Here is a 137,540-nt window from a genome sequence, read left to right as displayed (position 1 = left end):
TTTGTTGGATTTGAATCTGGTCCGTCAAACTAAACAGCTGTGAGAAAAGTCTTTCTCTGTCTGAGCCGGTTGGCTGAAGATGTTTGGAAGTCTGAGAGCCGGATGAAAACTGAAACACTTTCAGAGATCACAAACTAAACTGTCCTGATGAAGTTTTTAAACAAGTGCTGAAGAGATTTGAGCTCATGTTTGATGCTTCTGAACGTTGATGTTCAGAGCAAAGAGTCCAAAACTTGTACAAATTGTTCCTTTTGTTTAAATCTGACTGTTTGTGAAACGATCAGCTGACGAGTTTATAATCAGACTGAAAGATGTCGCACAGCATCACTGAAATGTTTCTCCTCTATAAAGTAGCTCAATATAAGAAATCAAATATTTACAATATTAATGAGGTAATAAGACAATTTTTCCAACAGAACACTGTTTGAAGCCAGAGAGGTGGCAGGGTCCGCCACATATAAACACAGTGAAACAGTATAAAGTTTGTTTTTAGTTTGTTGATCAGCTGATGAAGATCTTTGTCTGCTCGTTGTTGTTTCTTCCTAAACTACAGACTGCTCCTTTAAACTTTCTTTCCTGGCATCAGAAATCGAGTGAAGAACAAAAACTTTGACTTGATTTTAGAAAATATCTGAAACAAGTATTATTCTGTCTGATTGCAGCACAGCGAGCACAACTTAAACTCCTCTTCTTATTTCATTATTCTGACTTGTTTCAGGATAAAACACGTTTTTAAAAACAGATTTTTAATATTCTTAAAGCTTAAACATGTTTTCTTTTAGAGAAGGAACAAATAAATAATAAAACAAAACAGAATGAGTGTAAAAGTTTGCTGAGACATGAATTGATGGTGAAATGAAAGCAGGTGGCAGCACAGAATCAGTGGGACTCAGAGATCTTCTGTCCTGACGACTCTCATCAATCTGTATGTGACTCATTTGTTTAACACTCACATTCAATCATTCATTTTCTCTTCATTTCTTTCGTTAAACGCTTTAAGTTCTCACCAAATCTGTTCAATGCTTCAACATGTGTGTGAATCAATAAGTCATGTAGTGATTATGGGTCGTTCCAACCAGCCAACTCACCCACAATCCAGAACTTTTCCCGCTTCTCCAGAACACTTCATGTAGAAACTTAAATGAACTGAATGTGATCGTGCAGCTGAACTCCAAATACTTTTTAACTTGTGGATTTTTCAACTTTGACTCTCTAAACTCAATTTCAGGATTTTGGTGAATTTGAGACAAAACAACTATTTGGATTTTACAAGTTGTCATGAATTGAACAAAAGTTTCAACACAAATGTCTTTAAAAAGAATGTGTGACATGAGCTGGCAGGTCCTGGGTCAGTCGGTGTGGAGCGACCCGTATCTACAGAACATCTAAATATCTTATTTTACTCTGTCCTTTACTGATGTTCTGAAAATAACACGTGTCATACTTTCCATACGACTTCAGTTTTTATATTTCAACACTTTCACCTGAAAAACATTCAGGACGTAAAATCAAACGTCTCTGAAGCTTTATTTAACAAGATGTGTGTCACTCACATGTTGATGTTTCTGGTTGTTTTATGTGTTTTTATAATGATGAGAAGAAAAAAAACCTGTGATCGTGTTCATAACTCATCTGATGGTTTCCATGGTGACATAATAAACAGATGGATGTAAAAACAGGTTGTTTATCAGGATGTTTTATTACAAAAACTGAATATTAACAGCTGATTAGAATACAAAACAACAACAAGTCTGTATTATTATGTATATATTCATTAAACTGTCTCATTTGCTGATGTGGTTTTTCTACTGTTAACTTCATGTTATTTATTGTTTTAAGTGTTTTTACCGTTCTGACAACAGATGTGACACGTTTAACCAGAGTTTTCACTTTTACTTTGAAAATACTCAGGATGAAGAATGAAAGAGGTGGAAACTTTTAGAAACAGGTGAGCATCATCAAAGAGATCATATGATCTTTGATGATGCTCATGTTACTAAAAGGTTTCCACTTTTCCCAGAGATGATAAAGAGCTCTGTGAGGAGCTGTTGTCTGTAACACCACTGAGACACATCGAGAGGAGAGGACATATATGCAGCAATAAAGGAGATGTTGAGACAGAGAGGTGTCGATCTGAACCAGGTGGTCTCATCACCACAGATGGAGCCCCTGCCATGGTGGGAAGAGAGAAGACGACCCTGATCTCAGAGCTCACCACGTCTCATCCATCACACTGTTCTGTGCGCTGAAGTCATGAACAAGAGCAGCTCAAGAGTCAGACAGCAACACAGATTTCACTGTTTCTGCAAGATGAGCACAACATGGAGACGGTTGCTGTGTCGGCTGACATCACATCACACCTTCATGAGCTCAAGTTAAAGCTGCAGGACCGGAAACATTCAGTGGTTCATTGGATGAAAGCTGTCAGATGTTTCCACAGGAAGCTGCACATTCTCACAGCAGATGTTGAAGGAGAGTGAACACACTTCCCAAAGCTGCAGAACACACTCAGTCTGAGAGAGATGTTCCTCCCTGTGTTGACTTCATACACAAGCTGAGTGGAAACTTCAGTAAAAGCTTTGACAGCTTCAGCCTCGGGCAGCAGCTCCTCCTGCTGACCCACAATCCTCTCCTCATCACAGAACTTTACAAAGGAGGTGACACAGACGTTGAGGTGGGCTCATGTGGGATCTCTGCAGCTGGAGCTCATTGATCTGTGAGGAAGTGATGCATGAAGAGCATTTAGAGGCCACTGACCTGCTGCTTTCTGGCTGCTGCACACTGTTTTCATGGTCTAACCAAAGCAGCACTGCACACCTGGACCACGTTTGGACCCACAGACGGCTGTGAGTCGGCTTTTTCCACCGTCAACAATATGAAGAACGAGTCTGGTTCCAGGCTCACAGGTGAACACCTACAGATCTGCATGAGAACGGCACCGACTCCATTCAGCCAAGATTGAAATCAGTGGCAGGACCATCACATGCCCATTCCTCTCAGGAAGACAAGTCAAAGAAAAGAAGCAGATATTCAAAGAGAAAAGGCTGTTTGCACTTTTTATTGACTGTTTCTGAATATGTTGACGTGTTTTCACTTGAAATGTCTAATTGAAGTGTAAAAAAGGTTATTCTGAGCTCTGTTTGCACTTTTTATTGCTTTTATACTGAGGCTTCTGTTTTCTTTAACTTGAAATAAAGGCCTTAAATTCATTCGCCTGGGACGACTTTATTTCTGGTAAAATATCTGGTTATGACTGTACAAGTGTTGAACACTGAATGTGGGGAAGACTGTAAGACACAAGCTGGACTTTGTGAGGTTCAGACCTTTTACTGGGAGGAAATTTTAGTAACTTTAAAACTTTGATTGATTGATTGAATCAGAATTGAGGTTGGAACTGGATTTGTTCAAAGAGAATCAACTCCCCCACAGAAATGGTACATTCCGGGGCGGGGCCACTGCAGTGCACCTGATCAGCCACCTGTAGCCTATAAAGCTGAGCTGCTGCCACACAGACGGTCTTTTGTTCTTCAGTGTGGCGTGTGTAGTGATGTGTCTTCTGTGTCGAGTAGTCCAGGAAGATATTTGTGAAGCGCGTATCGAGGTTTGTTCGAAGCCTCACGAGCCGGCTACCACGTGACTGATTCAGGAACTGTTTTGTGGTTTTGGCGTTCAATTCTAAATTTAAGGGGCAACAAAATGCAATGGAGGTCCCCCGTTACCTCACATTTGTGTAGTTTATGTTTTTTCTTTGCGATCTATTCGTGTCGGCATTTAACTTTATGATGGAACCTGCAAGAAAGAAAAGATTTTCCCTGTCTGGGAACAATTTGAGCTGATCTCCCATAATAATGTATACACAGTAATGACTAAATGTGGCAACACAGCATATCCCTTGTTCTGATTTCTTTCTTCTCATGTCTGGTATTTTAAAAGGTGAAGTGTCTGTGTTCCAAAGAACTTGGATACAACAACACCTCCTCTATGCTGAGGCATTATGGGGCCTTACATGGGAACAAGGAGACCAACCAAGGTGGACCAAGCTCAGGTAAGCATTTTAGGATGCAATGATAAGACAGCATACAAACATACAACTACAACAATTATATTTTAAATGTGACTAATTGGCAACTGTAATTGAATACTGCATTTTTTGTCATCAGGAGGAAGACTGATGTGGATGAGGCATGGTCACCATGGTTACTGAGGATTCCCAGCCCTTCACTAATGTGGAAGACAAATGGTTTGGAAATCTTTGAACTGCTTGCCTCAGAAACTTGACATTTTTAAGTTTCCATCAGTATGAAAGTAATCTGGTGACAGTAGCGTGTATATCCACAGGCACACTGCAAACAGGAAGTTCTGATAACTAATTCAGCAAAGTTTAATTGAGCTCCTGAGATGTTCTGTGGACTACGACACTTCACCTGACTCTCCATCAGCACAGAGTTGAAAAGACGAGGACTGAATTCCTATTTAGTTGAATTTACCCTTTAATATCTGACAGCAGCTCTGGGTAGATACAGATGAGGATCATTTTAAACTCAGAAAAATAAGAACATGAACAAAAAGGAGAAAAATTAAAGCTTTCAACCCCCCTGATGATAATTCATGGAGCACTTTCCGAATCAAATCACACATAAAAAGAAAATATAAACGAGTAAAGTGACAGAAAACAGTGAAACAGGTCAAAGACATTTATTAAAGTGTGTTTTTGTGGGGGGCGCTAGTGAGCAGCGCATGGAGTAGACGTGCTTTCAGGGGCTCTTCCCTGCCAATATGTAAAATTATTATTCTGACAGTCTCGTACATAATTCTATCAGCCTCGGGAACAACTGTACACAGTAGTGGCCTAACCAGTTAAGTTTATGCAACGACATGCCGAGGAAGTCGTCAAAAAACGTCGAGTGGCCTCCACCATCCTCTGCTTCGTCTAGCGCTAATGCTAACAATGCTAGCGCTAATGCTAACAATGCTAGCGCTAGCCAGCCAGTTCATGACTCCGGCGACAGCCACACGGAGCTGTTGCCGTCAATATGGGAGAAAGTTTCCGACAAGATCCTGGGACACATGAACGGCAGGTTTGATAAACTAGAGCAAACACTTCAAGTAGTGCAGAGCTCTCAAAGGGAACTATTGGAGAAGGTTGAAACAGTGGAAGAACGAGTGCTGGACCATGAGAGCCGCATAACCTGCTTGGAGAAGGCAGTCTCTGGCCTGAAGGATGAAAACAACGCGCTCAGGCTAAAGGTGGAGGACCTCGAAGGCCGGTCGCGTCGCAACAATATCAAGATTATCGGCATTCCTGAACAGGAAGAGGGCGGTAAACCAACCGAATTCATCGAGGCATTAATCCCGAAGCTTTTTGGCAAAGACAGTTTTCAGTCACCGGTGGTTATCGACCGGGCGCACCGGACCCTGCGGCCGCCGCCCACAGCTGGAGCTAAGCCTCGCGCCATCATCGCCAGGGTCCACTTCTATCGGGAGAAGGAGCTCATACTTCGCCTCCGGAGGGAACGACAACTAGAGTACAAAGGCAACAAGGTGCTAATGTTCCCGGATTACACGCCTGAGGTGATGCGGCAGCGGCGTGAGTACACCGAGGCCCAGCGGATGCTACGGGAGCTAAAGGTGGAGCACAGCCTACTTTTCCCAGCGAGGCTCCGGATAAAGCACAAGGAGCGGTTCAAGGTCTTCAGAACACCGAGTGAGGCAATGACTTTTATCAACACTGCCTTAGGCTGCGTTCACACTGCAGTTACAAGTGACCTGAATCCGATTTTTTCGCTCATATGTGACCCATATCTGATTTGCTTTTGACAGTGTGAACAGCACAAGTCACATTGAATCTGATATATTCTAATCAGATTCAGGCCACATTTAAATGTGGTACTGAATCGGATACGTATCGGATTTTTTTGAATGCGACCGCAATCTGAACAGCCAGGTCGCATTTAATGCGACTTTGACGTCATTCTGACCCGCGCTGCACTGTTTTGTAAATGAATGACAAATAAAGTTGATTACTTCCTACATCAGAGACTGCCGTCCGCACACCGGCCGCACTCACACAACTCATTGCTTTTTATTGCTAATAGGCCTATGTCACTATCTTCATTTATTATGAAGTATATTTTCGCTTGCAGCAAACACATTTAATCGTTTGTCTGATCTTTTTACACGCACTATCTGTGGTGCTGGAATCCCCACTTCCAGCCGCACTCTCACAACTCTGAAATAAACTGTGGCCCATGGGTGCGATCTGCCGGGGAATATACCTATGTATTTTTGATTCAATAAACATGAAATTGATTGTGTATCCATCTCTTAAAGCCATAGACGGATGATCATGACCACGGGCCTACACACGCAAACTGTGCGCACGCAAAGGCGCCGAAAGGCAAGGGCGCAAAGGCTGTTACATAATTACATTGAATGTAATAATGTCCGCAAACGTAATAAACCTCAAACACCTAATAATACTGACCGTGCGTGCAAAATCCAACTGCTGACCCTCCGCTCCGCTGTCACACAACGGATCCCCGTCCGCGCTCCCTCTCTCTTGCCCGAAAAATAATTTCCATGAAGAAAACATCGCCTGACATTTAAATTTAAATACCCCTTGACAGTACAAATCTCAAGAAATCTGGATGTTTTGCTCATTTGTAAACACAGCACTTAGAATCTAAAGGTTTATTAATTCAATTCATTTCAAATTCGCTTTATTGGCATGAATGCCACAACAACAATATTGCTCCAAGCACCAAGAACCACGAAAAGTATACCTAGCACAGCAAATAATAATAATAACAATAATATAACAATAACAATAAATAATAATAATATAAAAATAATAATAATAATGGTAACTTTGAACATTATCACAATTAAGTTATCAATCTGCGATATAAACAAAATGCAAACATTACAGACTTCTAACCATTTTTCTAAAAGTGTCTGTTTTTTAATTGAGAATAGTTTTTATATAAATTACACAAAAGGAAAAGAAAATGTGATTTGTTTTACCTATTTCAGCCATAAGCGGTCATATTGACCGCACATAATTTCGCGGGATATCATTCATTGTCTCTCTTGTCTCTAACTTTGTTAGCGGTCTCCAGCTGTGCGACTGTAACACAACTTTATATGAGGAAGGACTAACACTAATACCCTTATTGATTGTTATTTCTTACACTTACAGAACTGTTTACGACTCGAAACAATGTTATTATATATGACGTTTCTGACCAAATTTCGCGGCTTCAAATGCATCAAATTCCCACATCCAGTTACGCAGGCAGCTGTCCAGGGTGCTGAACCAGGTGACAGACAAAGGCTGCACTCTGCATTCTGATGTTTGCTGGGCAGATCTGTCCCCCTTGCTTTCTCATCCACTCTGTTGTGGGAGATCTCCCACAGAGCAAAAGAAATACACATTTTTTCTCTCTCGGCTGAACTCTGGCTTGAGCCCACTTCACCCAGGCGCGAGCCTGCAGCCCCGCTCCTGCTGACAACAGACCGGGGGAGAAAACAGACATTCCTTTGCTCAGAACCCATATCAGGCTGTGTCTGAATATGTCCGAAGATCGGTATAACGCATTGGAGCAATTTTCATACAATTTGGGATATTTAGCATGATAAAGTAATTTCAATTCAACATAGCCATTTGTCCAGCTGAAGCATAATGAGCGTTATGTCATTAATATGAAGTAGGCTTGTTTTGCGGTTAATCAGCCACATGATCAGTTCGAACCCACAAAGGAAAAAAGGATAAATGCGCAGCCTCCGTTTCCTTTCTGAATGAGTCCGTTTGGAGTGTGGCGGGGTCTTTGAAAAAAGGGAAACACCGCCATTACGATGAATTTAAGTCTATGTTCGGAACAGCGGGGTTTCGGAAAGGCGGGTGTAACCCTTACCGGTTGCCGTTGCCATGTTCGCTTCCATAAACAGCTGTTCTAGTAAAGTAAAGGCCACTGAAGCAGATTTCTGTAACTTTTTTGCTAATTTAAATGTTCCCCAATTAGATAGTGCGGCGAGAGATGACTTAGATGCCCCATTTTCTGAAACTGACCTCTTGAATGCTATTCGAGCCTTCCCCTCTGGAAAAACATCCGGCCCAGATGGCTTTGGCTGTGAATTTTATAAACCATTTCGTGACAAAATAGTTCCACTCATGCAGAGAATGGTGAAAGATTCTATGAGAAATAAGACGCTCCCCAGTTCATTATATGAGGCAAATATCTCCTTGCTTTTGAAAGGGGGAAGGGAAGCGGTGGATCCTGCAAGTTACAGACCGGTTGCTCTCTTAAATTGTGATCTGAAAATAATAACTAAAGTTTTGGCTACAAAATTAGGTAGGCATATTTCCACAATTATACACCCTAATCAGACTGGATTTATCCCAGGTCGGTTTTTCTTTTAGTAACGTCCGTCTGCTTTTAAATACAATATATTCAGTACATGGGGAAAATACACAGGCTGCTATTTTATCTCTTGATGCCCAGAAGGCATTCGATCAGATCGAATGGCCTCACATGCTGAAGACTCTAAAGCAATTTGGATTTGGGGAAAGTTTTATTGAATGGGTGAAAATGATTTATCTTAAACCAGTATCCTCTATTCTCACTAATTCAGATAGGTCCCAACCCTTTGAGTTACAGCGGGGTGTAAGGCAGGGCGACCCTCTTTCTCCTCTTCTCTTTGATATTACCTTGGAACCACTTGCAATCGGTATAAGGGGTCACCCAGGTATTCATGGTGTAAAGTTTGGTAATGTCGAAAGCCTTGTTAATCTGTATGCTGATGATTTATTGATCTGTTTATCAGACCCAGTGGTCTCAGTTCCCAACCTCCTGAATTATATAGAATCATTTGGTAAATTGTCTGGGTACACAATTAACTGGGACAAATGTGAGTTCATGCCATTGACTAACATGTGCCCTATTTTCGTGAAATCTTTGCCATTCAAATTGGTTACTACCCATATTAATTACCTTGGCCTTAAGATTTCCAGAAACCCCAAACTCTTACTGAAATTGAATTTTTTGGATATGGTGGATAAACTAAAAGCTAATATTAAGAACTGGAAACTGCTCCCTCTCTCAATGATTGGCCGTATAAATGCCATTAAAATGGTTGCACTTCCAAGGTTCTTGTATCTTTTTCAAAACCTCCCTATTTATTTGCCGTTACATTTTTTTAAACAACTAGATTCAGTTGTCCTGTCATTTGTTTGGGCAGATAAACCCCCCTCGCATTTCTAAAGCCCATCTGCAGAAGAACGTAAAAAGCGGGGGTCTTGGTCTCCCGATTTTTAGGCATTATTACTGGGCTGCAAATGCAAGGGCTCTCATTTTCTGGCAGGGGGGTTCTCCTCATGATGACTGTTCCTCTCCGCTCTGGTTAAAAATTGAATCCATGTCTGTATCACAAACTTCGCTCCCAGCGTTGCTCTTTTCAATTGCACAGCCATCCCACAAGTTATTTGGTAACAATTTTGTTCTTAGCAATTCTTTGAAGATATTGAGTCAAATAAGAAAAGCCCTTGGATTACCAAATGTTTCATTAAATGCACCAATAGCGGGTAATCATTTGTTTAAAACAGGCTTGACGGATGGGGTTTTTCTGGACTGGAGAAAGAGAGGCCTACGTTGCATTTCTGATTTTTACATAGATAAAAATTTTGCTTCTTTCCCTCTGCTCCAGGCTAGATATCACCTCCCTCAGTCACATTTTTATCGATATTTACAGGTCAGACATTTTGTAAGAGAACATGTTTCGGATTTCCCATTAAGACCACATAATTATAATTTTTATGATACATTTCTCTTACAACCAAACTCCAGGCATTTGATTTCCCGCTTTGTTACTGCTTTTGAGATGCCAGTGAGTACCAGTCATCTCAGGGATATATGGTCAAAAGAACTGGGAGTTCCACTGTCAGAGGAACTATGGGAGGAGGGCCTGTCCAGTATACAGAAGTGTTCTATAAACTCAAGATATCGCCTAATTCAATTTAAAGTCGTACATAGACTGCATTACTCCAAAACTAAACTTAATAGAATATTTGAATCAGTGTCTCCCATGTGTGATAGATGTAACAGAGCCGAAGGTTCACTCTCACATTTATTTTGGTATTGCCCAGTGCTGGACAGCTTTTGGAGCGACATATTCAATTGGTTCTCTAAGCAATATAAAATAATTATTCAACCAGACTGTAACCTTGCTATTTTTGGTTCCTCTGAAAGGACATCGACCCTCCCTTCCCACTGTAAGCAGGCTCTCAAAACAGGCATGGTAGCAGCCAAAAAATTAATTTGACTTAACTGGAAATCTCCATCATCCCCTTGCTTTAAGAGGTGGCTTAACGAAATGGTTTTTGTTTCAAGGATGGAACAGATTCGCCTTAGTAGAGGGAATGCACCTAAGCATTATGAGAAAACATGGAAACCATTTTTGGCCTTACTTGATGAGACCTAAATGACCAATAATATGAATCAGGCTGCTATGTGGTATTTGTAATTCATTCAGTTTCCTGTATTGTTTCTGTACTGACCAAAGCTTTGATTTTCCTCTCAGGGTAACAATGTCAGGTGTTGTGTGTCCATTTTGTATGTAGGTTTTTGGTTTTTTTTTGGTTTTTTGTTTCCTTTCTCTGTCCTTTGTTTTTTGTAAAGAATTAAAAAAGTATAAATAAAATATTTAAAAAAAAGTATGTTTTTGTGTCTTGTGGTGCTTCTCCTCTGCTCTGCTGCCCTTTAGCTCCCTCTTGTGGTGACTCTCGTGTCCTGCGCTCTCAGTCTGACAGCTCTGACTCTTCATCCAGCCCTGAACTGATCTTATAACAAAGCTGCTTTTATATTTAACATGACTAAGAAGTAGCTCATATTACAGTAGTTACTGTTTAATGTAGGCTGGTGCAAACTGACACGTTTTACAAGGAAATAAACATCCTAATGTTTTGCATTTTAAAGCCGAATTTACAAGAAGTCACCAGTGATTAAGGATTTGTCAAAATTATATTCAAGGATATTCATTGAAATGTGCCGTATTTAATAATGAATGGTGTCCACATCAGCTGTGAAAACATTCTGACCAACACATTCTACTCTTGATTGGAACTTCAATACCCAGAAATCTTCTGTGGTGACGTCACTAACAGGTTGAACATGTCAACCCCCAGACTCCCTTATGAAATCTCTCCATTTAGTGAGTTTTTCAGTTAGGAGACACTTTATAACCTCCTGAAACGCTGTTTGTGACTGATTCTTCATTATTTGGGCCTTCTTGTAAATTCGGCATGTGTCAGCTCGTTGTGGGTCGTGCTGCAGCCCCCTCAGTCTAACAGGAAGACTCCCAGTCAGTCACACGCCTCTCTGGCTGTTTCCTCCTCACAGTTTACTTTCACTTTCTCTGACAGTTGTGTTGCAGATAGTTTTCTCCGTCTGAACCTCCAGCTGAAGGTAATGTAATGAATCTGACATGTTCGACTCGCTAACACAAGCTCTACTTTTCATTGTTACACCGGAAACAGCACAAAAAGTGAAGCTCGGTTGTTTATTTCTCGACGAACTCGTTTAAGTTTAAACTCGGGACGACGGCGGAGAAACAACTGCTGATAAGAACATCCGCCATTTTGTGCCGATACTTGCTTACTTACTGAAACACAGCCAACACAGACTGACGACAGTTTAACTACCTTGGTTAAACATCTTTGAGTATTTAGAGTTTCACCGTAGAAGCTTAACTTCTTCTCATTATTCATATTATTACTCCGCGGTGTGTTACGTCATGTGACCTCAGACCTCAGTTACGTCACACAGGTGAAGCACACTCGCAACCATAAAGTAAACAAGTGTAATGTTCGTGACATAGGTCTACATTATATATTATATTATATTGTTGAGCTTGTAACACATTTAGTAGTCACACATGAGGTTAAACTCAGATCGCTGCGCTTTGTATCAGAGTAAGATGACGAGCAGAATCTGTAAAAGATTCACTACATAAAAAACATGTTGGAAAACTCTTTTCTTACAAGCATTAATATTTTATTGATCACATATATATGAATATATGTAATATATTTTCACTTAAACAAGAAATATTTTTTAGGCTCGATGTCGAGACATTTTTCTCCCTGAACTCAAAATGAATGCAGTTAATTTATCACATGCAGGTAAAATCATGTTAGATGTAATAACAGAAGCACACTAGCAAAGTATTGGTTGTCTATTAACAATAATAATAATAATAATAATAATAATAATAATAATAATAATAATACATCAGTGTCTTTATTTTTCTTGATGTTTTTCTGACATTAGATACATTCAAGTGAAATATTTATGAACAAACTCAGACAACAGTAAATATGTTAATAAATAGAAACTATTAGAGTTTTAAATGATTATTATCAACAGAGGTGGATTGAAACTTAGTACATTTACTCAAATACTGTATTTAGGCTCTAATATTTCTTTTTATGCAACTTTATATTTCTACTCCACGACATTTTAAAGGCAAATATTTGTCTGACAGACTTCAATTCATAGTTACTTTTCAGTTTCTCCCTCCTGTCCTGCCAAGTGAAGACTCTGTGCCGTTTGGTCTTTAAGATGTCAAAAGTTGTGGAGAACACTTGACAGTTTCTTAGAGCCAAACGTTGTTTAGAATAATAATTTCATTGGTGTGTGTGTTGCTGTGTAATCTTTGCTTCACACCTCTTGAATTTAGTCCATTAAACCACTGATAACCACTGACCAATCAGGAGCTGCGCTGTGTAATTCTGCAGCTCATCTTAGTTTTTAACATTTTCATTTTATTTGTTGAATGTTTCAAACATTTTGTCCTTTCTCTCTTTTTCAAAGGTCACTTTATACTTCTTGTTGAGAAATAATTGATTTATGTTTAAATGTTCATGGTTGAAATGAATAATAGTCAATTAATGTTCAGTTGATGTGCAGATGAATGATTTGTGTTTCCTCTCCAGATGAAAGTGTGTGTGAGTTGAGCAGCATGAATCAGTGTGAGGACAGAGAGGAGGGAGGCCCTCCCTCTAAAACCACTGGACCTGGACATGGACCTGGACCTGGACCTGAGCCCAGCTGTGTGTCCTTCAAGAGTGATGAGTCAAAAGGTCGTCTCACTGATTTTAAAGGACAACCAGCTCCTGCTGTAAAGAGGTGAGCTGTTAACAACATTAATATGTGACTGATTCATGTTTTAACTGTGGAGAAAGATGTTTTTTGAAACCTGATGTTTATTTTCAGCTTCGTTCTTCTTCACTTAAATGTATCTTCTCACTTTAGAAAGCTGCCCAATAGAACCAGTCTTCAACTCTTCATTTCACTTTATTGAATTAGTTTGGTCCTATATTCTCTGAAGGTTTATTCCTGATGTTTTCCACTATTTTATGGACAGAAGCTTCTGTGTCTGAAGACTAAAAAGTGAATTAACATCTCTGGTGGTCTTCTTCTCTGTCCAACAGGAGACCAGCCTCTACTGGACCTGAACCTGGACCTGGACCTGAGCCCAGCTGTGTTTCCTTCAAGAGTGACGGGTCAAAGGATGCAGACATTGATTTCAAACAAGAGCATCCCTCAGACAGACAGTAAGTTGTTGTCATGTTGCTCTCTGTTAATGTTTGTCCTCATTAAATCCAGTGTGACCAGTTGTCCTGATGGTCTTCATGTTCTCAGAGTGATGATGGAGGTCAGAGCAGGATTAGTATTAAAGGACAGGTTCACATTTCTTCATGTCCGTCCCTAAACAACTCTGACAGGACAGTGTTCCTCCTGTGGACAAACAGCAGTGACTCACCTCCTGCTGAAATCTGAGCCTGCTGCTGAGGAGAGGAAGGGCTGTGTGTTATATCTGATGTTACAAGGGCCCGACCCAACTGGACTTCATGGGGCTGGTACCAAAACCCATATGAAGGAATAAAAAACTGTGATAACTGATACAACAGCCAATTAGATATAAAATATATAAAAACAAATAACCTATTTTCTGATCTCTTAAAGATAGTTCGGACACTTGAGGAAAAGTTATGAAGGCATAACATTTTACTGTTTTACAATATTTATTAGATATCCAAAATAATAAAGTGTTACAAATGTCTAAAGTTACGTGGAGCATTTTTAAACTCAGACATAAGTACTACAAGTCATGTCTACATGAATATAGCTTATTTTTTAAAAACTATGAATTCATTATTATCTTTATAATAAGGTCATTGTGTCGTTAATCTCCATAAAGCAACACACAAAATAGTCAAAATCAAGTTTGTACGACAGTCGGATTCAAATTTATTGCAGAAACAATTTAAACGAAAACAAAAAGACATAATGAATCATATTTTCATTCTCCAATGTTGGATTCTAGATTGAATACAAGTTTATTGAGACTCTTCACCAATTTGCACTGGACAGCTAGCTTGTGTTAGCTGTGTGTTGCTGTCCACAGTATTAAACAGGTCAAAAGCTGGAGGGACTAAACCAGACAAGCTGCTGAACCAACCCAGTAAACTGACTGACTGTTGATTCACAGTGGGATCAGCAGTACGACCAACACCTTGATGTCAGAGGAAACCATCTGATTCAATGATGTCGTCAACACTTTAACTCAAAGGACCTTCAGCTTGTGTTTGTCTCTGAGTGGACAGACACAATGTGACTGATTCTTCATGATTCCTCCACAGAGTCGACCAGGAGAGCTCAGAGGTTCCCAGAGGTCCGTCTGTCCAGCAGCATCAGACACACCTGGACTCCATATTTATGGTCTGTACATGAACAACAACTGCTTTTACATCCAGTCTGTTCACAATAATCTCCATGCTGCACTTTACAGACCAGTGGTGAATCTGTCCAACATGGATCTGATGTTAAATGTTGTCATTCACATAATATTCTGTTTCAGCTGCTGGAGGAGAACATTGTGACTTTTGTGAAGAACGAGCTGAAGAATGTCCAGAAGGTTCTGAGTTCGGATTACCCAGAATGCTCAGAGAGTCAGAGGGAGGATGAGGAGGTGTTGGACGGTGAGGATGAAGAACAGAGGAGGAGCAGCAGAGAGGCATTTCTGAAGATCACACTTCACTTCCTGAGGAGAATGAAGCAGGAGGAGCTGGCTGACTGTCTGCAGAGCAGTAAGAGGATTTCTCTAAAGATTTAACATGTTGGATCAATGAGACAGTTTGTCTCAACAGATGGAGGAAAAACATGGAAAACATGTTTATATGTGCTACTTAAGGGGAAGAAAATTGTTGTATTTTCTTCATAGATAACTTACTGAACTTTCTGTTGTGTTTATTTAGGAAGTTATTCTGGAATTTGTCAACTTAAACTCAAATCTAACCTTCAGAAGAAGTTCCAGTGTGTGTTTGAGGGGATCGCTAAAGCAGGAAACCCAACCCTTCTGAATCAGATCTACACAGAGCTCTACATCACAGAGGGAGGGACTGCAGAGGTCAATGATGAACATGAGGTCAGACAGATTGAAACAGCATCCAGGAAACCACACAGACCAGAAACAACAATCAGACAAGAAGACATCTTTAAAGCCTCACCTGGAAGAGACGAACCAATCAGAACAGTGATGACAAAGGGAGTGGCTGGCATCGGGAAAACAGTCTTAACACAGAAGTTCACTCTGGACTGGGCTGAAGACAAAGACAACAAGGACATACAGTTCACATTTCCATTCACTTTCAGAGAGTTGAATGTGCTGAAAGAGAAAAAGTTCAGCTTGGTGGAACTTGTTCATCACTTCTTCACTGAAACCAAAGAAATCTGCAGCTTTGAAGAGTTCCAGGTTGTGTTCATCTTTGACGGTCTGGATGAGTGTCGACTTCCTCTGGACTTCCACAACACTGAGATCCTGACTGATGTTAGAGAGTCCACCTCAGTGGATGTGCTGCTGACAAACCTCATCAGGGGGAAACTGCTTCCCTCTGCTCGCCTCTGGATAACCACACGACCTGCAGCAGCCAATCAGATCCCTCCTGGGTGTGTTGACATGGTGACAGAGGTCAGAGGGTTCACTGACCCACAGAAGGAGGAGTACTTCAGGAAGAGATTCAGAGATGAGGAGCAGGCCAGCAGAATCATCTCCCACATCAAGACATCACGAAGCCTCCACATCATGTGCCACATCCCAGTCTTCTGCTGGATCACTGCTACAGTTCTGGAGGATGTGTTGAAGACCAGAGAGGGAGGAGACCTGCCCAAGACCCTGACTGAGATGTACATCCACTTCCTGGTGGTTCAGGCCAAAGTGAAGAAAGTCAAGTATGATGGAGGAGCTGAGACAGATCCACACTGGACTCCAGAGAGCAGGAAGATGATTGAGTCTCTTGGAAAACTGGCTTTTGATCAGCTGCAGAAAGGAAACCTGATCTTCTATGAATCAGACCTGATAGAGTGTGGCATCAATATCACAGCAGCCTCAGTGTACTCAGGAGTGTTCACACAGATCTTTAAAGAGGAGAGAGGACTGTACCAGGACAAGGTGTTCTGCTTCATCCATCTGAGTGTTCAGGAGTTTCTGGCTGCTCTTCATGTCCATCTGACGTTCATCAACTCTGGAGTCAATCTGCTGTCAGAACAAGAGCAGTCGACATCCTGGTGGTCTGACGTCTTTGGAGGAAAATCAACACGTTTCTACCAGAGTGCTGTGGACAAGGCCTTACAGAGTCCAAATGGACATCTGGACTTGTTCCTCCGCTTCCTCCTCGGTCTTTCACTGAAGACCAATCAGAAACTCCTCCGATGTCTGCAGACACAGACAGGTAGAAGCTCAAAAACCAATCAGGAAACAGTCGAGTACATGAAGAAGAAGATCAGTGAGAATCTGTCTCCAGAGAGAAGCATCAATCTGTTCCACTGTCTGAATGAACTGAACGATCGTTCTCTAGTGGAGGAGATCCAACAGTCCCTGAGTTCAGGACGTCTCTCCACAGATGAACTGTCTCCTGCTCAGTGGTCAGCTCTGGTCTTCATCTTACTGTCATCAGAAAAAGATCTGGATGTGTTTGACCTGAAGAAATACTCTGCTTCAGAGGAGGCTCTTCTGAGGCTGCTGCCAGTGGTCAAAGCCTCCAACAAAGCTCTGTAAGTGTCGAGAAGTTTTTTCATAATGCAGTAAATGTGCTGTTATTGACCCAAATACAAATAATTTTCTTATTCTGCTCATTATTCTTTATCCAGACTGAGTGACTGTAACCTCTCAGAGAGAAGCTGTGAAGCTCTGTCCTCAGTTCTCAGCTCCCAGTCCTCTAGTCTGAAAGAACTGGACCTGAGTAACAACAACCTGCAGGATTCAGGAGTGAAGCTACTTTCTGCTGAACTGAAGAGTCCACACTGTGTCCTTGAAACTCTCAGGTCAGGATTCATTATTTTATTCTATTTTGAATGTGCTGTTATTGACCCAAATAAAACTTAATTTTCTTCATCATTCTTTGTCAAGACTGAGTGTCTGTAACCTCTCAGAGAGAAACCATGCTACTTATTATTGTTTAATGTCTGTTGAATCCAGATTTAGTATTAATGATTTTTCATATCTCTGACATATTCGCGTAAAACAGAAAGAAAGTCTACATGTGCTACAATGATATCATGAATACTGCATCGCCTAATGTCTTCTTCACTGTTCACGCTCCAGACTGAGTAGCTGCAACCTCTCAGAGAGAAGCTGTGAAGCTCTGTCCTCAGTTCTCAGCTCCCAGTCCTCTAGTCTGAGAGAGCTGGACCTGAATAACAACAACCTGCAGGATTCAAGAGTGAAGCATCTGTCTGTTGGATTGGAGAGTCCACAGTGTAAACTTAAAACTCTAAGGTCAGGTAGTTCATAGTGTGTCTCAAACTACTTTTGTTATTTCTTTAACATTTGAATTCACTCTCTCTCTGCCTCGTGTTAGAACTATGTTTTGAAACCATACTACTCATTTTTGTAAAATGTCTGTTTATTCCAGATTTCCGTTTGTTGATTACTCATTTCTCTGACATATTAGAGTAAAACAGAAAGCAAGTTCACATGTTCTACAATGATATTATCAATACTGTAAATGTCTTTTTTACTGTTCACGCTACAGACTTGGTGGCTGTAACCTCTCAGAGAGAAGCTGTGAAGCTCTGTCCTCAGTTCTCAGCTCCCAGTCCTCTAGTCTGAGAGAACTGGACCTGAGTAACAACAACCTACAGGATTCAGGAGTGAAGCTACTTTCTGCTGAACTGAAGAGTCCACACTGTGTCCTTGAAACTCTCAGGTCAGGATTCATTATTTTATGTCATTAGTTCATGTAACTTTACAATTGGAGCAGGTCTTGATCATACTCCTAATATAATTCAAATCAATTTAAGAGACCCAACATTTTCCTCATGAGCAAGCAGTTGTTACAGTGGCATGAAAAAACTGACTTTTAACAGGCAGAAATCTCAAGCACAACCGGACTAAGTAGTGAGACGCCATCTGTCTCAACTGGTTGTGTTGAGAGAGAGAGAGATCATTCACACTGCCTCTTCACCTCACTGTAGGTGTGAAAGTTACAAAGGTGGAATGGGGGAACAGTTTCATTCCACCTCTGATCCTCCTACAGAGGTAGTTACAGAGCCACAACAGAGGTGAGACGACATCTGTGTGGACAGGAGTGTGATGTTCTGATAGTGTTCTTGTCTGACAACTTACTATAATATATATATTAAAATATATGCTTTCCTCAGGATGAACTGTAATTTATTTTCTTGCCATCGTCAGTTCATCAGTTTAATCTGTACAATATGTTGGTTCATGGCCAAATATTTGCAAAACAAATGGCATTTCTATCGACTTCAGTTATATTCAATGTTTAGTGCTGATTATTGAAAACTAAGATAATGAATATAATAAATGATAAACCCTTAAACGCAGATGTGCACTTAATTATCAGGACTGTCAGCTGATGTGTGATGTGTGTTGTTTTGTGTGTCTGCAGGCTGTCAGGCTGTCTGATCTCAGAGGAAGGCTGTACTTCTCTGACCTCAGCTCTGGACTCCAACCCCTCCCATCTGAGAGAGCTGGACCTGAGCTACAATCATCCAGGAGACTCAGGAGTGAAGCAGCTTTCTGCTCGACTGGAGGATCCAGGCTGGAGACTGGACACTCTCAGGTATGTAGAGTCCTGCTGCAGCCACAGACAGTCAGTAGCCCCATTCACACTGCACACTGCCAATTCTCCGCCTCTGTGTGAATTTCTCGGAGGCAGCAAGGGGTGAAATTTGGCTCCGGCGCTGATCCACCTCTGGAGGTAGTATCAGGGGCGCTTTATTGACGAACTGAACCAGTGTGAATGAATAAGCCAGCTGTGCATATCGAGGGCATGCCGGTCTGACTCTAAATCACTACACATTATAACAGCATCCATATGATTATAAACCATTCGTGGGTTTACATTGACAGAATGAAAACGGGGAAACACCTTAAAAACACACAGACGTCATCATTATGATGTGTAGGTCACGCCTCTATAGGAGCCGCAGCGTCGGCTTTCTGTGTGAATTACACGTCAGTTTGTAATCAAGGCGGAGCTGCTTCACTCTGTGTGAGCGACCAACAGCAGAGCATTGATAAACCGCTGCTGCGTTTGGGTAGTTATCATTATAACAGCCTGCAGGGGCAGGAAAGTTTCAGTGTTTTGCACTTCCAGCTAAATCAAATGACAGAAGAAGACATTCAGTGATCAATCATCTGCACCATTGATTAACATGATATGTGACCTGTGCAGAGCTGCAGCTCTCTACAGTAGCTGGTGGACCTCTGGTTTAATGCTGTTGTAATTTACTTCAGCCTGGCTCGTAGCTGCTGACTCAGTTTCACTCTCAGCTGTTCTGGAGTCTGTTAAAGTGCAGCTGGTGGAAATCCAATGTTTCCTGATTTTGCTGCTTCAAAATAAAAGCTTTCAAATAACTACATAATGCAGGACCTTCATTTTGAAAGATTTATAGGAAGTGTTGAATGCAGGAAGATCACGTGACAACGTTGCATGAATGGACTTTTAATTTATCTTCTGTGGCAGCAAACAACACATGGTTTCAGTCACTAACTGAGTCTATCCACACACTTTATGTCCAACTACAGTAATAACAGCAACACTTTACTGTGACTGCAGCAACGTGCTCGTAGCTCTGTCACATACCAGAGAGACTCACTCCCTACCAACACAACACAGAGTAGTGTTTGTTGTCACAAGTTATAGAGCTGCAACTAACAACTATTTTCATAACCCATTAATCACATAAAATCACAAAAGCAGATCTTTCTTTTTATACATGTCCAGCATTTTATTAAAAGAATAAAACATTGCTCTTACATCTTCTTCTTTAGTCTTGTTCAGTTCACTTTCAAACAACTTACAAATTGTAAAAGCAACATAAATGTATTAGAGGTGATGAAATGTCTCCATTATAAGATGCATCACGATGCAGAGACGGAGCATCATCAAGAGTCTGCAGCTCATGTTGATTGTTGATTGTTCGGCCCCAGTGTTGTATCTTAAAGCTGCCATGTGAAAACTAGATTATTGCAGACAAACGTGAAAGACGCTGCTGTAGGATACTATGGTGTGCGGTCCTGACATGGGCAGCACCATAAATATATGATGTAGGAGACACTGCTCACACACTACTTTGATATATATATGATTATTAATCACTAGCAATTAATATTACACTCGTTAAAGGGGGCACCACCTCCGTGTTTAGTTATTGGAATAATCCGGAGGACATTATTCCAAACACCTAACTGTACCAGTTGGCTTGGACAGTTAGAGTCCATTCAAAATCAATTTATTCAATATCAATCAATATTCAGTCTCAATATTCTGAAGTAGTGAATTCTTTGCACGTATCCATCGGTTCTCCATATTAAAATTAAGTTCCAGACAAAGACAAACGATTATATGTTTATTGACTAAATAATTTGGGTAAAATAAAAGACATGACAATTTTAGACGAACAACAGATAACAGAAAATGTAAAGACTGCAATTAGGAAAGTAATAAAGTCGTGTGACCGTCGGTAGATGGTAAAGTTAAAGGGTCGGGTTTTTATATATTAAATATTACGGGAGTAATCTTTTAATACTAACGAGACCCTAATCTTAATTCTTTTAAGTTCATAAGATAGAAGTTAGAACTTTGACAGAAGTCAGAACTTTAGACAGAAGTCAGAACTTTAGACAGAAGTCAGAACTTTAGACACCACTCATTCTCACGTGTGTGGATCCAGCTGTATGAAGACGTTCAGCCTGTTTTGTCTGGGCGTCAGGAGGCACTGAAGCTTGGTCTCTTTGAGAGTTCTGGGTTGGACCACGGCACGGCGCGTCGGTCCAGTAGCCAGAGGGAAGGCCGGTACTCTGTTGAGGGACTCTTGGTCCGAAGGCCCAGCGGGTTTCCGCCTTGGGAGCGCTGGGGGCAGAGTTGATCTCGGCTGGGAGCACACAAAGGCTCTATTTACGGAGACTCCTTGCACGGCTTCTGAGGCAGACGATGGACTGCAGCGTTCTTCATCAGATGATTACAGTCTTGAAAAAGACTTTTGTTGGTGGTTTCAAATAGTGGTAGTCAAGTTCTGATTCTGAAACTAATTCAACTTCTTCTGGATCAGGCGGTGATACTTTAACAGTATAAAATCAAAAAGAAAAGAATTTGTCCTATTAAAACTTGAATAAAAGTGAATACTTAAAGTAGGGATTCAATTCGCTTGTCTTAGCTTGTTGCAAAAATAAAAGTAAAGATTACTTTAAAAATAAAAATAAAATAAAAATGAAAAACAAAGAAGAGAAGAAAGAAGAAGAGGGAGAAGAAGCAGAGGGAGAAGAGGACAGGGGGAGAGCGTGTCCGGAGAAGAAGAGAGGAAAAAGTAGTGAGGAATGAGAGAGTGAGAGCAGGGGAGAGTGTCTGTTTTTATGGCCTGCAGCAGGAGCTGGCTGACAGTGTCACACCTCCTGTGATCTGAGTTGAGGCTCCCAAAAGTTAATCTAACTATACTATTTGTATTTAACATTTCGAAATCGTGTTTTAACCTTCCCAAAACTTCACCATCTTAAAAGTCGAATGTTTGCCTTCGTGAAAAGATGCAACATGATAATGATCATTTGTCATTCAAAAGAATTATAACCTGATTAAGACATGAAGCACTTAAGTATACAACATATGACAATAAAGTATACAATACACAGTAGAACCAAGGACTTATACATATTCCTTGTAGTTCTATCTTTAACAAAACATATCAGACATTTAACTGGTAAATAATACAAGTATTACACAAGGAATGGTGATCTTCAAATCTCTCCTCCATCGACAAAGGGGAGGGGGTTTCTGTTGACCTCAAACTTATTGAGTAATAAACTTCATTTGGGCTTCACAATAACATAAGAAAGATCTTGTTGAATGACCTTCTTAACTCTATTTCGGGATCCGTTAAATTTAAGAAATTGAGATGTAGTTTATTTGTTATTTAAGACTTATTTGAATTAGGGTGAGAACAGAAGACTGCAAAAGGGCGAATGGTATGTCAGACCCAGGAACAACAACGATCGTAAATAACAGTTGGACATGTGAGGAGAAGAACACACAGATAAGGTTCCCCATTAAGCCTTCCCCCACTGGAGAATGTTCCAGAGGAAGAGAAACGTAGATTTGAAAAACATCTTAAATCACCACATCTATGTTAGAAACCAGTCCTTCTTCCTTTTGGTGTGACCAAAGAAAACTCTATCAGGCTTGACCTTGTTTGACCTGAGGAACAGGGGTTCATCTTCTTTGGAGGAAGAGGAACAGACCAGATGTGCTTTAGTCGTTGTAAATTACAAAGAAGATCTCTGGTGATCTGTTTATTGCAAGAAAAACAACATCTTCCCACTCTGTGGAGAGGAGAGGAATTTGCCAGGCCAGGATATGGGGGCTTTCAGTCCCAAATGCTGGAAAAAGGAGTTGATTTGGGTTAAAGGTAATCATGGCCAAAATGAGACCACTTTACGATGCAGAGACAACGGCTTGTGTTCCTACACTGCAGATGGATACAGGTTTGATTGAAGAGATGCAGCTTTTATTTTGTAGACTGCTGTAGTCTGATTATTGGAAGGACTTTCAAAATAAAAGATCATTAAGGTTTAGAGCCCGACAGATAAAGGATTTTTAAGGCCGATACCGATACAAATATTTGGTGATTTAAAAATCCGATATTCCAATATATCGGCCAACATATATATATTTATATTTTTAAAAAATCCAGAAACATGTCACAAAACATAAACACATTTCTGTAACATTAGTTATTTGTAGTTACTTATGAGTCCTCACTGAAATAATATGATAATGCAGTTTAAAAATAAACTTGTTTGTTTTATTGTCACAACAGAACAGAGGACCATCAAAATATATTATAGGGTTTGTGACGTTGAGCAGGGTGCACACACTGTTTTAGCTTGTGAGCTACTTTCAAAATGACCAGGTCGAAATGATCTACCTACATAAAAAATACTAAACATCTCTTTATTTATACATACACTGAGTATACTTTATATAACACAATGCATAACTGATATTGAGAGAGTAATGTAACCCTTGGTGCTGCACATAAACATTGACAGCAGTAATGCACATAGGTGACAAACAGCCATCAATACTGCACAGTTTACACACCAGGAGCTGCTGCTGGTTTTCTCCTGAAAGTCTTTGAATGTCTGAAAAATGTCCTCTCCCCACGTGTGTTCTTTCATGAGCAGTAATGTTAACAGCTCCTCTTTTACAGTCATATCTGTAAACATCATCCGAATAAAAATGCACATCTGGGCTGTATCGCTGGTGTCTGTAGACTCTATGCTATGCTAACAGCTGATCGACAAGGCTAATGGCTAATCAGCGGAGAGTCAGTGTCGTACTTTTTAATGGTTCGAAAGTGCCTCTCAACATTCTCCTCCTTCGGAATAGCGATGGTCGTTTGACAAATGCGCATTTTTTTATATCCCTTCTTTTGTTGACATCAGTTCAAGCCGCTAACCAGGACACTTAGCTCGCTTGTGTTTTGCAGTAGCTAGCTCATTTGCATATACATAGTGACCCATGACCCGTGATGCGTGACCCTACAAGAAGAGATCTCAGATTGGCCGTCCTGTACGTCAATCAGGTGGCAAAGACTCGACCTGTTGTAGAGAGCGCCCTCTGGTGGATGTTAACACTCATTACATGGTTGGAGGGTGTTTCATCCGTTTATATTTTATTTTTCAAATATTAATTTATCTGCCATTATAAATGCCGAAACCGATAGTTTGGAAAATGCCCAATATCGGCCGATAATATCTGCCTGCTGATAAATTGGTCGGGCTCTATTGAGGATGAGGAACAAGGAGATGCATCGAGAATCATCGACAGCTGAATCGTAATGGAATCTTGAGGCCACTGAAGATTCACGCCTCCAAACTGTTTGTTACATGAAGTTAGATATAGTGTTTTTTCTAAAGTGCACATAGCACTCCTTCATCCTCCACCATTGATAGTGGCCTCATGTGTGTTAGCATCATACTGAGGATACCATCAGTCAGAACAGCTGCTGGCTGTGGTGTCACGGGGCGTCCTTCCTCACAACGTAGTCATCATGTCCCTTACGCAACAAAAATATATTTCTCAATATATTATCTGACAGGATATTTCATGTGTATTCACATATTGTGAAATTTAGATATTAATATACCATAGCATATTATATAATAATATATTATATATATATGTAATTCATATATTGCAATTTATGGGAAAGTACTGCAATTATTGCCGTTTCCACATATTGAATAAATACATAGTTATACTATATAATATATTGTTATATATATTGAAATAGGTCCCAAATTAGATATGAGATTATATATTGGAAGAGACATCGTAAATATATGTAAATATATATGTACAATTATATGAGATAATATACCTCAATGTACAAGATAATATAATCAGATCTATATGGGAACATGTCTTAAATGTGTTGAAAAATATATTGATTTACATTAAATATATACATAATTATATTATATACTTTATACATGGTAAATATGAAATAATCTCATGTACAATGTCTATCATATATTTTAAAATGAAAATAATATATTGAATAATACATCAATATAGTTTACATTAACTGAATGAAGTTTATTTCAAAAGCAGCAGCTGAAAGGACATTTACTCGAGAACACACAGAATATCATATCATAGTTCCAGGCAATAAAATCATTTTTTTTAAACATATTATATTTTAATGAGATCCAATCGATGGCAACACAACAATAAATTAACAAAAACACTTCCAATAACATTTGCAATAGGACAACTGTCCATTATAATAAAATAGTCATCAGTGGAAAAACAGGACAACAGTCCTTTAGTGCAGTGTCATGGACACATGCTAACATCAAGACCCGCTCTGATTGGCCAGCCTTGGCCAGTCCTTCACAGTTGTCCTTGGACTTTTTCTTCTCTTAGTGTCTTAACTCACAGATCCTTTTGTTTATGGCCGTCCGTATGTCTGGAATCTTCTTCCCTGGGTGTTGTTGAACAACTGCATCTGAAAAAGATAATAAAATAAGAGAGACATCCACAATGTTAGCCTCTGATTGTTGCAAAAGTAAAGATGAGGTGGATACCAATACTGGTAATATTTTTCTTGTATGCCGAGTCCTCGCTCCTCAGTCGGTTACCTGTAAATAGTTCAGTCTGAAATCAGAACTGGCTTCTCAAGGAACCAAAGTTCTCCAAGGGGCTTTTAGAGCGAGGAGGTTATACTTCTGTATCCACTTTAAGTTTTCCAGGAAGCATTGTGGTCAGTGAGAGCAGCTGTACTTTACTATAGCCAAGCGTCTGCCTATGGGAGGTGAATTGGTGCTGGGATGTTAAAGGTACTACAGGGGATCCATTTTAATGCTGATAAGATATTTGATGGATTCTAACTAGATAGAGAAATTGCTTTATATCTAAAAGAATATCAAAGCTGTTAAAGCTTTTTATTCATCCATCTGTTTTGCTATTAGTTGTGTACATTTCAGTCCTAAGGTGTTTGTTACCCTTTACCATTTACAATAACTTAAGCAAAATATATTAATCCATTAAACATTTTTTTTACTGTCTTACTGAGTAAAGCTTTAAGCTTCTTGGGGTCCAGAGGCTGCGTCTCTCTGCAGATGGACCGACCTTGTTGACCCTCCCGTCAGGTTGGACTTCAGTAGGACATCAGTGCTGAACAGGCCCAGCAGAAGGGTGCGGGCCTTTCCTTTCACTGTGGGTTGTGATTTTGCAGTCTCCCAACAATGAGCAGACACTCCGGTGGAGTCTCATTCCCTAGTTGTACCCAATTAATTGTAGGAAGGAAAGAAACACAGGAATAAAAACAAAGAAAATCACCAATGACAGAATGTTTTATGTTATTAATCGATCATTTCAAAAATGTACTGACTGATGTTGGTTTGGGAGATGTGGGTTAAGGAGGTGGTGATTGTAGAGCAACACTGGCCTCATATTCACTTTCACCTTCATAGCCTGAGCTCTCTGTGACCTTATCTGAAATGAGGGTCTTCACAGCTGCAAAGAGTGATGGAATTTCTGAAAAATATGTCCCACTGAATTTACCACAACAGGACTCCAAACAAGTTGTAAACACATAACATGTAAACAAAAATAAGCAAAATACACCTGCGCTCATTTTTGGTGTCTCAAAGAGTAACAAAATGTGTGAGTGGTTCTGAAGTAGCTAGCTAGCTAACGGCCGTTAGTCACTTGACTCCTGCCTCGTTAGCTAACGCTAACGTTAGCTAGCTAGCTAGAAGTTCGAATGAAGGACTCATGTGACTGATGTTCGCTAGCCAGCTAACATTAGCGACCGTTAGCGCGCTAGCTAACGGTCGCTATCGATAGCTAGCGCGCTAACGGCCACTAACGTAGCTAACGTTAGCGAACGTTAGCTAACAGCCGTTAGTCACGCTAGTCCTGCTTCATTTGAACTTTTAGCTAGCAAGCTAACGTTAGCTAACATGTCTGGAGACATGTGAACCACAGACAGACAGAAAGAAAGACAGATTCCTGGCTTCATAGTCAGATGTTCCTCTGGTCACATCTGGACACATCATGTTCACCACAGCAGATTTCAGACTGAGAGACATTTTCTGTCATTGTTTCTGCTTTTAATGGCATCAAACATGACATGAAGTTCTCCTCACAGTAACTATTACTGCTGTAATATACATCAGATATCAATCCAGCACCAAACTATAGTAACATGAACATGTCAACACATGAAACCATGAAACTGTTTCTATCACAAACAGGTTCAGTGACACTTGTGAGGTTCTGGAGGGAAACAGTCTGGGAGTCTCTGTCACTTGGTTTTGTGGCAGAGGTCGAGAACCAACGTCCAATGTTTTCTGATTGATTTATTACGTATAAATTGTATTTGTGTCTTTGCACAGTAAAACAAAGCAGCAGAAACACAGCAAGAACAAAAAGCAGACTGTGCAGCTGAGATTCAGAAAAGCCCTCCAAGCTTCAAACAGGAATCGGACCTCAAAAGTTCTGACGTCCAAATCCAAAAGTCCTATAATATAGAAACATAAGCACAAGTTGACATTGGATCAAACAGCAAGCGTAAGGTCGCCCACAGGAAACAGCAACAACATCCAATAAAATAGAGATGAAGTGATAAATCCAACAGGAGGTTTGTGTGTGTTCTCAGATGTTGTCGTCCTCTTTCACACACACCAACATCCTGTGGCTCACTCTCAGTGTGTGAGGAGAGTGGCAGAGGTGAAGAGGTTCAGGGAGAACAGGGAGAAGCAGCCTGATGGACAGATTGTGTTTCTGTGTATGAGAGTCATGTCATGTCCATGTTTGCATGCTGAAAGAGGATGTGCTGCTCTGACCCCCCTCCTCCTTTCAGGGTGGAGCCTGCTGGAGTCCGATGGTTGACACCAGGTCTGAGGAAGTGTGAGTGTCTTTTTACTGTCATTCATCAAAACACTGTGACATCACTCATTCACATCTGTGATGTCATCATCACACTGATGACACATTAATAACTGCAGCTGTGTTGTGTCTTTTTCTCTCCATCAGATTCCTGTAAGCTCACAGTCAACACAAACACAGTCAGCAGAAACATCAAACTGTCTGACAACAACAGGAAGATGACACGTGTGGAGGAGGATCAGTCATATCCTGATCATCCAGAGAGGTTTGAGTCCAGGTGTCCTCAGCTGCTGTGTAGAACTGGTCTGACTGGTCGCTGTTACTGGGAGGTCGAGTGGAGAGGAGGAGTTTATATATCAGTGAGTTACAGAAGAATCAGAAGGAAAGGAGACAGTGACTGTGTGTTTGGATTCAATGATCAGTCCTGGAGTCTGTGGTGCCTTGATGGTGGTTGTTATTCTGTCTGGCACAATAACAGAGAAACAGACATCTCCTCCTCCTCCTCTGGTAGAGTAGCAGTGTATGTGGACTGTCCTGCTGGCACTATGTCCTTCTACAGAGTCTCCTCTGACTCACTGATCCACCTCCACACCTTCAACACCACATTCACTGAACCTCTTTATCCTGGATTTGGGCTCTTCAGGCCCAGTTCTGGTTCCTCAGTGCGTCTGTGTGGTGTTTAGTGTGCAGAGTCTCCTCCTGTCACAGAAACATTGTCAGTGCTGAACAGTTGAGTCTGTACAGGATCACAGTCACATCAATCTTTCAGCTTCTTGTCATAAATTCATCAGTCAACTTTGTACAAAATGATTCAAACTGATTGAAAAGATTCTTCATTTACATTTTAAACTTCTTCCATTAAATTGTGTAAATTGTGTTGACTTGTACTTTCTGTCATGTGTTGTTTTGAATTCCGGCTCTTGTTCCAATAAAATCCAGAACTATTAGTGAAATGTCAGAAACAGAAAACATTGACTCGTCTGCAGCTTTAATTGTAAAGAATCATTGTGAACAAAGTTGTGAATGGACAGTAAAATCTGATCAAATGTACTCGACACTCCACCTGAAACACTCTGACTTGTTTCATGTGTTTTTAATGATGAAACTAAAAGTTTGATGGTGTTTGTTAACACATGTAATTATGTCCGTAGTGACGTGATAAACTGCACAACATCTGTTCATTTCTGTGTGATTTTTATATGAGAAGAAAACACATTTGAATGACAATCATTGTGTTTCTCTCAGTGTTTTGTGGCTGTTGAAGTCCGGCTGTATTTTCAGGATGTTTGTTGGATTTTAATCTCGTTCGTGAAACTAAACAGCTGCGAGAAAAGTCTTTCTCTGTCTGAGCCGGTGGCTCCACTTGTTACAGACCAGTTTTAAAGTCCAACAGCAGGCGACTGACCGAAGAGCCGGAGACCAAATAGTCCACAAAGAACCGACAAGCAGCCGACTCGACGGCTCAGTGAGCTGAAGTAGTTCTGTGAAGTTCTGAGGTCGTGGGTTCAAGCCTGGAGTCAGAACCAGTAAGAAAGGAAGGACGAGTATCTGATGACGTCGCTTCCACTGTTAAAGTTCTGAGTCCAAATCCTCGAGGTTTTCACACAATTATTTTGTGGTCAAAAGAAGTGAAATGCTCAAAGAAAGTGATTCATTTCAGACTGATTCATCAGCTCAGGATGGTGAAGTGATGCTGTGAAGTCTGGAGGTTGTGGGTTCAATCCCTGGGTAGTTCAGCTGATTTTAAACCTGATGTCCACAAGAATAAAAAGGGACAAACTTATTCAGGCCCACATCTGTTTGTTAAGAATAAACAGTCGTAGAAATACCCACAATCCTTTGCTGCAGTAAATAACTGCAGTTGAAATAAAACAGCGTGGTGGCAGCATTAATAAAAGACTTCCTGCTGATTTAAAAGATGTCAGTGATTGTGCCGCCTCAGAACACCACTGAACATTTCCCTCATTTGATTCCAGGACGACAAACAGTGAAATGTGTGCAGTGAAATGTAACAGACTGAGATATATACAGACTGAACAGTGTGATATGAGCTCACTGGATACACAACAGCTGTAAAAATGACCAAAAAACAAAACAAAGCAAAACAAAAACACTCTGATAAGAATGTAGAAGAAAATAATTAAATCAAATTACAGAGTACAGTGTAATAAACAATGAACAACCCCCACACACGCCTCCACTCAGCTCATCATGACCAACACACATATTACTGGTTATTGATGCAATACAAAAGGTACAACAGTAACAGACACACATTCAATCAGGTAGTACCTCTAAATTAGTGAAATAGGAAATAAAGGGTTGCAATTTGTAGAAAAATTTGACTTCATCCTCTCAACGTGTATTTAATTTTCTCAAGTTTTAAAAAAACATGGTATCTTTGAGCCACCGGGAGATAGAAGGATATTTATCAGACTTCCAATGCAACAATAAGGAACGTCTTGCTAGTAAGGATGTAAAAGCTATAATGTCCTTTTGTGTAGAGTTAAGTGCAAGTGAGGGGTCAGGAATCCAAATATAGCAATCAGAGGACAAGGTTGGAGATTTACCCCAAGAACAGTGGACATGATAGTAAAATAACCCGCCCAGAAACCTTTCAGACCAGGACAAAGAAAAAACATGTGGCTAAGGTGACAAGGAGAGCCATCTTCCACTTCCAGATACAGTTTAGACAGTCTAGACTTAGAGAAATGCTCCCTGTACAAGACCTTAAATTGGATAAGTCCAAGACGAGCACAAGAGGTGGTAGATCGTATCCTCTCTATGGCCTGTTCCCAGGACTCTTCCTGTATTTGCATTCCTAGTTCCTCTTCCCATGTACACTTAAGTTTAGCATTTGAGTGATTGCTAAAAGCCAAGATAATATCATACAACTTTGAGATGATTCCTCTGTGATGAGGAGCAAATGATAGCGTGGTTTCCCATCGCTGTTCTGGAGGTAAAGAGGGGATATTAGGGAAACACTTTGTAACAAGATTGTGAGTCTGAAAAGAGTGAACAGATGAGTAACAGGGAGGCTGTAGTGAGATGACAAATTGGCAAAACTATCAAAACCATCTACATACAAATGTTTGAATTGTGTCATACCACACTGAAAATGTGGAGTCAGAAAGTGATAGAGGAAATAAATGGTTGTTGTTTAAAGGACCCAAGGAAGATGCAGCTACAAATTTAAACTGCCGTCTAAATTGATACCAGATCTTGAGTGTGTTAAGAACCACTTGATTATCAGTATATAGAGGGTTTTGTAGGTAAAGAGGAATAAAGTAGAGCAGGTATAGAAGATCCCCTACAGGATGATAGTTCCAATTTACCCCAAGAGGATTCAGGAGATTTGAACCAGTAGCAAAGTTTATAGATGTGAGCAGCCCAATAGTAAGTTAGAAAATGAGGTAATGCAAGTCCTCCACTAAGTCTGCATCTCTGCAGTAAAGTTTAACGAACCCTCGGTGATTTCCCACCACAAATAAAAGAACAAATGATCTTATCCAGTGAGTCAAAGAAATATTTTGGCAGAAAAAGAGGAACTGACTGGAATAAAATTAGAAATGTTGGTAAAATATTCATTTTAACAACATTGATCTTGTCAATTAATGAAAGGGGGAGGTTACCCCATCTTTGAATATCAGATGTAATCTTTGAGATAAGGGGAGTGAAATTAGCAGATGCAAGGCTCGATAAAGAACGAGTCACGTTAATACCTCAGTATTTAAACCCTGATGGACTAAATTGAAAAGGTGAATCTGACTGTTGAAGATGACGTGCTGCAGTATTAATGGGAAAACACTCACTTTTCCCCAAATTTAATTTATAACCTGAAAAGGTGCCGAAGTTCTCCAGAATACTTAAAAGAAATACTTAAAGCTGAGGCTTCACACAAATATATGATTTTTACTACAATAAACTTTATTTCTACAGCAGCTTTAAACACAGAGTTTACAAAGTGCTCTGACAATCAAGCAGAATCAAGAACATTACAGAATAAACACTGAACAGAAAAAGGTAATGCAAATAAAGAGATGAATAAAAGAATGAGATCAATAAAGGACGATAAGACGACGACATCACATCACAGAAATGAAGAGCAGATTCAAAGATTCAGAGCAGTGTTGGGACCAGCAGATGAAGTCGTTCATTGTGGATTTCAAAATGGACTCTAATACACACATAAAGGAGTTGTTAAGGCTTTGGGTCAGAACGTCTTTCCCCACCACAGTCGTTGAGCCGATGTGATTCTGGTTCCTCTGGTTCACACTCCTCCCTTGATGGAAGGTTAACTCCCTCTCCACTCAGACCATGTGAACACTTCCTGACTGACCTCCTTAGTCCTTGGGAATGAAGTCAGCTCCTCAACCTCCATCCAGACACAGAGATAAGTTACATGACTTCCATCTTTCTGAAACACACAGTGAGGTCACAGGTAGTTTTTTCCCCAGAAGATATTCTAGCCACTGTTCCCAGTCTCTGATGCATGACACCTTCATCAGTGCCCATCCCTCTGAAAGGGAGACCAGATCAGTCCAGGAGTGCCCCGCCTCCTCTCTGCACCTCCATGACAGTGATAACAGCTGTCCTGCCCCTGACACATTTGTGACGCCCTTCAGCAGCAAAACCTGCCTGAAGGAACCAAATTTTAAATCTGCCAAAATAAGTCTGACTACCACTTAATGAGCATTGTAATCCAAGGAGTGAACACAAACACTGTCGGACACTCCAGAAATGACTCTATCATTGTAGGTGCCACTCTCTGCATCTCACCCTAACAAACTGACATCACTAACTTTCCTGTTCTCACTAACCCAGAGATTAACTGAGAAACGGGTATTTAGTGAATTCAGTGTCATAACTATAGTGTTTATCTGGGTTTTCCTTTTCTTTGTGTAACTTCTGATCTTGATGTTCTGTTCATGATTCTTGCTGAGCCAAGATGGAGACTAAGCCGATGCCCAGCTGGTTACTGAACTGCCCAGATGTTACCAATATTAATGAACTGACAGATGAACTCCTTAAAACTCTGGATTATACAAGTAGATTTGTGCTCTCAGGATCACATGTGAAGCAACATCCTGAGACCTAAGGGGGGATTTGTGGATTTCAAAAATGTGACTGACCAGGTCGCCAAAACTCAGAGAACTTCTCCTCAGTGCAGCGATGCAAGATCCTGCTAGTATTCCAGATCAGTCAGCGGCAGTTTCCCAAATGATGAATCAAAACAGTCATTAAAGGATTAGAAGTGTTTCTCAGTAACTTCACATGTTGACACTGTAGTTCTATAAATCAGAAACACATTGAATGGACTCATTTATACCTGTTATTGAGCAACACAAACATTTTCTGAAAACAAATGAAAACACGTAGAAGCTGTGAGATTCTGACCAGTTTAGTGTAAAATCAACATTTTTTTCAAAAATCTCCTCTGAATGAGGTTTTGTCCTGAAACCAGACAGAAGAAGGCAGGTCGCTGTTTAAAATCAGGAAAAAAATAAAGTCTCAATATTCTTGATTCATTTTGTAATAGAAACAAAACACAGACTGTTTACAATCCCAGAGGGTTCACCCTGTTATAAGTCAGTGTAGCATCACAGTGGTTTTGAAGCTGTTATCTGAAGGTAAAGCAGTGACATGAAGTTACTTTAAGGCCTGAACTGCTTTCACACACAAACATCAGCTGGGAAACTGCCTGGTCTTTGAGCCAAGATGGCTGCCTGTGTGAGCGGGCAGAGAGAAGCTGTGGTTCGTCCTGGTGCTTTGAATGATGACACTGTGATAAGAAGGTGAGTTCAGTCTGATCTGAGGTCTGATGTGTTTCACAACATTCAGGACTGTTATTGATGTGGAGGGGAAGGCAGCACTGGGTTGAGCACTAGGACCCAGCAGGCATCAGGGCGTGTACACAGAGTGTGAGAGCTCACCTGGGCTCCTCCTCCTGTGATGAAGCACACCTGAGAGACCGTCAGCAGCTGAGGACGGACTGTGTTTGCTCTCACCAGCTGCTTTCAGTCCTTTAAAGGTAATATATGATTTAACTTTACAATACCATTCAGCTAACCAGCGAACATTCAGCTAACCAGCGAACATTCAGCTAACGTGCTAACATTCAGCTAACCAGCGAACATTCAGCTAACCAGCTAACATTCAGCTAACCAGCTAACATTCAGTTAACAGCTAACATTCTGAGCAGAGTGAAGAACAACAGTGTTGACGTCCTGTCAAAGACGTCTCTGCGTGTCCGTCCTGTCTCCTAACAGCACTCTGTAGCTCAGAGGTTACAGTCTGACAGCCTGTAGCTTCAGCTGGAGATGTAAAAGCAGCCAGTTCACTACTGAGTCTAATAAGTCAACAACATAAACTCACTAAATGTCAAGAAAGGAAATATTTTGGCTCCTGTTTTCATTATAAACAGAAAAATCCAACCATCTGAACTCAAGTTTCTCTCTCTGACTGAACTGAGATCAGTTTAATCTGCTTGTTAACTCGTCGTCAGACACACTTCATTCAAACTGGACCTGAACTGAATCACAGTCACAAACACTAACATGTAACTTTACTGTGTGTTTTATGAGATTCTAGTTAAAAACTCACAAAGTATCTGCAGCACAGCTGAAGGATTTTATAACACAAGTTGTTACCTGAATGTTTCTTCATGACAACTTGTGAGTTGTGTGAGTTGTTGTGTAGTGACCTCATAGAAACTAACAGTCAGTTAAAGTGACTGTTGGTCTGTAAAAGTCACTAAAGCTGCTTTGTTGAACCAAAGTAACAACAACTGAACATGTATTTGACCTTTACACTCTCATTAAACACACAAGTCATCAGATTTCACTCATATGATTCATATGATGTGATTAATGTGTAACTCTAACAGCATCTTCAGGCGGCGCCGGTCCAAAGTCTCATTCACTGTGATGGTTTTGGTGCAGACAGTCGTGTCCTTGTGAACCTCCAGCTGAAGGTAATGTTACACATTTAAAATGTTTGACTCGTTAACACAAGCTGTCGTTAGCTTAGCAACACTAGAAACAGCAACAATCTGGACATGAAATAATGTTTGTATTTAACCGATGAGCTGAAATGAATATTTAGAAGTGCAGCATTGATGTGACACTGATATGAAGCAGCCAATCAGAGGAGGAGCAGCTGATGTTCTGACAGGAGACGTGATGGAAAGGCTGATTTCAGTTGATGTGCAGACAAATGATTTGTGTTTCCTCTCCAGATGAAAGTGTGTGTGAGTTGAGCAGCATGAATCAGTGTGAGGACAGAGAGGAGGGAGGCCCTCCCTCTAAAACCACTGGACCTGGACCTGGACCTGGACCTGAACCTGGACCTGGACCTGGACCTGAGCCCAGCTGTGTGTCCTTCAAGAGTGACCGGTCAAAAGGTCGTTTCATTCATTTTAAAGGACAACCAGCTCCTGCTGTAAAGAGGTGAGCTGTTAATAACATTAATATGTGACTGATTCATGTTTAACTGTGGAGAAAGATGTTTTTTGAAACCTGATGTTTATTTTCAGCTTCGTTCTTCTTCACTTAAATTTATCTTCTCACTTTAGAAAGCTGCTCAATAGAACCAGTCTTCAACTCTTCATTTCACTTTATTGAATTAGTTTGGTCCAATATTCTCTGAAGGTTTATTCCTGATGTTTTCCACTATTTTATGGACAGAAGCTTCTGTGTTTGAAGACTAGAAAGTGAATTAACATCTCTGGTGGTATTCTTCTCTGTCCAACAGGAGACCAGCCTCTACTGGACCTGGACCTCGACCTGGACCTAGACCTGGACCTGAGCCCAGCTGTGTGTCCTTCAAGAGTGACCAGTCAAAAGATCGTTTCATTCATTTTAAAGGACAAGAACCTCCTGCTGTAAAGAGGTGAGCTGTTACATTTACCTGATATATACTTTTCACACCTGCTTGTACCGATCAATGGATAAGATCATTGATTTCAAACAAGAACATTCCTCAGACAGACAGTAAGTTGTTGCCCTGTTGCTCTCTGTTGATGTTTGTCCTCATTAAATCCAGTCTGACCAGTTGTCCTGATGGTCTTCATGTTCTCAGAGTGATGATGGAGGTCAGAGCAGGATTAGTATTAAAGGACAGGTTCACATTTCTTCATGTCCGTCCCTAAACAACTCTGACAGGACAGTGTTCCTCCTGTGGACAAACAGCAGTGACTCACCTCCTGCTGAAATCTGAGCCTGCTGCTGAGGAGAGGAAGGGCTGTGTGTTATATCTGATGTTACAAGGGCCCGACCCATCTGGACTTTGTGGGGCCGGTACCGAAACCCATATTAAGGAGTAAAAAACTCTGATAACTGATATATCCGCTGATTAGATATAAAATATAGAAAAACAAATAACTTATTTTCTGATCTCTTAAATATAGTTTAAACACTTGAGACAAAGATATGAACTGAAGGCAGAACATTTTACTGTTTTACAATATTTATTAAATACGCAAAAATAATAAAGTTTTACAAATATGTCTAAAATCACATGGAGCATTTTAAAACTCAGACTTTAAATATTTTTTCTTCCCACAAGTCATGTTGACATGAATATAGCTTATATTTACAAATGATGAATTTACTAGTTGCTTTGTATTTATGCCGTTGTGTTGTTAATCACGTAAAATCAACCCACAAAATATTCAATAAATGACTTTCAGGTAACACAAAGCAGACAAAATAAATTTCAGGATAGAGTTTGTATGAAAAGCAAACCAGTAATTTAGTTTTTTGGTATCTGATTCAAAGATTTGCGGACACAATGTGACTGATTCTTCATGATTCCTCCACAGAGTCGACCAGGAGAGCTCAGAGGTTCCCAGAGGTCGGTCTGTCCAGCAGCATCAGACACACCTGGACTCCATATTTATGGTCTGTACATGAACAACAACTACTTTTACATCCAGTCTGTTCACAATAATCTCCATGCTGCACTTTACAGACCAGTGGTGAATCTGTCCAACATGGATCTGATGTTAAATGTTGTCATTCACATAATATTCAGTTTCAGCTGCTGGAGGAGAACATTGTGACTTTTGTGAAGAACGAGCTGAAGAAGGTCCAGAAGATTCTGAGTTCAGATCACTCTGAATACTTACACAGTCAAAGTGATGATGAGGAGGTGTTGGACGGTGAGGATGAAGAACAGAGGAGGAGCAGCAGAGAGGCATTTCTGAAGATCACACTTCACTTCCTGAGGAGAATGAAGCAGGAGGAGCTGGCTGACCGTCTGCAGAGCAGTAAGAGGATTTCTCTAAAGATTTAACATGATGGATCAATGAGACAATTACTGAAGTCTGATGATGAATCTGTTCATATATACAATCTTTGGGGGGGGATTGACATATTTTCTTCATAAATAACTTAATGATCTTTTTTGTTGTGTGTTCATTTAGAACATCTTGCTGCAGTTTGTCGGTGTGAACTTAAATCTAAGCTTCAGAAGAAGTTCCAGTGTGTGTTTGAGGGGATCGCTAAAGCAGGAAACCCAACCCTTCTGAATCAGATCTACACAGAGCTCTACATCACAGAGGGAGGGACTGCAGAGGTCAATGATGAACATGAGGTCAGACAGATTGAAACAGCATCCAGGAAACCACACAGACCAGAAACAACAATCAGACAAGAAGACATCTTTAAAGCCTTACCTGGAAGAGACGAACCAATCAGAACAGTGATGACAAAGGGAGTGGCTGGCATCGGGAAAACAGTCTTAACACAGAAGTTCACTCTGGACTGGGCTGAAGACAAAGACAACCAGGACCTACAGTTCACATTTCCGTTCACTTTCAGAGAGCTGAATGTGCTGAAAGAGAAAAAGTTCAGCTTGGTGGAACTTGTTCATCACTTCTTCACTGAAACCAAAGAAATCTGCAGCTTTGGGGAGTTCCAGGTTCTGTTCATCTTTGACGGTCTGGATGAGTGTCGACCTCCTTTGGACTTCCACAACACTGACATCCTGACTGATGTTAGAGAGTCCACCTCAGTGGATGTGCTGCTGACAAACCTCATCAGGGGGAAACTGCTTCCCTCTGCTCGCCTCTGGATAACCACACGACCTGCAGCAGCCAATCAGATCCCTCCTGAGTGTGTTGACATGGTGACAGAGGTCAGAGGGTTCACTGACCCACAGAAGGAGGAGTACTTCAGGAAGAGATTCAGAGACGAGGAGCAGACCAGCAGAATCATCTTCCACATCAAGACATCACGAAGCCTCCACATCATGTGCCACATCCCAGTCTTCTGCTGGATCACTGCTACAGTTCTGGAGGATGTGTTGAAGACCAGAGAGGGAGGAGAGCTGCCCAAGACCCTGACTGAGATGTACATCCACTTCCTGGTGGTTCAGGCCAAAGTGAAGAAGGTCAAGTATGATGGAGGAGCTGAGTCAGATCCACACTGGACTCCAGAGAGCAGGAAGATGATTGAGTCTCTGGGAAAACTGGCTTTTGATCAGCTGCAGAAAGGAAACCTGATCTTCTATGAATCAGACCTGACAGAGTGTGGCATCGATATCAGAGCAGCCTCAGTGTACTCAGGAGTGTTCACACAGATCTTTAAAGAGGAGAGTGGACTGTACCAGGACAAGGTGTTCTGCTTCGTCCATCTGAGTGTTCAGGAGTTTCTGGCTGCTCTTCATGTCCATCTGACATTCATGAACTCTAGAGTCAATCTGCCAGTAGAAGAAAAGCAGTCAACATCCTGGTGGTCTAAACTATTTAGATACAAACCTGACCCAACACATCTCATCAACTCCCAGGAGTCTGAAGCAAGAAAAAACGAAGTTGCATTGACACAGTACCTCCAGAGTTTTGTAGACGAGGCCTTACAGAGTCCAAATGGACACCTGGACTTGTTCCTCCGCTTCCTCCTCGGTCTTTCACTGCAGACCAATCAGAATCTCCTACGAGGTCTGCAGACACAGATACGAAGTATCTCAGGGACCAATCAGAAAACAGTTGAGTACATGAAGAAGAAGATCAGTGAGAATCTTTCTCCAGAGAGAAGCATCAATCTGTTCCACTGTCTGAATGAACTGAACGATCGTTCTTTAGTGGAGGAGATCCAACAGTCCCTGAGATCAGGACGTCTCTCCACAGATAAACTGACTCCTGCTCATTGGTCAGCTCTGGTCTTCATCTTACTGTCATCAGAAAAAGATCTGGATGTGTTTGACCTGAAGAAATACTCTGCTTCAGAGGAGGCTCTTCTGAGGCTGCTGCCAGTGGTCAAAGCCTCCAACAAAGCTCTGTAAGTGTGGAGAAGTTTTTTCAGAATGCAGTTATTGTGCTGTTGTTGACCTAAATAGAAATAATTTACTTCATTATTCTTTATCCAGACTGAGTGGCTGTAACCTCTCAGCGAGAAGCTGTGAAGCTCTGTCCTCAGTTCTCAGCTCCCAGTCCTCTAGTCTGAGAGAGCTGGACCTGAGCAACAACAACCTGCAGGATTCAGGAGTGAAGCTACTTTCTGTTGGACTGGAGAGTCCACAATGTGGACTTGAAACTCTCAGGTCAGATAGTCCATAGTTTGTTTCAAACTATTTTTGTATTTCTTTAATGTTTGAATTCAATTCTCTCTCTCATGTCAGAACTCTTGTGTTTTGAAAGTATGCTGCTTATTATTGTTTCATGTCTGTTTAGTCCAGATTTAGTCTTGGTGATTTTTCATATCTCTGACATTTTAGAGTAAAACAGAAAGCAAGTTCACATGTGCTACAATGTTATTATAAATAATGTAAATGTCTTTTTTTTTTACTGTTCACACTTCAGGCTGAGTGTCTGTGACGTATCAGAGAGAAGCTGTGAAGCTCTGTCCTCAGTTCTCAGCTCCCAGTCCTCTAGTCTGAGAGAACTGGACCTGAGTAACAACAACCTGCAGGATTCAGGAGTGAAGCTACTTTCTGTTGGACTGGAGAGTCCACAATGTGGACTTGAAACTCTCAGGTCAGATAGTCCATAGTTTGTTTCAAACTATTTTTGTATTCCTTTAATGTTTGAATTCAATTCTCTCTCTCATGTCAGAACTCTTGTGTTTTGAAAGTATGCTGCTTATTATTGTTTCATGTCTGTTTAGTCCAGATTTAGTCTTGGTGATTTTTCATATCTCTGACATTTTAGAGTAAAACAGAAAGCAAGTTCACATGTGCTACAATGTTATTATAAATAATGTAAATGTCTTTTTTTTACTGTTCACACTTCAGACTGAGTGACTGTAACTTCTCAGAGAGAAGCTGTGAAGCTCTGTCCTCAGTTCTCAGCTCCCAGTCCTCTAGTCTGAGAGAACTGGACCTGAGTAACAACAACCTGCAGGATTCAGGAGTGAAGCTACTTTCTGCTGAACTGAAGAGTCCACACTGTGTCCTTGAAACTCTCAGGTCAGGATTCATTATTTTATTTCATTATTTTATGTAACTTTACAATTGGAGCAGGTCTTGATCACACTCCTAATATAATTCAATTTATTTAAAAGACCCAACATTTCCTCCATGGGCAAGCACTTGACACAGAGGTCAGAAAAAAAAGCCTTTTAACAGGTAGAAACCTCGAGCAGAACCGGACAGAAGCCCCACTACACTGCCTCTTCAAGGCAGGAATCTTGCGTCCCTATTCCACCTCACTGTAGATGTGAAAGTTACAAAGGTGGAATGGGGGGACGGTTTCATTCTGCCTCTGATCCTCGAACAGAGCCACAACAGAGGTGAGACGACATCTGTGTGGACAGGAGTGTGATGTTCTGATAGTGTTCACAGTCTGACAACTTTTCAGATCCTTCACTCATCAAAGTAATAATACAAAACCAATGACACCCCTGATCTATATATATATTTAAAATGTGGGTCAGTCAGTCTATTCTGCACTAATCCTGACTTGCATATCTCAGCAACCATTGGATGGGTTGTCATGTGGGTTTTGACATTCATGCTCCCCTCAGGATGAACTGTAATTACTTTGGTGATCGTCTCACATTTCATCATCATTATTTTAATCTGTACAATATGTTGGTTCATGACAAAATATTTGCAAACCTAATGGCATTTCCATCAGCTTCAGTTAGACTCTGTGTTCATTGCTGATTAGTAAATTATTAAACTAAGATGATGAATATAATAAATATTAAACTCTTAAACACAGATGTGCACTTAATCATTATGACCCTCAGCTGATCTGTGATGTGTGTTGTTTTGTGTGTCTGCAGGCTGTCAGGTTGTAAGATCACAGAGGAAGGCTGTACTTCTCTGGCCTCAGCTCTGGACTCCAACCCCTCCCATCTGAGAGAGCTGGACCTGAGCTACAATCATCCAGGAGACTCAGGAGTGAAGCAGCTGTCTGCTCGACTGGAGGATCCAGGCTGGAGACTGGACACTCTCAGGTATGAAGAGTCCTGCTGCAGCCACAGACAGTCAGTAGCCCCATTCACACTGCTGCGCCAATTCTCTGCCTACGCCTCTGTGAGAATTTTTCGGGGGTGGTTAAGGGTGAAATTTAGCTCCAGCGCTGATCGCCACATGTCGGTCCTTCACTCAACTAAATAATTGGAAATGTCAAACAAAGCAACATTACAGGACCAAACAAATGTAACGTAGTAACTGTAACTGTCTTTGGCAGCTTATATGAGGAAATAAATACTGCAGTTATACGTGGAGAAGCATCTGTCCTCCCGTCTGTCGTCTCTTTCGTCCTTCCGACTCTAAATCACATTTCTGCCTGAAAAAGAGCATCTGTCACCGACAAAAAACATTAAACTTTGAATCAGTTTCACTCTTAGTTGTTCTGGAGTTGTGTTAAGCTTCTGCTCGTGGAAATCCAATGTTTCCTGATTTTGCTGCTTCAAAATAAAAGCTTTGAAATAACTGCATAATGCAGGACTCTTATTGTGAAGGATTTATAGGAATTATTAAACGCAGGAAGATGGCGCGACAACTTTGCATGACTGGACTTTTAATTTATCTTCTGTGGCAGCAAACAACACATGGTTTCAGTCACTAACTGAGTCTATCCACACACTTTATGTCGGACTACAGTAATAACAGCAGCACTTTACTGTGACTGCAGCAACGTGCTCGTAGCTCTGTCACATACCAGAGAGACTCACTCCCTACCAACTCAACACAGAGTAGTGTTTGATGTCACAAGTTATAGAGCTGCAGCTAACAACTATTTTCATAACCCATTAATTAAAGACAAAAGCAAAGTTTTAGTTTTTTACATGTCCAGCATTTTATTAAAAGAATAAAACATTTCTCTTACATTTTCCCCTTCAGTCTTGTTCAGTTCAATTTCAAACAACTTACAAATTTTAAAAGCAACATAAATATATTAGAGGTGATGAAATGTCTCCATTATAAGATGCGTCAAGATGCTGAGAAGGAGCATAATCAAACGTGAAAGACGCTGCAGATGGATGCAGGTTTTGTTTGATGATTGAAAAGATGCAGCTTTTATTTTGTGGACTGACAGCCCTGTGCAGTGATATAGATCATTGAAGATGATGAACACTGAGATGCATCGAGAATCGTTGACAGCTGAATCGTAATGAAATCGTGGAACCGGTGAAGATTCACACCTCTAAAATGTTTGTTCCATGAAGAATGCAAAAGTAAAATGTAGTTTGTTTTCTAAAGTGCACATAGCACTCCTTCATCCTCCATCATTGATAGTGGCCTCATGTATTAGCAGCATACTGAGGATACCATCAGTCCGAACAGCTGCTGGCTGTGGTGTCATGGGGCGTCCTTCCTCACAACGTAGTCACCATGTTGACTTGTTTCTTTGTGAAGTGACAGACACGATATTATATCATATCATATGTCATATCATAATAGATTACAGGTTAAACATGTAATAGATTACATATTAAACATGTAATAGATTACAAAGGGTTTGTTGAGCCAGTAGATGCAGAAACATGAACAGTCCTACTAGGGGAGAACCCAAAGAGCTGTGATCCAGCAGCAGTCTATGTTCTGCTGCCACAAACTGAGGGACAGTGAGTGACAGTCAGCTGACAGTTGTTCATCTTATATGTGATGACACTTATTATTTAGTGTTGTGCTGTTATTGTCAGCTTTGGTTACACGAATATGTTGTGCTTTGATCTGCTGTACTAGTCTTTACACTGCAAAATTCTTCTTCTTTTCTTGCTTTGGCGACATTTTTTTGTCACATCGTGCCAATAAAGACATTTTACAATTTGGATTTGAATTTAGAAAAGCAAATAAAAAGATAAATGTACATTGTGAATGCAGCCTGAGCCATGCACTGAGAATAAAAAGGACATGTAATATATATTTTAACAGAACAGATTCAAGTTTCTATGTGAAGAAATAAAGACTTGACTTCAGATGATCTCTGACTACGACATGAAATATTCTAAAACCTCCTCTGATGTCCTCCAGTGTCTCTGAGCGTACTTCAGCTAATTACCCACCAGGGGGCGACACTGATCCATCACAGACCTGAGAGCACAGACGGAAGCTGTTTCTGTCTTAAACGTTGGTTGTTAAATTGAAACCTGTAATGTAGCCGGGCCCTAATCTTGTGTTTGCAGGAACAACAGGTTTACTAATGGATGAAGTGGATCAGGTCCAAAAGTTCATCCTGTCCAAACTTTTGTCAGTCAGCCTGTCCAACAAACAAATCCTGCTGCTCATTAAAACTCTGAACAATAAGTGACTAAAGGGCCATGTGAGATCAGCTCTGCACATCTTGTAGCTGTTTTCTCTGAAGACTTTAATATAAAGTGCTGCCACGCTTTTGATGACTTGGCTCGTACACTATTCTCCTCTGCAACTCTCATTAAAGCGAAACTCTCGCCAAAAAGCAACCGAGGCTTTATTTGGGATTGAATATGAGTCAAACCTTCGTGTAAAAGCATAATTACGACGAAAGAGGCACTTTTAAGATTTACCGTAGTTTCGGTTTTGGGCACGTTCATTTTGAACGGGAGTGCATGGGGCAGGATATGCTAGCATCAAAATCGGTATTTTTAGAACACTAAGAAGGCTCGACACAACATGAAAATTTGCTTGTAGCATCACTACTCACGTTAGCTGCTTCAGCTCCTGCACGTTGCCGTCACCATTACTCTCCTGCCTGTCAGGTCGCACTCGGGGATCGACACTTTTTGCCTGCCATGACGGTAACGTGCAGGAGCTGGAGCAGCTAACGTGAGTAGTTCAAAAACCTTCTTTTTCATAAACTCTGTGTACACAAACAATGTTCTCAATGCTCGTGTTCATGTGTAGAGACCCTGGTGATGCTACGAGCAAAGTTTCATGTTGTGTAGACCAAATAAAGCCTCGGTTGCTTTTTGGCAAGAGTTTCGCTTTAACATGAACATGTCAACACATGAAACCATGAAGCTGTTTCTATCACAAACAGGTTCAGTGACACTTGTGAGGTTCTGGAGGGAAACAGTCTGGGAGTCTCTGTCACTTGGTTTTGTGGCAGAGGTCGGGAACCAACGTCCAATGTTTTCTGATTGATTTATTACGTATAAATTGTATTTGTTTCTTTGCACAGTAAAACAAAGCAGCAGAAACACAGCAAGAACAAAAAGCAGACTGTGCAGCTGAGATTCAGAAAAGCCCTCCAAGCTTCAAACAGGAATCAGACCTCAAAAGTTCTGACGTCCGAATCCAAAAGTCCTATAATATAGAAACATAGTCACAAGTTGACATTGGATCAAACAGCAAGCGTAAGGTCGCCCACAGGAAACAGCAACAACATCCAATAAAATAAAGATGAAGTGATAAATCCAACAGGAGGTTTGTGTGTGTTCTCAGATGTTGTGGTCCTCTTTCACACACACCAACATCCTGTGGCTCACTCTCTGTGTGTGAGGAGAGTGGCAGAGGTGAAGAGGTTCAGGGAGAACAGGGAGAAGCAGCCTGATGGACAGATTGAGTTTCTGTGTATGAGAGTCATGTCATGTCCATGTTTGCATGCTGAAAGAGGATGTGCTGCTCTGACCCCCCTCCTCCTTTCAGGGTGGAGCCTGCTGGAGTCCGATGGTTGACACCAGGTCTGAGGAAGTGTGAGTGTCTGTTTACTTTAATTCATGAAAACACTGTGACATCACTCATTCACATCTGTGATGACATCATCACACTGATGACACATTAATAACTGCAGCTGTGTTGTGTCTTTTTCTCTCCATCAGATTCCTGTGAGCTCACAGTCGACACAAACACAGTCAGCAGAAAGATCAAACTGTCTGACAACAACAGGAAGATGACACGTGTGGAGGAGGATCAGTCATATCCTGATCATCCAGAGAGGTTTGAGTCTTTGTGTCCTCAGCTGCTGTGTAGAACTGGTCTGACTGGTCGCTGTTACTGGGAGGTCGAGTGGAGAGGAAGAGTTTCTATATCAGTGAGTTACAGAAGAATCAGAAGGAGAGGAGGCAGTAATGACTGTTGGTTTGGACAGAATGATCAGTCCTGGCGTCTGAGGTGCTCTGATGGTCATTACTCTGTCTGTCACAATAAGAGAGAAACAGACATCTCCTCCTCCTCCTCCTCTGGTAGAGTAGCAGTGTATGTGGACTGTCCTGCTGGCACTCTGTCCTTCTACAGAGTCTCCTCTGACTCACTGATCCACCTCCACACCTTCAACACCACATTCACTGAACCTCTTTATCCTGGATTTGGGTTCATCTGGTCCAGTTCTGCTTCCTCAGTGTGTCTGTGTGGTGTTTAGTGTGCAGAGTCTCCTCCTGTCACAGAAACATTGTCAGTGCTGAACAGTTGAGTCTGTACAGGATCACAGTCACATCAATCTTTCAGCTTCTTGTCATAAATTCATCAGTCAACTTTGTACAAAATGATTCAAACTGATTGAAAAGATTCTTCATTTACATTTTAAACTTCTTCAATTAAATTGTGTAAATTGTGTTGACTTGTACTTTCTGTCATGTGTTGTTTTGAATTCTGGCTCTTGTTACAATAATATCCAGAACTATTAGTGAACTGTAAGAAACAGAAAACATTGACTCGTCTGCAGCTTTAATTGTAAAGAATCATTGTGAACAAAGTTGTGAATGGACAGTAAAATCTGATCAAATGTACTCGACACTCCACCTGAAACACTCTGACTTGTTTCATGTGTTTCTAATGATGAAACCAAAAGTTTGATGGTGTTGGTTAACACATGTAATTATGTCTGTAGTGACGTGATAAACTGCACAACATCTGTTCATTTCTGTGTGATTATTATATGAGAAGAAAACACATTTGAATGACAATCATTGTGTTTCTCTCAGTGTTTTGTGGCTGTTGAAGTCCGGCTGTATTTTCAGGACGTTTGTTGGATTTGAATCTCGTCTGTGAAACTAAACAGCTGTGAGAAAAGTCTTTCTCTGTCTGACCCGGTTGGCTGAAGATGTTTGGAAGTCTGAGAGCCGGATGAAATACTGAAACACTTTCAGAGATCACAAACTAAACTGTCCTGATGAAGTTTTTAAACAAGTGCTGAAGAGATTTGAGCTCATGTTTGATGCTTCTGAACGTTGATGTTCAGAGCAAAGAGTCCAAAACTTGTACAAATTGTTCCTTTTTGTTTAAATCTGACTGTTCGTGAAACGATCAGCTGACGAGTTTATAATCAGACTGAAAGATGTCGCACAGCATCACTGAAATGTTTCTCCTCTGCTAAAGTAGCTCAATATAAGAAAATCAAATATTTACAATATTAATGAGGTAATAAGACAATTTTCCCAACAGAACACTGTTTGAAGCCAGAGAGGTGGCAGGGTCCGCCACATATAAACACAGTGTAACAGTATAAAGTTTGTTTATTTAGTTTGTTGATCAGCTGATGAAGATCTTTGTCTGCTCGTTGTTATTTCTTCCACTAAACTACAGACTGCTCCTTTAAACTTTCTTTCCTGGCATCAGAAATCGAGTGAAGAACAAAAACTTTGACTTGATTTTAGAAAATATCTGAAACAAGTATTATTCTGTGTGATTGCAGCACAGCGAGCACAACTTAAACTCCTCTTTTTATTTTATTATTCTGACTTGTTTCAGGATAAAAGACTTTTTTAAAAACAGATTTTTAATATTCTTAAAGCTTAAACATGTTTTCTTTTAGAGAAGGAACAAATAAATGATAAAAGCAAAACAGAATGAGTGTAAAAGTTTGCTGAGACATGAATTGATGATGAAATGAAAGCAGGTGGCAGCACAGAATCAGTGGGACTCAGAGATCTTCTGTCCTGACGACTCTCATCAATCTGTATGTGACTCATTTGTTTAACACTCACATTCAATCATTCATTTTCTCTTCAGTTCTTTTGTTAAACGCTTTAAGTTCTCACCAAATATGTTCAACGCTTCAACATGTGTGTGAATCAATAAGTCATGTAGTGATTATGGGTCGTTCCAACCAGCCAACTCACCCACAATCCAGAACTTTTCCCGCTTCTCCAGAACACTTCATGTAGAAACTTAAATGAACTGAATGTGATTGTGCAGCTAAACTCCAAATACTTTTTAACTTGTGGATTTTTCAACTTTGACTCTCTAAACTCAATTTCAGGATTTTGGTGAATTTGAGACAAAACAACTATTTGGATTTTACAAGTTGTCATGAATTGAACAAAAGTTTCAACACAAATGTCTTTAAAAAGAATGTGTGACATGAGCTGGCAGGTCCTGGGTCAGTCGGTGTGGAGCGACCCGTATCTACAGAACATCTAAATATCTTATTTTACTCTGTCGTTTACTGAGGTTCTGAAAATAACACGTGTCATACTTTCCATACAACTTCAGTTTTTATATTTCAACACTTTCACCTGAAAAACATTCAGGACGTAAAATCAAACGTCTCTGAAGCTTTATTTAACAAGATGTGTGTCACTCACATGTTGATGTTTCTGGTTGTTTTATGTGTTTTTATAATGATGAGAAGAAAAAACAAACCTGTGATCGTGTTCATAAACTCATCTGATCGTTTCCATGGTGACATAATAAACAGATGGATGTAAAAACAGGTTGTTTATCAGGATGTTTTATTACAAAAACAGAATATTAACAGCTGATTAGAATACAAAACAAACAAACAAGTCTGTATTATTATGTATATATTCATTAAACTGTCTCATTGTGCTGACGTGGTGTTTTTCTACTGTTAACTTCATGTTATTTATTGTTTTAAGTGTTTCTACCGTTCTGACAACAGATGTGACACGTTTAACCAGAGTTTGATCACTTTTACTTTGAAAATATCCATGATGGAAGAATGAAAGAGGTGGAAACTTTTTAGAAACAGGTGAGCATCATCAAAGATTGTATAGTCTGAGGGTCTTAGCAGGAAGTAGACGGAGCCGGAATGATCTCCTCTGTCAGTAGAAACACCTGGTTTCACCTTTTAGAAACAGGTGAGCATCATCAAAGATAGTCTAGATGATCTTTGATGACGCTCACCTGTTTCTAAAAGGTTTCCATCTTTTCCCAGAGATGATAAAGAGCTCTGTGAGGAGCTGTTGTCTGTAACACCACTGAGACACATCGAGAGGAGAGGACATATATGCAGCAATAAAGGAGATGTTGAGACAGAGAGGTGTCGATCTGAACCAGGTGGTCTCATCACCACAGATGGAGCCCCTGCCATGGTGGGAAGAGAGAAGACGACCCTGATCTCAGAGCTCACCACCGTCTCATCCATCACACTGTTCTGTGTGCTCAAGTCATGAACACAGTGATGAAACTCATCAGCTTCCTGTGGACGTCCTCGTTCCTTCAGCATGGCCTCCTGACAGAGTTCCTGGAAGATGTTGAGGCAAACGCCAACGAGCTGCTGCTGCACAACCATGTGAGGTGGCTGAGTGAAGGCAAAGCACCGAGAGCTTCAACGATGCCACAGTGGAGCTGTCGGAGGAGAAGAGGGTGTCAGGATCAGAGTAATTCCCGTCATCGTCATCAAATTGTGTTATTGTAGGCCTGTTTAGTCACTTACAGCCTGTTTCTCTATCCTCGGTAGCAAACTGTGGCATTGGTTGGATGCCACAGTTGTGCAGAAGAGGACCACAAACGTCACAGCTGATGCAACAGAGGTCCAAAAATACCTTGAACCATCATTCTATCAGAAAAACAGACATCATGACTATATTATATTTATTGGCATTATCATTTAAACACAATTCAAGTCAAAGCTTCTTGCACCAAAGCCATGAAGCTTCGGCCCAAGTGTGAACCAACTGGATGGAAAGCTTCAATGCTTCATGAAGCTTCATCTCGCCATCACTAGGCGTGCGTACCTGCTCAGGTGAGTGATGTCATGACTTGGTGTTGGTGACGTGATGCTGCTTTAGGTTTGGACACATTCTGGGAGCTGCTGTTGGGTTCTGGATCACATGTGTTGGGCTGTTGGTCCACTGGGTCTCTATTTAATGATCATTATGGTTGACTGTCACTTCTGATGCACTTATGGTGTTGCTGAAGAGCACTTTGGTGAAATCAAAGGAGAATTTATAATTATGAATTTCCTTTGTAAAGTCACCAGTGAGAGTTTGTTACTAATTATTTCTGTTTGTTTCTTTTATAGGAGACCACTCCTACTGAACTGTGTCCAAATCATCACACTCAATCTTCAATAAAATAACTGAACAGAATCTGAAATCCTGAACTTCTGATTCTAATAGATCATCTATGGTGGTTAGTTTATCTGCACAGGCAACAGTTTTTCAGGAGAGCTGAAGTCAGCCGATCCTGTCACAAGATTTCTGAGACAACACAACAGGCTGAGGGGTAAATGAATTCAGAACCGGCTGACAGACGATCTAGTCTGATTTAAATGTACTTTTAATGTTTCCACAATAACAACGTCCATGTTACAGTTTCTGAATGATGAAAAGGCCAGGAGGATTAATGTACAGACGGACAGCAGCAGTCCAGGGACAATTCTAATATACAAGTAGAAACAGGTGACAGAGGAGCACAACAGTTTTGGGAGTTGCTCCTCTTTGTCCTCACAGAACCTCAGATGAGCTGATTTCTTCTTCTGGTCCTGTGTGCTGGTGAACCTCTGGTCCAGCAGCTTCTTGCTGTAGTAGATCTGCCAGGCGTGCAGCTGCACAGCGATAACCATCAGCAGGTACGTGGGACACCAGGCTCAGCTGGCTGACTGTCACCTGAGAATGAAAAGACAACAGTCACAACAAGTAGAAAATTAACAGTTTGAAGGTTTGTTTCAGTTTCTACAGCCTGTAGTGTTTCTGTCTGATTCTGTCAACATTTGATTTGTTTAAAATGTAGTTCAGCTGTTTGAACCCCTCGTCTTCTACATGAACTGTGACCAAGATGAAGAAAGGTCTGTTTTCTTTGTTCACTTTCAATATGTCAACTATTAATGCATTTCCAAAGATGATGCATTGTTATACTTGAAAATGCATCAAGTTACTTTAAAATCATTTCTGTTTTTTTAATGAAAGTTTTAAGCAGCTGATACACATGATGTTCATTTTAAACTCAGAAAAATTAAAGCTTTCAACCCCCCTGATGATAATTCCTGAAGCACTTTCTGAATCAACTCACACATAAAAAGAAAACAAATGAGTAAAGTGACAGAAAACAGTGTGAAACAGGTCAAAGACATTTATTAAAGTATGTTTTTGTGTCTTCTGGTGCTTCTCCTCTGCTCTGCTGCTCTTTAGCTCCCTCTTGTGGTGAATCTCGTGTCCTGCGCTCTCAGTCTGACAGCTCTGACACTTCATTGTTGTTGCTGTTTTCACAAAGTCTATAAAGTTTCTCCTCACTCAACAACTCTTATAAACAGACGATTTGTTAAGGGAGTCTGGTTATATTGTATTTGTAATCCTTGCCGAATTAACAAGTAGGTCCAGATAGTTAGGAATATGTGGAGAAAGCATTTTAAAAAGTTTGTTACATTTTTTAATTGAATTCTGCTTCCATCTCGCGCTTCTTTGCTGCCATGTAAAAAGGTGGAAACCAGGTGAGCATCATCACAGATTGTATAGTCTGAGGGTTTTCTGTTCCAGTGTGATAGAAACACATTTGATTTTTATCACAGCAGCATCACACAGACAAATATATTCTAGGATATTCATTGAAAATGTGCCGTATTTAATAATGAATGGTGTCCACATCAGCTGTGAAAACATTCTGACCAACACATTCTACTCTTGATTGGAACTTCAATACCCAGAAATCCCCTGTGGTGACGTCACTAACAGTTTGAACATGTCAACCCCCAGACTCCCTTATGAAATGTCTCCATTTAATGAGTTTTTGAGTTAGGAGACACTTTATAAACTCCCTGAAACGCTGTTTGTGACTGATTCTTCATTATTTGGGTCTTCTTGTAAATTCGGCATGTCTTAGCTCGTTGTGGGTCGTGCTGCAGCCCCCTCAGTCTAACAGGAAGACTCCCAGTCAGTCACACGCCTCTCTGGCTGTTTCCTCCTCACAGTTTAGTTTCACTTTCTCTGACAGGTGTGTTGCGCACCTGTATTGGCCGTCTGAACCTCCAGTGGAAGGTAATGTAATGAAGCTGACATGTTCGACTCGCTAACACAAGCTCTACTTTTCATTGTTACACCGGAAACAGCACAAAAAATGAAGCTCGGTTGTTTATTTCTCGACGAACTCGTTTAAGTTTAAACTCGGGACGACGGAGGAGAAACAACTGCCGATAAGAACATCCGCCATTTTGTGCCGATACTTGCTTACTTACTGAAACACAGCCAACACAGACTGACGACAGTTTAACTACCTTGGTTAAGCATCTTTGAGTATTTAGAGTTTCACTGTAGAAGCTTAACTTCTTCTCATTATTCATATTATTACTCCGCGGTGTGTTACGTCATGTGACCTCAGACCTCAGCTACGTCACACAGGTGAAGCACACTCGCAACCATAAAGTAAACAAGTGTTATGTTCGTGACATAGGTCTATATTATATATTATATTATATTGTTGAGCTTGTAACACATTTAGTAGTCACACACGAGGTTAAACTCAGATCGCTGCTCTTTGTATCAGAGTAAAATGACGAGCAGAATCTGTAAAAGATTCACTACATAAAAAACATGTTGGAAGTTCAGACTCTTTTCTTACAAGCATTCATATTTTATTGATCACATATATATGAATATATGTAATATATTTTCACATAAACAAGAATTATTTTTTAGGCTCGATGTCGAGACATTTTTCTCCCTGAACTCAAAATGAATGCAGTTAATTTATCACATTCAGGTAAAATCATGTTAGATGTAATAACAGAAGCACACTAGCAAAGTGTTGGTTGTCTATTAATAACAACGATGATAATAATAATAATAACAATAATAATATAACATCAGTGTCTTTATTTTTCTTGATGTTTTTCTGACATTAAATACATTCAAGTGAAATATTAATGAACAAACTCAGACAACAGTAAATATGTTAATAAATAGAAACTATTAGAGTTTTAAATGATAGTTATCAACAGAGGTGGATTGAAACTTAGTACATTTACTCAAATACTGTATTTAGGCTCTAATATTTATTTTTTATGCAACTTTATACTTCTACTCCACGACATATTAAAGGCAAATATTTGTCTGACAGACTTTAATAGTTAGTTTTCAGTTTCTCCCTCCTGTCCTGCCAAGTGAAGACTCTGTGTTGTTTGGTCTTTAAAGGTAAGATATGAATTAACTTTACAGTAACATTCAACTAACCAGCTAACATTCAGCTAACGAGCTAACATTCTGAGCAGAGTGAAGAACAACAGTGTTGACGTCCTGTCAAAGACGTCTCTGTGTGTCCGTCCTGTCTCCTAACAGCACTCTGTAGCTCAGAGGTGACAGTCTGACAGCCTGTAGCTTCAGCTGGAGATGTAAAAGCAGCCGGTTCACTACTGAGTCTAATAAGTCAACAACATAAACTCACTAAATGTCAAGAAAGGAAATAATTTGTCTCCTATTTTCATTATAAACAGAAAAATCCAACCGTCCACCGTCTGAACTCAAGTTTGTGTCTCTGACTGAACTGAGATCAGTTTAATCTGCTCGTTAACTCGTCGTCAGACTCACTTCATCCAAACTGGACCTGAACTGAATCACAGTCACAAACACTAACATGTGACTTTACTATGAGTTTGACGAGGTTCTAGTTAAAAAAAAAACTCACAAAGTATCTGCAGCACAGCTGAAGGATTTTATAACACAAGTTGTTACCTGAATGTTTCTTCATGACAACTTGTGAGTTGTGTGTGAGTTGTTGTGTAGTGGCCTCATAGAAACTAACAGTCAGTTAAAGTGATGTTGGTCTGTAAAAGTCACTAAAGCTGCTTTGTTGAAACAAAGTTACAACAACTGAACATGTATTTGACCTTTACACTCTCATTAAACACACAAGTCATCAGATTTCACTGATATGATTCATATGATGGGATTAATGTGTAACTCTAACAGCATTTTCAGGCGGCGCCGGTCCAAAGTCTCATTCACTGTGATGGTTGTGGTGCAGACAGTCGTGTCCGTGTGAACCTCCAGCTGAAGGTAATGTAACACATCTAAAATGTTTGACTCATTAACACAAGCTGTTGTTAGCTTAGCAACACTAGAAACGGCAACAATCTGGACGTGAAATAATGTTTGTATTGAACCGATGAGCTGAAATGAATATTTAGAAGTGCAGCATTCATGTGACACTGATATGAAGCAGCCAATCAGAGGAGGAGCAGTTGATGTTCTGACAGGAGACGTGATGGAAAGGCTGATTTCAGTTGATCTGCAGATGAATGATTTGTGTTTCCTCTCCAGATGAAAGTGTGTGTGAGATGAGCAGCATGAATCAGTGTGAGGACAGAGAGGAGGGAGGCCCTCCCTCTAAAACCACTGGACCTGGACCTGGACCTGGTGATGGACCTGAGCCTGGACCTGGACCTGGACCGGAGCCCAGCTGTGTGTCCTTCAAGAGTGACAAGTCAAATGATCGTTTCATTGATTTTAAAGGACAACCAGCTCCTGCTGTAAAGAGGTGAGCTGTTAATAACATTAATATGTGACTGATTCATGTTTTAACTGTGGAGAAAGATGTTTTTTGAAACCTGATGTTTATTTTCAGCTTCGTTCTTCTTCAGTTTAATTTATATTCTCACTTTAGAAAGCTGCCCAATAGAACCAGTCTTCAACTCTTCATTTCACTTTATTGAATTAGTTTGATCCAATATTCTCTGAGGGTTTATTCCTGATGTTTTCACTATTTTATGGACAGAAGCTTCTGTGTCTGAAGACTAGAAAGTGAATTAACATCTCTGGTGGTCTTCTTCTCTGTCCAACAGGAGACCAGCCTGTACTGGACCTGGACTCAGCTGTGTTTCCTTCAAGAGTGACTGGTCCCTGGACATTGTTACTTATGTTAAACAAGCACATTCCTCAGACAGACAGTAAGTTGTTGTCATATTGCTCTCTGTTGATGTTTGTCCTCATTAAATTCAGTCTGACCAGTTGTCCTGATGGTCTTCATGTTCTCAGAGTGATGATGGAGGTCAGAGCAGGATTAGTATTAAAGGACAGGTTCACATTTCTTCATGTCCGTCCCTAAACAACTCTGACAGGACAGTGTTCCTCCTGTGGACAAACAGCAGTGACTCAACTCCTGCTGAAATGTGAGCCTGCTGCTGAGGAGAGGGAGGGCTGTGGGTTATACCTGATGTTAGGGCCCGACAGATCTGGACTCCATGGGGCCAGCACCGAAACCCGTATGAAGAGTAAAAAACTCTGATAACTGATATTTTTTTACTGCAAGTGATGTCTACGTGAATATATCTTATATTTACAAATGATTATTTATTATTATCTTTATATTTAGGCTGTTGTGTTGTTAATCACCCAAAAGCAACACACAAAAAAAACAATAAATGACTTTCAGGTCACAAATCAGCCAAATTAAATCTCAAAATCAAGTTTGCACGAAAAACAAACCAGTATGTTAGTTTTTTGGTGTCAGATTCAAATTTATTGCAGAAATAATATAAATGAAAACGAAAAGACATAATGAAGCATTTTTTCATTCTCCAGTGTTGGAATCTCAATTTAATACAAGTTTACTGAGACTCCATACCAGTTTGCACTGGACAGTCAGCATCCAGCTAGCTTGTGTTAGCTGTGTGTTGCTATCCACGGTTTTAAATGGGTCAAGAGCTGGAGGGACTAAACCAGACAAGCTGCTGACCCAACCCAGTAAACTGACTGACTGTTGATTCACAGTGGGATCAGCAGTACGACCAACACTGATGTCAGAGGAAACCATCTGATTCAATGATGTCATCAACACTTTAACTCAAAGGACCTTCAGCTTGTGTTTGTCCCTGAGTGGACAGACACAATGTGACTGATTCTTCATGATTCCTCCACAGAGTTGACCAGGAGAGCTCCAAGGTTCCCAGAGGTCCATCTGTCCAGCAGCATCAGACACACCTGAATTCCATATTTATGGTCTGTACATGAACAACAACTACTTTTCCATCCAGTCTGTTCACAATAATCTCCATGCTGCACTTTACAGACCAGTGGTGAATCTGTCCAACATGGATCTGATGTTAAATGTTGTCATTCACATAATATTCTGTTTCAGCTGCTGGAGGAGAACATTGTAATTTTTGTGAAGAACGAGCTGAAGAAGGTCCAAAAGGTTCTGAGTTCAGATCGCTCAGGATGCTTCGAGAGTCAGAGGGAGGATGAGGAGGTGTTAGACGGTGAAGATGAAGAGCAGAGGAGGAGCAGCAGTGAGGCATTTCTAAAGATCACACTTCACTTCCTGAGGAGAATGAAGCAGGAGGAGCTGGCTGACTGTCTGCAGAGCAGTAAGAGGATATCTCTAATGATTTAACATGTTGGATCAATGAGAAGCTTACTGAAGTCTGATGATGATGAATCTGTTTATATATACAATGTTTAGGGGAAGGAAATTGACATATTTTCTTTATAAATAACGTAATAATCTTGTTTGTTGTGTGTTCATGTAGAACATCTTGCTGCAGTTTGTCAGCATAAACTTAAATCTAACCTTCAGAAGAAGTTCCAGTGTGTGTTTGAGGGGATCGCTAAAGCAGGAAACCCAACCCTTCTGAATCAGATCTACACAGAGCTCTACATCACAGAGGGAGGGACTGCAGAGGTCAATGATGAACATGAGGTCAGACAGATTGAAACAGCATCCAGGAAACCAGACAGACCAGAAACAACAATCAGACGAGAAGACATCTTTAAAGCCTCACCTGGAAGAGATGAACCAATCAGAACAGTGATGACAAAGGGAGTGGCTGGCATCGGGAAAACAGTCTTAACACAGAAGTTCACTCTGGACTGGGCTGAAGACAAAGCCAACCAGGACATACAGTTCACATTTCCATTCACTTTCAGAGAGCTGAATGTGGTGAAAGAGAAAAAGTTCAGCTTGGTGGAACTTGTTCATCACTTCTTCACTGAAACCAAAGAAATCTGCAGCTTTGAAGAGTTCCAGGTTGTTTTCATTTTTGACGGTCTGGACGAGTGTCGACTTCCTCTGGACTTCCACAACACTTACATCCTGACTGATGTTACAGAGTCCACCTCAGTGGATGTGCTGCTGACAAACCTCATCAGCGGGAAACTGCTTCCCTCTGCTCAACTCTGGATAACCACACGACCTGCAGCGGCCAATCAGATCCCTCCTGGGTGTATTGGCATGGTGACAGAGGTCAGAGGGTTCACTGACCCACACAAAGAGGATTACTTCAGGAAGAGATTCAGAGAGGAGGAGCAGGCCAGCAAAATCATCTCCCACATCAAGACATCACGAAGCCTCCACATCATGTGCCACATCCCAGTCTTCTGCTGGATAACTGCTACAGTTCTGGAGGATGTGTTGAAGACCACAGAGGGAGGAGAGCTTCCCAAGACCCTGACTGAGATGTACATCCACTTCCTGGTGGTTCAGGCCAAAGTGAAGAATGTCAAGTATGATGGAGGAGCTGAGACAGATCCACACTGGACTCCAGAGAGCAGGAAGATGATTGAGTCTCTGGGAAAACTGGCTTTTGATCAGTTGCAGAAAGGAAACATAATTTTCTATGAATATGACCTGACAGAGTGTGGCATCGATATCAGAGCAGCCTCAGTGTACTCAGGAGTGTTCACACAGATCTTTAAAGAGGAGAGAGGACTGTACCAGGACAAGGTGTTCTGCTTCGTCCATCTGAGTGTTCAGGAATTTCTCGCTGCTCTTCATGTCCATCTGACATTCATCAATTCTGGAGTCAGTCTGTTAGCAGAGAAACAGATTACAGACCACCAATCTACAGAGACACGTCTCTACCAGAGTGCTGTAGACGAGGCCTTACAGAGTCCAAATGGACATCTGGACTTGTTCCTCCGCTTCCTCCTCGGTCTTTCACTGCAGACCAATCAGTCTCTTCTGCGAGGTCTACAGACACAGAAAAGAAGTATCTCACAGACAAATCAGGACACAGTCGGTTACATAAAGAAGAAGTTTGAAGAGACTCTGTCTCCTGAGAGAAGCTTCAATCTGTTCCACTGTCTGAATGAACTGAACGATCGTTCTCTAGTGGAGGAGATCCAACGGTACCTGAGATCAGGACGTCTCTCCACAGATAAACTGTCCCCTGCTCAGTGGTCAGCTCTGGCCTTCATCTTACTGTCATCAGAAAAAGATCTGGATGTGTTTGACCTGAAGAAATTCTCTGCTTCAGAGGAGGCTCTTCTGAGGCTGCTGCCAGTGGTCAAAGCCTCCAACAAAGTTCTGTAAGTGTTGAGAAGTTTCTTCAGATTGCAGTAAATGTGCTGTTATTGATCCAAAGAGAAATAATTGTCTTGTTCTGCTCATTATTCTTCATCCAGTCTGAGTGTCTGTAACCTCTCAGAGAGAAGCTGTGAAGCTCTGTCGTCAGTCCTCAGCTCCCAGTCCTCTAGGGTAAGAGAGCTGGACCTGAGTAACAACAACCTGCAGGATTCAGGAGTGGAGCATCTGTCTGTTGGACTGGAGAGTCCACAATGTAGACTTGAAATTCTCAGGTCTGATAGTTTATAGTTTGGCTCAAATTATTTTTGTTATTTCTTAAATGTGTGAATTAAATTCTCTCTCTCATGTCAGAACTCTTGTGTTTTGAAACCATGCTACTTATTATTGTTTCATTTCTGTTTATTCCAAATTTAGTCTTGTTGATTTTTCATATCTCCGACTTATTAGAGTAAAACAGAAAGCAAGTTCACATGTGCTACAATGATATTATGAATACTGTATCACCTAATGTCATTTTCACTGTTCACGCTCCAGGCTGAGTGTGTGTGACCTCTCAGAGAGAAGCTGTGAAGCTCTGTCCTCAATTCTCAGCTCCCAGTTCTCTAGTCTGAGAGAACTGGACCTCAGTAACAACAACCTGCAGGATTCAGGAGTGGAGCATCTGTCTATTGGACTGAAGAGTCCACACTGTAGACTTGCAACTCTCAGGTCAGATAGTTCATAGTTTGGCTCAAATTATGTTTGTTATTTCTTAAACGTTTGAATTCAATTCTCTCTCTCATGTTTGCACTCTTGTGATTTTTCATATACCCGAAATACTAGAGTAAAACAGAAAGCAAGTTCACATGTGCTACAATTAGGCCTGTCACAATAACAAATTTTGCTGGACGGTAAATTGGCTTCAGGCTGTCGGACCTGGGATGGAGCAGATACGCCTGCTGGAAGTTAACAAACTAAAGTGAAACCTATGAGCTCTGCTGGCTTGGCGGAGCCGTCAGGCAGCGGACACTAATCTGGTGGAACCGTGTTCATTTCACCATTGTTTGCTTTAAGTGAAATCTTCTCCTTTCGCGCTCGAAACAACTTTAGGACCCTCCCCCTCCACACACATCGGCATGCCACCTGTGATTCCAGATTCTTTGGTACGCCCCTTCCACGTACCAGTGTAAAAAACAAAACCTAAAACTTTGTTTGTATTACGTCAAATCTCAACTAGCGTTCCCTCGGGCTTGCTACTCCTCATGCGGCTCTCATGATGCACTTTGTGTGAAGTCAGAGGCAGGGCCCCGCCTCCCCACATAGAGACAGAGTGACTGACAAGAGGATTCACGTTAGAGACACGAGGAAAACAAACAAGAATGGAAATGGAAATTATCGAGGCCGGCAAAATTATCGAGCTCATTTTATTTATCGTGAAATTAATTCATTTATTGACTATTGTGACAGGCATAGCTACAATAATATTATAAAAACTGTATCACCTAATGTTGTTTTCACTGTTCATGCTCCAGGCTCAGTGTCTGTGACCTCTCAAAGAGAAGCTGTGAAGCTCTTTCCATAGTTCTCAGCTCCCAGTCCTCTAGTGTGAGAGAGCTGGACCTGAGTAACAACAACCTGCAGGATTCAGGAGTGGAGCATCTGTCTGTTGGACTGGAGAGTCCACAATGTAGACTTGAAACTCTCAGGTCAGATAGTTTGTCTCAAATTATTTTTCTAATTTCTTAAACGTTTGAATTCAATTCTCTCTCTTATGTCAGAACTCTTGTGTTTTGAAACCATGCTACTTATTATTGTTTCATGTCTGTTTATTCCAGGTTTAGTCTTGTTGATTTTTCATATCTGCGACATATTAGAGTAAAACAGAAAGCAAGGTCATATGTGCTACAATGATATTATAAATACTGTATCACCTAATGTCATTTTCACTGTTCACACACCAGGCTGAGTGTCTGTGACCTCTCAGAGACAAGCTGTGAAGCTCTGTCCTCAGTTCTCAGCTCCCAGTCCTCTAGTCTGAGAGAGATAGACCTGAGTAACAATAACCTGCAGGATTCAGGAGTAAAACTACTTTCTGCTGAACTGAAGAGTCCACGCTGTGTCCTTGAAACTCTCAGGTCAGGATTCATTATATTATTTCATGTAACTGTACAATTGTAGCAGGTCTTGATCAAACTCCTAATATAATTGAATTGATTTAAGAGACCCAACATGTCGCCCATGGGTAAGCACTTGACACAGAGGTGAGAAAAAAAACTGCCTTTTAACAGGCAGAAACTTCGAGCAGAACCAGACTTAGTGGTTGGCTGCCATTTGTTTCAGCTGGTTGGGTTGAGAGAGTAGCCCTTTTTAGATAGAAAAGGCGGCACATTTGCTTCAAGGTAAGGGCGGCAATGTGCCGGGCTGTCTTTCTAAAACCGAGGCGTAATATTCCTCCTTTTCCAAAAGCCGCCTCTTAGGTAGGCGTAAGCATGTGACGTGACATGAAGCTCGAAGTTGGGCTGTGAATGGTGATATAAATTTGTCTTCAAAATAAGAGCTTTACATTGCACCCCATTGGAGTTTAGAACTGGGTTCTTAGCGGGGGGTTTTTAATTTGAAAGTAGCGACCACCCTCAGCCTGCTGACACAACAACAAGCTAACACACCCAAACAGCTACAGAGACCGAGGAGACGCTAGCGCCTCCTGGATCTCAGCGGCTGTCCAGTTGTTCATCTTAATGTCCGTGGTTGAAATGAAGGAGTGACTGCTGTGATCAGCTGTTTCTTGGTTTTAAAACTCCCCGGCTGTGGATCGCACAACAGTGCAGGTCATTGACACCTCCGCCCACCTCACGCAGAGGCCAGCACATTTCCGCCTCGTTTTTAGATAGCAGTCGAGGCGGAAATAAGTGTACCCTCCTAGCGGGAAATCGGCGGACCACAACAGACCCCAATATGCCACCCTCTGTCCAAAACCGTGGACTGCGCCGCCAAAAGGACAGGCAAATTGGTGGCTTGGTGCTCTGTCTAAAAACGGCTACAGAGACACAGAAGCCCCATTCACGCTGCCTTTTCGAGGCAGGAATCTTGCATCGATATTTTACCTCACTGTAGGTATGAAAGTAACAAAAGTGTAATGAGGGGACTGTTTCATTCCGCCTCTGATCCTCCAACAGATGTAGTAACAGAGCCACAGCAGAGGTGAGATGACATCCGTGTGGACAGGAGTGTGATGTTCTGATAGTGTTCACAGTCTGACAACTTAACAGATCCTTCACTCATCAAAGTAACAATACAAAACCATTGACACCGCAAATCTATATATATATATTTAAGATGTGGGTCAGTCAGTCTATTCTGCACTAATCCTGACTTGGATATCTCAACAACCTTTGGATGGGTTGTTATGTGGATTTTGACATACATGCTCCCCGTAGGATGAACTGATATTGCTTTGGTGATCCTCTGACTTTTCATCTGATGCCATCATCAGGACATCATTTTAATCTGTACAGTATGTCGGTTCATGACCAAATATTTACAAAACTAATGGCATTTCCATCAGCTTCAGTTATACTCTGTGTTTAGTGCTTATTATTAAATTATTGAGAACTAAGACGATGAATATAATAAATGTTAAATCCCTTAAACACAGACATGCACTGAATTATCAGGACTCTCAGCTGATCTGCAGTGTGTGATGTTTTTTGTGTCTGCAGGCTGTCAGGCTGTCTGATCACAGAGGAAGGCTGTACTTCTCTGGCCTCAGCTCTGGACTGCAACCCCTCACATCTGAGAGAGCTGGACCTGAGCTACAATCATCCAGGAGACTCAGGAGTGAAGCAGCTGTCAGCTCGACTGAAGGATCCAGGCTGGAGACTGGACACTCTCAGGTATGAAGAGTCCTGCTGCAGCCACAGACAGTCAGGCGCATGTTGGTCATTCACTCAACTAACTCAGGTCCTTCACTCAACTAAATAAAGAGAAATGTCCCACAAAGCAACGTTACAGGACCACACAAAAGTAACATAGTATCTGTAACTGTCAGGAAAAAACAGGAATAAAATACTGCAGTTATACGTGGAGAAGCGTCTGTCCTCCCGACTCTAAATCACATTTCTGCCTGAAGAACAGCATCTGTCACCAACAAAAAACTTTAACTCACTCAACTCCAAGTGTTTGTGTTGAAAAATAAATCTACCGAACTTCCGGTGGGATGTGATAGAGAGTAGACGTGCGAGGGGGAGGCTCCCGCTATTTCATACTTAACCTACATTTTACACCGACATACACAGATTTTTGGACAAGAGTGGATGGAAAGAGTGGATTAACTGTTTTATTTGCGAATTATGCCAAGATACAAGAAGCAAACTCCTGCTGATTCACCGCAACATCAGGCTCAAGCCGAGTAGTCCAACATGGCGACAGCTCAGGATTCAGAGCCCGCAGTTTCGGTGGAATTGCAACAGGCTCTACGGGCACTGCTCAACGACGACATGAGGCAGATGATTGAGACAGTGATCGGGAAGGCCCTGGAGTCATTCAAAAAGTATTTGGAACTTTTGGAACTGCATAGTGGGGATCACAAGAAACGTATTTTTGAGCTAGAGACGGGGCTTAGCGGCTACAGTGACAGAATGGCGGCTCTGGAGGGAATGTGCGAGAAGCTAGCAGCCGAGAACAAAGCCCTCCTCTCTCGTGCGGAGGAGGCTGAGGACCGAAGCCGCGGATTCAATCTAAGAGTAACCAATATCAATGAAAAATATCCGGAGGAACAGAATGCTACTCAATTCATGTCCAAGTTCTTTGCAGAGGTGGTGGGTGACGTGTTCCCGTCTCCCCGGTCTTAGACATAGCCCACAGAGTTGGCCAGCTCCGGCGTGACAGCAAACCAAGGGTGACGATTGTAAAGTTCCATTACCTCCAGGACAAATTCAGAGCCCTAGCGGCTAACCGAAACCAACTGGAATGGCGGAGAGAGAAGGTCAGATTCTTCGGCGACTACAGCCCTGCTACATCCAAGCAACGCGCCTCCTATGCAAAGGTGAAATCGCTATTGTTCAACAAAAAAGTAAAGTTTCGCCTCTTCTACCCGGCGGTTCTTCATGTGTAGCATGAGAACCTGAACTACAACTTCAAATCAGCAGAGGAGGCTCAGCGGTTCTGTGATCAACATTTCCCCACCGGACAGTAAAGAAAGATACTTGTCTAGCGGTGGACACTTATTTTGTGAAGCACAAGTGGCGTAAGTAAAGACTGAACGACAGCAATGCTATTATAACACTGAACATTATTTGCATTACGCTCGCCCTTCCAGCAGTGTCCTTTCTCCCTCACAATTTGCTGCGTGCCGTTTGCTTTTTGTCTTTGTTTTTTTTTTGTACTAATTTTGTAACATTACGCTCCCTCTATGTGGATCAATCACTGGACTGCGGCACCACACTTTTTTTAATTATTTTTTTTCTGTTTTTTTTACACTAGAGGAAAGAGGAAGAGGAAACAATGTACAACTCCTCTCATTTACACACGTTCGCTCTGGGGTAGCCCAGTACCTTTTTGAATTGTTTGTTTCATTTTGGACTCCTGGCCGTTGCGTTCTTTCATTGGTATGCATTACAGCACTGTGTACTGTATTTGGAGCTATACCGTACGCATAGTGACCGACCTGCTCCTCTCCATTAACCTTTGAACTTGGAACTAAACTTAAGGGTCGCGTGACCCTCCAGAGGCTGGGAGGTGAACTGCACTGTTTTTTCTGTTAGGCTATGCCGTGTTCTTTCTTATGTCTTTCTCAGGGTATAGAATCAATTGGGATAAAAGTGAGCTTATGCCAATACGAGTTACAGATGATGAATGGTTGAAGCGGCTCCCTTTCAAAATAACAGAGAAATTCACCTACTTAGGAATCGCAATAACGAAAAAATCTGAAGCCTTGTTCGATGCAAACTTTATTCCTTTAATTGACAAACTTAAAAACCGTATAGAATTTTAAAAAAACGCTACCCATCTCCCTATTAGGCCGAGTGAATGCTGTCAAGATGGTCTTCCTTCCCCAACTTTTCTATCTCCTGCAGAACATACCAATATTTATAACTAAAACCTTTTTCCAAAAGTTTGACTCAATAATCTTATCATTAATCTGAAACTACAAATCACGCAGAATCAAAAAAGAACACCTATGTAAGTCTAAGGTGAGCGGTGGACTCGCCTTGCCTAACTTCACGGCGTACTATTGGATGGCCTGCCTTTGCTCCGTGTCCTTCTGGCTGAGCGACACGTACCTGTCGTCTGGCTGGTTGGAGATGGAGAGGGAGGACTGTCTGCCCTACTCAATTGGTGCAGTTTTACTTTCCCCTGTGGCCGTTGATAAAAGTTGTTACAGATACAACCCATTAATACACAATATAACAAGGATCTGGAAACAAATGGGAAGGCATTTTAACCTCAGGAAAGTCTCCTTTTTACTACCTATTGCATCCAACCCATCATTTTCTCCATGGACGTTCTTTTCAATGCCTTGAAGGAGTTAGGGATAGTTAATATTGGTGACCTCTATGTTGAGGGGACTTTTGCATCTTTTGAAAAGCTTCGGGAAAAGTACGACCTGCCCTGGGCTCACCGCTTTAGATATTTTCAAATCAGGGACTATGTAAGGGCGCATTTGCCCGGTTTTGAAAATGCTTCCCCTGATAAATTGGATGGGTGTCTGAAATTGTGCACAGGTTCAGACCATACAATGTCTATTCTGTATGACAGACTGCAAGGTCTTTGTCGCCCTGGTATGACTAAGATTAAATCTGAATGGGAGAGGGAATTTGGACTACAAATTACTAATAACACCTGGGACTCCATTTTAGAACATGTCTGTACCTGCTCTCTAAATGCTAGACATCGTTTAATCCAATTCAAAGTCCTACATAGAATCCATTTTTCAAAAGTGAAGTTGCACAGCATTTTTCCAAGAGTTTGGAGACTGTGTTGGAGACAAACACAGCCTTCGCTAGCTGTTAGCCATTAGCTACATGGTAGTGACTGTAACAACACATACAAACAAACTAAAATTATTCAGACACACTAACCATTCTGAAACGTCCTGCTGCAGCCGCAGAGTCTGTACTACTTCAGGAGCCTCTCCTTCTGGGTCTGATTCTGGGTCAAACTGGTTCGGTTGAATGAAAAAATCTCTGCGAGCCATAGTGTTACATCCACCGTAAACATTAGCGCGTGCTACCTTTAGCATAAGGGGCTTCCTCTCCCTGAGAGTGATGTAGCAGGAAGGGTTCCCCAAGTAGGCGTTGACAGATGGAGCACATTATCAAGTAGAGCTCAGCAGATTGACTTTAGGTCAGCTGGAATTCAGGACCACGGATGTGTTTGGGGCAATACATATCGAATACAGAGTTGTTGGACCTCTGACAGCTGTGTGAAATTGATGAAAAACAGTATGATATGGGACCTTTAAATCTAATTCCCACCACATCACTGCTGTGTTATATTAATAATAATAACAATAGACCCTCTGTGTCAGATGTCTGATCAGAAAATACTGAACCTCAAATTCAAAAGATTTCTGTGACACATAAATTAATGTAATCACTTAATGTAATAGAAACTGTAATCAGTGTTTTAGCCAAAGTGCTTGACTTTGAACTTAAAATGGTTCTGACATGGGTCTTTATCAACACTGAAGATACATTCATCACTGACAGTGTATTTGCGCCTCAGTGTGAAACGATTTGCAGACAATAACAACTGTCTGTGGCATCAGTTTAAAGTGAACAAAAGATATAGAACTCTCCAATAACAATGTTAGATGACACAAGGTGGAACCTTCCTGTCACATTACCATAACAGCAGCAGTGCATAGATTAATTTAAGATGGGCTGAGTCAATGGGCTGCAGTTTCCTCATGACAAGAGCCAAGACAGCACTCTTGGCTCTTGTCATAAGGCAACTGCTGCTCCAGCTGAGTTTGGGCTGTTTTGGGTAGTTATCATTATAACACCTTTTGCAACACCAGCAAAATCAAATGATGAAAGAAAAGAAAACAGTCAGTGATTGATCCATTGATTAACATGATACGTGACCTATGCAGAGCTGCAGCTCTCTACAGTAGTTGGAGGACCTCTGGTTTAATTCTGTTGCAATTTACTTCAGCCTGGCTCGTAGCTGCTGACTCAGTTTCACTCTTAGCTGTTCTGGTGTCTGTTAAGATACTGCTGGTGGAAATCCAGTGTTTCCTGATAATTTTTTGTTGAAATAAAAGTTTTAAAATAACTGCATCATGCAGGACTTTTATTGTGAAGGATTTATAGGAAGCATTAAATGCAGGTAGATGCCAAGAAGACATTTCATGAATGGACTTTTAATTTCACTTATGTGGCAGCAAACAATACATGTTTTCAGTTACTAACTGAGTCTGTCCACACACTTTATGGCCGACTACAGTAATAACAGCAGCACTTTACTGTGACTGCAGCAACGTGCTCGTAGCTCTGTCACATACCAGAGAGACTCACTCCCTACCAACACAACACAGAGTAGTGATTGTTGTCATGAGTTATAGAGCTGCAACTAACAACTATTTTCATAACCCATTAATTACAAAAGCAGATTTCTTTTTACATTTCCAGCATTTTATTAAAAGAATAAAATATTTCTCTGACATTTTCCCCTTCAGTCTTGTTCAGTTCACTTTCAAACAACTTCAAATTGCAAAAGCAATATAAATGTATTAGAGGTGATGAAATATCTCCATTATAAAATGCACCACGATGCAGAGACAGATGATAATCAAGAGTCTGCAGCTCATGTTGATTGTTGGGCCTCAGCTGGAAGATAAAGTTTCATCACAAAGTTGCTCCCATGCTTTGAACTGTGGGAGAACTTCTGACTGACATTACTGATGTCTGAGGGAGGCAGAGATCATCTGACAGAGATTAAAAAAGAGTATTTTTTTAAAACTGACATCTCCAGACACATCTCAGATTTTATGAACTTGCTGTGAGGCACGAACTGGACGAGACTTCTGCCTCACAACAATCACTGATCACGTTGGTCATTTTCTCCTGAAGCTAATGTCTGCAGCCATAAATAATAACTGTTACAGATGCCCAGCTAATCAGCCGAGACCTGAGGAGGTTGCTGTCAACTCTGCTGTCCAACTCTGAGAGTGGTGTGTGCAGCAGAGTCAGTAAATGTTTGATCTTAAAGCTGCCATGTGATATTTCAGACACACGTGAAAGACTCTGCAGATGGAGACAGGTTTTGTTTGATAATTGAAAAGATGCAGCTTTTATTTTGTAGACTGCTGTAGTCTGATTATTGGAAGGACTTTCAGAATAAAAGGGAAATTTAAAGGATGAACAGTAGCCGTGTGCAGTGATATAGATCATTGAGGATGATGAACACTGAGATGCATCGAGAATCGTTGACAGCTGAATCGTAATGAAATCATGAGGCCGGTGAAGATTCTCACTTCTGAAATGTTTGTTACATGAAGAATGCAAAAGTAAAATCTAGTTTGTTTTCTAAAGTGCACATAGCACTCCTTCATCCTCCACCATTGATAGTGGCCTCATGTGTGTTAGCAGCATACTGAGGATACCATCAGTCAGAACAGCTGCTGGCTGTGGTGTCATGGGGCGTCCTTCCTCACAACGTAGTCACCATGTTGACTTGTTTCTTTGTCAAGTGACACACACAATATTATATGATATCAGTTTGCATAGTAGCTAGGGTTGTCAAAAGTATCGAAACTCAAAAAAGTATCGATACTAAAATGTTGTAGCGAATACGATTCTCATTTTCAAAAGTATCGAAAATAGGATGCCAAGTCCCCAGAAGCTATGAAAATAAACAGAGCTGTGGCAGAGTACATATGTATGGATCAGGTTCCTATTTACACCGTGGAGAAACCTGGGTTCCAACAACTTATTAAGCAGCTAAACCCAAGGTATGCGCTTTCCTCTTGGAATCATAGTTATCATAGTTGCAGTTTTTTATTATAAATATTTAACGTGTGGTTCTGTTAATTGTTACATGTTGTAACAGAGGTTATATTTGCATTTTTCTTGTTGATAAAAATATTTCTTTTACATTTTGGGGTCTTTTTTATACCCTTGTGGTATCGAAAATGGTATCGAGTATCGAATATTTTCCTGAGTATCGGTATTGAGCTGAAAATTTTAGTATCGTGACAACACTAATAGTGGCACAATTCACATGACTGTGAGGGGGAGAACCCAAAGAGCTGTGATCCAGCAGCAGTCTATGTTCTGCTGCCATAAACTGAGGGACAGTGAATGAAAGTCAGCTGACAGTTGTTCATGTTATATGTGATGACACTTACTATTTAGTGTTGTGCTGTTATTGTCAGCTTTGGTTACAGTTATATCTATGTTGTGTTTTGATCTACTGTACTAGTCTTTACACTACAATGTTCTTCTTTTCTTGCTTTGGCCACATGTTTATGTGACATTGTGCCAATAAAGACATTTTTGAATTTGGATTTGAATTTAGAAAATGAAATAAAAGATAAATGTAGATTGTGAATGCAGCCTGAGCCATGCACTGAGAATAAAAAGGACATATAATATATATTTTAACAGAACAGATGTGCTCAAGTTTCTGTGTGAAGAAATAAAGACTTCACTTCAGACGATCTCTTATTACGACATTAAATATTCCAGAAACTCCTCTTATGTACTCCAGTGTCTCTGACCATACTTCTGCTAATCACCCACCAGGGGGCGACACTGATCCATCACAGACCTGAGAGCACAGACGGAAGCTGTTTCTGTCTTAAACATTGGTTGTTAGGTTGAAACCTGTAATGTAGCCGGGCCCTAATCTTGTGTTTGCAGGAACAACAGGTTTACTAATGGATGAAGTGGATCAGTTCCAAAAGTTCATCCTGTCCAAACTTTTGTCAGTCAGCCTGTCCAACAAACAAATCCTGCTGCTCATTAAAACACTGAACAATAAGTGACTAAAGGGACAGACACTTTGGATCAGTGTAGACAGATTCTGGGTTTAAAACGTTTACTACGTCACTGTGCTGAGTCTCCTTCACCTGTAGTGGCTCCGACCTGCTTTCTCTTCAGGTCTCAGTGATGTGGTGCTACCAGGCCATGTGAGATCAGCTCTGCACATCTTGTAGCTGTTTTCTTTAAAGACGTTAATATAAAGTGCTGCCACGCTTTTGATGACTTGTCTCGAACACTTTTCTCTTCTCTGACGTTTGTAGTCTCTGTTGCTTCCTTGGCCTCCACTTTGTTGCAATTGCAGGAGCCGATTCAGAAAGGAGACGGTGCAACTCTGAGTAGTTTTCTGTTTTAAAACCTAAGCTACGCGAGGCGCCATTGGCTTACTTACTGCTCCCCATCATAGGAGACCAGAACTGCTGCACTGAATGTGTTTTCCTGACCTGTCTTCAGCTCTACGTCTATGAATATGAAGTGAAGCAGCTCGCTCCGTGTCACAGTGCCTGCATCGTAGTGTAAACCAGCTAATCCATGATAAAACTGGTCGGCAACTATTTTTACAATTGATTTATTGGGTTAGTTGTCGCGGCCGTACAGAATTATGAAATTGAATTCAAATTGAACACTGCACTTCTTTGAGTCCTCATCAACAAACCTGCCAAGTATAAAGTAGATCGGATGAACAGTTCTGGAGACATGTTCACCACAGACAGACAGAAAGAAAGACAGATTCCTGGCTTCATAGTCAGATGTTCCTCTGGTCACATCTGGACACATCATGTTCACCACAGCAGATTTAAGACTAAGAGACATTTTCTGTCATTGTTTCTGCTTTTAATGGCATCAAACATGACATGAAGTTCTCCTCACAGTAACTATTACTGCTGTAATATACATCAGATATCAATCCAGCACCAAACTATAGTAACATGAACATGTCAACAAATGAAACCATGAAACTGTTTCTATCACAAACAGCTTCAGTGACACTTGTGAGGTTCTGGAGGGAAACAGTCTGGGAGTCTCTGTCACTTGGTTTTGTGGCAGGGGTCGGGAACCAACGTCCGATGTTTTCTGTTTGATTTATTACGTATAAATTGTATTTGTTTCTTTGCACAGTAAAACAAAGCAGCAGAAACACAGCAAGAACAAAAAGCAGACTGTGCAGCTGAGATTCAGAAAAGCCCTCCAAGCTTCAAACAGGAATCGGACCTCAAAAGTTCTGACGTCCAAATACAAAAGTCCTATAATATAGAAACATAAGCACAAGTTGACATTGGATCAAACAGCAAGCGTAAGGTCGCCCACAGGAAACAGCAACAACATCCAATAAAATAAAGATGAAGTGATAAATCCAACAGGAGGTTTGTGTGTGTTCTCAGATGTTGTCGTCCTCTTTCACACACACCAACATCCTGTGGCTCACTCTCAGTGTGTGAGGAGAGTGGCAGAGGTGAAGAGGTTCAGGGAGAACAGGGAGAAGCAGCCTGATGGACAGATTGTGTTTCTGTGTATGAGAGTCATGTCATGTCCATGTTTGCATGCTGAAAGAGGATGTGCTGCTCTGACCCCCCTCCTCCTTTCAGGGTGGAGCCTGCTGGAGTCCGATGGTTGACACCAGGTCCGTGGAGATGTGAGTGTCTTTTTACTGTCATTCATGAAAACACTGTGACATCACTCATTCACATCTGTGATGTCATCATCACACTGATGACACATTAATAACTGCAGCTGTGTTGTGTCTTTTTCTCTTCATCAGATTCCTGTGAGCTCACAGTCGACACAAACACAGTCAGCAGAAACATCAAACTGTCTGACAACAACAGGAAGATGACACATGTGGAGGAGGATCAGTCATATCCTGATCATCCAGAGAGGTTTGAGTCCTGGTGTCCGCAGCTGCTGTGTAGAACTGGTCTGACTGGTCGCTGTTACTGGGAGGTCGAGTGGAGAGGATATGTTTCTATATCAGTGAGTTACAGAAGAATCAGAAGGAGAGGAGACAGTACAGACTGTGTGTTTGGATGGAGTGATCAGTCCTGGAGTCTGAGGTGCTTTGATGATGGTCGTTTCTCCTATTATCATGTCTGTCACAATAAGAGACAAACAGACATCTCCTCCTCCTCCTCCTCCTCCTCCTCTGGTAGAGTAGCAGTGTATGTGGACTGTCCTGCTGGCACTCTGTCCTTCTACAGAGTCTCCTCTGACTCACTGATCCACCTCCACACCATCAACACCACATTCACTGAACCTCTTTATCCTGGATTTGGACTCTACTTGTCCAGTTCTGTTTCCTCCTCAGTGAGTCTGTGTGGTGTTTAGTGTGCAGAGTCTCCTCCTGTCACAGAAACATTGTCAGTGCTGAACAGTTGAGTCTGTACAGGATCACAGTCACATCAATCTTTCAGCTTTTTGTCATAAATTCATCAGTCAACTTTGTACAAAATGATTCAAACTGATTGAAAAGATTCTTCATTTACATTTTAAACTTCTTCCATTAAATTGTGGAAATTGCATTGACTTGTACTTTCTGTCATGTGTTGTTTTGAATTCTGGCTCTTGTTACAATAAAATCCAGAACTATTAGTGAAATGTAAGAAACAGAAAACATTGACTCGTCTGCAGCTTTAATTGTAAAGAATCATTGTGAACAAAGTTGTGAATGGACAGTAAAATCTGATCAAATGTACTCGACACTCCACCTGAAACACTCTGACTTGTTTCATGTGTTTCTAATGATGAAACTAAAAGTTTGATGGTGTTGGTTAACACATGTAATTATGTCTGTAGTGACGTGATAAACTGCACAACATCTGTTCATTTCTGTGTGATTATTATATGAGAAGAAAACACATTTAAATGACAATCATTGTGTTTCTCTCAGTGTTTTGTGGCTGTTGAAGTCCGGCTGTATTTTCAGGACGTTTGTTGGATTTGAATCTCGTCCGTGAAACTAAACAGCTGTGAGAAAAGTCTTTCTCTGTCTGACCTGGTTGGCTGAAGATGTTTGGAAGTCTGAGAGCCGGATGAAATACTGAAACACTTTCAGAGATCACAAACTAAACTGTCCTGATGACGTTTTTAAACAAGTGCTGAAGAGATTTGAGCTCATGTTTGATGCTTCTGAACGTTGATGTTCAGAGCAAAGAGTCCAAAACTTGTACAAATTGTTCCTTTTTGTTTAAATCTGACTGTTTGTGAAACGATCAGCTGACGAGTTTATAATCAGACTGAAAGATGTCGCACAGCATCACTGAAATGTTTCTCCTCTGCTAAAGTAGCTCAATATAAGAACATCAAATATTTACAATATTAATGAGGTAATAAGACAATTTTTTTTCCAATAGAACACTGTTTGAAGCCAGAGAGGTGGCAGGGTCCGCCACATATAAACACAGTGAAACAGTATAAAGTTTGTTTATTTAGTTTGTTGATCAGCTGATGAAGATCTTTGTCTGCTCCTTGTTGTTTCTTCAACTAAACTACAGACTGTTCCTTTAAACTTTCTTTCCTGGCATCAGAAATCGAGTGAAGAACAAAAACTTTGACTTGATTTTAGAAAATATCTGAAACAAGTATTATTCTGTCTGATTGCAGCACAGCGAGCACAACTTAAACTCCTCTTTTTATTTTATTATTCTGACTTGTTTCAGGAGAAAAGACTTTTTTTTAAAACAGATTTTTAATATTCTTAAAGCTTAAACATGTTTTCTTTTAGAGAAGGAACAAATAAATAATAAAAGCAAAACAGAATGAGTGTAAAAGTTTGATGAGACATGAATTGATGATGAAATGAAAGCAGGTGGCAGCACAGAATCAGTGGGACTCAGAGATCTTCTGTCCTGACGACTCTCATCAATCTGTATGTGACTCATTTGTTTAACACTCACATTCAATCATTCATTTTCTCTTCATTTCTTTTGTTCAACGCTTTAAGTTCTCACCAAATCTGTTCAATGCTTCAATATGTGTGTGAATCAATAAGTCATGTAGTGATTATGGGTCGTTCCAACCAGCCAACTCACCCACAATCCAGAACTTTTCCCGCTTCTCCAGAACACTTCATGTAGAAACTTAAATGAACTGAATGTGATCGTGCAGCTGAACTCCAAATACTTTTTAACTTGTGGATTTTTCAACTTTGACTCTCTAAACTCAATTTCAGGATTTTGGTGAAATTTGAGACAAAACAACTATTTGGATTTTACAAGTTGTCATGAATTGAACAAAAGTTTCAACACAAATGTCTTTAAAAAGAATGTGTGACATGAGCTGGCAGGTCCTGGGTCAGTCGGTGTGGAGCGACCCGTATCTACAGAACATCTAAATATCTGATTTTACTCTGTCGTTTACTGATGTTCTGAAAATAACACGTGTCATACTTTCCATACCACTTCAATTTTTATATTTCAACACTTTCACCTGAAAAACGTTCAGGACGTAAAATCAAACGTCTCTGAAGCTTTATTTAACAAGATGTGTGTCACTCACATGTTGATGTTTCTGGTTGTTTTATGTGTTTTTATAACGATGAGAAGAAAAAACAAACCTGTGATCGTGTTCATAAACTCATCTGATGGTTTCCATGGTGACATAATAAACAGATGGATGTAAAAACAGGTTGTTTATCAGGATGTTTTATTACAAAAACAGAATATTAACAGCTGATTAGAATACAAAACAAACAAACAGGTCTGTATTATTATGTATATATTCATTAAAATGTCTCATTTTGCTGATGTGGTGTTTTTCTGCTGTTAACTTAATGTTATTTATTGTTTTAAGTGTTTTTTACCGTTCTGACAACAGATGTGACATGTTTAACCAGAGTTTGATCACTTTTACTTTGAAAATACTCACGATGGATGAATGAAAGAGGTGGAAACCTTTTAGAAACAGACCTGAGAGCACAGACGGAAGCTGTTTCTGTCTCAAACGTTGGTTGTTACATTGAAACCTGTAATTTAGCCGGGCCCTAATCTTGTGTTTGCAGGAACAACAGGTTTACTAATGGATGAAGTGGATCAGGTCCAAAAGTTCATCCTGTCCAAACTTTTGTCAGTCAGCCTGTCTAACAAACAAATCCTGCTGCTCATTAAAACACTGAACAATAAGTGACTAAAGGGACAGACACTACAGATCAGTGTAGACAGGTTCTGGGTTTGAAACCTTTACTAAGTCACCGTGCCGAGTCTCCTTCACCCGTAGTGGCTCCGACCTGCTTTCTCTTCAGGTCTCAGTGATTTGGTGCTACCGGGCCATGTGAGATCAGCTCTGCACATCTTGTAGCTGTTTTCTTTGAAGACTTTAATATAAAGTGCTGCCACACTTTTGATGACTTGGTTCGTACACTTTTCTCTTCTATAATGTTTGTAGTTTTTGTTCCTCCGTGGCCTCCACTATGTTGCAAATGTGGAACGGAGCCGATTCAGAAAGGAGACGGCAGAACTCTGAGGGCCTGATTTACTAAAGGTTTGCGCGTGTAAAATCGTGTGCAAACTTGATTGCACGCGCAAACACGTGTTAAAGCTGATCTACTAACCGGACGCGAGGAGGATTGCGTCCCTCCATCGGGCAAAATAGCACGCGCAATCCATTTAGCGTGTTTGCCTTAATGAATATGTAAATATGGGCGTCTCTGCCAGAACACGCAAAATATTGGGAGGAGTAGATGCAAATAGATTAATTTAGCGCACGCAATGTGATTTACCAAACCTAGAACTAATTGCGTTCGCTGATTTTGCGTCTTTATTTAGCACGTTTGAAAGTCATGTATTAAAGCTAGGGTCTACAATCCTGGAGAGCTAGCAAGATTTGAAAGTGGCACCTCCTCTAAGCCCCTCCCCCCCTCCCCATCCCGTCAGTGCTCCGTCCAAAGCCACGCCCCCACAAACTTGAACGTGCATCTGTTAGTGAGACTCTGCAGGAGAAGGAGATGCCAGAGCAAGACGCAGCAATTCAGCTGAATTTAGCACGGAGCAGACAGGAAGTCAAGCGCCAAAATAACAAACTATATCCGGTTACTTTTCCAAAATAAAACACTCCGTGTTGACACTAGCACACATCGTGAGGCCAGCTGTCTACCGTACTGCGCGGCGGCGACAAACCGCAACCGGTGGGGATTGCCGAACGGCGGAGCAAAACCGGATCGGAGCCGCAACACAGCGGACCATATCCAGTGGAAATTGGGCTGACTCATTAGTCAGAAGCTAACGTTAGCATTGGGCTAATATGAGCTACAAACGTAGCCAGGTTGGCAAACATATTTCATGAAAACAAATCCCCCTGAAACAGAACACATAATTACCTGTCCAACAGAAAGAGAGCAACCTCTGCATCACTTTTCAAGCCCTTCACATGCCCCAGTTGTCTCCACCACTCAAACGCAGCACCGATGTTGACTTGATCCGACTTCTTTCTTTATCAGAGCCTTTTTCATTGCAGCCTTTTCTGCCTCAGTCTCTCTTTTCTTTGCCTTTGTAGCGGGTTGAGCTGTTACAAGTAACGCTGGCTGCATTTTCTCTGCCATTGTAACCAAATGAACGTCTTCTCCTGCAACTCCGTATTTCTGCAGAGGTGTCTGAATATTTCCGGCAACAGTGAAACCTAACGTGTGCACGCGGAGGAGGGAGGGACAGAACGTGACATGAAAGCATCTGACCAATCCGTGCATCTGACCAATCCGTGCTGTCCGGCCGGACGGCACGGATTGGTCAGATTTTTCTCAGTCCTGCAGCTGCCACAGAGGTCCGATTATTTTCGTTCCTTTTTCTGAATACATAATGTATTGACTACTCTCAGGATAGCAGGATCATTTCACCCAGTATAACAAAATGTGTGTCTGAACAACATTACAGACCCTAGCTTTAACTGGCACAGCTTTACGCACACATGGCTGCGGTCGTTGTAGCAAGGAGGAGGCATAGGCACAACGAACGAACTATCTCTAACAAACAAAACAAACAATAACAGCCACCAAAAAACGACGACCCAGCCTAAATTTAAACAAAATGAATGTTGAATTTGCCAATATCTATTTTCTTTCCGTTTTCGCAGGCTGCGCTGGTGTCCACTAATGCCTAACGCGCATCCATCTCCTCCTGCGATCTCCCCTCCCTCTCCCGGCTGCTCAGATGAAACACCACTGATGTTTAATGACCTCCCGGCTCCCTGTACGCCACCCTCGATCCCCTTTGCCAGGGCATTGATGGCCATCGTCAGCCCAGATACAGCACTGACTAGCTGCCTGGTGTGCGTAACGATGGCACGAGTGTCCCGCCTGAGCGCGCGCGTCACAGAGGCCACAGCTCGCACCTCCTGTGCCATGGAATGTAACGCGTCCTCAAGTGCCACAGACTGTTTCATCATGGGGAAAAACATCTTGTGATGCTGTAAAATGAAACACACACACTTCTGCGTCACTGTTGGAAAATAAAATTCTCTGAGAAATGCAGAAGCAAAAATACTTTTGTAGCCTAAATTATGAAATTACGCGTTTTCAGTGCATATTCAACTCAACGTTAACACAGGAAGCACATTCTTTTTCTTTTCTTTTTTTTGGCTCATAGCTGAATAAATTAAATGTATCCAATAAAAGAAATGCGTGTTTGTGCTATTATAGGCATACCTTGCTCTGCAGTTTCTGGCTCAAGGGTGTCAAATCTGTTCATCGGAGAAGGTCAGCAGTACCTGCTGCTCAATTGAAGACAGGGGATGTTCTCTGTCAGTCCACCACCTGTTTTATTTGCCGAGGTTTTATCATATGCCATTTTTTCTTTTGCTCTTCTTCTTACATCTTGCCATCCCCTCTTAATTTCATCGGCCGTTCTTCTTGTTTTGCTGACAGCATTGACTTTGTCACAGATATCCTCCCATATTTCCTCCCGTTTCTCCTGGATATATTAATGATTCTTTGTTGTAACTCGTGAATATGTTTGTTTGCCTCCTCCACTAACACCTCCAATTCAATAGCTTCAAATTTCATCTTTCGTTTGCGCCCACTCTCTCCCACGTTCTCCATGGTGAAAACTAGCAACACACGCAAAAACCTCATTTAAATAGGGCGGTTTCCAACACGTTTGCTCCTGTTATTCATTGCTCGAGGAATCTTAGTTGATCACCCACAACACGCAAACCAACAGCGCGTGCAATCTTTTAGCGCACGCAAGCAATTTAGCGCCCCTTATCTGGGATCTTAGTAAATCAGGCCTGATTTACTGAGAGTGTGAGAGCTCACCTGGGCTCCTCCTCCTGTGATGAAGCTCACCTGAGAGACCGTCAGCAGCTGAGGACGGACTGTGTTTGCTCTCACCTGCTGCTTTCAGTCCTTTAAAGGTAAGATATGATTTAACTTTACAATAACATTCAGCTAACAAGCTAACATTCAGCTAACCAGCTAAACATACTGAGCAGAGTGAAGAACAACAGTGTTGACGTCCTGTCAAAGACGTCTCTGTGTGTCCGTCCTGTCTCCTAACAGCACTCTGTAGCTCAGAGGTGACAGTCTGACAGCCTGTAGCTTCAGCTGGAGATGTAAAAGCAGCCAGTTCACTACTGAGTCTAATAAGTCAACAACATAAACTCACTAAATGTAAAGAAAGGAAATATTTTGACTCCTATTTTCATTATAAACAGAAAAATCCACAGTTTGATCTCAGTTTTCTGTCTCTGACTGAACTGAGATCAGTTTAATCTGCTCGTTAACTCGTCGTCAAACTCACTTCATTCAAACTGGACCTGAACTGAATCACAAACACTAACATGTAACTTTACTGTGAGTTTGACGAAGAGCTCGTGTGGATCAACAGCACAGCTCCATGTGTTGTTAGCTGATGAACACTGTTTACATATAACTTTGACTGTGACTTTATAGGATTTGATGTAAAATGGCAGATGAGCTGTTTGGACATGTTAATGTGGTTTAAAGGGTCAAGTGAACATAAATCTGATGAGAAATTACATCATTTTCCATTCAATGTGCTGTAAAGAACACAAACTGAAAGCAGGATGCTATTTTGTTTAAAGTCCACAAAGGTTCTTTCTCATGAAAACTGATTCTTTCCATCCAAACTTTGCACACAGCTGTCATATAAATATGTGACAGCATCATTTAGACTCTGGTGTGATGGATTTTAAACAGCAGCATCAAAATACTTGTGTCTTCTTTAAATAGGCGACAGGCAGTGTAAATGTACATATTAGCTAAATATTTAGTTTCACCCGCGACATTTATATTTAACATTTATATTTAGATTTAACATTTAGATTTAGATTTAACAATTGACATTTTATTTTCACAAGAGAAGTAAATATCACAAAATTCACAAATATTGCTGTACATCTGATCAAAAGTAATCACATATGTTTTTTAACGTGATTTGTCGCTAAATGTGGTGAAAAGTTGCTGTTTATTTTAGCATGTGCATCTTTACAGTCGGCGCCCCGTACACTGAGCCTCTCCATGTTTACTGTGATTTAATCGGTTTGTCCTTGTGTGTTTTGAGTCGACCGTCACTGTGAAAACAACCAAAGTTAAAACTGAACTGGTGCCAACAAACCAACCCAACCTGTTTGTTCAGATGAAGGTTTGTTAACTTGTCATCAGTTGTGAAATGCAGGAAAACCAGTTTTCATTCTCTGTGTGCTGCCAGCTGCTGGTTTGAGGCGGTGTTGTTGAACGTAGCCTCCTCTTCTCTTCTTCCTCTGCCTGTCTGCTCTGATGCAGCATTTCATCTGTGATGTAACTAAAGTTATCACACAGATGTAGTTGAGTAGAAAGTAGAATATTTGCCTCCAAAATGTGGAAAAATAAAGTTGGAGTGCAGGACAGAAGGATCAGGAGCTGCAGTGTCCGGCTCAGCAGGATAGACTGATGAGAGAGAAGCTGCAGGCTGGAACATGAACATGAACTGTTTACAGCTCACTGTCATGGTGCTTCTTCCTCTGAGATTAGAGGACGAAGCAAAACCTCCATCATAGTTTTATACAATTACACCTGCATTCACATGAGGGGAAGACGTGTTGCATCATTACTGGGGCCCAACACAACTTGAATAGTCAGAATGCAGCGTCGTTATTAGATCGCTGTGGGAGTGTAGCCGGTGACATGAGAGTAGAAGTGGAGTTAGTTGGTCAGTGTTTGAACACAGAGTGGTTGTCACTGTGTAGCTCCACTTACTGATGACTGAAGGCAGCTTCTCCTGCCTGAATCAGCCTGTGGAGGAGGCCGAGACGAGCCGTCGCTCTCCCGCTGTCTGACGCACTAAACGCGGCTGGAGAGCAGCTGTTGGTGTCGGTGAATAATCTGTGGTTGTATTTACAGTCCAGGACTGATGAGGAGGCAGTAAGAGGACATCCAGGAGTCTGAAGCTTTATTTAATTAATACAAATATAACTTCATCACTGAGCAACAGTCAGAGGAAGAGATTCTAATTTTTACTTTGCAGATAAATGTTTTAAATAAACAACAGATGACCAGATAAAGATATCAGAGAAACGTGTGTGTTGACTCCACCACAGCGTCATGACGTCATCTAGTGGACTGATCCAAGTCCAGCAGCTGATGTTCTGACAGGAGACATGACGTCAGTGAGAGACGTCATAGCCTCTACAGAAAAAACCCACCTGAACACACCTGAGACTTTCATATTTTATAATAACACAACAGGTTATTAGAACAATTTCTGCCTCTTGGTTAAATCAACTTGTCAGTATTTGTTTTTAATCAGTTATTTAAAACTCCAAGCTCCACAGAAAGTCTCCACAGTCATGTACAGAAGGACAGTGACTGTTTTTGTACCATTTAAAATGTGACAATGTGTACGTAGAAATGACGTAAATAAAATCCAAAGTAAATATTATAAAACATGTAATGAGAGATCGTCCTCTGGAGTCACTGGTGTTACTGTGTGACAAAAGTCTTTTATTTTGAAATAAAACTCAGACTGATGACATCACTTTCCTTCCTGCAGATCAGTGAAGACAGGTCCTGGATCAGTCCACTGTCTGTTTTCTGTCAGAAGACATTTTCACATTTGTCTCCAGATTTCACGTCACTGCTGTGAGCGACTTTATTAGTAGAGAACAGTAAAAAACAGAATACAAATGATTTAATGACATGATTTAGTTTTGGTTTGATGTCCTGTAGCAGCCATTTAGTGAAATATGTATTAATAGAGTCAGTGAGTTCTGGAATAATGTGCTCTGAGTTTAAATGTTAGAAGAGGAAGTCGACTTTCAGACATTTTGTCCTTCAAGAGTGTTTCTGACCCAAAGGCTGATTTCAGTTGATGTGCAGATGAATGATTTGTGTTTCCTCTCCAGATGAAAGTGTGTGTGAGATGAGCAGCATGAATCAGTGTGAGGACCGAGAGGAGGGAGGCCCTCCCTCTAAAACCACTGGACCTGGACCTGGACCTGGACCTGAGCCCAGCTGTGTGTCCTTCAAGAGTGACCTGTCAAATGATCGTTTCATTGATTTTAAAGGACAACCAGCTCCTGCTGTAAAGAGGTGAGCTGTTAATAACATTAATATGTGACTGATTCATTTTTTAACTGTGGAGAAAGATGTTTTTTGAAACTTGATGTTTATTTTCAGCTTCGTTCTTCTTTAGTAAATGTATCTTCTCACTTTAGAAAGCTGCCCAATAGAACCAGTCTTCAACTCTTCATTTCACTTTATTGAATTAGTTTGGTCCAATATTCTCTGAAGGTTTATTCCTGATGTTTCCACTATTTTATGGACAGAAGCTTCTGTGGCTGAAGACTAGAAAGTGAATTAACATCTCTGGTGGTCTTCTTCTCTGTCCAACAGGAGACCAGCCTCTACTGGACCTGGACCTGGACCTGGACCTGAGCCCAGCTGTGTGTCCTTCAAGAGTGACCTGTCAAATGATCGTTACATTGATTTTAAAGGACAACCAGCTCCTGCTGTAAAGAGGTGAGCTGTTAATAACATTAATATGTGACTGATTCATTTTTTAACTGTGGAGAAAGATGTTTTTTGAAACTTGATGTTTATTTTCAGCTTCATTCTTCTTCACTTAAATGTATCTTCTCACTTTAGAAAGCTGCCCAATAGAACCAGTCTTCAACTCTTCATTTCACTTCATTGAATTAGTTTGGTCCAATATTCTCTGAAGGTTTATTCCTGATATTTTCCACTATTTTATGGACAGAAGCTTCTGTGTCTGAAGACTAGAAAGTGAATTAACATCTCTGGTGGTCTTCTTCTCTGTCCAACAGGAGACTAGACTCTACTGGACCTGGACCTGGACCTGGACCTGAACCCAGCTGTGTTTCCCTCAAGAGTGACGGGTCAAAGGATGCAGACACTGATTTCAAACAAGATCATTCCCCTGACACACAGTAAGTTGTTGCCCTGTTGCTCTCTGTTGATGTTTGTCCTCATTAAATCCAGTCTGACCAGTTGTCCTGATGGTCTTCATGTTCTCAGAGTGATGATGGAGGTCAGAGCAGGATTAGTATTAAAGGACAGGTTCACATTTCTTCATGTCCGTCCCTCAACAACTCTGACAGGACAGTGTTCCTCCTGTGGACAAACAGCAGTGACTCACCTCCTGCTGAAATCTGACCCTGCTGCTGAGGAGAGGAAGGGCTGTGTGTTATATCTGACGTTACAAGGGCCCGACCCAACTGGACTTCATGGTGCCAGTACAAAAACCCATATTAAGGAGTAAAAAACTCTGATAACTGATATATCGGCAGATTAGATATGAAATTTATAAAAACAAATGTATTTATTTATTTTCTGTCATTAAAATATAGTTCAAACACTTGAGACAAAGATATGAACTGAAGACAGAACATTTTACTGTTTTACAATATTTATTAAATACGCAAAAATAATAAAGTTTTACAAATATGTCTAAAATCACATGGAGCATTTTAAAACTCAGACTTTAAATATTTATCATATGTTGACATGAATATAGCTTATATTTACAAATGATGAATTTACTAGTTCCTTTGTATTTAGGCCGTTGTGTCGTTAATCACGTAAAATCAACCCACAAAATATTCAATAAATGACTTTCAGGTAACACAAATCAGACAAAATGAATTTCAGAATAGAGTTTGTATGAAAAACAAACCAATAATTTAGTTTTTTGGTATCAGATTCAAAGTTTTGCAGACACAATGTGACTGATTCTTCATGATTCCTCCACAGAGTCGACCAGGAGAGCTCAGAGGTTCCCAGAGGTCCGTCTGTCCAGCAGCATCAGACACACCTGGACTCCATATTTATGGTCTGTACATGAACAACAACTACTTTTACATCCAGTCTGTTCACAATAATCTCCATGCTGCACTTCACAGACCAGTGGTGAATCTGTCCAACATGGACCTGATGTTAAATGTTGTCATTCACATAATATTCTGTTTCAGCTGCTGGAGGAGAACATTGTGACTTTTGTCAAGAATGAGCTGAAGAAGGTCCAGAAGGTTCTGAGTTCAGATTACCCAGAATGCTCAGAGAATCAGAGGGAGGATGAGGAGGTGTTGGATGGTGAGGATGAAGAGCGGAGGAGGAGCAGCAGAGAGGCATTTCTGAAGATCACACTTCACTTCCTGAGGAGAATGAAGCAGGAGGAGCTGGCTGACCGTCTGCAGAGCAGTAAGAGGATTTCTCTAAAGATTTAACATGATGGATCAATGAGACAGTTTGTCTCAACAGATGGAGGAAAAACATGGAAAACATCTTTATATGTGCTACTTTAGGGGAAGGAAATTGTCATATGTTCTTCATAGATAACTTACTGAACTTTCTGGTGTGTTTATTTAGGAAGTTATTCTGGAATTTGTCAACTTAAACTCAAATCTAACCTTCAGAAGAAGTTCCAGTGTGTGTTTGAGGGGATCGCTAAAGCAGGAAACCCAACCCTTCTGAATCAGATCTACACAGAGCTCTACATCACAGAGGGAGGGACTGCAGAGGTCAATGATGAACATGAGGTCAGACAGATTGAAACAGCATCCAGGAAACCACACATACCAGAAGCAACAATCAGACAAGAAGACATCTTTAAAGCCTCACCTGGAAGAGATGAACCAATCAGAACAGTGATGACAAAGGGAGTGGCTGGCATCGGGAAAACAGTCTTGACACAGAAGTTCACTCTGGACTGGGCTGAAGACAAAGCCAACCAGGACCTACAGTTCACATTTCCATTCACTTTCAGAGAGCTGAATGTGCTGAAAGAGAAAAAGTTCAGCTTGGTGGAACTTGTTCATCACTTCTTCACTGAAACCAAAGAAATCTGCAGCTTTGAAGAGTTCCAGGTTGTGTTCATCTTTGACGGTCTGGATGAGTGTCGACTTCCTCTGGACTTCCACAACACTGACATCCTGACTGATGTTAGAGAGTCCACCTCAGTGGATGTGCTGCTGACAAACCTCATCAGGGGGAAACTGCTTCCCTCTGCTCGCCTCTGGATAACCACACGACCTGCAGCAGCCAATCAGATCCCTCCTGGGTGTGTTGACATGGTGACAGAGGTCAGAGGGTTCACTGACCCACAGAAGGAGGAGTACTTCAGGAAGAGATTCAGAGATGAGGAGCAGGCCAGCAGAATCATCTCCCACATCAAGACATCACGAAGCCTCCACATCATGTGTCACATCCCAGTCTTCTGCTGGATCACTGCTACAGTTCTGGAGGATGTGTTGAAGACCAGAGAGGGAGGAGAGCTGCCCAAGACCCTGACTGAGATGTACATCCACTTCCTGGTGGTTCAGTCCAAAGTGAAGAAGGTCAAGTATGATGGAGGAGCTGAGACAGATCCACACTGGACTCCAGAGAGCAGGAAGATGATTGAGTCTCTGGGAAAACTGGCTTTTGATCAGCTGCAGAAAGGAAACCTGATCTTCTATGAATCAGACCTGACAGAGTGTGGCATCGATATCAGAGCAGCCTCAGTGTACTCAGGAGTATTCACACAGATCTTTAAAGAGGAGAGAGGACTGTACCAGGGCAAGGTGTTCTGCTTCATCCATCTGAGTGTTCAGGAGTTTCTGGCTGCTCTTCATGTCCATCTGACATTCATGAACTCTAGAGTCAATCTGCCAGTAGAAGAAAAGCAGTCAACATCCCGGTGGTCTAAACTATTTAGATACAAACCTGACCCAACACATCTCATCAACTCCCAGGAGTCTGAAGCAAGAAAAAACGAAGTTGCATTGACACAGTATCTCCAGAGTTTTGTAGACGAGGCCTTACAGAGTCCAAATGGACACCTGGACTTGTTCCTCCGCTTCCTCCTCGGTCTTTCACTGGAGACTAATCAGACTCTCCTACGAGGTCTGCAGACACAGATACGAAGTTGCTCAGAGCCCAATCAGAAAACAGTTGAGTACATGAAGAAGAAGATCGGTGAGAATCTGTCTCCAGAGAGAAGCATCAATCTGTTCCACTGTCTGAATGAACTGAACGATCGTTCTCTAGTGGAGGAGATCCAACAGTACCTGAGTTCAGGACGTCTCTCTACAGATAAACTGTCTCCTGCTCAGTGGTCAGCTCTGGTCTTCATCTTACTGTCATCAGAAAAAGATCTGGACGTGTTTGACCTGAAGAAATACTCGGCTTCAGAGGAGGCTCTTCTGAGGCTGCTGCCAGTGGTCAAAGCCTCCCACAAAGCTCTGTAAGTGTTGAGAAGTTTCTTCAGAATGCAGTTATTGTGCTGTTGTTGACTTAAATAGAAATAATTTACTTCATTATTCTTTATCCAGACTGAGTGGCTGTCACCTCTCAGAGAGAAGCTGTGAAGCTCTGTCATCAGTTCTCAGCTCCCAGTCCTCTAGTCTGAGAGAACTGGACCTGAGTAACAACAACCTGCAGGATTCAGGAGTGAAGCTACTTTCTGTTGGACTGGAGAGTCCACAATGTGGACTTGACACTCTCAGGTCAGATAGTCCATAGTTTGTTTCAAACTATTTTTGTATTTCTTTAATGTTTGAATTCAATTCTCTCTCTCATATCAGAACTGTTGTGTTTTGAAAGTATGCTGCTTATTATTGTTTCATGTCTGTTTAGTCCAGATTTAGTCTTGGTGATTTTTCATATCTCTGACATTTTAGAGTAAAACAGAAAGCAAGTTCACATGTGCTACAATGTTATTATAAGTAATGTAAATGTCTTTTTTTTTACTGTTCACACTTCAGGCTGAGTGTCTGTAACGTATCAGAGAGAAGCTGTGAAGCTCTGTCCTCAGTTCTCAGCTCCCAGTCCTCTAGTCTGAGAGAACTGGACCTGAGTAACAACAACCTGCAGGATCCAGGAGTGAAGCATCTGTCTGTTGGACTGGAGAGTCCACAATGTGGACTTCAAACTCTCAGGTCAGATAGTCCATAGTTTGTTTCAAACTATTTTTGTATTTCTTTAATGTTTGAAGTCAATTCTCTCTCTCATGTCAGAACTGTTGTGTTTTGAAAGTATGCTGCTTAATATTGTTTCATGTCTGTTTAGTCCAGATTTAGTCTTGGTGATTTTTCATATCTCTGACATTTTAGAGTACAACAGAAAGCAAGTTCACATGTGCTACAATGTTATTATAAATAATGTAAATGTCTTTTTTTTTACTGTTCACACTTCAGGCTTAGTGTCTGTAACCTCTCAGAGAGAAGCTGTGAAGCTCTGTCCTCAGTTCTCAGCTCCCAGTCCTCTAGTCTGAGAGAACTGGACCTGAGTAACAACAACCTGCAGGATTCAGGAGTGAAGCTACTTTCTGTTGGACTGGAGAGTCCACAATGTAGACTTGAAACTCTCAGGTCAGACAGTCCATATTTTGTCTCAGATTATTTTTGTATTTCTTTAATGTTTGAATTCAATTCTTTCTCTCATGTCAGAACTCTTGTGTTTTGAAAGTATGCTGCTTATTATTGTTTGATGTCTGTTTAGTCCAGATTTAGTCTTGGTGATTTTTCATATCTCTGACATTTTAGAGTAAAACAGAAAGTAAGTTCACATGTGCTACAATGTTATTATAAATAATGTAAATGTCTTTTTTTTTACTGTTCACACTTCAGGCTGAGTGTCTGTGACGTATCAGAGAGAAGCTGTGAAGCTCTGTCCTCAGTTCTCAGCTCCCAGTCCTCTAGTCTGAGAGAACTGGACCTGAGTAACAACAACCTGCAGGATTCAGGAGTGAAGCTACTTTCTGTTGGACTGGAGAGACCACACTGTGTCCTTGAAACTCTGAGGTCAGGATTCTTTATTTTATTTCATTATTTTATGTAACTTTACAATTGGAGCAGGTCTTGATCACACTCCTAATATAATTCAATTTATTTAACAGACCCAACATTTCCCCCACAGTGTTGAGAAAGTACTACCTTTTAACAGGCAGAAACCTTGAGCAAAACCAGACTAAGTGGTTGTCCGCCATCTGTCTCAAGTTATTGGGTTGAGAGATAGAGACATAGAATCCCCATTCACACTGCCTCTTCAAGGCAGGATTCTTGATATCTCGATATTCCACCTCACTGTAGGTGTGAAAGTTACATGACACAGAGGTCAGAAAAAAAAGCCTTTTAACAGGTAGAAACCTCGAGCAGAACAGGACAGAAGCCCCACTACACTGCCTCTTCAAGGCAGGAATCTTGCATCCATATTCCACCTCACTGTAGGTGTGAAAGTTACAAAGGTGGAATGGGGGGAACAGTTTCATTCTGCCTCTGATCCTACCGAGGTTGTAACAGAGCCACAACAGAGGTGAGACGACATCTGTGTGGACAGGAGTGTGATGTTCTGATAGTGTTCAGTCTGACAACTTTTCAAATCCTTCACTCATCAAAGTAATAATACAAAACCAATGACACCCCTAATCTATGTATATATTTAAAATGTGGGTCAGTCAGTCTATTCTGCACTAATCCTGACTTGCATATCTCAACAACCATTGGATGGGTTGTCATGTGGGTTTTGACATTCATGCTCCCCTCAGGATGAACTGTAATTACTTTGGTGATCGTCTCACTTTTCATCATCATTATTTTAATCTGTACAATATGTTGGTTCACGACCAAATATTTGCAAACCTAATGGCATTTCCATCAGCTTCAGTTAGACTCTGTGTTCAATGCTGATAAGTAAATTATTGAAAACTAAGATGATGAATATAATAAATGTTAAACCCTTAAACACAGATGTGCACTGAATCATCAGGACCGTCAGCTGATGTGTGATGTGTGTTGTTTTGTGTGTCTGCAGGCTGTCAGGCTGTCTGATCACAGAGAAAGGCTGTACTTCTCTGGCCTCAGCTCTGGACTCCAACCCCTCCCATGTGAGAGAGCTGGAGCTGAGCTACAATCATCCAGGAGACTCAGGAGTGAAGCAGCTTTCTGCTCGACTGGAGGATCCAGGCTGGAGACTGGACACTCTCAGGTATGTAGAGTCCTGCTGCAGCCACAGACAGTCAGTAGCCCCATTCACACTGCACACTGCCAATTCTCCGCCTCTGTGAGAATTTTTTCGGGGGTGGTTAGGGGTGAAATTTAGCTCCGGCACTGATCGGCGCATGTAGTAAAAGCTTTGAAATAACTGCATAATGCAGGACTCTTATTGTGAAGGATTCATAGGAATTATTAAACGCAGGAAGAGGGCGCGACAACTTTGCATGAATGGACTTTTCATTTCTCTTCTGTGGCAGCAAACAACACATGGTTTCAGTCACTAACTGAGTCTATCCACACACTTTATGTCCGACTACAGTAATAACAGCAGCACTTTACTGTGACTGCAGCAACGTGCTCGTAGCTCTGTCACATACCAGAGAGACTCACTCTCTACCAACACAACACAAAGTAGTGTTTGTTGTCACATTATAGAGCTGCAACTAACACCTATTTTCATAAACCATTAATCACATAAGACAAAAGCAGATGTTTTTTTTTTTAACATTTCCATCATTTTATTGAATTAGTAACATTTCTCTTACATTTTCCTCTTTAGTCTTGTTCAGTTCACTTTCAAACAACTACAAATTGTAAAAGCAACATGATGTGTTAGAGGTGATGAAATGTCTCCATTATAAGAATCATCACGATGCAGAGAGAGAGCATCATCAAACATGAAAGACGCTGCAGATGGATACAGGTTTTGTTTGATGATTGAAAAGATGCAGCTTTTCTTTTGTAGACTGCTGTAGTGTGATTATTGGATGGACTTTCAGAATAAAAGTGGCCGTGTGCAGTGATATAGATCATTGAGGATGACGAACGCTGAGATGTATCGAGAATCGTTGACAGCTGAATCGTGATGGAATTATGAGACCGGTGAAGATTCACACATCTAAAATGTTTGTTACATGAAGAATGCAAAAGTAGAATATAGTTTGTTTCCACCATTGATAGTGGCCTCATGTGAGTTAGCAGCATACTGAGGATACCATCAGTCAGAACAGCTGCTGGCTGTGGTGTCATGGGGCGTCCTTCCTCACAACGTAGTCACCATGTTGACTTGTTTCTTTGTCAAGTGACAGACACAATATTATATCATATCAGTTTGCATAGAAGCACAATTCACAATAAGATATTCCTGTACAATAAAACACAACATGTGAAAAGTATAAACAAATTAGAGAAACACAGGTTAAACATGTAATAGATTACATGTTAAACATGTAATAGATTCCAAAGGCTTTGTTGAGCCAGTAGATGCAGAAACATGAACAGTCCTACTAGGGGAGAACCCAAAGAGCTGTGATCCAGCAGCAGTCTATGTTCTGCTGCCACAAACTGAGGGACAGTGAGTGACAGTCAGCTGACAGTTGTTCATCTTATATGTGATGACACTTATTATTTAGTGTTGTGCTGTTATTGTCAGCTTTGGTCACAGTTATATCTATGTTGTGTTTGATCTACTTTACTAGTTTTTCCACTACAATGTTCTTCTTCTTTTCTTGCTTTGGCGACATGTTTCGTGCCAATAAAGACATTTTGAATTTGAATATAGAAAAAGAAATAAAAAGATAAATGTATGTTTTGAATGCAGCCTGAGCCATGCACTGAGAATAAACAGGACATGTAATATATATTTTAACAGAACAGATGTGCTCAAGTTTCTATGTGAAGAAATAAAGACTTCACTTCAGATGATCTCTGACTACGACATGAAATATTCTAAAACCTCCTCTGATGTCCTCCAGTGTCTCTGAGCGTACTTCAGCTAATTACCCACCAGGGGGCGACACTGATCCATCACAGACCTGAGAGCACAGACGGAAGCTGTTTCTGTCTCAAACGTTGGTTGTTACATTGAAACCTGTAATGTAGCCGGGCCCTAGTCTTCTGTTTGTAGGAACAACAGGTTTACCAATGGATGAAGTGGATCAGGTCCAAAAGTTCATCCTGTCCAAACTTTTGTCAGTCAGCCTGTCCAACAAACAAATCCTGCTGTTTATTAAACACTGAACAATAAGTGACTAAAGGGACAGACACTACAGATCAGTGTAGACAGGTTCTGGGTTTGAAACCTTTACTAAGTCACCGTGCCGAGTCTCCTCCACCCGTAGTGGCTCCAACCTGCTTTCTCTTCAGGTCTCAGTGATGTGGTGCTACCGGGCCATGTGAGATCAGCTCTGCACATTTGGTAGCTGTTTTCTTTGAAGACTTTAATATAAAGTGCTGCCACACTTTTGATTACTTGGTTCGTACACTTTTCTCTTCTATAATGTTTGTAGTTTTTGTTCCTCCGTGGCCTCCACTGTGTTGCAAATGAGGAACTGAGCCGATTCAGAAAGGAGACGGCAGAACTCTGAGTAGCTTCCTGTTTAATCACCTGAGCTACACGAGGTGTGCCATTGGCTGGCTTACTGCTCCCCAATGTAGGAGACAAGAACTGCAGCACTGAATTGTTTTCCAGATGTATTTTCCGCTCTACGTCTTTGACTATGACGTAGGGCTGGACGAAATGGCTGAAAAATGTATCACAATATAAGTGTTTCATATCAGTCGATATCGATAATTATTGATATTTTTTTTTTTACCCATTTCAAATGAGATAAATTTGAAAAATAAACATTTAAATGGTGACTACAGGTGAGATTTTTGAAAAAAAAAACCCACGACAAAATAGTGTAGAAGCTGACATTGCTGCTTGACAATATGTTAAAGGGATAGTTTCGGTTTTTTGAAGTGGGGTCATATAAAGTACATAGCTGTAGTCAATCTGTTCCCTTCCGTAATCACTGATAACCGCAGCCTCAGTTTGGAGGAGCAGAGAGCCGCTCCAGCCCGGACGCTCAGCTCAGTACTGCAGTGAACGGAGTCCAGATGCAAAGCGAATTTTAACCACCTAAAACAAGGCCCACCTAAAAAAGTCTATTATTGCATTGTACGTTGTATAGAGAAAATTCACAACGCTTTACATCGCCGTCAGACCACCCTTTCTTTTGGCACTACATATTCTCAACCGTAGAACCTCCGTATCCATATATATATGGAGGTTCCACGGTCTGTGTCTGAAATTGTCAAGTTTGTTTTCATCGAAAGTAAAGAGAGTTGCATGCATAATGTGAGAAAGCCCTACAGATCAGGGCCTAACAGCACCCTCTACTGGTGCAAAAGAAGACTACAAGCAATATACGTTACGTATATAGGTACGTTATGTAACCAGGGGGAGGAGCAGCGGACCAGTCAGTGAGACGACCAAGCTGCATGGACTTTCTGTGTGTTCTCCCTTGTTATGTGTGCGTTCTTGAGGATATGTGAGTAGTTTCTGTTTGTAGTTATAGACCACACAGACACACACACACACCAAGACGTACGTTGTACAGTTACGCAAAGTCCAAAAACTTCATTAAAGAAGTAAAATCTCTCTCTCTCTCCAAGTGTCATGATTCTCTGACCGGAATCATAGTCCATTATCTGCCGCCTCAACCAGCAATCCTTCTTCAGAGGCTCACCCTCAAACAAATGGTCCTTCGAGCCGGATTGAGTGCAACGAAATAAAGAAGATCATGGACAGTGCAGCATCCAACACCTCAGAGTACCGGAGCCGTCCACAAAGAGAGCACCGCTTACCTGCTTACTTGGAGGACTACCAAGTTGGATTCCAGCCATCCGAGCGACCAGCTCCACCTGCTACTGTTTTCCGCTCTAACAGCCACCACAGCAGCAACCCGAGCAGGATATCCAGCAGCAGTTCACACATCCATAGCAGATCTAGTAGGCGCACATTGTACTCTGTTGGTACGTATCCCACTCAGGGTCTCTCAACTGCACAAGCTGCCATAATGGAAGAGAGAATAAAGCAGCTGGAACTGGAAGATATTTGCCGCTCGATTACGTACGAGACTCAAGCTGATTTGGAGTGTAAACTGCTGGATGATCAAGCGAAAGAAGCACAGCGACTCCAAGAAGAGGCACTCAAAGTCCGAGAAGCACTCACTAAGCGGCTGGAAAGACAACGGCGCTTAACAAGAGCTGAACAGGACCTTGAGATCGCCAAGCTTCGTTCGTCGATGCTTTCTGATAGTAGGATGCCCGCACCTTCAACTTCACCTGTGCCCTCGGACAAGTCAAACCTTTTCCTGGACTTACCACCGCCAGTACAGGTTGACATGCTGTCATCTATCTACCAGCTATCACCAACTCAGGTAAATCCAACGCCTGCACCGTTAGTGCGCCCGCGTATTTCTCCGCTACAAGTGACGCAACAAGTCACTTCAGTCTCTACAGCGCCTCCTACTGGACCACAGCCAATGCTGCAACCTACTGCCACCCCAGCGATACCGGCTGCACAGCTCCAGGGTCCAGTACCTATGGCACCTAGATCTGTGAGACTGCAACCTGCCCCAGCGTTAGAACCCGCTGCTGTGATACAACCTTTCTACAGTCGACCAGCCATGGAGCCACTCATCTCAACTCACCAAGGGCAACAGACTGCTCCAGTTTTCTACGCTCCCTCCCCTGGTTACGCACCACTACCCGGAGCTGAGTTACTCCTTGCAACAGCTCTTGGAATCCCTCGACCTTCACTGCCTGTGTTCGAGAGTGGCCGGGAGAGTGACTTTGCTCTACTTAAGCTTGCACTAGACAATGTACTGGGAAGCAACGTTCACCTCAGCGAGCAATATAAGTATCAAGTGTTGATTGGGCACATCAAGCTCCCAAGCGCACTGCAGCTTGCCAAGGCGTACATGCATGACCCGGCACCATATACGAGTGCACTGCAGGCTCTACAAGATAAGTACGGGCAGCCACGGCAGCTGGTCCAGAGTGAGCTAGGTGCCATACTTAATGCTCCTGCTCTCAAGATAGGTGACGCCAATGCCTTTGACTCATTTGCCTTGTCCGTCCAGTCCTTGGTAGGCATGTTAAAGACCCTCGAGGGACAAAATGGATATGAGCTCCACTGCGGCTCCCATGTGGATCGCTTGCTCAGTAAGATGGCTCCCACCTACCGCGATAGCTTCGTTGAGCATTGTCTGCGATATGGTATTCTGCAGACTGGGACCGACAGGACCTACACCCTACAGGACTTGGCTACCTGGCTCCAAACAAAGTCTCAAGCAAAGCGCATCTCAAGTCGAGCAGCAGCACTGTATCAGACCGAGACCCCCCGCCCGGCTAGGAAAGATCAGCGAATTACCCAACCCAAAGAGAAGCCGACTGTGTGCTTCAACACCACTGAGAAGGTAAACAGGGAAGAGACAACTGTGGCAGAGCCTACACGGGCAAGGGCCAAATCCAAGCCTAAACCTTACTGTCTATATTGTGACAGTCGCGAACACTACCTTAACTCCTGTGAGGAATTCAAGAAGTTGAACACTGATCAGGTCTTAAAATGGCTCAAGGATGGCAAACGGTGTCGGAAATGTGGACGCGATCACACTGAAGACCGGTGCACTCTTAAGCGCCCTTGTAAAACCTGTAAAGAAACGCACCTCACGGTCTTGCACGAGTCAGTCCAGGAAATCAAACAGAAGGTGTACACGGTCAGTCTACTTCCCACAAAGGTGTATCTGGACCGGCCCAACATGTCTCAAAGGGTAATGCTTAAAGTGGTCAAGGTCCTCCTTCATAATGGTAACCGAAAGATGGAGACTTATGCAGTGCTCGATGATGGCTCAGAGAGAAGCATTGTCCTTGCTCAAGTGGTGCAACAGCTCAACCTCGTCTGCCATCCAGAGACTCTACCCCTGCAGACTGTGCACCAAAGCGTTAAGAAACTCGATGGCGCGTCAGTCTCCCTGGAGGTATCATCACCACTACGGCCATACGAGAAGCACAAGATATCCCACGCCTTCACCGCAGAGGGACTGGCTCTCGCAGAACACACCTATCCAGTTGCCATGCTGCAGCAGAAATACAAACACCTTAGAGAGCTTCCCTTACCACCAGTGAACCGTGCCCAACCTCTGCTCCTTATCGGGTCTGACATGCCTCACCTGATTACCCCAGTCCAACCGGTGCATGCAGGCCCACCAGGCAGACCGGTTGCCATCTGCACTAAGCTGGGCTGGTCACTTCAAGGGCCAGTTGACGCTGTCCGTCTGTCACCTGGGGTCCAGCAATGCCTGCATATCACCACAGCCTCAGCTTCCAGCGAGCTTCTCAGGAACGTGGAGCGCCTCTGGCAGATGGACACCTCGCCCTACAGTGAGAAGGCTGCCACTCGCTCAAAGGAAGACCAACAAGCTCTTACTCTGCTCCAGACAGCCACCACTAGAGTAACAGTAGGTGGCATCTCACGCTATGCCACACCTCTACTGCGCCGTACGACCGACATGGCTCTCCATGCTCCTGTGGAAGCAGTACTCCCCAGACTTCGCAGCACAGAAAGGAAGCTAGCTAAGAACCCCACGCAAGCTAAGTCTTACTGTTCTGAAATTCGGAAGCTAGAAGAAGCAGGCTATGTATCGAGGGTCTCACCAGGAGAAGCCTGCCAGTCATCAGAGTCATGGCTGATACCACACCACATGGTCCAACACAACGGAAAGGATAGAGTTGTCTTCGACTGTTCTTTCAAGTACAGAGGACTGTCACTGAATGAGTTACTGTTGCCTGGACCGCCCTTAGGGCCTTCCCTACTTGGTGTCCTGCTGAGATTCCGTCAGCACTCAGTTGCTGTGAGCGGGGATATAAAGGCCATGTTCCATCAGATCCGCCTGCAGCCCAGTGACACACCGGTGTTGAGGTTCATCTGGAGAGACATGCTGAAGGACAAGGAGCCAACCATCTACGAATGGCAGGTGCTGCCGTTTGGCACTACGTGCAGCCACTGTTGTGCTGTATATGCCCTCCAACGTCATGTTCGAGACAACTGTGGTGACAAGTCTAACTTGGTTGAGGTCGTGGAGCACTCTTTCTACGTGGACAATTGTCTACATAGCACCCGCACTACAGCTGAAGCCGGAGCTCTTATCGATGACCTACGCCAGCTACTCCTGGAAGGAGGATTTGACCTCAGGCAGTGGGCGAGTAATGTGCCAGCAGTGGTCAAACATCTTCCATCAGAAGCCAAATCGGAGCGCTGTGAGCTTTGGCTGTCTAAGGGCAGAAGCGACCTGCAAGAGTCAACCTTGGGCCTCCAATGGAACTGTCTCAGTGACTCTCTAGGCTTTAAGCTCCGTCCAGCGGACCACCTTGAGCCAACCCTGAGGAACATTTATAAAGCCCTAGCGAGCCAGTATGATCCACTGGGCTTTATCATTCCCTTCACAACCAGGGCTAAAGTCCTCATCCAAGATATCTGGAAGCAAGACATTGGATGGGATGATCGGATCGAACCTCAGTCTCTGAGGGAGCAGTGGATAGCTTGGGTGAATGAGCTCTGTGATCTTATTCACCTCGAATTCCCACGGACCTACGCACCTCCATGTGCAGACAAGCCTACGGCATCCAGGGAGCTTCACGTCTTCTGTGATGCATCAGAAAGAGTGTATGGTTCAGTGGCTTACCTACGCACAGTCGACGATCAAGGTCATGTCTACGTCTCCTTTGTGCTAGCCAGATTGAGAGTGGCACCAAAAAAACGCCTGAGCATGCCACGTCTGGAACTTTCTGCAGCGCTCACTGGTGCTCAGCTCGCCAGGCTTATTCAGACAGAGCTGACCGTACTCATCCAGCAGACATTCTTCTGGTCAGACTCCACTACGGTGCTCCAATGGCTGAGATCAGAGTCGTGCCGTTACAAGATCTTTGTTGGCACGCGTGTAGCGGAGATTCAAACTCTTACCGATTTAACAAGCTGGAGATATGTGGACTCTGCGAGAAATCCAGCAGATGATATAACACGAGGTCTGAAGCTATCGGATTTGGCAAATCCTCACCGCTGGATTAGTGGTCCGGATTTCCTCCATCAGCCTCCTGACCAGTGGCCAACTATGCCCACACCAGCAGAAGCTGAGCCTGACTCTGCTGAACTCAGGAAGTCCACCCTCGTCTGTGCTACATCGGAAGAGCAGAACCCAGACCTACCTGATCCGACTCAGTTCCACACTTGGAAGGATCTAGTCCTGGCTACTGTCACTTCTCTTCATGGGGCGGCTGCCTCCAGTGATTGTCAGACTGCAGATGCGGCCACCCACATCTTAGCAGAGAGGCTACTCCTGGCCCAAGCTCAGCAGGAGTCTTTTTCTGGTGAGTTAAAGGCCCTCAAGGCCAATCGACCCATTCCAGCCGACAGTCGTCTGGTCACATTTTCACCCGAATATGATGAAGGTACAGGACTACTTCGTGTTGGAGGTAGACTACGGCAAGCAAAGGATCTAGAAGCAGATACTATCCATCCAATCATTCTGGACCCGGCGCACCAGATCACCAAACTACTGATCCAGGATTTTGATCACAAGCTCCTCCATCCAGGACCAGAACGGGTGTTAGCAGAGATGCGACGTCAGTATTGGGTCCTGCGGGCCCGGGAAGCCATAAGGAGGCATCAGCGCAGCTGCAGGGACTGCCAGTTCTGGCGTGCAAAGCCAGATGTTCCCAAGATGGCAATCTCCCACCTTCCAGGCTGCGCATCTACTACCCGCCATTTTACTCCACGGGAGTGGATGGGTTCGGCCCGTTCATCGTAAAGATCGGCCGCAGGGCCGAAAAGCGATGGGGTATTTTGTATAAATGCCTAACTACCAGGTGTGTCCACCTCGACCTGCTAGAGAGCCTTGACACTGATGCTTTCCTGCTGTCCTTACGCCGATTTATTGCCAGACGTGGCACACCATTTGAACTCCTGTGTGATAACGGCACCAACTTTGTTGGGGGAGAACAGGAGTTACGGGAAGCCTTTGATGCCATGGCACCTGAGCTACAAGATCAGCTTGCAAAACAGAAGATCTCCTTTCAGTTCAATCCCCCAAGTGCTCCACATTTTGGTGGGGCCTGGGAGCGGGAGGTGAGGTCGGTAAAGACAGCGCTCAGAGTCATCCTCAGAGAGCAGTCAGTGCCAGAGCCAGTTTTGCACACTTTTCTCGCTGAAGTTGAGGGGATGTTAAATGCTAAACCTCTCGGATATGTCTCAGCGGACGCTGCCGACCCTGACCCCATTACGCCGCATGTCCTACTTATGGGACGTCGTGACTCTTCGCTGCCACAGGCCCTGTATGATTCCAACAGTATTTTGGGGACACGACGGTGGAGGCATAGTCAAGTGCTAGCAGACAACTTCTGGTCAACCTTCATCCGACAGTACCTGCCAAGCCTACAGGGAAGATCTAAATGGCGCACCGATGGAGACCAGCTTGCCGTGGACAAGGTGGTTCTGATAGTTGATCCACAACTCCCTCGAGCTCTCTGGCCAGTAGGCAAAGTGGTCAAAGTCCACCCTGGAGCAGATGGACGTATCAGAACAGCTACCATCAAGGTTAACGACAAGACCTATGTCCGGCCTGTCGCCCGGCTCATCCAGCTACCCAAGATAAGTGACTCAGAGGATAACACCAAGTGATGGACTTTCTCTGGGAGTTCAAATGTCCTCACGGCAGACATTTGAGGGCGGCTGTGTGAGAAAGCCCTACAGATCAGGGCCTAACAGCACCCTCTACTGGTGCAAAAGAAGACTACAAGCAATATACGTTACGTATATAGGTACGTTATGTAACCAGGGGGAGGAGCAGCGGACCAGTCAGTGAGAAGACCAAGCTGCATGGACTTTCTGTGTGTTCTCCCTTGTTATGTGTGCGTTCTTGAGGATATGTGAGTAGTTTCTGTTTGTAGTTATAGACCACACAGACACACACACACCAAGACGTACGTTGTACAGTTACGCAAAGTCCAAAAACTTCATTAAAGAAGTAAAATCTCTCTCTCTCTCCAAGTGTCATGATTCTCTGACCGGAATCATAGTCCATTATCTGCCGCCTCAACCAGCAATCCTTCCTCAGAGGCTCACCCTCAAACACATAATCCTCTTGTCCGGCCTCACACTGAATTTCGCTGCTCGCAGATCATCTGTTTCTAACGGAGTTCAGTGAAATTATCGAACGTTCTATCGAACATATTTTCTATTGATATTGATCACTTGTTTATCGCGATAGATATCGTTATTGTTTTAACGCCCAGCCCTACTATGAAGCGTCTGCATCACAACATGAACCAACTAATCCGCGATGAAACTGGTCGGCAACTATTTTTATAATCGATTTAATGGGTTAGTTGATGCAGCCCTAAAAACTTCTACTATTGAATTCAAGTTGAACACTGCACTTCTTTGAGTCCTCAGCAACAAACCTGCCAAGTATAAAGTAGATTGGATGAACGGTTCAGGAGACATGTGAACCACAGACAGACAGAAAGAAGGACAGATTCCTGGCTTCATATTCAGTTGTTCCTCTGGTCACATCTGGCAGTGTTTCCCATTAATTACTTAGACTGTGGCGGCCCGCCATGGTCTAATTTGTCCCGCCACAGTCTCAGAGTGAACTGAAAAAATTCTTACACTTCTCATAATAACATAAAAGATCTGTAACTTGGGTTTCGCGCTTCAGCAAAGCATCTCTCACTCCAGGTCAGTCGGCTCTGCCCGTTACCGTTACCAACTATAAAATGTAGCGCGTTACAAATTGAAGTTTCTCATTGAAGTCATCCGACTCGGCTCTCAGCCACCGGAGCAGCAGGGCTGCTTTATTTTTCTCCGGTGAGGCAGGAGGGAGGGGCGGGACAACCGCAGTGGTGATGATTGGCTCTCTAAGGTAGAGTGAGAGTTCGTAAGCCAATCACAGGCTGTGTTCGGTTTACACACAAACCACACAGCCTCGCACACACAAACTAGCAGAGGTGAGCTGCAGAAATGGTGAGTCCAGAGGGAAAGTTTACGTTTTCAAAGTGGAAGTACAGACACTACTTTAATCTCCTTTGTCCACGTCCGTTTTAAGCAACTCTAATCTAATGAAGCATCTCTCAACTGCACGCGCTTCTACAACACTAGTGGCCAAAAACTCTGTTGTTGACACTGTTGATGATGACAGCAGGTGTGGCTAACGTGAGCTCCGCTAACACAGAAGGACACAGAGCCGTCCGAGCAGCTAAAGCTGGATGTTTCTGCTCCAGCTTCACTGAAACTTGTGACACAGACTGAACTGAATGCAGTGATAGGCAGGTATGTTGTTGAGAACATGCTCCCGTTATCAACAGCTGACCCAGACTCCTTCATTGGGTAAATACCAGGGAGAACAGGTGCCGGTCCACCATGCAGAAAGACATTTTCTAAATACATAGATGTAGAGTACATTAAAATCAATGCCGAGCTCAAAAGGGGAAGAAAAGAACGCAAGAGTTACTTTTCCTGGTAACTAATTACTTTTATATTGGAGTAATTCCGTTACTAACTCAGTTACTTTTTGGAAGAAGTAACTAGTAACTATAACTAATTACTATTTAAAAGTAACGTGACCAACACTGGCTGTCTGTGTATCGTTGCCATGAATGGAATGTAGGGAGAGTTGTATAAATGTGTATTTTGGATGTTTTCTTTCCACTAGTCTGAAAGAAGACATGTTATGGAAACAAAATAGCCCAAAATGTTTTTGCCATTTCTCCCCTTAAGGCTGCAACTAATGATGAACTGATGATGTACCCTCCGAATCCATTTCATTTTTTATTACAATTTAGCTTACAGTTTAATTATTTATTTAAAAAATGAACTAATTCAACACAGGTCACCACTTTTGCTTTATTTCTTTGATGGCTCAGATGTATGCTGTAGTTGATTTTGTGTTTTCACCATTTGTATCTATACAACCAATGTGTTTGTGATTAAATTGTGTACAAGAGCACACAGTTCTTCATAGATCTAGCCTCTTAATTTTGCTTTCAAATTGCACCAGATTGATGCATTTAACTTTAAAATGTTAAGAAGATCTTCCGGGGGAACATGGACCCCCGTACATCCACCCACCACAGTCTCACAAAATCCTGTGGGAAACACTGACTGGACACATGTTCACCACAGCAGATTTCAGACTAAGAGACATTTTCTGTCACAGTTTCTGCTTTTAATGGCATCAAACATGACATGAAGTTCTCCTCACAGTAACTATTACTGCTGTAATATACATCAGATATCAATCCAGCACCAAACTATAGTAACATGAACATGTCAACACATGAAACCATGAAACTGTTTCTATCACAAACAGCTTCAGTGACACTTGTGAGGTTCTGGAGGGAAACAGTCTGGGAGTCTCTGTCACTTGGTTTTGTGGCAGAGGTCGGGAACCAACGTCCAATGTTTTCTGATTGATTTATTACGTATAAATTGTATTTGTTTCTTTGCACAGTAAAACAAAGCAGCAGAAACACAGCAAGAACAAAAAGCAGACTGTGCAGCTGAGATTCAGAAAAGCCCTCCAAGCTTCAAACAGGAATCGGACCTCAAAAGTTCTGACGTCCAAATCCAAAAGTCCTATAATATAGAAACATCAGCACAAGTTGACATTGGATCAAACAGCAAGCGTAAGGTCGCCCACAGGAAACAGCAACAACATCCAATAAAATAAAGATGAAGTGATAAATCCAACAGGAGGTTTGTGTGTGTTCTCAGATGTTGTGGTCCTCTTTCACACACACCAACATCCTGTGGCTCACTTGCAGTGTGTGAGGAGAGTGGCAGAGGTGAAGAGGTTCAGGGAGAACAGGGAGAAGCAGCCTGATGGACAGATTGTGTTTCTGTGTATGAGAGTCATGTCATGTCCATGTTTGCATGCTGAAAGAGGATGTGCTGCTCTGACCCCCCTCCTCCTTTCAGGGTGGAGCCTGCTGGAGTCCGATGGTTGACACCAGGTCTGAGGAAGTGTGAGTGTCTTTTTACTTTCATTCATGAAAACACTGTGACATCACTCATTCACATCTGTGATGTCATCATCACACTGATGACACATTAATAACTGCAGCTGTGTTGTGTCTTTTTCTCTCCATCAGATTCCTGTGAGCTCACAGTCGACACAAACACAGTCAGCAGAAACATCGAACTGTCTGACAACAACAGGAAGATGATGTGTGTGGAGGTACATCAGTCATATCCTGATCATCCAGAGAGGTTTGACTGGTATCCTCAGCTGCTGTGTAGAACTGGTCTGACTGGTCGCTGTTACTGGGAGGTCGAGTGGAGAGGAGATGTTTATATATCAGTGAGTTACAGAAGAATCGGAAGGAAAGGAGACAGTGATGACTGTGTGTTTGGATGGAATGATCAGTCCTGGAGTCTGAGGTGCTTCGATGGTGGTCGTTACTCTGTCAGGCACAATAACAGAGGAACAGACATCTCCTCCTCCTCCTCTGGTAGACTAGCAGTGTATGTGGACTGTCCTGCTGGCACTCTGTCCTTCTACAGAGTCTCCTCTGACTCACTGATCCACCTCCACACCTTCAACACCACATTCACTGAACCTCTTTATCCTGGATTTGGGCTCCTCTGGCTCAGTCCTGTTTCCTCAGTGAGTCTGTGTGGTGTTTAGTGTGCAGAGTCTCCTCCTGTCACAGAAACATTGTCAGTGCTGAACAGTTGAGTCTGTACAGGATCACAGTCACATCAATCTTTCAGCTTCTTGTAATAAATTCATCAGTCAACTTTGTACAAAATGATTCAAACTGATTGAAAAGATTCTTCATTTACATTTTAAACTTCTTCCATTAAATTGTGTAAATTGTGTTGACTTGTACTTTCTGTCATGTGTTGTTTTGAATTCTGGCTCTTGTTCCAATAAAATCCACAACTATTAGTGAAATGTAAGAAACAGAAAACATTGACTTGATTGATTAAAGAATCATTGTGAACAAAGTTGTGAATAAACAGTAAAATATGATCAAATGTACTCGACACTCCACCTGAAACACTCTGACTTGTTTCATGTGTTTCTAATGATGAAACCAAAAGTTTGATGGTGTTGGTTAACACATGTAATTCTGTCTGTAGTGACGTGATAAACTGCACAACATCTGTTAATTTCTGTGTGATTATTCTATGAGAAGAAAACACATTTGAATGACAATCATTGTGTTTCTCTCAGTGTTTTGTGGCTGTTGAAGTCTGGCTGTATTTTCAGGACGTTTGTTGGATTTGAATCTCGTCCGTGAAACTAAACAGCTGTGAGAAAAGTCTTTCTCTGTCTGACCCGGTGGCTCCACTTGTTACAGACCAGTTTTAAAGTCCAACAGCAGGCGACGGACCGAAGAGCCGGAGACCAAATAGTCCACACAGAACCAACAAGCTGCCGACTCGACGGCTCAGTGAGCTGAAGAAGTTCTGTGAAGTTCTGAGGTCGTGGGTTCAACCTGGAGTCAGAACCAGTAAGAAAGGAAGGACGAGTATGTGATGACGTCGCTTCCACTGTTAAAGTTCTGAGTTTAAATCCTCGAGGTTTTCACACAATTATTTTGTGGTCAAAAGAAGTGAAATGCTCAAAGAAAGTGATTCATTTGAGACTGATTCATCAGCTCAGGATGGTGAAGTGATGCTGTGAAGTCTGGAGGTTGTGGGTTCAATCCCTGGGTAGTTCAGCTGATTTGTGCAAGCAGCCACATACCGGTTTGTTGACATCCGTGTCTTCCAGCAGTCCAAACTAGTTGATCCGTCAAGCGTGCGCTTACTCCCTCACTGGCAGAGAAGGAAACTTGAATTTTGCAGACAGAAAGGTATTCTAGCATTTTCGTTTTTCTGTTCATAACATACATGTTCATGTTACAGCCTGTCATGAGCCATGAGTTATGAGTCTATTCGCTCTGCACTGAGAGCTAGCTTGTCCGCGCATGATCACAGCTCGCACAGAGAGGGGACTTGTCAGTGGCGATCGAAGCTGTTTCCGAAATAGTCACGATGGAGAGCTTGTCTGATGTCGAAGTGGAAGACATCGACGACAAACCTTTTGAATTCGACGGTAGACCATATTTGTTCGAACCAGAGTATGCAGATGAGGAGTTACTTGCACTAGAGAACGAGAGAGCTCTGCTCTCTTCTCTGCAAGAAGACGGAGATGGAGCATGCGCATTAAGCTTGCGCTCTGTAAACAGATAGTAGACGGAGAAACCGAACACAAGAAGAAGAAAACGAAAATGGCTTGTACAAGGAAACCAGAATCGTTTGTGTGGACCGATAATGAGGTCAAACTGCTGCTGCGACTCACACTCAACTACAAGGCGAGTAAGTTGCAAGAAACACGAAAACAAGCAGTAGTCCGCCATTGTTGTTGTTGTTGTGAGACATCGCGGGGTTCAGAGGTCAGTGGCAAGAGGTCGAGAGGTTGGGCGATGGCGTCATCGTTTTGGAAAGTATGCTCGGATTCGCTGTCCACATGAAAACGGGAGGGCTGCGTTTTCAGATTTCACCACTCTGAGACCTGGTTTCAAAAAAGTGCATTTTCAGGATCCATGTGGACGATCGGCCAAAACGATGCAATACATGTGCGTTTCCACAAGAGAGCGTTTCTGTCTGGACGGCCTCTCAGTGCAGAGCGAATAGACTCATGACAGGCTATTGTAAGGCTCATGGCTCATGACAGGCTATAACATGGACATGTACGTTATAAACAGAAAAACTAAAATGCTGGAATACCTTTCTGTCTGCAAAATTCAAGTTTCTGTCTCTGCCAGTGAGGGAGTAAGCGCACACTCGACGGATCAACTTGTTTGGACTACCGGAAGACAGGGATGTCAACAAACTGGTATGTGGCTGCTTGCACAAACACACTGTTTTAACCGCTTTTTTATTCATTTTGAGTCATAAACGCTACAGTGCTGTGTTGTAAGGTGTCTGCTGATGTTGCATAACTTTTGAGGTGAGATTTGAAGCATGTTAAGATGCTTAAAACACAGTGTAAAGTTCTGACCCCATGCTGCTAGCTGTCAATGCTAACTCTCCGTTCAAGGAGCCCTGTAAGGGGTGGACCAAAAGTGTTTGCGTCTTTGCTACTGGCAAGTCAAGGGTAGCTTGAGCGATAAAGCTGCATGTTGAAGTTGACCGAAGTTCTCCTTTAAAATGCAAATGCATCACAAAGCATTTTCACACATTTTAGTTTCAGGAACGTCTCAGTAACTGTAGGTTTGATTTTTTAAAGTATTTTTTCTGCCTTTATTGATACATTAGCTGAAGACTTAACAGTAAACAGAGAGACTTGCAGCGACCGGCCCCAGGCCGAGACTCAAACCCAGGTCCGCTGCAGCAAACCTCTAGATATGGTACACATGCTCTACCAACTGAACTAAGGGATGTCACTTACTTCAGCAATGACACTGGGTCACTTTGGGTCATTAATCACCAAAACAGGTTATTTTGGTTCTTACGATGCATCAAAACATTAATGAGAAACTGTGATATTGTTTGACTGGATAATGTTCATTGCATGCAGCAGACATATAAAGTTGGAAGCAAAGTGTGATAATGAAAATCAAGTCAAGGCAAATGTTTCTGTTTAACCATTTAATGCTGTGCACCAACGCCCAAAGTTCAGCAAAAAAAAGTAGAGAAAAAACAGAACAAACACAAAATTGCACGTCCACAGTTTGAAGACATAAAGCACAAAATAATACACAAACTGAAGTTCAGGTTCAGACACCTGATGTCCAGGTAGCTCTGTGTGTTGGAGGACTGTCATGAAATTCTGAGATTGTGAGTTTGATCCTTGAGTCAGTCTGAGTTTTGAAAACGGCTCTTGAGATAAAAGACTCAAAAGCAGGACGTTAAGGTATCTGATGAGCTGGTCTGGAGGTTGTGGGAGCAGGGTGGTACTAGGACTGTAAGTTTTGAGATTGTGGGTTCAATTCTTGACAGATTTTTTGAGTGTTGAGATTCAAAAGAGTAAAATGTGAATGAAACACAAGCAATCTGTCACATTCAGTAGCTCAGGCTGATAGAGGTCTGGTTTACAATACTCTGTGAAGTCTGGAGGTTGTGGGTTCAATCCCTGGGTAGTTCAACTGATTTTAAACCTGATGTCCACAAGAATAAAAAAGGGACAAACTTATTCAGGCCCAAATCTGTTTGTTAAGAATAAACAGGGGTAGAAATACCCACAATCCTTTGCTGCAGTAAATAAAGAGCTGCCACACAGTTAAAGTAGTCAGTACAACAGCACAACTTCAGCAAACCTGTTTCTTCAACACGTATGAATATTGATTTGTTATTAGATCAGCACACATCAGATCAGATCAGATGAGATAATTGAAAAACACGACACACGATCACTGAAATGTTTCTCCTCTGCTAAAGTAGCTGAATATAAAATTCTACTTGTATCATCATCATGCTGTCTCTGTCAGTGCGCTGGTGGAAAGTAATCGAGTACTTTTACTACAATTAGTCCTCAAATGAATTCCTGTATTTTTTTAGAAATCTTCTAATATGTGTCCAGGTGAAATTGCAAATAATTAATATTGTTTTCATGCTATATTAAAAGGAACCAGAACACATGAACTGACATATAGTCTGTTGATTTGAGATGTGGACCTCCAGAACCTCGTCAGATTGTCCCGCACACATTTTAGATGCTTCCTGTGGTTGTTAACAATCATTTACAACAATCTGAGAACGTTTTTTTTTACGACAGCAAACACGAACAACAACATGTTACAATCACATCAACAGCCAGGAGGCAAAGAGGGAAAGACAACCCCCAGGCTCCCGTATGAAATCTCTCCATTTATTGAGTTTTTGAGTTAGGAAACTTTTATAAACTCTGTGAAGCTGTTTGTGACTGATTCTTAATTATTTTGGCCTTCTGGTAAATTCGGCATGTGTTCGGCTCGTTGTGGGTCGTGCTGCAGCTCTCAGTCTAACAGGAAGACTCCCAGTCAGTCACACGCCTCTCTGGCTGTTTCCTCCTCACAGTTTACTTTCACTTTCTCTGACAGGTGTGTTGCAGATAGTTTTCTCCGTCTGAACCTCCAGCTGAAGGTAATGTAATGAATCTGACAAGTTAGACTCGCTAACACAAGCTCTATTTTTCATTGTTACACCGGAAACAGCACAAAAACTGAAGCTCGGTTGTTTATTTCTCCAAACTCACGAGTTTAAACTCGGAGCGTCCGGACACGAGTCCGCTATTTTGTGTCTGCCTGAATCAGCCTGTGGAGGAGGCCGAGACGAGCCGCCGCTCTCCCGCTGTGTGACGCACTAAACGCGGCTGGAGAGCAGCTGTTGGTGTCGGTGAATAATCTGTGGTTGTATTTACAGTCCAGGACTGATGAGGAGGCAGTTAGAGGACATCCAGGAGTCTGAAGCTTTATTTAATTAATACAAATATAACTTCATCACTGAGCAACAGTCAGCAGGAACACGTCGGCTCTCAGTGTTAGTACTTAAAGTGCCCGTTACGTTACTTGAGTATTTCTGCTCCTGATTACTTCTCAGAGGAAGAGATTCTAATTTTTACTTTGCAGATAAATGTTTTAAATAAACAACAGATGACCAGATTGACTCTTTAGATTACAAGATATCAGAGAAACGTGTGTTGACTCCACCACAGCGCCATGACGTCATCTAGTGGACTGATCCAAGTCCAGCAGCTGATGTTCTGACAGGAGACGTGACGTCAGTGAGAGACGTCATAGCCTCTTCAGACAAAACCCACCTGAACACACCTGAGACTTTCATATTTTATAATAACACAACAGTTTATTAGAACAATTTCTGCCTCTTGGTTAAATCAACTTGTCAGTATTTGTATTTAATCAGTTATTTAACACTCCAAGCTCCACAGAAAGTCTCCACAGTCATGTACAGAAGGACAGTGACTGTTTTTATACCCTTTAAAATGTGATAATGTTTATATAGAATTGAAATAAGTAAAATTCAAAGTAAATATTATAAAACATATGATGAGAGATCGTCCTCTGGAGTCACTGGTGTTACTGTGTGACAAAAGTCTTTTATTTTGAAATAAAACTCACAGTGATGACATGACTTTCCTTCCTGCAGATCTGTGAAGACAGGTCCTGGATCAGTCCACTGTCTCTTTTCTGTCAGAAGACATTTATACATTTGTCTCCAGATTTCACGTCACTGATGTGAGCGACTTTATTAGTAGAGAACAGTAAAAAACAGAATACAAATGATTTAGTGACATGATTTAGTTTTGGTATGATGTCCTGTAGCAGCCATTTAGTGAAATATGTATTAATAGAGTTGGTGAGTTGTGGAATAATGTGCTCTGAGTTTAAATGTTAGAAGAGGAAGTCGACTTTCAGACATTTTGTCCTTCAAGAGTGTTTCTGACCCAAAGGCTGATTTCAGTTGATGTGCAGATGAATGATTTCTGTTTCCTCTCCAGATGAAAGTGTGTGTGAGATGAGCAGCATGAATCAGTGTGAGGACAGAGAGGAGGGAGGCCCTCCCTCTAAAACCACTGGACCTGGACCTGGACCTGGACCTGGACCTGGGCCTGGACCTGGACCTGAGCCCAGCTGTGTGTCCTTAAAGAGTGACTGGTCAATGGGTCGTCTCATTAATTTTAAAGGACAACCAGCTCCTGCTGTAAAGAGGTGAGCTGTTGATAACATTAATATGTGACTGATTCATGTTTTAACTGTGGAGAAAGATGTTTTATGAAACATGATGTTTATTTTCAGTTTTGTTCTTCTTCACTTAAATTTATCTTCTCACTTTAGAAAGCTGCCCAATAGAACCAGTCTTCAACTCTTCATTTCACTTTATTGAATTAGTTTGGTCCAATATTCTCTGAAGGTTTATTCCTGATGTTTTCCACTATTTTATGGACAGAAGCTTCTGTGTCTGAAGACTAGAAAGTCAGTTAACATCTCTGGTGGTCTTCTTCTCTGTCCAACAGGAGACCAGCCTCTACTGGACCTGAACCTGAGCCCAGCTGTGTTTCCTTCAAGAGTGACTGGTCAAAGGAGTTTGTTATTAATTTCAAACAAGAACATTCCTCAGACAGACAGTAAGTTGTTGTCATGTTGCTCTCTGTTGATGTTTGTCCTCATTTAATCCAGTGTGACCAGTTGTCCTGATGGTCTTCATGTTCTCAGAGTGATGATGGAGCTCAGAGCAGGATTAGTATTAAAGGACAGGTTCACATTTCTTCATGTCCGTCCCTCAACAACTCTGACAGGACAGTGTTCCTCATGTGGACAAACAGCAGTGACTCACCTCCTGCTGAAATCTGAGTCCTGCTGCTGAGGAGAGGAAGGGCTGTGTGTTATATCTGACGTTACAAGGGCCCGACCAAACTGGACTTCATGGGGCCGGTACCAAATATGAAGAGTAAAAAACTCTGATAACTGATATATCTGCCGATTATATATGAAATATATAAAAACAAATAACTTATTTTCTGATCTCTTAAGTATAGATAAATCACTTGAGACAAAGATATGAACTGAAGACAGAACATTTAGCTGTTTTACAATATTTATTAAATATGCAAAAATAGTAAGGTTTTACAAATACGTCTAAAATCACATTAAGTGTTTTGAAACTGAAGACGTTATTTTTTTCTTACTGCAAGTCATGTCTGCATGAATATAGCTTATATTTACAAATGATTAATTTATTATTATCTCTACGTTTAGGCCGTTGTCTTATTAATCACCCAAAAGCAACACACAGAAAAGTCAATAAATGACTTTCAGGTCACAAATCAGATAAATTAATATCACAATCAAGTTTGTACCAAAAACAAACCAGTATTTTAGTTTTTTTGGTGTCAGAATGAAATTTATTGCAGAAATGATATAAATTAAAACAAAAAGACATGATGAATAATTTTTTAATGCTCCAACGTTCTCAGTTGAATACAAGTTCATTGAGACGCTTCACCAATTTACACTGAACAGTTAGCATCCAGCTAGCTTCTGTTAGCTATGTGTTGCTGTCCACAGTATTAAACGGGTCAGGAGCTGGAGGGACTAAACCAGACAAGCTGCTGAACCAACCCAGTAAACTGACTGACTGTTGATTCACAGTGGGATCAGCAGTACGACCAACACTGTGATGTCAGAGGAAACCATCTGATTCAATGATGTCATCAACACTTTTATCTCAAAGGACCTTCAGCTTGTGTTTGTCTCTGAGTGGACAGACACAATGTGACTGATTCTTCATGATTCCTCCACAGAGTCGACCAGGAGAGCTCAGAGGTTCCCAGAGGTCCGTCTGTCCAGCAGCATCAGAAACACCTGGACTCCATATTTATGGTCTGTACATGAACAACAACTACTTTTACATCCAGTCTGTTCACAATAATCTCCATGCTGCACTTTACAGACCAGTGGTGAATCTGTCCAACATGGATCTGATGTTAAATGTTGTCATTCACATAATATTCTGTTTCAGCTGCTGGAGGAGAACATTGTGACTTTTGTCAAGAATGAGCTGAAGAAGGTCCAGAAGGTTCTGAGCTTCAGATTACCCAGAATGCTCAGAGAGTCAGAGGGAGGATGAGGAGGTGTTGGACGGTGAAGGATGAAGAGCAGAGGAGGAGCAGCAGAGAGGCATTTCTGAAGATCACACTTCACTTCCTGAGGAGAATGAAGCAGGAGGAGCTGGCTGACTGTCTGCAGAGCAGTAAGAGGATTTCTCTAAAGATTTAACATGATGGATCAATGAGACAGTTACTGAAGTCTGATGATGAATCTGTTCATATATACAATCTTCAGGGGGGGGATTGACTATTTTCTTATAATGACTTAATGATCTTTTTTGTTGTGTATTTCATTTAGAAAGTCACTCTGGCAGTTTAGTCAGCGTAAACTTAAATCTGAACCTTCAGAAGAAGTTCCAGTGTGTGTTTGAGGGGATCGCTAAAGCAGGAAACCCAACCCTTCTGAATCAGATCTACACAGAGCTCTACATCACAGAGGGAGGGACAGCAGAGGTCAATGATGAACATGAGGTCAGACAGATTGAAACAGCATCCAGGAAACCACACAGACCAGAAACAACAGTCAGACAAGAAGACATCTTTAAAGCCTCACCTGGAAGAGACGAACCAATCAGAACAGTGATGACAAAGGGAGTGGCTGGCATCGGGAAAACAGTCTTAACACAGAAGTTCACTCTGGACTGGGCTGAAGACAAAGACAACCAGGACATACAGTTCACATTTCCATTCACTTTCAGAGAGCTGAATGTGCTGAAAGAGAAAAAGTTCAGCTTGGTGGAACTTGTTCATCACTTCTTCACTGAAACCAAAGAAATCTGCAGCTTTGAAGAGTTCCAGGTTGTGTTCATCTTTGACGGTCTGGATGAGTGTCGACCTCCTCTGGACTTCCACAACACTGAGATCCTGACTGATGTTAGAGAGTCCACCTCAGTGGATGTGCTGCTGACAAACCACATCAGGGGAAAACTGCTTCCCTCTGCTCGCCTCTGGATAACCACACGACCTGCAGCAGCCAATCAGATCCCTCCTGGGTGTGTTGACATGGTGACAGAGGTCAGAGGGTTCACTGACCCACAGAAGGAGGAGTACTTCAGGAAGAGATTCAGAGATGAGGAGCAGGCCAGCAGAATCATCTCCCACATCAAGACATCAAGAAGCCTCCACATCATGTGCCACATCCCAGTCTTCTGCTGGATCACTGCTACAGTTCTGGAGGATGTGTTGAAGTCCAGAGAGGGAGGAGAGCTGCCCAAGACCCTGACTGAGATGTACATCCACTTCCTGGTGGTTCAGGCCAAAGTGAAGAACGTCAAGTATGATGGAGGGGCTGAGACAGATCCACACTGGGAAAAAAAGAGCAGGAAGATGATTGAGTCTCTGGGAAAACTGGCTTTTGATCAGCTGCAGAAAGGAAACCTGATCTTCTATGAATCAGACCTGAGAGAGTGTGGCATCGATATCAGAGCAGCCTCAGTGTACTCAGGAGTGTTCACACAGATCTTTAAAGAGGAGAGAGGACTGTACCAGGACAAGGTGTTCTGCTTCGTCCATCTGAGTGTTCAGGAGTTTCTGGCTGCTCTTCATGTCCATCTGACATTCATCAACTCTGGAGTCAATCTGCTGGCAGAAGAAGAGCAGTCAACATCCCAGTTGTCTAAGGTGTTCGGCGGAAAATCAACACGTTTCTACCAGAGTGCTGTGAAGAAGGCTTTACAGAGTCCAAATGGACATCTGGACTTGTTCCTCCGCTTCCTCCTCGGTCTTTCACTGCAGACCAAACAGAATCTCCTCCGAGGTCTGCAGACACAGACAGGTAGAAGCTCAAAAACCAATCACGAAACAGTCAAGTACATGAAGAAGAAGATCAGTGAGAATCTGTCACCGGAGAGAAGCATCAATCTGTTCCACTGTCTGAATGAACTGAACGATCGTTCTCTAGTGGAGGAGATCCAACAGTCCCTGAGATCAGGACATCTCTCCACAGATGAACTGTCTCCTGCTCAGTGGTCAGCTCTGGTCTTCATCTTACTGTCATCAGAAAAAGATCTGGACCTGTTTGACCTTAAGAAATACTCTGCTTCAGAGGAGGCTCTTCTGAGGCTGCTGCCAGTGGTCAAAGCCTCCAACAAAGCTCTGTAAGTGTGGAGAAGTTTTTCAGAATGCAGTTATTGTGCTGTTGTTGACTTAAATAGAAATATTTTACTTCATTATTCTTTATCCAGGCTGAGTGTCTGTGACGTATCAGAGAGAAGCTGTGAAGCTCTGTCCTCAGTTCTCAGCTCCCAGTCCTCTAGTCTGAGAGAGCTGGACCTGAGCAACAACAACCTGCAGGATTCAGGAGTGAAGCATCTGTCTGTTGGACTGGAGAGTCCACACTGTGGACTTGAAACTCTCAGGTCAGATAGTCCATAGTTTGTTTCAAACAATTTTTGTATTTCTTTAATGTTTGAATTCAATTCTCTCTCTCATGTCAGAACTCTTGTGTTTTGAAAGTATGCTGCTTATTATTGTTTCATGTCTGTTTAGTCCAGATTTAGTCTTGGTGATTTTTCATATCTTTGACATTTTAGAGTAAAACAGAAAACAAGTTCACATGTGCTACAATGTTATTATAAATGATGTAAATGTCTTTTTTTACTGTTCACACTTCAGGCTGAGTGTCTGTAACCTCTCAGAGAAAAGCTGTGAAGCTCTGTCCTCAGTTCTCAGCTCCCAGTCCTCTAGTCTGAGAGAACTGGACCTGAGTAACAACAACCTGCAGGATTCAGGAGTGAAGCTACTTTCTGCTGAACTGAAGAGTCCACACTGTGGACTTGAAACTCTGAGGTCAGGATTGTTTATTTTATTTCATTATGCCTCTTCAGATCCTTCACTCATCAAAGTAATAATACAAAACCAATGACACCGCTAATCTATATATATATTTAAAATGTGGGTCAGTCAGTCTATTCTGCACTAATCCTGACTTGCATATCTCAACAACCATTGGATGGGTTGTCATGTGGGTTTTGACATTCATGCTCCCCTCAGGATGAACTGTAATTACTTTGGTGATCGTCTCACTTTTCATCATCATTATTTTAATCTGTACAATATGTTGGTTCATGACCAAATATTTGCAAACCTAATGGCATTTCCATCAGCTTCAGTTAGACTCTGTGTTCAATGCTGATTAGTAAATTATTGAAAACTAAGATGATGTATGTAATAAATGTTAAACCCTTAAACACAGATGTGCACTTAATCATCAGGACCGTCAGCTGATGTGTGATGTGTGTTGTTTTGTGTGTCTGCAGGCTGTCAGGCTGTCTGATCACAGAGGAAGGCTGTACTTCTCTGGCCTCAGCTCTGGACTCCAACCCCTCCCATCTGAGAGAGCTGGACCTGAGCTACAATCATCCAGGAGACTCAGGAGTGAAGCAGCTTTCTGCTCGACTGGAGGATCCAGGCTGGAGACTGGACACTCTCAGGTATGTAGAGTCCTGCTGCAGCCACAGACAGTCAGTAGCCCCATTCACACTGCACACTGCCAATTCTCCGCCTCTGTGAGAATTTTTCGGGGGTGGTTAGGGGTGAAATTTAGCTCCAGCGCTGATCGGCGCATGTCGGTCCTTCACTCAACTAAAAAAATGGAAATGTCCCACAAAGCAACATTACAGGACCAAACAAAAGTAACGTAGTAACTGTAACTGTAACTGCCTTTGGCAGCTTATATGAGGAAAAAAATACTGCAGTTATACGTGGAGAAGCATCTGTCCTCCCGTCTGTCGTCTCTTTCGTCCTTCCGACTCTAAATCACATTTCTGCCTGAAAAAGAGCGTCTGTCACTGACAAAAAACTTTAAGCTTTGAATCAGTTTCGCTCTCAGCTGTTCTGGAGTTGTGTTAAGCTTCTGCTGGTGGAAATCCAATGTTTCCTGATTTTGCTGCTTCAAAATAAAAGCTTTGAAATAACTGCATAATGCAGGACTCTTATTGTGAAGGATTTATAGGAATTATTAAACGCAGGAAGATGGCGCGACAACTTTGCATGAATGGACTTTTCATTTCTCTTCTGTGGCAGCAAACAACACATGGTTTCAGTCACTAACTGAGTCTATCCACACACTTTATGTCCAACTACAGTAATAACAGCAGCACTTTACTGTGACTGCAGCAACGTGCTCGTAGCTCTGTCACATACCAGAGAGACTCACTCCCTACCAACACAACACAGAGTAGTGTTTGTTGTCACAAGTTATAGAGCTGCAACTAACAACTATTTTCATAACCCATTAATTAAATACAAAAGCAAAGTTTTAGTTTTTTACATTTCTAGCATTTTATGAAAAGAATAAAACATTGCTCTTGCATTTTACCCTTCAGTCTTGTTCAGTTCAATTTCAAACAACTTCAAATTGTAAAAGCAACATAAATATATTAGAGGTGATGAAATGTCTCCATTATAATATGCGTCAAGATGCAGAGAAGGAGCATAATCAAACGTGAAAGACGCTGCAGATGGATGCAGGTTTTGTTTGATGATTGAAAAGATGCAACTTTTATTTTGTGGACTGACAGCCCTGTGCTGTGATGTAGATCATTGAAGATGACGAACACTGAGATGCATCGAGAATCGTTGACAGCTGAATCGTAATGGAATCGTGGAACCGGTGAAGATTCACACCTCTAAAATGTTTGTTCCATGAAGAATGCAAAAGTAAAATGTAGTTTGTTTTCTAAAGTGCACATAGCACTCCTTCATCCTCCACCATTGATAGTGGCCTCATGTGTGTTAGCAGCATACTGAGGATACCATCAGTCAGAACAGCTGCTGGCTGTGGTGTCATGGGGCGTCCTTCCTCACAACGTAGTCACCATGTTGACTTGTTTCTTTGTTAAGTGACAGACACAATATTATATAATATCAGTTTGCATAGTAGCACAATTCACATGAAGCTCAGTGAACTCAGTACACGCCTTGTTGTTTTAGTTCATATCTGCTGATGTAAAGAGCAAATACAGATCAGACCTGTACAATAAAACACAACAACAACAACAGAGCAGCACTTCCTCACAACATGTGGAAAGTATAAACATATTAGAGAAACACACGTTAAACATGTAATAGATTACATGTTAGACATCGTACCAATAAATACATTTTGAATTTGGATTTGAATTTAGAAAATGAAATAAAAAGATAAATGTACATTGTGAATGCAGCCTGAGCCATGCACTGAGATTAAGGATATATAATATATATATTTTAACAGAACAGATTCAAGTTTCTATTGTGAAGAAATTAAGACTTCATAGGAAACAGCAACAACATCCAATAAAATAAAGATTAAGTGATAAATCCAACAGGAGGTTTGTGTGTGTTCTCAGATGTTGTGGTCCTCTTTCACACACACCAACATCCTGTGGCTCACTCTCAGTGTGTGAGGAGAGTGGCAGAGGTGAAGAGGTTCAGGGAGAACAGGGAGAAGCAGCCTGATGGACAGATTGTGTTTCTGTGTATGAGAGTCATGTCATGTCCATGTTTGCATGCTGAAAGAGGATGTGCTGCTCTGACCCCCCTCCTCCTTTCAGGGTGGAGCCTGCTGGAGTCCGATGGTTGACACCAGGTCCGTGGAGATGTGAGTGTCTTTTTACTTTAATTCATGAAAACACTGTGACATCACTCATTCACATCTGTGATGTCATCATCACACTGATGACACATTAATAACTGCAGCTGTGTTGTGTCTTTTTCTCTCCATCAGATTCCTGTGAGCTCACAGTCGACACAAACACAGTCAGCAGAAACATCAAACTGTCTGACAACAACAGGAAGATGACAGGTGTGAAGGAGGTTCAGTCATATCCTGATCATCCAGAGAGGTTTGACAGGTGGCCTCAGCTGCTGTGTAGAACTGGTCTGACTGGTCGCTGTTACTGGGAGGTCGAGTGGAGAGGAAGTGTTTCTATATCAGTGAGTTACAGAAGAATCAGAAGGAGAGGAGGCAGTGATGACTGTGTGTTTGGATTCAATGATCAGTCCTGGAGTCTGAGGTGCTTTGATGGTTGTTACTCTGTCTGGCACAATAACAGAGAAACAGACATCTCCTCCTCCTCCTCCTCCTCCTCCTCCTCCTCCTCCTCCTCCTCCTCCTCTGGTAGAGTAGCAGTGTATGTGGACTGTCCTGCTGGCACTCTGTCCTTCTACAGAGTCTCCTCTGACTCACTGATCCACCTCCACACCTTTAACACCACATTCACTGAACCTCTTTATCCTGGATTTAGGCTCTTCTGGCTCAGTCCTGTTTCCTCAGTGAGTCTGTGTGGTGTTTAGTGTGCAGAGTCTCCTCCTGTCACAGAAACATTGTCAGTGCTGAACAGTTGAGTCTGTACAGGATCACAGTCACATCAATCTTTCAGCTTCTTGGAATAAATTCATCAGTCAACTTTGTACAAAATGATTCAAACTGATTGAAAAGATTCTTCATTTACATTTTAAACTTCTTCCATTAAATTGTGTAAATTTTGTTGACTTGTACTTTCTGTCATGTGTTGTTTTGAATCCCGGCTCTTGTTTCAATAAAATCCACAACTATTAGTGAAATGTGAGAAACAGAAAACATTGACTCGTCTGCAGCTTTAATTGTAGAGAATCATTGTGAACAAAGTTGTGAATGGACAGTAAAATATGATCAAATGTACTCGACACTCCACCTGAAACACTCTGACTTGTTTCATGTGTTTCTAATGATGAAACTAAAAGTTTGATGGTGTTGGTTAACACATGTAATTATGTCTGTAGTGACGTGATAAACTGCACAACATCTGTTAATTTCTGTGTAATTATTATATGAGAAGAAAACACATTTGAATGACAATCATTGTGTTTCTCTCAGTGTTTTGTGGCTGTTAAGGTCCGGCTGTATTTTCAGGACGTTTGTTGGATTTGAATCTCGTCCGTGAAACTAAACAGCTGTGAGAAAAGTCTTTCTCTGTCTGACCTGGTGGCTCCACTTCTTACAGACCAGTTTTAAAGTCCAACAGCAGGCGACGGACCGAAGAGCCGGAGACCAAATAGTCCACACAAAACCGACAAGCTGCCGACTCGACGGCTCAGTGAGCTGAAGAAGTTCTGTGAAGTTCTGTGGTCGTGGGTTCAACCTGGAGTCAGAACCAGTAAGAAAGGAAGGACGAGTATCTGATGACGTCGCTTCCACTGTTAAAGTTCTGAGTTTAAATCCTCGAGGTTTTCACACAATTATTTTGTGGTCAAAAGAAGTGAAATGCTCAAAGAAAGTGATTCATTTGAGACTGATTCATCAGCTCAGGATGGTGAAGTGAAGTCTGGAGGTTGTGGGTTCAATCCCTGGGTAGCTCAGCTGATTTGTGCAAGCAGCCACATACCGGTTTGTTGACATCCGTGTCTTCCAGTCGTCCAAACTAGTTGATCCGTCGAGTGTGCGCTTACTCCCTCACTGGCAGAGAAGGAAACTTGAATTTTGCAGACAGAGAGGTATTCTAGCATTTTCGTTTTTCTGTTCATAACATACATGTTCATGTTACAGCCTGCCATGAGCCATGAGTTATGAGTCTATTCGCTCTGCACTGAGAGCTAGCTTGTCCGCGCATGATCGCAGCTCACACAGAGAGGGGACTTGTCAGTGGCGATCGAAGCTGTTTCCGAAATAGTCACGATGGAGAGCTTGTCTGATGTCGAAGTGGAAGACATCGACGACAAACCTTTTGAATTCGACGGTAGACCATATTTGTTCGAACCGGAGTATGCAGATGAGGAGTTACTTGCACTAGAGAACGAGAGAGCTCTGCTCTCCTCTCTGCAAGAAGGCGGAGATGGAGCATGCGCATTAAGCTTGCGCTCTGTAAACAGATAGTAGACGGAGAAACCGAACACAAGAAGAAGAAAACGAAAATGGCTTGTACAAGGAAACCAGAATCGTTTGTGTGGACCGATAATGAGGTCAAACTGCTGCTGCGACTCACACTCAACTACAAGGCGAGTAAGTTGCAAGAAACACGAAAACAAGCAGTAGTCCGCCATTGTTGTTGTTGTTGTGAGACATCGCGGGGTTCAGAGGTCAGTGGCAAGAGGTCGAGGGGTTGGGCGATGGCGTCATCGTTTTGGAAAGTATGCTCAGATTCGCTGTCCACATGAAAACGGGAGGGCTGCGTTTTCAGATTTTACCACCCTGAGACCCGGTTTCAAAAAAGTGCGATTTCAGGATCCATGTGGACGATCGGCCAAAACGATGCAAAACATGTGCGTTTCCACAAGAGAGCGTTTCTGTCTGGACGGCCTCTCAGTGCAGAGCGAATAGAATCATGACAGGCTGTAACATGGACATGTACGTTATAAACAGAAAAACTACAATGCCGGAATACATTTCAGTCTGCAAAATTCAAGTTTCCTTCTCTGCCAGTGAGGGAGTAAGCGCACACTCGATGGATCAACTAGTTTGGACTACCGGAAGACAGGGATGTCAACAAACCGGTATGTGGCTGCTTGTACAAACACACTGTTTTAACCACTTTTTTATTCATTTTGGACCTGGGCCTGAGCCCAGCTGTGTGTCCTTAAAGAGTGACTGGTCAAATGATCGTTTCATTGATTTTAAAGGACAACAACCTCCTGTTGTAAAGAGGTGAGCTGTTACATTTACCAGATTCATGCTTTTTACACCAGATCCTGCTTGTCCCGATCAATGGATGAGATCATTAAATATAAAAACAAGAACATTCCTCTCAGACAGACAGTAAGTGGTTGTCATGTTGCTCTCTGTTGATGTTTGTCCTCATTAAATCCAGTGTGACCAGTTGTCCTGATGGTCTTCATGTTCTCAAAGTGATGATGGAGGTCAGAGCAGGATTAGTATTAAATTTATTCATTTTGAGTCATAAACACTACAGTGCTGTGTTGTAAGGTGTCTGCTGATGTTGCATAACTTTTGAGGTGAGATTTGAAGCATGTTAAGATGCTTAAAACACAGTGTAAAGTTCTGACCCCATGCTGCTAGCTGTCAATGCTAACTCACTGTTCAAGGAGCCCTGTAAGGGGTGGACCAAAAGTGTTCACGTCTTCGCTACTGGCAAGTCAAGGGCAGCTTGAGCGATAAAGCTGCATGTTGAAATCGACCGAAGTTCTCCTTTAAAATGCAAATGCATCACAAAGCAGGTTATTTTCACACAAAACATTTTAGTTTCAGGAACGTCTCAGTAACTGTAGGTTTGATTTTTTAAAGTATTTTTTCTGCCTTTATTGATACATTAGCTGAAGACTTAACAGTAAACAGAGAGACTTGCAGCGACCGGCCCCAGGCCGAGACTCAAACCCAGGTCCGCTGCAGCAAAGCCTCTAGATATGGTACACATGCTCTACCAACTGAGCTAAGGGATGTCACTTACTTCAGCAATGACACTGGGTCTCTTTGGGTCATTAATCACCAAAACAGGTTATTTTGGTTCTTACGATGCATCAAAACATTAATGAGAAACTGTGATATTGTTTGATTGGATAATGTTCATTGCATGCAGCAGACAAATAAAGTTGGAAGCAAAGTGTGATAATGAAAATCAAGTCAAGGCAAATGTTTCTGTTTAACCATTTAACGCTGTGCACCAACGTCCAAAGTTCAGCAAAAAAAAAGTAGAGAAAAAACAGAACAAACACAAAATTGCACGTCCACAGTTTGAAGACATAAAGCACAAAATAATACACAAACTGAAGTTCAGGTTCAGACACCTGATGTCCAGGTAGCTCTGTGTGTTGGAGGACTGTCATGAAATTCTGAGATTGTAAGTTTGATTCTTGAGTCAGTCTGAGTTTTGAAAACGGCTCTTGAGATAAAAGACTCAAAAGCAGGATGTTAAGGTATCTGATGAGCTGGTCTGGAGGTTGTGGGAGCAGGGTGGTACTAGGACTGTAAGTTTTGAGATTGTGTGTTCAATTCTTGACAGATTTTTTGAGTGTTGAGATTCAAAAGAGTAAAATGTGAATGAAACACAAGCAATCTGTCACATTCAGTAGCTCAGGCTGATAGAGGTCTGGTTTACAATACTCTGTAAAGTCTGGAGGTTGTGGGTTCAATCTCTGGGTAGTTCAGCTGATTTTAAACCTGATGTCCACAAGAATAAAAAAGGGACAAACTTATTCAGGCCCACATCTGTTTGTTAAGAATAAGAAATCCTCTAATATGTGTCCAGGTGAAATTGCAATCATTATTGTTTCCATGCTATATTAAAAGGAACCAGAACACATGAACTGACATGTAGTCTGTTGATTTGAGATGTGGACCTCCAGAACCTCGTTAGATTGTCCCGCACACATTTTAGATGCTTCCTGTGGTTGTTAACAATCATTTACAACTATCTGAGAACGTTTTTTTATGACAGCAGAGGACAAACACGAACACCAACATGTTACAATCACATCAACAGCCAGGAGGTGAAGAGGGAGAGACAACCCCCAGACTCCCTTATGAAATCTCTCCATTTAGTGAGTTTTTGAGTTATAAACTCTGTGAAGCTGTTTGTGACTGATTCTTCATTATTTGGGACTTCTTGTAAATTCGGCATGTGACTCTCAGTCAGTCACACGCTTCTCTGGGTGTTTCTTCCTCAAGTTTAGTTTCATTTCTCTATATTGGCCGTCTGAACCTCCAGCTGAAGGTATGTAATGAATCTGACATGTTAGACTCGCTAACACAAGCTCTACTTTTCATTGTTACACAGGAAACAGCACAAAAAGTTAAGCTCGGTTGTTTATTTCTCCAAACTCACGAGTTTAAACTCGGAGCGTCCGGACACACACCTGTCTGAATCAGCCTGTGGAGGAGGCCGAGACGAGCCGCCGCTCTCCCGCTGTCTGACGCACTAAACGCGGCTGGAGAGCAGCTGTTGGTGTCGGTGAATAATCTGTGGTTGTATTTACAGTCCAGGACTGATGAGGAGGCAGTAAGAGGACATCCAGGAGTCTGAAGCTTTATTTAATTAATACAAATATAACTTCATCACTGAGCAACAGTCAGCAGGAACACGTCGGCTCTCAGTGTCAATACTTAAAGTGCCCGTTACGTTACTCGAGTATTTCTGCTCGTGATTACTTCTCAGAGGAAGAGATTCTAATCTTTACTTTGCAGATAAATGTTTTAAATAAACAACAGATGACCAGATTGACTCTTTTAGATTAAAAGATATCAGAGAAACGTGTGTGTTGACTCCACCACAGCGTCATGACGTCATCTAGTGGACTGATCCAAGTCCAGCAGCTGATGTTCTGACAGGAGACGTGACGTCAGTGAGAGACGTCATAGCCTCTACAGCCAAAACCCACCTGAACACACCTGAGACTTCCATATTTTATAATAACACAACAGGTTATTAGAACAATTTCTGCCTCTTGGTTAAATCAACTTGTCAGTATTTGTTTTGAATCAGTTATTTAACACTCCAAGCTCCACAGAAAGTCTCCACAGTCATGTACAGAAGGACAGTGACTGTTTTTATACCCTTTAAAATGTGACAATGTTTATGTAAAAATGACATGAATAAAATTCAGTCTAAATATTATAAAACATATAGATCGCCCTCTGGAGTCACTGGTGTTACTGTGTGACAAAAGTCTTTTATTTTGAAATACAACTCAGACTGATGACATCACTTTCCTCCCTGCAGATCTGTGAAGACAGGTCCTGGATCAGTCCACTGTCTCTTTTCTGTCAGAAGACATTTTCACGTTTGTCTCCAGATTTCACGTCACTGCTGTGAGCGACTTTATTAGTAGAGAACAGTAAAAAACAGAATACAAACTGATTTAATGACATGATTTAGTTTTGGTTTGATGTCCTGTAGCAGCCATTTAGTGAAATATGTATTAATAGAGTCGGTGAGTTCTGGAATAATGTGCTCTGAGTTTAAATGTTAGAAGAGGAAGTCGACTTTCAGACATTTTGTCCTTCAAGAGTGTTTCTGACCCAAAGGCTGATTTCAGTTGATGTGCAGATGAATGATTTGTGTTTCCTCTCCAGATGAAAGTGTGTGTGAGATGAGCAGCATGAATCAGTGTGAGGACAGAGAGGAGGGAGGCCCTCCCTCTAAAACCACTGGACCTGGAGCTGGACCTGGACCTGGACCTGAACCTGGACCTGGACCTGAACCTGGACCTGAGCCCAGCTGTGTGTCCTTCAAGAGTGACTGGTCAAAAGGTCATCCCATTAATTTTAAAGGACAACCACCTCCTGCTGTAAAGAGGTGAGCTGATAATAACATTAATATGTGACTGATTCATGTTTTAACTGTGGAGAAAGATGTTTTTTGAAACCTGATGTTTATTTTCAGCTTCGTTCTTCTTCACTTAAATTTATCTTCTCACTTTAGAAAGCTGCCCAACAGAACCAGTCTTCAACTCTTCATTTCACTTTATTGAATTAGTTTGGTCCAATATTCTCTGAAGGTTTATTGCTGATGTTTTCCACTATTTTATGGACAGAAGCTTCTGTGTCTGAAGACTAGAACGTGAATTAACATCTCTGGTGGTCTTCTTCTCTGTCCAACAGGAGACCAGCCTCTACTGGACCTGGACCTGGACCTGGACCTGGACCTGGACCTGAGCCCAGCTGTGTGTCCTTCAAGAGTGACTGGTCAAAAGGTCATCCCATTAATTTTAAAGGACAACCACCTCCTGCTGTAAAGAGGTGAGCTGATAATAACATTAATATGTGACTGATTCATGTTTTAACTGTGGAGAAAGATGTTTTTTGAAACCTGATGTTTATTTTCAGCTTCGTTCTTCTTCACTTAAATTTATCTTCTCACTTTAGAAAGCTGCCCAACAGAACCAGTCTTCAACTCTTCATTTCACTTTATTGAATAAGTTTGGTCCAATATTCTCTGAAGGTTTATTCCTGATGTTTTCCACTATTTTATGGACAAGAGCTTCTGTGTCTGAAGACTAGAAAGTGAATTAACATCTCTGGTGGTCTTCTTCTCTGTCCAACAGGAGATCAGCCTCTACTGGACCTGAACAAGGACCTGGATCTGAGCCCAGCTGTGTGTCCTTCAAGAGTGACAAGTCAATAGATCACCTCACTGATTTTAAAGGACAACAACCTCCTGCTGTAAAGAGGTGAGCTGTTAATAACATGAAAATCTGACTGATTCCTGTTTTATGTTATTAATTCAGAGAAATTTGTTTAAACTTTTTGTTTTTTTCAGCATCGTTCTTCTTTAGTACATTTATATTCTCACATGTGAAAGCTGCCCAGTAGAACCAGTCTTCATCTCTTCAATCCAGTTTAACATTTGTCTGATGATTTAACCTCTTCATCATGTTTGACTTCATATAGTGTTTGTTTGTGAAACGTGCAGTAAAACAGTTTGTAGTTGTTATTCTCACTTTGATTCAGCTGATCTGAGCTCAGTCTCAGTCTTTGACAGTTTGTGTTAGCAGCCGACTCCTCCTGTCTTTTCTTAAAGTTTCCTGAACTGTTAAATCAGCTGCTGTAGTTGATCTGAAGTTCACAGACTTTCCAGTCAAACACCTGTTTGCAGCGAGTGTCCATGTTTCTCTGATCAGATCCACTGGGATGTTTTTAGATTGGAAGACAGGATTACTGACCTTCGGCTTGCAGAGGAACACACCTTGAAGCCAGTGTTTTCCTCTCACTGTTCTCTGGTGTGTCAGTTTTGCTCCAGCCTCCAGACTGTCCAGTTCCATCCCCACCACAGAGCTTGCCTTCCTGTCCAGCTTATTCAGTTTGTTTGTACTACAGCTGCTGATGCTGCCTCCCCATCCACCACAACACAGATGACACTGAACCACAGACTGGTAGAACATCCGTAGCAGACTAGTGCAAAAATTGAAGGACCTGAGCCTCCTCAGAAAGAACAGCCTGCTCTGTCCTTTCCTGACGAAGGCTTCAGTGTTGTCTGACCAGTTCAGCTTGTTATTCAGTTGCACCCTGACAAAACATGGAGGTGTCAAGCATCTCCACCTCCTCCCGTCTATTACAACAGGGATGTGGGGCTTCTTCCACATGACCTTCAGCTTGTGTTTGTCTCTGAGTGGACAGACACAATGTGACTGATTCTTCATGATTCCTCCACAGAGTCGACCAGGAGAGCTCAGAGGTTCCCAGAGGTCCGTCTGTCCAGCAGCATCAGACACACCTGGACTCCATATTTATGGTCTGTACATGAACAACAACTACTTTTACATCCAGTCTGTTCACAATAATCTCCATGCTGCACTTTACAGACCAGTGGTGAATCTGTCCAACATGGATCTGATGTTAAAAGCTGTCATTCATATAATATTCTGTTTCAGCTGCTGGAGGAGAACATTGTCACATTTGTGAAGAACGAGCTGAAGAAGGTCCAGAAGGTTCTGAGTTCAGATTACCCAGAATGCTCAGAGAGTCAGAGGGAGGATGAGGAGGTGTTGGACGGTGAGGATGAAGAGCAGAGGAGGAGCAGCAGAGAGGCATTTCTGAAGATCACACTTCACTTCCTGAGGAGAATGAAGCAGGACGAGCTGGCTGACTGTCTGCAGAGCAGTAAGAGGATTTCTCTAAAAATTTAACATGATGGATCAATGAGACATTTACTGAAGTCTGATGATGATGAATCTGTTTATATATACAATCTTTAGTGGAAGGAAATTGTGTTATTGTCTTTGTAAATATCTTAATGATCCTATTTGTTGTGTGTTTATATAGAAAGTCATTCTGCAGTTTGTCAGCGTAAACTTAAATCTAACCTGAAGAAGAAGTTCCAGTGTGTGTTTGAGGGGATCGCTAAAGCAGGAAACCCAACCCTTCTGAATCAGATCTACACAGAGCTCTACATCACAGAGGGAGGGACTGCAGAGGTCAATGATGAACATGAGGTCAGACAGATTGAAACAGCATCCAGGAAACCACACAGACCAGAAACAACAGTCAGACAAGAAGACATCTTTAAAGCCTCACCTGGAAGAGATGAACCAATCAGAACAGTGATGACAAAGGGAGTGGCTGGCATCGGGAAAACAGTCTTAACACAGAAGTTCACTCTGGACTGGGCTGAAGACAAAGCCAACCAGGACATACAGTTCACATTTCCATTCACATTCAGAGAGCTGAATGTGCTGAAAGAGAAAAAGTTCAGCTTGGTGGAACTTGTTCATCACTTCTTCACTGAAACCAAAGAAATCTGCAGCTTTGAAGAGTTCCAGGTTGTGTTCATCTTTGACGGTCTGGATGAGTGTCGACTTCCTCTGGACTTCCACAACACTGAGATCCTGACTGATGTTACAGAGTCCACCTCAGTGGATGTGCTGCTGACAAACCTCATCAGGGGGAAACTGCTTCCCTCTGCTCGCCTCTGGATAACCACACGACCTGCAGCAGCCAATCAGATCCCTCCTGGGTGTGTTGACATGGTGACAGAGGTCAGAGGGTTCACTGACCCACAGAAGGAGGAGTACTTCAGGAAGAGATTCAGAGATGAGGAGCAGGCCAGCAGAATCATCTCCCACATCAAGACATCAAGAAGCCTCCACATCATGTGCCACATCCCAGTCTTCTGCTGGATCACTGCTACAGTTCTGGAGGATGTGTTGAAGACCAGAGAGGGAGGAGAGCTGCCCAAGACCCTGACTGAGATGTACATCCACTTCCTGGTGGTTCAGTCCAAAGTGAAGAAGGTCAAGTATGATGGAGGAGCTGAGACAGATCCATACTGGACTCCAGAGAGCAGGAAGATGATTGAGTCTCTGGGAAAACTGGCCTTTGATCAGCTGCAGAAAGGAAACCTGATCTTCTATGAATCAGACCTGACAGAGTGTGGCATCGATATCACAGCAGCCTCAGTGTACTCAGGAGTGTTCACACAGATCTTTAAAGAGGAGAGAGGACTGTACCAGGACAAAGTGTTCTGCTTCATCCATCTGAGTGTTCAGGAGTTTCTGGCTGCTCTTCATGTCCATCTGACATTCATGAACTCTAGAGTCAATCTGCCAGTAGAAGAAAAGCAGTCAACATCCCGTTGGTCTAAACTATTTAGATACAAACCTGACCCAACACATCTCATCAACTCCCAGGAGTCTGAAGCAAGAAAAAACGAAGTTGCATTCACACAGTACCTCAGGAGTTTTGTAGACGAGGCCTTAAAGAGTCCAAATGGACACCTGGACTTGTTCCTCCGCTTCCTCCTGGGTCTTTCACTGAAGACCAATCAGTCTCTCCTACAAGATCTGCTGACACAGATACGAAGTTGCTCAGAGACCAATCAGAGAACAGTCAAGTACATGAAGAAGAAGATCAGTGAGAATCTGTCTCCAGAGAGAAGCATCAATCTGTTCCATTGTCTGAATGAACTGAACGATCGTTCTCTAGTGGAGGAGATCCAACAGTACCTGAGTTCAGGACGTCTCTCCACAGATAAACTGTCTCCTGCTCAGTGGTCAGCTCTGGTCTTCATCTTACTGTCATCAGAAAAAGATCTGGATGTGTTTGACCTGAAGAAATACTCTGCTTCAGAGGAGGCTCTTCTGAGGCTGCTGCCAGTGGTCAAAGCCTCCAACAAAGTTCTGTAAGTGTGGAGAAGTTTCTTTAGAATGCAGTAAATGTGCTGTTATTGACCCAAATAGAAATATTTTTTTTGTTCTGCTCATTATTCTTTATCCAGACTGAGTGACTGTAACCTCTCAGAGAGAAGCTGTGAAGCTCTGTCGTCAGTTCTCAGCTCCCAGTCCTCTAGTCTGAGAGAGCTGGACCTGAGTAACAACAACCTGCAGGATTCAGGAGTGAAGCTACTGTTACCTGGACTGCAGAGTCCCCACTGCAATCTGGGAAGTTTGAGGTCAGATCACTGCTTTTTGTGAATAATTTATATAGTTCTATAAACTCAGACATCAGCTTCTCTGAGTTCATGAATTCTGTGTTTTAGAGAACCTCATTTACGTATATTTAAAATGTGGGTCTGTCAGTCTATTCTGCACTAATCCTGACTTGCATATCTCAACAACCATTGGATGGGTTGTCATGTGGGTTTTGACATTCACGCTCCCCTCAGGATGAACTGTAATTACTTTAGTGATCCTCTGACTTTTCATCATCATCATTTTAATCTGTACAATATGTTGGTTCATGACCAAATATTTGCAAAACTAATGGCATTTCCATCAGCTCCAGTTAGACTCTGTGTTCATTGCTGATTAATAAATTATCGAAAACTAAGATGATGAATATAATAAATGTTAATCCCTTAAACACAGATGTGCACTGAATTATCAGGACTATCAGCTGATCTGTGATGTGTGCTGTTTTGTGTTTCTGCAGGCTGTCAGGCTGTCTGATCACAGAGGAAGGCTGTACTTCTCTGGTCTCAGCTCTGGACTCCAACCCCTCCCATCTGAGAGAGCTGGACCTGAGCTACAATCATCCAGGAGACTCAGGAGTGAAGCAGCTTTCTGCTCGACTTAAGGATCCAGGCTGGAGACTGGACACTCTCAGGTATGTAGAGTCCTGCTGCAGCCACAGACAGTCAGTAGCCCCATTTAAACTGCCATGCAAATTCTCCGCCTCCGCTTCTGTGAGAATTTTTCAGAGGTATTGAGGGGTGAAATTTCGCTCCGGTGTGACAGTTTAACTGGCGTTCATTTTAACTGGCGACAGTCCCAGGTGTGCTGGAGGTGTGGTTTGAGAATACCATCTCGAGAGGGGTCCTTGGCCATGTCCGCTAACCAGGAAAAACATTCCGATCACCCTGCTTATTGATCCAAGTCATGTATATGTGTATTAGTTTTGACCTGGCTTGAACACTACTATTCCACACTGAGATGCCGGGATCTGCGACCTGCAAACCACTGTTAGATGAGTGCTACAGAGCACACAGTGACAGTGTAGGTGACTGTGTCAATGCCTGTCTGAAAAAACGCAACTGTCTATAAATCATCCGAAAGTGCATGTTGTCGGTCTTATATCTTTGTCGTGAATGTCTGTGCTCACAAACAACTCGTGGGTGGAACAATCTGAGGCATTTGCTCACTACGAGAGGCTCGAGAGCAGCGTGGAGACGCTGTTAGCTGTGGCGTTGAGTGCGCAGCGTCCAGGTTAACTTGTGACACCTGTTTTCATTGAGTATTTCTTTCATTCCACACTGCGTTCAAATGGTTACTTAAAGCCATCGTTCCGAGCCGCACACATTGTCATTAAGCTGAAGGCAAGTCGATGTGAAAACTGTCATACAGCCTGCAGAGTATGTTGACATTCAGCCCGAACTCAACGTGAGGTCAGTCAGCTGCAGCAAAGCGTGAGACGTCCAGATCAACCTGTGATACAAACGCTGATCGGCGCATGTCGGTCCTTCACTTAGGACTGGGCGATAAACCGAAAATTTACCGATACCAACATTTACGACAATAACCGACGTCATTTTGGCCATGTCGGTATATTCAGTGTCATAGGCATGACATCCACTAGGGACAGGGGACATGTTCGGTCCACTTGATTAATCTACCCCGGCGTTTACCGATGTGCTTATTTTACATTAATTTGATGGCAAACTCCACCCGCTGATGCAACACCAGCTATGCCAGGTTAGTATTCAAGTGAACCCACTCTCGCTGTGAGTGGCGGACAGTTTGTGTAATGATGCTGCGTTCAAAGGCTGCAACAGGCCACTGTCTTCGGCCGGGCCGGTCCATTGATCAAACATTTGTGTTTTGTTTTTTATTCACTCCAAATAATGACTGTATTTCCAGCTACAAAATGCACATCTCTCTCTTCCCTCCATTGTTGTTTGTATTTGTGTCTCAGCGTGGTCTGACACGTGAGTGTCCTCATGCTGGAAAACGTGACTTCTCGCGTACGTGACGTCACTCCCCGTGATGCAAGAAGAAAGCAAAAATATATATTTTTTACTAAGGAAAATGACAAAACGAGTAACACGTTACCGGCATCACTGATTGTGTAGCTTAAGTGCAACATGGAGCATGAAGATGTAAAGAAAAAAATAAAAACAGTAGAATTAACTTTGAGCAAGTTTGGAGGAAAGTTGGAGATGTGGACCCATTTTAAACAAGTCATGGGCCGTGATAATAACATTTGTCGGCTTTGTCGAGTGCATTAAGTGCGGCACTTGTTGCATTATTCCTTAAGATTTTTGTAGTTCAAACAACTCGCAATTGTAGTCGAGAACGTCAGTTATAACAGCCCACGTATTAAACAGTTGTCAGGTTTAAATCGGTCTCAGGCTCATAATTACATTCAGTGTGTCGGGCCGGGCTCGGACACAACGTGCACGGGCTCGGGCTCGGGTCGGGCTTGATTCTAAGCTCTACTCAGGTCCAGCCGCGACTTTACTGAGGTTCACCCAGTGTGAGCAGCAGGAGGACGGTTAGCTCACCTCCCAGAACATGGCACTGAATCGCTGGAAACTGATTTAGGGACTGTCATCAAATTACTTAGCATAAATATATTAATACAAAATAATTGCAGTTCTTTCAATATCTTCCATGTCATGGGGCCCAGTGACTCCAAACCAACAGCAGATTGTATTAGTAAACTGGACGAATGAGACACAGCTATGTTTATTGTACTTTAGTGCTTCCTCTATTTTATATGAATATTAATATGCAGAATTTTTTTTCTCAGTAGCTTCCATGTCATGTGACCCACTGACTTCTGAAACAGATTCTGTGTCTGTCAAAATATATAATGATAAAGAAGATAATGGTAAAAAAAGTTCTCTAATGCTCAAGAGGTTAACATATTATTAAGCAGCAATGTAAACTTCTCCACTATTTTGTCTCATGTCTTAGATTCTGATTCTGAAGTCCTCAAAATGTTTATTTATTTACATCCAGCCTCTTCCACCACCTGCAGTACAACCACGTGATTCAATTCGAAGAAATAAAATAAGCGAGAAGCGAGAAGTTTAGAATTTGTTTATAAGGAACTGTATATTTTAAACTTTTAAACTTGTTCAGTTGTTGTCATTTCAAGTAATCTGTGCTTTTCAGCTGTTCAATCGTGTGCTTATCAGTTGTTCTTAACTACTAAATAAATGATATAAATCTTAACTACAATGTACTTTTACAGTCCTTTAAAATGGCATTTCTGTAAATACACAGGATTTTTTTCCCCTTTTTTTAGGTGCGGGGGTTTTACTTATCGTTCATTTATCGTTATCGAGGTGAGTTGCTCAATATATCGCAATATTGATTTGAGGCCATATCGCCCAGCCCTACCTTCACTCAACTAAATGAATAGAAATTTCCCACAAAGCATCATTACCAAACTAGGGATCGACTGATTATCGGTTGGGCCGATTATCGGCGCCGATATGCGGCATTTTGACGCATATGTCCCACCCACAGCACCATCTGATTGGTTACAGGCAGAGCGGGTAACAGCCAATCAGTAGTGAAAGCTGTGCATGCACAGTGCTCACACACAGCTGAGAGGAGAAAAAGTTTAGCCACCACGTAAAACTGGATTCACAGCCCGGCTCTGTTCATGGGGGCTTGGTTCCGAAGGTACGTTAAGGCAGCAGACTCTCCCGAAATTGTAATAAACATCCCAGTCCTCTACAACTCACAACTACTAGTAACATTACTGTGAGCCCGTTAACGTTACATAAACATAAGCGGCAGCTCTGCTGCTCGCTGTCCCTCCAGACGAGCCTGTTAATCACTCGATCAATATCAATATGGAAATATTCAGTGACAGTAGAAGTCTGTGTGAATGAGTGAGAGAGTAAAAACCTGATAAACTCAATTCAGTCCAGTTTTATTGCAGGGAAGCACGTTGAGGCGAAGGCTGATTAGCTTTTAATTAGCGTAACATTAGCCCACCGGTCCGCTTTCTCCTTCTCTGGCTGTAGACGCTCAGCAGACTGTAGAAACTCTACAACTCACGACTACTAGCGTTACTGTGAGGCCCAAAACGTTAGCGGCAGCTGTCTGTTCATGATAAACACTGATTATTAAAGTGAAGATGCTGCAGGCTATTAAGTGTTTTTAACGGTTTAATCACTTGAAACAAGGTTGCTGATGATATTGATAGGGAAGTAGTCAGTGATAAAAGTAAGAAGTGTGTGTGAGAGAGAGTAGAGCACGTTCAGGGGATGGCTGTGTGTGTGTGTGTGTGTGTGTGTGTGTGTGTGTGTGTGAGAGAGTGTGTGTGGTTGTGTGTGTGTGTGTGTGTGTGTGTGTGTGTGTATGTGTGTGTAAGCCACACGAGAAGCTGCAGAAAAGCCAAACAGCAAAGCATCGTCTGTCTGAGAGAAAACTGTGGGGCAATAATGGCTGTTTAACTACCAAGTTATTTTACTAGATCTTTTTCTGTGTTGATTGAGTTATCCTAAGCAGCAGAAAATGACATATTGTCATGTAGTGTGTCCTGAAGCTGTCTTTGGCAGTTTCTTGTAGAGAGGAGCAGGATATTGCTGTTCAACACTTAAGACATAATGCAACTGCATCATAAAGCCTACATGAACTGCATGGTGTTCAGGGATGAATAGTCTCTTTTGCTGTTGTACTAGCTATAGTTACTGTTTTTCAAACACTTACTGCAGATGGATAGACTTAAGTCTATGTGTAAAAACACTCAAAGTTAAGTGTTGGAGTTTGTATTATTCAACATTTTTATGCCAATATTTTCCCTTTTACTGCAAATGAATATCGGCTCCAAATATCGGTTATCGGCCTCCTTGACTACTAATAATCGGTATCGGCCCTGTAAAAAACATATCGGTTTATCTCTAGACCAAACAAAAGTAACGTAGTAACTGTAACTGCCTTTGGCAGCTTATATGAGGAAAAAAATACTGCAGTTATACTTGGAGAAGCATCTGTCCTCCCGTCTGTCGTCTCTTTCGTCCTTCCGACTCTAAATCACATTTCTGCCTGAAAAGCAGCGTCTGTCACCGACAAAAATCTTTAAACTTTGAATCAGTTTCACTCTCAGCTGTTCTGGAGTTGTGTTAAGGTCCTGCTGGTGGAAATCCAATGTTTCCTGATTTTGCTGTTTCAAAATAAAAGCTTTGAAATAACTGCATAATGCAGGACTCTTATTTTGAAGGATTTATAGGAATTATTAAACGCAGGAAGATGCTGTGACAACTTTGCATGAATGGACTTTTAATTTCTCTTCTGTGGCAGCAAACAACACATGGTTTCAGTCACTAACTGAGTCTATCCACACACTTTATGTCCGACTACAGTAATAACAGCAGCACTTTACTGTGACTGCAGCAACGTGCTCGTAGCTCTGTCACATACCAGAGAGACTCACTCCCTACCAACACAACACAGAGTAGTGTTTGTTGTCACAAGTTATAGAGCTGCAACTAACAACTATTTTCATAACCCATTAATCACATAAAGACACAAAAGCAGACTTGTAGTTTTTTACATTTCCAGCATTTTATTAAAAGAATAAAACATTGCTCTTACATTTTCCTCTTCAGTCTTGTTCAGTTCACTTTCAGACAACTTTCCAGATTGTAAAAGCAACATAAATGTATTAGAGGTGATGAAATGTCTCCATTATAAGATGCATCACGATGCAGAGACAGAGCATCATCAAATGTGAAAGACGCTGCAGATGGATACATGTTTTGTTTGATGATTGAAAAGATGCAGCTTTTATTTTGTGGACTGACAGCTGTGTGCAGTGATATAGATCATTGAGGACGACGAACACTGAGATGCATCGAGAATCGTTGACAGCTGAATCGTAATGGAATCGTGAGACCAGTGAAGATAAACACCTCTAAAATGTTTGTCACATGAAGAATGGTGTTTCACACACACCAACATCCTGTGGCTCACTCTCAGTGTGTGAGGAGAGTGGCAGAGGTGAAGAGGTTCAGGGAGAACAGGGAGAAGCAGCCTGATGGACAGATTGTGTTTCTGTGTATGAGAGTCATGTCATGTCCATGTTTGCATGCTGAAAGAGGATGTGCTGCTCTGACCCCCCTCCTCCTTTCAGGGTGGAGCCTGCTGGAGTCCGATGGTTGACACCAGGTCTGAGGAAGTGTGAGTGTCTTTTTACTTTCATTCATGAAAACACTGTGACATCACTCATCACATCTGTGATGTCATCATCACACTGATGACACATTAATAACTGCAGCTGTGTTGTGTCTTTTTCTCTCCATCAGATTCCTGTGAGCTCACAGTCGACACAAACACAGTCAGCAGAAACATCAAACTGTCTGACAACAACAGGAAGATGACATATGTGGAGGAGGATCAGTCATATCCTGATCATCCAGAGAGGTTTGAGACCTGGTGTCCTCAGCTGCTGTGTAGAACTGGTCTGACTGGTCGCTGTTACTGGGAGGTCGAGTGGAGAGGAAATGTTTCTATATCAGTGAGTTACAGAAGAATCAGAAGGAGAGGAGACATTAAAGACTGTTGGTTTGGATGGAATGATCAGTCCTGGCGTCTGGAGTGCTCTGATGATGGTTGTTACTCTGTCAGTCACAATAACAGAGAAACAGACATCTCCCCCTCCTCCTCCTCCTCCTCCTCCCTCCTCCTCCTCCTCCTCCTCCTCCTCCTCTGGTAGAGTAGCAGTGTATGTGGACTGTCCTGCTGGCACTCTGTCCTTCTACAGAGTCTCCTCTGACTCACTGATCCACCTCCACACCTTCAACACCACATTCACTGAACCTCTTTATCCTGGATTTGGGCTCTTGTGGTCCAGTTCTGGTTCCTCCTCAGTGTGTCTGTGTGGTGTTTAGTGTGCAGAGTCTCCTCCTGTCACAGAAACATTGTCAGTGCTGAACAGTTGAGTCTGTACAGGATCACAGTCACATCAATCTTTCAGCTTCTTGTTATAAATTCATCAGTCAACTTTGTACAAAATGATTCAAACTGATTGAAAAGATTCTTCATTTACATTTTAAACTTCTTCCATTAAATTGTGTAAATTGTGTTGACTGGTACTTTCTGTCATGTGTTGTTTTGAATTCCGGCTCTTGTTCCAATAAAATCCAGAACTATTAGTGAAATGTAAGAAACAGAAAACATTGACTCGTCTGCAGCTTTAATTGTAAAGAATCATTGTGAACAAAGTTGTGAATGGACAGTAAAATCTGATCAAATGTACTCGACACTCCACCTGAAACACTCTGACTTGTTTCATGTGTTTCTAATGATGAAACTAAAAGTTTGATGGTGTTGGTTAACACATGTAATTATGTCTGTAGTGACGTGATAAACTGCACAACATCTGTTCATTTCTGTGTGATTATTATATGAGAAGAAAACACATTTGAATGACAATCATTGTGTTTCTCTCAGTGTTTTGTGGCTGTTGAAGTCCGGCTGTATTTTCAGGACGTTTGTTGGATTTGAATCTCGTCTGTGAAACTAAACAGCTGTGAGAAAAGTCTTTCTCTGTCTGAGCCGGTTGGCTGAAGATGTTTGGAAGTCTGAGAGCCGGATGAAATACTGAAACACTTTCAGAGATCACAAACTAAACTGTCCTGATGAAGTTTTTAAACAAGTGCTGAAGAGATTTGAGCTCATGTTTGATGCTTCTGAACGTTGATGTTCAGAGCAAAGAGTCCAAAACTTGTACAAATTGTTCCTTTTTGTTTAAATCTGACTTTGTTTGTGAAACGATCAGCTGACGAGTTTATAATCAGACTGAAAGATGTCGCACAGCATCACTGAAATGTTTCTCCTCTGCTAAAGCAGCTCAATATAAGAACATCAAATATTTACAATATTAATGAGGTAATAAGACAATTTTGTTCTAACAGAACACTGTTTGAAGCCAGAGAGGTGGCAGGGTCCGCCACATATAAACACAGTCAAACAATACAAAGTTTATTTAGTTTGTTGATCAGCTGATGAAGATCTTTGTCTGCTCCTTGTTATTTCTTCCATGAAACTACAAACTGCTCCTTTAAACTTTCTTTCCTGGCATCAGAAATCGAGTGAAGAACAAAAACTTTGACTTGATTTTAGAAAATATCTGAAACAAGTATTATTCTGTCTGATTGCAGCACAGCGAGCACAACTTAAACTCCTCTTTTTATTTTATCATTCTGACTTGTTTCAGGATAAAAGACTTTTTTCAAAACAGATTTTTAATATTCTTAAAGCTTAAACATGTTTTCTTTTAGAGAAGGAACAAATAATTAATAAAACCAAAACAGAATGAGTGTAAAAGTTTGCTGAGACATGAATTGATGATGAAATGAAAGCAGGTGGCAGCACAGAATCAGTGGGACTCAGAGATCTTCTGTCCTGACGACTCTCATCAACTTTGACTCTTTAAACTAAATTTCAGGACAAAACAACTATTTGGATTTTACAAGTTGTCATGAATTGAACAAAAGTTTCAACACAAATGTCTTTAAAAAGAATGTGTGACATGAGCTGGCAGGTCCTGGGTCAGTCGGTGTGGAGCGACCCGTATCTACTGTAGGAGACACTACTTTGATAAAAAGGGTTAATTAATTGCTGGTAATCAATTGTACTTTAGACGGGGCACCACCTCCGATGATTCTCTGTGCGACTAGCTCGGAGGGAACTAGCCAGAATATTAACTGTCCAAGTTTGGCTTGAACACAAAAGATCAGTCTCGAATTGATCTGTTGAATTTCAATTTGCTCCTATTCTGAAGTCATGAATTCTTTCCACTATACCGTCGGTTTCCCACCTCAAATTAAAAGAGCACAGACAACGACATGCGGTTAAATATGTTTATTTACTAAATAAATGCAGAATAAAGGATGTGAAATAAAAATTCAAATATGTGACAATGTTAACAGAAATTGTGAAATAAAATGAGGACAAGATGAATTCTAAACGATGGTGGGTTTTAGTGTAAGTAACCGGTAATTTATCACTACGAATTAATGTTTATTCTATTGAGGTGATATGGCGAGGTCTTTGAATTTGTGAGATATATCTATATATATTCGAAGCTTCCACAAACACCAACTCTGATCTCATTCGAGTGTGACTCTTGTCGTGTAAATGTTTAGCCTACTTTTATTCGAAGAGCGGGATCCCGGACTCTGGACGGCCGGGAGAAGCTTCGTCTCTGTGCAGGGAGGCGGCGGCGGTTTCAGAGCCGCTGGAGAGCGATGCCGTCTCGGTTCACCTGAGGACAGCTCCTGGCCCAGCAGTGTTCTTGCTTGTGTGCGCTGGAGGCGGTCGGAGACGATTGGATGCTCTTTCTCCTCTAGGCTGTGGATTTCTTCACGGCTTCTTGAGCAGTTAACTGCACCGACTTGTAATAATCACGAGTTCTGGTCAGAGTCTCTTTCTTGAGCTGATATTGCGGAGCTCCGAACATATATCGATTAGGTCTTTGTACAAAAATAACGGGGAAAGAAACGCTGGCCTGGCGAGTCCGTCTTAGTTACTTAATACAAAAACAAAAATAGCTTTTCTGGCTTACTGAGTTGCAATACTTGGCGATATAAAAGAATACAAAAAGGATTAATCTCGTTCTCGCTTTGATTTTGGAAAGAAGTTATTTTCAAAATAACTGCGCGTTTCTTGGTAAGAGTTCTGGGAGCAACTCAAATCTCCGGAGAAAAAGTCCGGAGGCGCGAACAAAGCAAAGTACGGAGATTAAGTTTGAGAATTATAAGTGTAAACGCGTTGTAGAAAAGATTAAACAGGTAGGGTTACGAAAAAGAAGAAGAAGAAGAGAAGAGTGACGTGAAGTCTGCTCTTTTAACACTTACGCTGAAGGCAGAATTGAGGGCGGACTGTCACGTCACTTCCTCCGGTGATGTCACGGCTCATATTACAGCTGATATTGCGAACTTATTACTTAAGGAAATATAATAACGCTGTAACGTCTCAAGATCACGATCGACTTATTCACCTAAATCCACCATGGTCTTTACATCAACCTTTGTTACATAAACATGAAAAGAGCATGACAGGAATTGCCTAATAAAGTAAAAAGGGGAGTCATTGGTTATAACAAGACCCACACACAATTGCATACGATTTTAGCAGCACTGATGGCTTAAAAAAACATTTCGAAAAGGTTAGCTTAACTTTCGGTACAAGAATATATGTTGGAGGTAGGTAATCATATTTATAAGTACAAATATAAAGTCCATTTGTGTCAGAAACTCTCCTCTTAACTATATCCGGACTTACCACTAGGTGGAGCTGTGGCTCCATCATACTTTCAGAGATTAAACCTGAATTTACTAACTGTAGTTTCCTTGAACTTAGAAAACAGGGGGAAAAAGTATGTTTGGGTTATCATCCAGCTGAGTAAGGATATTTTGTCCTGTAAAGATGAGATTACATTAAATACCCTTTTAGCATTAAGACAGAAATCAAGGCTCTTCCTTTCTCCTGTTTGGAATGCAGAAAGACTCGGGCTGGTTTGAGTGTCATAATTCACACGTGTGGCACTTTGATGGCTCGTACCAGATGTGGAGGGTATCTGTTGATGACAAAGTCTGGTATAACAAATTGGGACCTTGTTTTTCTCAGTGACCACTGCGCCCTGAATTATCAACAGCCCGTCAAAGTGAACAAAATCCAGATGTAAAAGGAGACCTTTCTGAGTCTCGAATGTCCAGTGTCCTGTTAGCATAGACCCTATATAAGTCAGGTAAGAGGGAACTTAAGGTGACAAATGGTCGTCTTCCCACTCTCAGCGGTAATCCTTTGGGGTCTGGCAACCCCCCTTTGTGAACTCAGCCAGCAGTCCCTTATCACAAGAAATGTTTATTGCCCAGCACATGTTGTTTAACCCACCATCAGAGTGTGAATGGAGGGAGGGGGAGGAAGAGAGTCAGGCCATTAGGGTGTCAAAGTAAGTGGATCAGAGGGGGTCTGTGTGGACCTGAAGATCGCGTCTCCTGTGATATAAAAGAGGTTAAAAAGGGACATGTTCCTACATATCCCCCACTTTGATCCAATGACTGCGGCAACAGGAACTTGGATCAATGAAGTCGAACTGTCCCTCGTCGAGGTCTTCCAGATGGCACACTGTGATAATCAGAGTTGGTGTTTGTTTCTAACATGTGCCTAAAGGGTAATCAATTAACAAAGTTTATATACAATGAGGTAGTGTCATATTAATAATTCTAACTCCTGTATTAGGAGGCACTAATCTTCTTTTGATCGAGTGTCTGAATTAGAATACAACACTATCAGTAACAACCTCTAAAAGTGCCGGCGCCATTGATGTGTAACGTCCGCTACTTTCACTTTCGTCATCGGGTATCTCGAGCCCGGTACCCGGGGTAATTTGGGGCTGGTCTTCCGAGTCTGGCTATCCTAGATAAACCATTGGTGCATTTGTTGAGTTTGCACTGCAAGGCTCTGGTGCGCCTAAGATAGAAAAAGGCAGTGCCAAAGGTAAATAAATATCCTAACGCTGCAACGATCGCTAAGACAGTGTCGGGTGTTGACCAGGCATAGTGAATGGGTTGAAGGGGTTTGTTGCCCTGGGCAGCTATTTCCTTAAGTACATTATTGACAGGTGTTAAGTTGATGGTCCGAGTACCCTCATACTGTATTTGCGTGAGGGTATTTGGATCTAGCTCAAGGGGGTGCTGGTCGAAAAACTTGGATACTTCGATTTCACCCTCATATTGGTTTGGGTCCAAATAGTAGAGAGCTAAGTCATCAATATGTAGGATAGCGTTCTCTGGAACACTAATCCAGAGGGTTTCGTCGGGCAGAGTTATTCTAGTGGCGGTGTCATGTTGGTCATAGGTCAAAACAGCCGTTCTCACTGGAGTATTAACCAACCAGCGGCCTCCCACAATCTCAACCTGAGTCTGGTTTACTTGTGATCGTGGCGTGACCCGAGTCGGACAACGGGAATCAGCTGACATTGCTTTCAGTCCACATATTCCATCTGTGTTGTCTCGTATAAAAGGTTTACTGGGACATAGGTAGTGAATGTCTTTGGTGAGAGTGCACATGCGGGTGTTTGGTGCAAATACAGGTCGGGATTGTTGTCGTGATAGGCAACCAGCGACGGAGTCTGCACTTTAACGTGGAACGTCACCTTGCCAGGATCCAACATTT

At 41.9% G+C, this 137,540-nt stretch overlaps 4 protein-coding genes and 2 long non-coding RNA genes across 6 annotated transcripts; 5 read left to right on the top strand and 1 right to left on the bottom strand.

Annotated features, from left to right (window-relative positions):
• Nucleotides 1-13,517: 13,517 nt before the first annotated feature.
• LOC115577895 (NLR family CARD domain-containing protein 3-like) lies at nt 13,518-29,967 on the top strand (the record flags this gene model as incomplete). Its single annotated transcript, XM_030410769.1, has 9 exons — nt 13,518-13,609; nt 14,699-14,777; nt 14,917-15,145; nt 15,314-17,108; nt 17,205-17,378; nt 18,089-18,262; nt 27,951-27,997; nt 28,124-28,638; nt 29,953-29,967. Coding segments are annotated over 9 exons (3,120 nt in total), but the record flags the coding sequence as incomplete, so codon positions are not given.
• Nucleotides 25,152-26,870, bottom strand: LOC115577891 (uncharacterized). The gene is made up of 3 exons (XR_003983298.1): nt 26,475-26,870; nt 26,153-26,359; nt 25,152-25,589 (listed from the first exon to the last, which is right to left on the bottom strand). It is a non-coding gene; the product is annotated as an uncharacterized LOC115577891 (long non-coding RNA).
• An 18,731-nt stretch (nt 29,968-48,698) lies between the features above and the next one.
• On the top strand, nt 48,699-60,947 carry LOC115577894 (NLR family CARD domain-containing protein 3-like). Its single transcript, XM_030410768.1, has 7 exons — nt 48,699-48,821; nt 55,595-55,826; nt 56,004-57,765; nt 57,862-58,035; nt 58,298-58,471; nt 59,275-59,393; nt 60,919-60,947. The coding sequence occupies exons 1-7, from the start codon at nt 48,699-48,701 to the stop codon at nt 60,945-60,947; spliced, it is 2,613 nt and encodes an 870-aa protein (XP_030266628.1).
• Nucleotides 60,948-75,988: 15,041 nt separating this feature from the next.
• On the top strand, nt 75,989-114,917 carry LOC115577893 (NACHT, LRR and PYD domains-containing protein 3-like). The gene is made up of 11 exons (XM_030410767.1): nt 75,989-76,058; nt 80,991-81,093; nt 81,917-81,995; nt 82,135-82,363; nt 82,532-83,724; nt 110,052-110,653; nt 110,741-110,914; nt 111,171-111,344; nt 111,815-111,988; nt 114,092-114,138; nt 114,265-114,917. The coding sequence occupies exons 1-11, from the start codon at nt 75,989-75,991 to the stop codon at nt 114,831-114,833; spliced, it is 3,414 nt and encodes a 1,137-aa protein (XP_030266627.1). The 3' UTR covers nt 114,834-114,917.
• LOC115577889 (uncharacterized) lies at nt 101,517-104,251 on the top strand. The gene is made up of 2 exons (XR_003983297.1): nt 101,517-101,657; nt 104,069-104,251. It is a non-coding gene; the product is annotated as an uncharacterized LOC115577889 (long non-coding RNA).
• A 1,276-nt stretch (nt 114,918-116,193) lies between the features above and the next one.
• LOC115577890 (NLR family CARD domain-containing protein 3-like) lies at nt 116,194-132,187 on the top strand (the record flags this gene model as incomplete). The annotated part of the gene is made up of 9 exons (XM_030410766.1): nt 116,194-116,254; nt 121,512-121,576; nt 123,264-124,511; nt 124,593-125,083; nt 125,180-125,353; nt 125,833-126,006; nt 131,491-131,537; nt 131,663-131,995; nt 132,042-132,187. Coding segments are annotated over exons 1-9 (2,739 nt in total), but the record flags the coding sequence as incomplete, so codon positions are not given.
• Nucleotides 132,188-137,540: the final 5,353 nt, after the last annotated feature.

The sequence above is a fragment of the Sparus aurata genome, unplaced genomic scaffold, assembly GCF_900880675.1.
Source record: "Sparus aurata unplaced genomic scaffold, fSpaAur1.1, whole genome shotgun sequence".
NCBI classification, from domain to species: Eukaryota; Metazoa; Chordata; class Actinopteri; order Spariformes; family Sparidae; genus Sparus; species Sparus aurata.
Note: the sequence above shows the minus strand (reverse complement) of the source record. Positions and strands in the feature narration are given on the sequence as shown.

Excerpts from the sequence above, each read along its gene's own strand:
- LOC115577894 (XM_030410768.1), top strand. The coding sequence starts at position 48,699 with ATGAACACAGTGATGAAACTCATCAGCTTCCTGTGGACGTCCTCGTTC. Across the intron at positions 48,822-55,594 it reads AGCTGCTGCTGCACAACCAT|CAGCTGCTGGAGGAGAACAT; the intron begins GTGAGGTGGCTG and ends AATATTCTGTTT. Across the intron at positions 57,766-57,861 it reads AAAGCCTCCAACAAAGTTCT|TCTGAGTGTCTGTAACCTCT; the intron begins GTAAGTGTTGAG and ends TTCTTCATCCAG.
- LOC115577893 (XM_030410767.1), top strand. The coding sequence starts at position 75,989 with ATGGCACGAGTGTCCCGCCTGAGCGCGCGCGTCACAGAGGCCACAGCT. Across the intron at positions 81,094-81,916 it reads GATCATTCCCCTGACACACA|AGTCGACCAGGAGAGCTCAG; the intron begins GTAAGTTGTTGC and ends ATTCCTCCACAG. Across the intron at positions 82,364-82,531 it reads GGCTGACCGTCTGCAGAGCA|GAAGTTATTCTGGAATTTGT; the intron begins GTAAGAGGATTT and ends GTGTTTATTTAG.